This window comes from Glycine soja, chromosome 10 (assembly GCF_004193775.1).
Source record: "Glycine soja cultivar W05 chromosome 10, ASM419377v2, whole genome shotgun sequence".
Lineage (NCBI taxonomy): Eukaryota > Viridiplantae > Streptophyta > Magnoliopsida > Fabales > Fabaceae > Glycine > Glycine soja.
In genome coordinates, this window is record NC_041011.1 from 10,421,838 (window position 1) to 10,562,283 (window position 140,446).

At 32.7% G+C, this 140,446-nt stretch overlaps 10 protein-coding genes and 1 long non-coding RNA gene across 17 annotated transcripts in view; 5 read left to right on the plus strand and 6 right to left on the minus strand.

Moving 5' to 3' along the window:
• The window catches only part of LOC114371144, a 5,970-nt gene extending 1,117 nt beyond the window's left edge, over positions 1-4,853 (plus strand). For both annotated transcript variants that reach the window (XM_028328574.1, XM_028328575.1), the window contains exons 3-11: positions 1-104; positions 447-555; positions 665-704; positions 981-1,070; positions 1,178-1,277; positions 1,374-1,513; positions 2,567-2,669; positions 3,211-4,034; positions 4,186-4,853. The exon at positions 1-104 is cut by the window's left edge and continues 15 nt beyond it. In XM_028328574.1, the coding sequence (XP_028184375.1) occupies positions 1-104; positions 447-555; positions 665-704; positions 981-1,070; positions 1,178-1,277; positions 1,374-1,513; positions 2,567-2,669; positions 3,211-4,034; positions 4,186-4,522 (1,847 nt within the window). In that variant the 3' untranslated portion in view covers positions 4,523-4,853. The remainder of the gene's footprint in view (positions 105-446; positions 556-664; positions 705-980; positions 1,071-1,177; positions 1,278-1,373; positions 1,514-2,566; positions 2,670-3,210; positions 4,035-4,185) is intronic.
• Positions 4,854-7,320: 2,467 nt separating this feature from the next.
• Positions 7,321-12,923, plus strand: LOC114372525 (iron-sulfur cluster co-chaperone protein HscB homolog). Of its 5 annotated transcripts, none has more exons than XM_028330123.1 (8): positions 7,321-7,561; positions 8,261-8,750; positions 9,415-9,511; positions 9,677-9,766; positions 10,153-10,218; positions 10,849-10,917; positions 11,049-11,191; positions 12,479-12,921. In XM_028330123.1, the coding sequence occupies exons 2-7, from the start codon at positions 8,413-8,415 to the stop codon at positions 11,184-11,186; spliced, it is 798 nt and encodes a 265-aa protein (XP_028185924.1). In that variant the 5' UTR covers positions 7,321-7,561; positions 8,261-8,412; the 3' UTR covers positions 11,187-11,191; positions 12,479-12,921. The 5 variants fall into 5 exon arrangements, with proteins under 5 accessions (XP_028185924.1, XP_028185926.1, XP_028185925.1 ...); XM_028330125.1 differs by having other exon boundaries at positions 8,358-8,750; XM_028330124.1 differs by having other exon boundaries at positions 7,321-7,540.
• A 32,750-nt stretch (positions 12,924-45,673) lies between these two features.
• Positions 45,674-46,412, minus strand: LOC114371357. The gene is made up of 2 exons (XM_028328820.1): positions 46,201-46,412; positions 45,674-46,076 (listed from the first exon to the last, which is right to left on the minus strand). The coding sequence occupies exons 1-2, from the start codon at positions 46,410-46,412 to the stop codon at positions 45,674-45,676; spliced, it is 615 nt and encodes a 204-aa protein (XP_028184621.1).
• A 3,269-nt stretch (positions 46,413-49,681) lies between these two features.
• LOC114371358 lies at positions 49,682-50,299 on the plus strand. The gene is made up of 2 exons (XM_028328821.1): positions 49,682-49,960; positions 50,033-50,299. Exons 1-2 carry the CDS (start codon positions 49,682-49,684, stop codon positions 50,297-50,299), a joined length of 546 nt encoding a protein of 181 aa, XP_028184622.1.
• A 3,598-nt stretch (positions 50,300-53,897) lies between these two features.
• On the plus strand, positions 53,898-59,596 carry LOC114370612 (calcium-dependent protein kinase 26-like). Its single transcript, XM_028328007.1, has 8 exons — positions 53,898-54,548; positions 54,810-55,683; positions 56,861-57,004; positions 57,312-57,464; positions 57,846-57,961; positions 58,169-58,336; positions 58,680-58,904; positions 59,240-59,596. The coding sequence occupies exons 2-8, from the start codon at positions 54,840-54,842 to the stop codon at positions 59,366-59,368; spliced, it is 1,779 nt and encodes a 592-aa protein (XP_028183808.1). The 5' UTR covers positions 53,898-54,548; positions 54,810-54,839; the 3' UTR covers positions 59,369-59,596.
• An 8,972-nt stretch (positions 59,597-68,568) lies between these two features.
• Positions 68,569-69,906, minus strand: LOC114369605. The gene is made up of 3 exons (XR_003657669.1): positions 69,620-69,906; positions 69,048-69,192; positions 68,569-68,922 (listed from the first exon to the last, which is right to left on the minus strand). It is a non-coding gene; the product is annotated as an uncharacterized LOC114369605 (long non-coding RNA).
• A 6,108-nt stretch (positions 69,907-76,014) lies between these two features.
• LOC114372488 (protein WVD2-like 4) lies at positions 76,015-79,686 on the plus strand. Its single transcript, XM_028330063.1, has 9 exons — positions 76,015-76,399; positions 77,130-77,325; positions 77,442-77,789; positions 77,891-77,949; positions 78,148-78,225; positions 78,379-78,457; positions 78,539-78,610; positions 78,732-78,839; positions 79,043-79,686. The coding sequence occupies exons 2-9, from the start codon at positions 77,134-77,136 to the stop codon at positions 79,475-79,477; spliced, it is 1,371 nt and encodes a 456-aa protein (XP_028185864.1). The 5' UTR covers positions 76,015-76,399; positions 77,130-77,133; the 3' UTR covers positions 79,478-79,686.
• A 2,638-nt stretch (positions 79,687-82,324) lies between these two features.
• Positions 82,325-87,431, minus strand: LOC114372370 (putative RNA polymerase II subunit B1 CTD phosphatase RPAP2 homolog). Its single transcript, XM_028329882.1, has 7 exons — positions 87,065-87,431; positions 86,151-86,772; positions 85,087-85,896; positions 84,806-84,999; positions 84,391-84,654; positions 83,383-83,541; positions 82,325-82,647 (listed from the first exon to the last, which is right to left on the minus strand). The coding sequence occupies exons 2-7, from the start codon at positions 86,737-86,739 to the stop codon at positions 82,543-82,545; spliced, it is 2,121 nt and encodes a 706-aa protein (XP_028185683.1). The 5' UTR covers positions 86,740-86,772; positions 87,065-87,431; the 3' UTR covers positions 82,325-82,542.
• Positions 87,432-88,157: 726 nt separating this feature from the next.
• On the minus strand, positions 88,158-90,544 carry LOC114369732 (MLP-like protein 43). The gene is made up of 2 exons (XM_028326977.1): positions 90,342-90,544; positions 88,158-88,722 (listed from the first exon to the last, which is right to left on the minus strand). The coding sequence occupies exons 1-2, from the start codon at positions 90,523-90,525 to the stop codon at positions 88,445-88,447; spliced, it is 462 nt and encodes a 153-aa protein (XP_028182778.1). The 5' UTR covers positions 90,526-90,544; the 3' UTR covers positions 88,158-88,444.
• A 2,883-nt stretch (positions 90,545-93,427) lies between these two features.
• LOC114372151 (E3 ubiquitin-protein ligase RHF2A-like) lies at positions 93,428-97,740 on the minus strand. 2 transcript variants are annotated; one of them, XM_028329578.1, is made up of 9 exons: positions 97,585-97,740; positions 96,191-96,325; positions 96,031-96,077; positions 95,466-95,528; positions 95,266-95,374; positions 94,811-95,175; positions 94,622-94,723; positions 94,162-94,535; positions 93,428-93,769 (listed from the first exon to the last, which is right to left on the minus strand). In XM_028329578.1, exons 1-8 carry the CDS (start codon positions 97,588-97,590, stop codon positions 94,214-94,216), a joined length of 1,149 nt encoding a protein of 382 aa, XP_028185379.1. In that variant the 5' UTR covers positions 97,591-97,740; the 3' UTR covers positions 93,428-93,769; positions 94,162-94,213. The 2 variants fall into 2 exon arrangements, with proteins under 2 accessions (XP_028185379.1, XP_028185378.1); XM_028329577.1 differs by having other exon boundaries at positions 94,622-94,726.
• Positions 97,741-113,693: 15,953 nt separating this feature from the next.
• LOC114371359 lies at positions 113,694-114,263 on the minus strand. The gene has a single exon (XM_028328823.1). It carries the CDS (start codon positions 114,261-114,263, stop codon positions 113,694-113,696), a length of 570 nt encoding a protein of 189 aa, XP_028184624.1.
• Between the last annotated feature and the right edge of the window lie 26,183 nt (positions 114,264-140,446).

Genomic DNA, 140,446 nt, shown 5'->3' on the forward strand with positions numbered 1-140,446 from the left:
TAGTAGAAAACAAGACTGCAGAGGTATCTCACTTTCTTGATATGTTGAGGAGTGCTTCTTCAGATGATAGTGGAAGATCTAATACATCACACACTGATTGGAAAGTATGCTATTTACTCTCTGTAGTTTCACCATGTTTTGTTTTCTTGATAAACTTTTTTTTCTTCTTATTTATCCCATCTTGCATTCATTTAGATCCTGAACCATTTTTTGAATGTCTAGTTGATAACTTTCTTTCACAGAAACCAGGAGTTTACATTAGATGTCTGACCCTGTTGACTTGTTTTTGCTCCAACACTATCCTATTGTTTAAAAATTAAAATTCAATGGACTATTGCAATCTCTTGTGACATTTGTATCCTGACTACTGTTATGCTTTAGGTTGAAGATACTTGGTTCGTTGAATCAAATTCTTGAGTTATTGATAATTTCACTTCTTTCAACAGTTAAAACAAGATGGTGAAGAGTTTCGTGTTATGTATCGCGAAGGACAGGAGGGAACCCCCTTTCATACAATGCTTGTAGAAGGCTTTGTAGATGGGCCTGTTGATGTTTGTAAGTCACACTGGAGCAACCACAATGTTTAATACCTCCCTTTTATTGACAAAAACTATATTATTAATTTCAACATGCAAATTTTAATGAATTACTTTCCTCGTTACAGGTTTATGTATTTCATGGGAGACATACCTTTACAAAAAATGGTGAGAATTATATTTAGTAAAATATGCTCCATGAATTTTCTGTATACTAGTCCCAATATGAAACTACACCAATATCATCAATTTTGAAGTTATAAATTTTGAGAATTATCGTTGCAACAACTGTGTTTCTCATGCAGTTGACTTGCTACTTTTTGTTATGAGGTGGTCCTGAATGTTGTTGTGTACCTTAGGAATGTTTTTGAATCTAAGCAATATATCATTGTAAAAAAGTGTCTGATAATTGTACCTGACACCCTTTTTTCAATTTCCATTTAGGTGGCCTCAATCTACTATTCCCACTTTCAAAATCTTATCAGCTGAATGTTTGCAAAAGGCCCGGATTGGGGAACAATTATCACTAGTGAGGTTTGTTCTTCCTTCACCAATTAATTTTTTTAACATTTTAATGTCCTTTACCATGCCAAAAGTTTTCACTTTTGAATGCTGATTTTTCACTGAATTTTGGAAGAAAGGGTGAAGGTTTCATGGCCTCTGTCTCTGAGGGAAGCTATAGTGCACTATTATCTGTTTGAGTACTTTCAAGATGACTTAGTTGTTGTTCTTACAAATTCGGTAATCATCTGGACCTGTGTTTGTTTTATCTTTTAGGGAAAGTTAATTTTACACTAGATCAAAGCTTCCAGAAATTTGTGCTTGATTTGCTCACAGGTTTCTGATTCAAAGAATGTCACGGAGACTCTTTGTGGTTTCAACAGTGAGGCAATTCCTGAAGCAAAGGATGTTGTAAGAATCGATTTGGTGGGAGGCTTTGCTTTGCAAAAGGTGACATCAGAAAGAAGTTACTTTCGGTGAGTTTAGGTGTACTTAAGCATAAGAATTTACTTTTTTTTTTTGTTAATTTACTTGAATGGAGTTATGGAATATAATGGGAAAGCAGTCATCAATCACAAACCATAATGCCCCATATAGGTTCTGCTTGTTTTAAAAAGAGAGTTGAAGACAAATGGGAAGAAACTTTATGTTTATAACTGTTGAATACAGCTACATGGTTATATTTCTGTATTTTGGACCACGGCAGAATTATGATACATATTAACAGATGTGTGATACAATAATACAATGTTTATTTGTTGCTTGCTATATTTACAAAATTTGTTGCATTTTCTAAATGTGTCTGCATGTGTATTTACAGTGTACTTGTACAGTAACTGCATCTGATTTCCTTTTATTTGTTATTCATTTAGAATATCTGGTAGAGAAAGAAAGAGAGAAATGGTTGTAGAATGTTATAATTAGAATATATGAAGCTAGTTCTCCCATAGATAGTTGTGAAAGTCTGCATTATTTCTATTCGTGATTCAAAAATGCTAATTTTAAACAATAACCATGACTAAAGCTTTACGATATTTATTTTTCCTAATAGTAGTTGGAATCAGGACCTTCACTATGAAAGGTACTACAGTTCTGTTTGTGTGTCAATGCTAATTTTGTGCTATATAGTCCTCTGAGACTAAGTGAAATCACTGCTTTTGAATATATCCTAGGGTTTGCATATTTTGCATTATAGATTATTAATAATAAAGTAATTTATTAGAAAAAATTCTGATTATGTTGGCTTTTGGCTTTCAGGGATCAGTCAGGGAATCAAATTGTTCTTTCTTAATATTTGTTTTGTTTACTTTTTTGTATAGTCTTGGCACTGCTGGTGTTTCTGTAAATGTTTATGTAGCTGGTTTGGTTGTTGTGTCTAAAGTGACCTTACTGGTTCCCACTGATTATTTATGTTTCCAATTTTCCATTCTAATTTACCTATAGTTTCTAGAAGAAATATGAAAGTAAACTGGCTTTATGGATTAACTGTATTGATTGTCATTTCTGATTCAAGACTTCACATTTTGTAGGACAATAGCAAATATGGATATAAAACTGAATTTTGTGCCTCCATCCCTTATAAACTTTATTTCAAGACAGCTCATTGGCAATGGTTTCAGACTCTATCAGAAGGTTGTAGATTCTTTTCAGATATGCTTCTTTTATTATGTGCATTCAACGAAAAATTGTTTATTTTCGGAATCTATCTAATGTGATGACTCGTTTTTTAATTAAGAAAAATAAGTTAAAATGAAATGTGATGGTGCATTTTTTGTGATGTCCTATAATCAAATCATCTACCCTTGGATTCTATAACTATTATCATTAGATTACTGTTATTTTTTCATTTTTTTATACCAGTTATTTGTGTAAGATGGAAAAATGGATCACAAAGAAATAGAGGGATAAGATATTTTCCTTGCACAAAGCAGCATAAATGAAAATTTTCAAACACACGGATTCTTTAATTATTACACCAATTTAGGGTAGGATTACCCTGGCTTTGTGAACTCGGTATTTTAATTGCAATGACCAGTTTGAAAGCTGGATTAAGCTGATGCACCATTTTCTTCTCCATCATGCAAAAGTAAAAAAAACATCATTGCTTCATTGCATTTTTATTTGGTACTGTTTTCTATCTTATAACACAAACCAATCCATAATTATGGTATAGACTGTGTCTTCTATGATGAGCCACGATAAAGGGGAATTCAGTAAGGCCTTGGGGGATCCATTATATGTTCGAATTCGTGATGCTCTATATAACACTAGTGGATCAAAGGCTATGAATGGTGAAGAGCTTCGGCAAGTTGCAAGTGTTCTCCCTGCTGAAGATCTTGTTGAAAGTGAGCAGGGTGGGGAAAAAGATGCATCTAAGGAAGATATGAGTAATCAATATGCAAATGATGTCATGCCAATGGCAATGAATATAGAAGTACAAGATAGTAGCAAAACATTTAATGAGATTGTAGAAGTAGATTGTGAAGAAATTGTACAAGGTGAGGAAAAAGATGCATCTAAGGAAGATATAAGTTATCGATATGCAAATAATGTGGTGCCAATGGCAATGAATACTAAAGTACTAGATGGTAGCAAAAAATTTGCTGAGATTGTAGAAGTAGATATTGACGAAATTTTACAAATTGAGGAGGCCAATGAAGAAGTAAAAGACATTCCAAATAAGGAAGTTGACATGAGTGTTCTAAGGGGCAAAAGGAGTACATATATCAGATCAGAGGTAGAACATGCTCTAGAAACATTAGACAAAGCCATTTCAATGGTTCGTGAACAGCGACTTCATTCTCGGGTGGCATCTTCTAGCGTTGCTGATGAAGAGTCCCATTTTCTGAAAAATGATGACAGAGTTGATACATATTCCTTAAAACTCACTCAACCAAGTTCCAAAAATGAGGTTAGTGTTGAGGTACCAAATGGAGATATTCCGGAGGGAGCTTCACAAGAAGCGCTTGGGAATAACCCTGGCATCCAAAACTCAAGGTGATTATTATATTACCGTTTTTATCATTCTATGGTTGTTAAAAGGAATATAAGACTCTGATTTTGTTTCTTTCCTTATGGTTTGTTTAAAAATAAGCAATGTAGTACAAGATGTTGCTGATCATTAAATTTTCTTTTTTTGTTCCTGCAGGTGTACAGGAACAAATCCTAACTCAAAGGAAGTAAATTCTAACAAAGTAGTACCAACAACATCAGAGCAAAACCTTTCAACACCTATTTTATCAAGCCCAGTTGTTTCATATCCTTTGGAAAACGGAGCAATTCTGGACCAAACAACCATCAGCAACAAGCAATTAAACACTGATTCAGTCGAAGACGCGTCTTTAGATCATGCAGACAAGTCAAGCAGGCAGAAAAAACTAAACACCATTGTAATTCCAGGTAGGAATTCAGATGCACCAAAGAAGTTAAGCAGACAGAAAAAATTTCTGTTGTTTTCTGCATTAACTAGAGGGAAAAAAAGTTAGTTGGCCATGAGCAGAGGAAGGAAATAGGGCATTTTGGGGTATCTTGTCAACATGTAACACAAGCCCCAGTAACTAGTACAGGTTTTTGTATACCTTTATAATTTATCATGTATACCAACAGGGTTCTCCCTTTTGTTTTGTTGGAAGATTCTTTTTCCATATAATCTATGTAGGTTGTTCATTTGCTCCTCAATCTATGTTCTTGTTAGGGGTGTTCATGAACCGATTAAATGTGGACCAAAATGTTTTTCTGTCTGTTTAGTGAAACTAAAATGTACCACTTATTAATAATCTTTTTGAAGCAAGGGTCATTGTGTATAGTTTTATTCTATTTTTAGGATGCACTAAACTTGTAACAAATGCTTTATCCCACTGTAATATTTTTATTAAACGATACCATTATTTCTTCATCTTTTCCATATTTATTGAACTAATTTTTGTAGTATTTGCATATTTGTGGATTAAATTGATTATTTAAAATTAAATCGATGATTTAAAAAATATAGTAACTAAGTTGTCAGTGAATGCATAATTACTAAATAAACTATTTACTTTTTTTTTCCTTCCCCATTTCACGAAATTTCTTCAACCTTCCAAAGTCTAAACTACGTCAAAAGCTTCGCCTTTAACTTTTCTTTTTTCCAATGACCTTTGTTTCTGGGCACTTGAAAGTGACTTTTTGTTTTTTTCTTTCTCGGACATTTGTTTATGAAAGTTCGGTAAGCTACGCGATCTGTATACAGAAGTATTATTAGTTTATTACTAGGAATAATTAACATTGGTGGGCACAAAGGGTAAGAATTTGTGTTATTAACTAAATGATCCAGGTTTGAATTCCGATCTTTAGTACTATTATTTTATAAATATCCGATCTTTAGTACTATTATTTTATAAATATGTTTGGTTAGTATTTAATAACTTAAAAAATATGTAATTAAAAAAATTAAATTGAAAGAAGAAACATAAAAGAAGGAAGTGAAGATAGATTTTTAAGGAATCTAAGATAGTGATATTCCTAAATTTACTTTTCCTAAAGTCTTTCTTTGACGTCTTAAAACAAATACAACCAAAATTCATAAAATTTTAATAAATTCATTTATTCGTAAAACAGTACATATAGTTATATTATTTATTCATAAATAGAATATTTTACGATATTATTAGCAACAACTACATATATTAATTTAGATATAAATTTATTATATTATATTAAATGTTTTTTGTGTGATGAAAATAGTTTTCTATCGAATTGGTTTGAAGTAATATACCTCCAATAATACTCATAATCGTAACTCAAAGTAAATTTTACTCTAAAATGGGCTTTATTTAATCATAATTTTTAATATAAAGCCTAGTTTCATAATTATGTTTATGGAATTATCCAATAATAAATATTATATGTTTAAAGTATGAATATAAATAATGAATAACACGTGACATAATGGTCAAATATTTCTCAAGTCACACATGGTATTGTACACTTTCTTTTTCTTGCACTCTTTTTGAGTGTTTTTTATAAGATTCAATTATATAATATATAGTATCAAAAAAATTAATAAATTTAGTTAATAATATTAAATTTATCTTAAATTTATATATATTTCCAAAATTACTACTAAGATTAATGAGACATACTCTTAATTTTTTAAATAATTTTATTAGTGTAATACTGTTAATCTCTATCATCAATAATGCTTATAATTTTTATTGAATATGAATGTGAAGTGATATAGTAAGTTTTTCTAAAATGATCATCTTAGGAAGAAGCAAAAGTAAGCTTCTTATCATTGTAAGAGTCTAAGACATCTATGTAATATATAATGGGCGTATTTTTTATTTTTTTATTTTTGGGTTTTTCAATATGCAAATTTTAAAATAAAATGCATTTAAAAAAATTGAAATGGTTTTTTTTAACATAATTTCAAAACAGTCTTATGTTAGTTTTAAAAAAATTATTATGAATTTGTTTTTTATTTTTAAAAAACACACTCTAATTGGAATATTTTGTTTAAAATTATTTGTAGAAAAATCACTTATTTTAAAAATAAAATAAGTAATTTTTTTGTTTTTTTTTAATGTTTGTCTATACTGTTTCTCTGCTTAAAAACACGATATTTTTACTTATTTTTGAAAAATAAATCCTATCTACTTATAAAAAAATATATTTTTTTAAAATATCTATTTTAAAATTATTTATTTTACCATTGACATAATTTTCTCATTATCACCAACACAATTCCATCATCACTAGATCAGACCTGCAACTAAACCATATCAGTCTATCGAGATTTGATTATTTTTGTAAAAAATGATGACCTGGCCGGATTTGGTGACCCATTTGAGTATTTATTTTTTTAGTCCTTAAAAAAATGTTTTTTATTTAGTCTTTCAAATTTTAAAAAATTACTTTTAGTCCATTTATTTCATTGTATTAATGCTGTCACAATTTATATCGAATTTTCACCGTCCGAGTCTTTTGCAAAAATTAATTTCTTTAAAACCATCTAAATATGTTAAAGACTGCCACAATTCAACATCCATATTTTATTTATTTTTCTTTAAAATCGTCATAATAGATAAAAAATCACCATAAAATTATACGAGTGAAATATTCTAACGGTTTAAGAGCACCATAAATCACTTTAAAAAAAAATTCAATTTTCACAAATTGTAAAACAGAGATGGACAAAAATCAGCAATTTGAAAATTTGAGGGGTGAAGAGCTATAAAAAATAATTATTCAAATTTTAAGGATTAAAAATATATTTAAGTATTTTTTCCCCTGAAAACGCATCGTTTCACGAACCTTCGTTTGTGCTCTCAGCTCCCATTTCTCATTAACGCAGCTCTGTTCTCTCATCTCAAACCCACACAACACCGTGACACCGTCGCTCCTGCAAGGTTGCCGCGCCGCACCGTCATCTGACGGTGGAACCTGTCTCAATCTGGCATCCTTACCGTCGCCGTCACGGAGGCTGCTGGAACAGCGACCAACGGCCTCCCTTTCTGAACGGCGAGGTAATCTACTGTCTGTTTGAGGTAATGTGAATTGCTTAACTTGAAATAATAAGGTTTTTTTCTGTTTTTGAATTGAGGACAAGTTCTAAAATTTGGGAATTAATGCACAGGAGTAAATCTGTAAGTGTTTCAATTTAATTTGGATTGCCTGTTGATTGTTATTTTATACAAAGAAGCATTGGATTGACTTAATTAATGCATGGGAAAACACCATTCTTGCTTGCAATCTAGTCAATTTTCTGTGAGGAGATTATTAAGGTGGCTATGGCTACTATTATGTTTTGATTTTAGTTTCTAATAAGTAGTGTTTGATTTCATGTTGCTTGATAGATTTTTGCTCTATTGTTTCATTTCCTATTTTGTGAGAAAATAACAGCAGTTGTTGAACTCAGATCAACATATATACAACACATTAAAAGGAGGAAAAAATGAGGTTCTGCAATTGATTCGCAAGTATCAATGTTTATGCAGTGGAGGAGTAATAGGAAATTTAGCAATTAGAATCATTGAATGCCATGCATCTCATGGACTCTAGGAGTGAACCAATATTCTTTATTTTTTTATGTCTTAGAGCTCAACATGCATGATGATGAAAATTACTTAATTTTTCTGTTCTTTTTTTTATTCTGGAAAATGATTTATATTACTATATTAGAATGCTGGTAAAGGACATATTATTGGGCGTCTATTGATCCTTTTCCTTATATTGATAATTTCTAGGTGTTAAATAGCATGTGGGTGTCTATTGATCATTTTCCTTAGTGAAATTACCATTCAGTCCTTGAACTTTCCCCTGACTGCTTCATTCATTCTCCAGTCCTCCTCCCAAAATCCAGGAATCGCTCCCTACCTTCTGCATCTGTGCTCACACGATGTCTAAGAACAAGCTCTGCACACCCCTTTCAACCCTTCTGAGACGCACTTTAACTTCATTTCCCCAACACTTCACTTCCAATTTCTCTCAGATCAAACTCTCTCTTCATGACTCATCACTACCGTTTGCACCCCCTTCTCATAACCCCACCTGCGATTACTATTATTCTCTCGGATTTTTCAGGAAAAGCCTATGCTCAAAATCTGCTGAGGAAATCCAACGTGGATGTTGGAATTGCCACACTGTCCCTCATTCGGAACCTTTCCTTGTTTGTGAGTCATGTCGGTGCATTCAGCCTGTGGATAGCTCCGTTGACTATTTTGACATATTTGGGGTGTAAGTTTCTGTTTCTTTATTTTTTTTTGTTCTGGGTGTTGAAATTGATGGCTAAGTTTTCTTCTTTATAACAAAGGAGAAAACTTACACCCAATTGTCTAGGTGCTTTTAGTACTACATTTAATGTTCTCTGATCAGAATTAGAGTTTTACTTCGTTATTTTGTGTAATAAAAGTTTGCATTAAAGGTTAGCCTAGCTCAGGTGATTGAAATTCCAATTTGGATTGAAGAATTTCACACCAAAAAAAAAAAGAAAATATAGGAATTGTATAATATAAGTTTTGTCCTTATAACAATTCATTTGTTTTTCACCCTGGTTGGTCAGTACTCAATAGCAATGGAAAACAAGTATATATATGGATTATGGATATTGTTAAGTCAGTCTGTTTTGATGAGGCATAAAACTAGTAAGGTGAAACTTAATATTTTGGGTAAGTAATTGTTGTTTTTTTAGCTTTCGGTTATTGCTTGCTTCATTTTCAAGCAGGAAGAAAAATTATAATCTTTTATTTGTCATAATTGATTCTTATTTGAATTTTGAGTTTCATTGATGGGGCTGGGAATCAGTGGTTTAGTTTTTGTGATGGAGAAAAGAGAAATATATTGATTTAATGAATGAGTATAAGAAGTTAAAAATCATTTTTTTATATATAATTTTAAACAGGGAGAGGAAGTATGACATAGAGGGTGAGAATTTGGAGGGCAAGTACAAAGATTGGCAAAAGAAACTGCATCCTGATTTAGTACATTCAAAATCTCAGGTTGGCATGATGGGATATCCTTTTCTCTCCCTTTTTATTTCACTTTTTCTTTTTGATCTTTCTTTTTATTCTTCTTGTTTTAGAGGGGGATGGGGGAGGGTAGTGAAGTTGAATGTCTTTTTAGACAAACTAAAAGATTTTGTTTTAATTCCTTTAATTGGTTAGAAAGAAAGAGATTTTGCTGCTGAACAATCTGCAAGGGTCATTGATGCATACCGTACTCTTAGCAAGCCTTTGTCAAGAGGAATTTACTTGGTAAGCATACTTGATGATGGTTCATTACAGTAGCAGAAATCTCTGCAGAATTTGAAAATCTTAAAAAGTTTAATGGTGATGATATATTTGTGATGATGAAATTTAATTTATTATTTGATTGTAAGCAAATAAATGAAACATGTCATCAATCTGCATGTTTGTTTACACATCTTAGATGTGCGTACAGTAAAATTTCCGAGTAAAAAATTTAGAGACAATGTAGAAGCTAGTTTTTCTTGCTTCCTAATTGATGTGGATCCTGTTCATCAAACACCAAACTAAACAGGCTAAATATAGGATTTCCAATAATGTCTTTAGTTATATATTGTTCAATTTCAATTATTTTTTCTGCAGTGTTACTATGTAATGTGCCATTTTTTTCCCAGCTAAAGCTTTATGGAGAAGAAGTTGATGAAGAACAGACAATTTCAGATTCAGAATTACTTGCAGAGGTAACAGATTAGAGCCTTATTTGTTTTAAATGTGAGATTTCCTTTTAACTTCCTTTGCATGGTAAACAAAATATCAGTGAAAGTGAAAGATGTACTTTAAAAAATGAGTGGATAGTTATCCTCTTTGAATCTTTAATCACCTTTCATTCTCAAGGTTCATTTTGTGAGTTGTACCTGTAAATGGGAAGATTGACAATTGTGTCATTAGTGGCTAGTAATTGTAGTTGATGAAAATTGTAGTTGATGTTTTTCAGCATTTGGAATTCAATATCCATTTAGGACTGGACTTTGCTAGTTTTCAGAAGTTTGACTTACCTTACAGTGAAAATAACAAAAATTTTAAATATATAAAGTACAAACTGCTAGTTATATGTTCAAGGAAATGAAAGCAGCTTTTTATCACAGGAGAAATACTTTCCTCTTTTCTTCCTTGTCACTCTTTTTTTTATTTTCTTTCTCTTGAAAAAAATATGCTTCCTTTTTTCCAAAACTTAAATTGAAATCTGGAATTTAGAATATGGTAAGATTAATGGTAATATATTGTTGGCTATTTCTTTTCTCATCTTTCCCTCTTCTATAAAAGGAAATCTACCTTCCAATCTTATTATATTTGGTCAATTTTGCTGGCAGATTCTGGAAATCAGGGAAGCAGTTGAAGAAGCAACTAACTCTGAGACTTTGAATCACATTCTCTCTGAGGTATGTATGGAAACTCCTATTTGCAAGGCAGAAGTGCTACAAAGAGAATGCTTGATCAGTTCAAATATAGATTTTGAATTATGATTACTTTGATGTTGTTTCTCCATGTCATCCTTTGATTGGTCATCCAGATGCAGGAGAAGCTACATAATTGGTCCAATGCCTTTGGTCATGCTTTTCAAAGCCAAAACTTTGAAGAAGCAAAAATGGCAATTAGGAGAATGACTTACTATAGTCGTGTAATTGATGAAGTTGTAAAGAAGCTTTGATATAGGTAATATCTATATTTTCTCTGGCCTAATTCATTGCGCTACACTCTGTAGAAGATGAAAAATAAGAAATTTGAAAAGAATTGTTTCTTGTGATAAAATGTGCTTAGTGCTTACTGAAAGTAAGTCAATTAGAAAGAAATGATAATAGGATCATAACTATTTTCATCTCATCCATTATTTTTTAATGCAAATTCAGTGAATAAAAGCTGAAGTGGAAGTTAAAAACAACTGTTATTGCTTAAAATAAATTTAACTTACCTGCCCCTTTACATACTTGAATTCATAAGATGAGATTGATCAAGAATTTTCGAAGCCTACCATATTTCATACCTCCCAAAAAGTCTTATGGAGGAAACCTTAGTTTGAGTGTATCGACCAGAGGAATTAATTTACTATATTCATTTTTGAAAAAAGATGTTATTATCTTCATTTTCTATCATATGCACACTCAATCACAAGTCTGCATGCCTTTTATATAGAAACTAATTCTATCAGTTAACTTACATTCCCATGTTAAATACAATATTTTCAAGGTCCAAATGAAGGAGGTAGAAAAGAGAAATTCTCTCATAATCATGAACATGGAGCAGTGATTAATGCATGCTCCAAGAATTAGTTAGTAGCCTAAAATTGATGTTAATGTGGCTAAAATCAATGGTGGAAATATTCTTCGAGCATGCATTAATTGCTAGTCCAGGGATTATGTAATAATTTCTCTGCAGAAAGTGGGATAACATCTTGTCCAAAATTCTACCATATAATTATAAAATTTCTTGCTATCTTGTGCTATGTTTATATGAAGATTTGCACATTACTGGACCATTTCTGACATTATTGTTAATCATGTTGCCGGACATGTGCTGTTGTACCTTTTCTGCATTTTGTGCTTCGAGATTTTTGCAGTAAAATGTATCTCTGTCAACAAACTGATGATTCTGCTGATTCATTATTTCTCTAGTTTACTACCTTGGAAATGTTATAGATAGTTTATCTTAGGTTTAATTACAATCCCCGCCACCCCCCCCTCCAAAAAAAAGTTTGACTGTTACAGATTTTGTCCCCATTATTTTTTTATTCTGCAAAGTTTGCCACGAAAGTTTCAAAAAGTGGCGAATTTTGACCTTTCGACTGTCTACTAAATCCATTTATTGTTAAAGTTTTACAACATTGCACAATTTTGCCTCATTTTCATAATGTTGCACATTTTGCCCCATATTTCCACAATGTTGCATAATTTGCCTTCATATTTTCGTGATCAACTAACGAATTTAACATACAATTGGCATAAGGTTAAAATCACCATTTGACAGTATGAAGAATTTGACTCACTTATACCAATGAAGTGGCCTATCCGTAAATCACCATTTGATTTAATCATGTCTCAATGGACCTTATTGCTTCTCTATGTACAAGATGGAGTTCACATTTTGCCACATCGTGAGGCACATCCTAAGCATGCACCCTTTCAGCTCCGCTGCATGCTACTAAGCAACACTTGTGTATTCCTGAATATTGTTATTACTTACTATTTTCCTAACATAAGAGTGGAGATGACCTTGGAAATTTTGCTACACTTGTATTATTTGATATACAATAAAGGTGTATCATAGCAATGCATCCATTGCGGTTAGGCAATATGATGTTTATAAACTAGATGCTAAATAGTATTGTATTAAATTAGAGAAAAAAAATTATGTAGTGACAATGAAAAATAAAATAATTTTATATTGTCAATCAGACTCTGTAATCACAAATTAATGTTGATATAATTTTTAATATAGTTATTATAAAAGTTAAATTAATTATACATGATAATTTTTTATTATATGATAATATAAAATTATTTTATACTGACGGTACGGATCAATAAACAAATTAAAATAATTTTTTGGTAAGTTCTTTTATTTATTCATAACTGGCCATTCATTATCATCTTTTCGGGGCAATTATTACTTACTTGAGGTTAAATTATTTAACTAAGATGAGAGTGGTAGCCGAATAGAACGAGGAACGACATAGGCATAAATCCAACAATTTCCAAAGATTATAAAAAGAAATCAAGTTATGAGCTTGCGCTTTCTTCTTAGTTAAGATTTTTGTTGCAATACAACACGGGCTAAATCATCCTTACCTTCCCTGTTTAGCCCATAAACAACAGTTCAAAAATTAACCGTAATTGGAAGGGTGTTGCTAGGTGCATCCACACCATTGCTTATGCACCAACAATTTAAATGGAGTGGTAAAAATGTCCTTCATTTAAATCTTAAAAACCCTTCCTCCTTCGTTGCGTCTGTACGTCACTGCACACCCATTCTTCGTCTTCTTCCTTCGTTCTTTGTTTTGTGCCATTCCGCCGTCGTCCTTAGCTTCCATTGCCGCCGTTGAGGATGTTTCCACCACAGTCATGCCGTTTTTGTCATCGAGGTAAGCTTTTTTGATGATTTTAATGGTTGTTGGTGGGCGTTTGGAATCCGTATAACGCATATGGATTTAAGTTATACGGATTGGTGAATCCGTATAAAACATACGGATTGGCTAATCTATAGGAGTCATACGGATTGGTTAATCCGTATAACTCACGTATTAGGTAATCCGTACATTTTTTTAATTATTAATAAATTAATTTTATTTATGCTTTTTAATAGTGAAATATTTTTTATTTATAAATATATTATTTTGATTTTTGTTTTTAAATAGATTTTTTATTAAATATAAATATAATATTTTTATTTTTAAATAGTTATTGTTTATTTTTTAAATAAAAATAGATTATTTTGAATTATGTTTTTAAATATTTATTGTTTTTTTAATTGTAAATATATTAATTTTATTTTTGTTTTTAAATAGTTATTGTTTATTTTTAAAATAAAAATAGATTATTTTGAATTATGTTCTTAAATAGTTATTGTTTTTTTAATTGTAAATATATTAATTTTATTTTTTGTTTTTAAATAGCTATTATTTATTTTAATTATAAATATATTATTATGATTTTTTTAAATAATTGTTGTTTATTAATTATAAATATATTATTTTGAATTTTTTTTGAAATAGTAATTTTTTAATTAAAAATAGATTATTTTGAGTTATGTTTTGAAATAGTTATTGTTTTTTTAATTAAAATGTATTATTTTGAATTATGTTTTTAAATATTTATTGTTTTTTAATTATAAATATATTATTTAGAATGTTGTTTTTAAATAGTTAATATATTTTAATAAAAAATAGATTATTTTCGTTTTTACTGTGAAAAATTTATTGTTTTATTTTTAATTATAAATATATTTATCATTATTATATATTAGCTTTTATGTAATTAATTAATTATAGTGTTTTTTTAAGTTTCTTTTCAATAAAGAAGTTATTTTGATTACATAAAATTAATTAAGAATAAATTTTGAATACATATATATATATATATAATAATTTTTTTATTTATGAATTATTGTATAGTAATTGATTGAAGTATTGTTTGCATTTTGACACAAATTTGTATGTATGTTCAAATTTGTAGATTATGGTTAGAACCAAATGCTTAGGTTGTGCTTTAGGTAGAGGGAGAGCTCTGGGAGAGAAGATAATCGTGATTTAGATGAAGCTCTCCAACGATGAAGGCCCATTGCATCTGCACATAGGCAACGGGAAGCTGACGTTGTTGCTAAGGATGATCATCACGTGGATGACGTAGTTGACGAGGTCTTCCAACAGCCTCAAGAAGCAGTTGTTGATGCCCAAGGTTTTTCAAGCGGGTCGTGTGACATCAGTTCTAACTAGCTATGTTGATCATGTTGCAGTCATTATTTGGAATGAAGTGACATTTATATTTTTAAATAAATTATATTTCAATAAGTATTTGTTATTATTATTAAAATTATTTAATTTTTTTAGGAACGTCCTGAAATGAAGTTATCCTCCTATGGAAGGAAGGTTCAAAAATTTGAGAGACCTGCTGCAGAGATTGAAAGGTTAGTTGTTGTCACAGGATTAAGTCCTCTGATCGCATGTTCATTGGACATTGGCGATTGGGGACTTATATCGGATTTTGTGGAGAGGTGGCATAAGGAAACAAATAGTTTCCATCTTTCTGTAGGAAAGGTGATCATCACCCTCGATGATGTGGCCTTTTTGCTTCATCTGCCCATCACAGGCGCCTTCCATAGCTTTGAGACTCTTTCATGTTGACGAAGTGGTATTGCTATTAGTGGAATTACTTGAAGTCAGTGCAGATGAAGCCAGAGCTGAGACAATATAGTGTCTTGGGGCATATGTACGACTATCATGGCTACGAGACATTTATCATAGCAAATGTGATGCCGCACACTGGACTATAGCAGCTTGAGCTTATCTGCTGGATTTGCTAGGTTGCACTCTTTTTGCTAACAAGAGTGCAACACACATGCATGTGGTGTTCTTGGACGTCTTTCAAGACCTCACTCAGAGTGGATGCTACGCATGGGGAGTTGCCGCCCTAGTGTATATGTACGATAATTTGAATAATGCGTCTAAGAGCAGCGACAGACGACTTGCTAGATATATCACACTGTTACATGTAATTATGATTGAATTTAATTATTTTTTGTTTTTATTTTATGTTTTCTATGATTTGATTTGATTTTTATTTGTTTTGAAAATATGTGTAGTGTTGGATTTATGAGCATTTTCCATTAGTTGTTGAGGCTATTACTGTTGAAGACTATCATGAAAGGAAACCACGTCACTACTAAAATAAAACTTTACAACGACAGTGGATCTACGACGATCATATAAAAGCCATCTTAAAAAAAGGGTGGGGACATTTTTGTAATTAAGTGTAATTTTTCATAGACAGTTTTGAAAAAACCGTATTTAAAAATGCATTACTACATCGTTTCATGAAGAACTGTCTTTGAAAATACATCCAATTTATTTAAAAAGGCATGCGACTTTCTAACTTGTGCCTCGTCTCTCTCATTGGGAGGATACCCTAAGCCCCAATCCAAGGTAGTATATTCGCCAACAATTTGGCTCCCAACCTCGAAGTCTTAATTGTCAAAGCCGCTAGCCACGAACAAGTCCCCGTCGATGAAAAATACATAAGAGAAATCCCGACATTGACGTCGCTTTCCAGAAGCTACATCAATGCTTCTCTCGTCACCATTTCCAAGAGGCTCAACAAGACACGCGATTGGATCATCGCCATCAAAGTCGTCTTGCTCATTCACAGTAGTGGATGAGGAGGCAGAAGAGACAGAGTGTGACAGTCATGGTGGCGCTGAGGTAGAGTGAAGAAAAATCGGCAGAAGGTGGATTTGAGTTGGTCGAAGAGGGTTTCACACACACTGTGAAGGTCTTGGTCTTTGAGAATTAGATCTTGGTCTTTTTGTGTTCCTTTATAGTAGGATTTGAGATTGCTACTTCGCTTTTGTTCATCTCTCTCACACGTCTAATTTTTGTTTACTTTTTTTTTCTCATTTTTATTTTATTTTGGTTTTAAAATTTTCTATTGTTGTGTTGGGGGTTTTGGTGGTGCGGAATATGGTCAAGAACACATTCCAATCTGGATTTCTTTCCATTTTATACAGCTTTGGGTATGTTTTATTTTTTTCGGTCAAATTCTGTTTAGGAAATAAACTATGATCAACATGATGAAATTTATCATTGTTATTTCGTTTATGTTTTGTATAGGTGCAAACCTTTGCAGATATGAGACAAATAATATGAGTGTTTTCTGATTTGTAGTAGCTTCAAGTGGTAATAATAATATTTTGGGATTTGGATGTTCAATGTGAGGGATGGACTTTTGAGCCGAAAGTGTGAAATTGTAATCATTGCTTGAAAACTCAAAGGTTAGGGATGAGGGGTTTGAATCTAGGGAAGTTTTTTCATTTCCAGAAGTAATGGATTATTTTAGCCCCCACCTCTCCCCTTTTATGTTTCATTTCATTTTAATATTACCAAATTACTAATAGCGAAATTTGTTTCTTTTTTCATCATGAATCTTTTATCCCTATGAAATTTAATTATACCTTGCTAATTCTGAATTGTTTATGCATATTGTTGTTGCTGCTGACGAAACTAGAACACACAAGAAGACATTACAACCATGCATGTATCATGAACCCCATAAGGGGTATGTTAAGAAAATCACATTAGAGTGGCACATTTCACGCCAAGAAAGGCCCCAGCAGAAGCTACTTGGTATATTTCCTCTTTTTCTAAACTATTAATTTACTTACAAAGTAATCATATCAATTGTAAACTCTTGTTCCCTCTTTCAGCCCTATATATATGTGGATTAGACGAACCAACCCCACAAGGCATCCTTTGCTTACAGAGCTAAGAAGTTGTACCTACCCTTAAGCTGAATTAGTTATCACCACCATCACCATGTCACTGTCCAATGGAGTTGATTCAAATGCCACTTCCAAGCAGCAAAAACCTCAACTAAAGACACCCTGCAATTTGCTTTGTATGTCAAGCATGATATATATATTAAACTCTGCTTAGTGTGAGAGATACTCAATCATTTTTGTGCCTAAACTGATAACGTCAACTATTCCGAGCATTGTTTAAACTTAACCAATTTTTTTTTTTGTGTGTTCTGTTCTAGTTCATATGGAAGTTATGGTATAAAAAAGTTGTAATTGCTTGTGTGATAGAAAAGCTTTTGACCTCTTTTGTGATGGAGTATGAGAATTGAACTATTCAATATCCATTGAATATAAAACTCATACATTGTGGTAATATTTAATTGCAAAAGGGGTGGCTAGTTTAGGACTCTGAACTAAATGTCAAGAAGAAAGGTGGCTAGAGGAGTACAATAGGGTGATCCCTTTAACAAGAATTCCTGGTGAGTATCCATTTAACAAGAATATTTACCATTCAACTCAATCCTCAGGTATTTAAAAATTATACTATGCCTGTGTTTTATCGGTAAATATTTTTTTTGTTGGAACATTTTCCCTTGAAGCTATTTTCAAGCATTTAAAAGTGGTCATTTTTTATAATAAAGATTAAATACTGTATTATCAGTCCTTGCAAATATCAAAATTTCTCTTTTAATTCTCTTTTCTTAGGGCCACATGGAAATAGATTGATTGATCTATTTTTTTTTTAATATTTTTATTTGCTCAGTTGTACCTAACCGAGCCTTCTAGTTAACCATTAATTATCAAAATTTGTTCCTCAAAGCATATGCTTCTAGTTAACCATTAATTATCAAAATTTCAGAGTATGGTCTCATTGTTTCATCCATTTAAACTAATAGACTAATCTCTTTTTTGTTATAAAAAATTTGCGGATGAAAAATAAATAAACAAGCAGTGTGGTACCACTATCAAGACAAGTGAGGGAAGAAAGTAACATCACATGTTCATAGTCTTTCTTCATATGTGAAAATCATCCTACACTATCAAGAAAAACCAATGCTCTCCAAGAACAATATTAGAAATTAAGATCCAGCATTTGATAGTAGTACAAACTATAGATGAAAGTTCAATCAATCAATTATAGGTGAAAGTTCACAGCATGCGTGTGACATCCTGGAAATTTCTACCCGGAATTTTGTAAACGATACATTTTGAATAATTATATATATAAGTATTATTCAGTGTATATATATATATACTCCTGGTAGAAGTATGTACATTGGGGGAAAGATACGCGGGTTAGGTTAATTAACGAAGAGAAATCTATAACTGGACAGTTATAGATTAATTCTCAATTAATTAGTCTAAAAATTATCGTTTTGCGTGCAACTTAAAATTTAACAAAACCAACCTCTGAACCATGCTCGGGGTTTCATTCTGAGCGTTTTGATATATATATATATATATATATATATATATATTGCTTACTTTCAAAAACGGGCCCCGACGGGTGCAGAGAAACGCGAGGGACTGGAACCAGAGAAGCGGTATGCAAACCGAGGCAGGATTTTAACATTCTAAAGGTCAAAATTTTTCTCTCCTTGTGGCTGAGTATGAGTCACATCAAGGGGAAGAGGTGGGCCCCTTTTTGTTCCACTCAAAATGGGACAAGTGGCAAGTGTTTTTTTAAAAATAAAATAATAGGAAAAGGAAATCACTTTCTCATAAAAGCCACGTTCTCTCTCCTCACTCAGCAAAAAAAAAGAAATTCAGAAGCTCTTCTCCTCACCTTCTCACGTTGCTTTTCTCTTCTTCTTCCTCTCCATTGAAGCCTCCATCAAAGCTCCAAACTTTGCTCACCATTTCTACTCCAAATTGCAAAAGGAAGCCATTTTTGGAGTCGTGAAGCGCACCACTACGTTGTGGGACTTCAAATTTCAGGTTTGGGTAGACTTCTTCTCACATGATTTTCGTGGGTATTGGGTTTTGGGGGATATGATGGGTAGTTTTACTAGATTAATGCCTTATGGTAGTTATTTGTGAAAGAATTTGTTGAAAGCATGCTAAACTTGACATGTTTGTTATGAGCCAAATTTACCCATTCTGTTTTAGGGTTTTATAGTGATGTTTTGTGATGCTTGTGGGCTGAAATTGTTGGTAGAAAACTGGTAGAGATGATGGGGAGAGTTAACCTAGGGTTAAATGTGACAATGGTAGTGATGTGAGTGGAAAAGTGTGAGGTTGAGGGTTTGAAAAGCTAAATTTGGGGTTAGTGGTAATTGGGGGCTAAAGTGAGTTAATCCTAGTTTAAAATGTCATTTAGGACTTGTGGGAAAGCTTGGGCTGAGCAAATGAGAAAAATGAGTGACAAAGGTGAAAGCAAGAGCCATTTCTAGGGTAAATTGGGTGTTGAGGGGTCAAATTTTGAATCGGTGGAGTTTTCGTCGTAAAACCAGTTTGAGCAAGTTTAAATTAATGTTATAGACCTGTTTGAGATGAGAGTTTACTCCAAAATTACCCCATTCTCATTTTCACTTCTCAAACCTTGAAAATCCACTAAATTGAGGGGTTTTAGATACCTAGATTTTGAATTGCCTTGACCTGAAGTTTTTTTTGGTTTAAATACATTTTATATATGATTTAGGACTTGTAGGATCCAATTTGAGCAAAATTGGATGAGGGCAAGAGGGATTTCGAAAATCTGCCTATTATGCAAAAAATTGCTGTTGAATTGTGCAGCAGAATTTTTGTTCTTGTGCAAAAAATGCTTGTGCATTGCTGGTTATGGGAAAGGTAGTACATATTGGGTTATGGACACTTTCTAGCAGATCCCAACGGTAAAAATGTAGAATTATGTACTAGGGACCTCCAGTAAAATTTTCGAGTCGATCCAACGGTTAACAAATCGGAACAAAGAGAATGTTACTAGGGTATTTGAGTAGGGAAAGCTGTTGTATTGGAATGTGTTTTGGGCAGAGTTTTCTACCTCTGCCCTGTTTTCTTGGTTTAGGGTAGTTCATGATGTTTGGATATTGAATTGCATGGATATTGTGGAAGCTTGGAGGGGTTGTGGGGACCCGGTGCTGAGAGGAACGAGGATAAGGGCTACTTGAGGGTACGTGAGCTCAGTTGAAGGTGTGCAACTGGGGATGGTGGGTTCATGTTTGATTTGTGGATGTGGGAGAGTTGATTTGCACCATCTCCCGATCGCCACCTAGTACCACATATGACGGGTACCCCATAATCCCACAAGCTTGATGTGAGGAAGTGCGGAAGAGTTAGTCTTCCTACTTTTGTTTGTTGACCACAGAGTGGTACCTGGAGATATGTCGCGGGGGTCAGGAGACCTTGGGGACGTCAGGTGGGGTGCTATTGCCCAAAACCAAGCTTGACCAATCCCGACCCAACCCGGGCATAGTCAGTCAGTGAGGACCTGTGACGTACCTAAACAGGCGAGCTCCTGGCAGTCAACCAATAAAAGAACAAAGACCACAAAGCAAGGAGGCTTGTGTGGTGGTTGGCCAGCTATGGATCTTGAGTGGTATCAGGAATTTGGCCTTTGGTAATCGATTACCAAGGGTGTGTAATCGATTACAAGGCTTAAAAATGAAGACAGGAAGTTAAGATGGCCTCTGATAATCGATTACCAAGGGGTGTAATCGATTACAAGGCATAAAAATGGAGACAGGAAGTTGAGATGGCCTTTGGTAATCGATTACCAAGGGGTGTAATCGATTACAAGGCTTAGAAATGGAGACAGGATGTTGAGGTGGCCTCTGGTAATCGATTACCAATGTTGTGTAATCGATTACACAGAGTAACAGGGCACTGGTAATCGATTACCAGTTATGTGTAATCGATTACACAGTGTAAATTGTAGGTTTCCATGTTCAGAAGCTGTGTAACTCGAGTTTGGGCACTGGTAATCGATTACATACTGTGGTAATCGATTACCAAAGAAGAAAACCCTTGAGACATACCTTTTAACTTTATGCAGCAGTTATGGGACACATTGTATTGTTACCTGTAGTTAGATTTCTTGTGAAAGAGTCTACCCCCTTTCTTTTATTTCTTGTAGATCTCGATGGCAGCGCAATTAATCCATGATCGCGTGGAGATGGAGTGCCTAGAGGGAGTTTGGGAGACCCTCGAAGGCAATGAGAGGTGCCGATTCCGTGGCACGATTCGACTCATTGCTACTTCATTGGTACATCCAGAGGAACCCGCACGCACGCTTCAGCGAACTGTGGAGTGGATACTACCTACACCTACTCCATATCGACTAGTGGAGCCAGTCCAAGTGATAGAGGTGTCGTCCTCTGAAGAAGACCCTAAGGAGGACCCAGAGGAGTTACCTCCTGAGCCTGCTGTGGATGCTCTTGACTTTCCAGAAGATGATGAGGACCCACTCCCTGATGTAGATTCTCCAGAGGATGTCATGTCAGCATCTGAGGCAGACTCTACGGAGGAGAGCGGCCCTGGAGGGACGGCAAATAGTGGAGACTCTTCATCATAGTAGACGGCTCCTTAGATTAGGTTTACATACTTTTATGGGTGGGTGTATCTAGTTCGGACTACTAGGTTTACTCTTTTGATTTTTGGGGTGGGTAGACCTATTGTATAGAAATTTTGATGATTGTATATATGTGGCTGAAGCCACCACAGTTGATACCTTTGCTCTGGATGTCACTATGTATTTTGCAAACTCTCATATTTTGGACAGTTTTAGATGATGATTGTAATTATGTTCAATCTTGTTATTTGAAAAGAAAGTGTTAACAAACTTTATTTGAAAGAGAGTTTACCGACCATATTTTATTTTATTATTTTTCACGTGACGACCTAAAATAATGGCTGGCATATTTTTCTTTTTGAAAGAGTAAAATAGTTTAGAGGTTATGAGTGATCAGAAATAAATGACTCCGAATAGAGTTGTGAACTAGCCATTCAGGACTCTATAGTGATAATTTTCCTTCTGAACTTAATTACTGTGAAAAAGAGAGAGAAACGAAAAAGAAAAAGAAAAAAAAATTCCCATGGTTTTTGTTATTTAATTTATTACTATTAAACCAGTCATTATTTAGGGACGCCACAATGCGAGATGAACTACTCATTGCTAGAAAGGACATGTTGTGCCTTGGCGTGGGCAGCTCATTGTTTGAGGCAGTATATGTTGAGTTACACTACTTGGTTGGTGTCCAAAATGGATACCATCATGTACATCTTCAAAAAGCCCGCTCTTACTAGGATAATAATTCAGTGGCAGGTTTTATTGTCGGAATTCGTTATCATCTACGTCACTCAGAAGGCAATAAAAAGGAGCGCCTTGACAGATTATCTAGCTCAACAACCCATAAGTGATTATCAGCCTATGCATCCAGAATTCCCTGACGAGGATATTGTGGCCCTATTTGAGGGAGATGTTGAAGATAAAGATAGAGATAAGTGGGTTGTATGGTTTGATGGTGCGTCTAATGCACTGGGTCATGGAATTGGGGGCAATGTTGGTTTTTCCAGACAAACAATGTTTGCCTTTCACAACTAAATTGTGTTTTGATTGTACAAATAATATGGCAGAATATGAAGCATGCGCCCTAAGGATCCGAGCGGTGGTCGACTTTAAGGTCAAGTTGCTCAAAGTATACGGAGACTCGACGTTGGTAATTCATTAGTTGAAAGGTGAATGGGAGACCAGAGACCACAAGTTGGTGCCTTACCAGGCTTACATAAAGGAATTGATGGAACTCTTTGATGATATATCATTTCATCACATTTATAGAGAGGAAAACCAAATGGTTGACGCTCTTGTCACTCTATTGTCCATGTTCAAAGTAAGCCCTCACGGAGATTTTCCATGGATCGACATCAAATGTCGTGTTGAGCCTACACACTGTTTTTTGATAGAAGAAGAGGAAGATGGTAAACCTTGGCACTTCAATATCAAATGATACATTAAGGACAAGGAATACCCACCCGAGGCCTCTGACAACGACAAAAGGACATTACGGAGGTTGGCAGCCAGTTTCCTCTTGAGTGGGAATGTCTTATATAAAAGAAAATATGATATGGTGTTGCTTCGATGTGTAAATGCGAACAAGGCTGAACAAATACTATTGGAGGTGCATGAGGAATCCTTTGGTACCCATGCCAATGGACACGCCATTGCCTGAAAGATTCGGAGGGCGGGATATTATTGGCTCACTATGGAGAGTGATTGTTGTGTTCATGTGAGGAAATGCCATAAATGCTAGAACTTTGCTAATAATGTTAATGCTCCACCTGAATCGTTGAACGTGTTGGCAGCACCGTGGTCGTTCTCAATGTTGGGCACAGACGTAATTGGGGCTATCAAACCCAAGGGTTCAAATGGGCATCGCTTCATCTTAGTCATCATTGATTACTTCACAAAATGGGTGGAAGTGGTCTCATATGCTAACGTGACTAGGAATGAGGTGATTAGGTTCATCAAGAAAGAAATAATTTGTAGATATGGATTGTCCAAAAAGATCATCACCGATAATGCCACCAATTTAAACAACAAGATGATGAAGGAAATGTGTGAGGATTTCAAAATCCAACACTATAATTCAACGCCTTATCGGCCCAAGATGAATGGGGCAGTTGAGGTCGCTAATAAAAACATCAAGAAGATCGTTTAGAAGATGACCATGTTGTACAAGGATTAGCACGAGATGATACCCTTCGCATTGCATGGTTATCGGACTTCTGTACGCACCTCCCATTTGAGGTGGAGATTCCTTCTTTGAGAATTCTAGCAGAGTCGGGATTGGAAGAAGCGGAATGGGCCTAGACATGTTTTGACCAGTTAAATCTTATTGAGGGAAAGAGATTGGCTGCCGTGAGCCATGGGCGGCTATATCAGAGCAGAATGAAAAGCGTTGTTGACAAAAGAGTGCGCTCGCGTGAGTTCAGCAAGGGGGACCTTGTTCTGAAGAAAGTATCGCAGGTTCAGAAGGATCACCGAGGGAAATGGGCCCCAAACTATGAGGACCATTTGTGGTAAAAAGGGCTTTCTCAAGAAGAGCATTGTTGCTCATGAATATGGATGATGAAGAGCTGCCTTTGCCTATGAATTCTGATGTCGTCAAGCGATATTATGCATAATACTTGGGGCAATTCAAAGTCTCAATGTTTGGGCCTCCTTAAGGACTCATTAGGATCTCCACATCTTAGGCTATCTCTCCCTCTAAATGTTGTGTCTTTTTCACTTTTTATTGTTGATGGGCATGAATGTACACTCTCATTTTGCTCGCTCACATGACCCACACTTTAGAGCCAATGGCCGAATCTGTTCGATCAGAAGTCGCTCGTTCAGCACGTTCGGTAGGGGTATCGTAAGCATTGAGTAAAATTGAAAAAAAAAACAAAAAAACACAACACTTGGTTAACTGTTGCCTTAAATGAATGTTCAATAAAAACATGCAATTGCATCTTATTATCTCTAAATGTTTTACAAAGGAAAAATGAATGAAGAGACATTTTGGGTTATGATAGGCGCCACACCAACTTGGGTAAACTTAGAGGCAGATAGGAAAGGCGATGCGAGCATGTCATAGCATTTTTAAACATTTGCATGTTAACATTCTCTTTTTCAAGGCATTAGAGCAGGTGCCAACATGTGCTAAGTCCATGATCGGATTTGCTCATGATTGAAGAAATAATTAGGAAGGATGAGATGGCGAAGCCTCGACTATAACCACGCATCTGGCTAAAGACGTTAAAGAAGCGCTCCTAGGAGGCAACCTAGTATCTCTAAACTTTGCTCTTTAATTTTATGCTTTATGCTTTATGCTTTCTGTTATGAGTTGGTGTTGTTCGTTTTTCTTTTTGAATTATCTCATGAATTTGCCTAGGATTTATATGTAATTATAAGGCTTATAAAAAAATTATTATAATAATAAAAAAAAACTTTTTTTCAAAAAAAAAATAATTAACTTGCCTAGGTGAAGGATCTGCTCGCTTAGGCGAGTCAGTGAGGACGACAACCTTAAATAAGAGGTGAAATCTGATTTCACCCCATTTTCTCCAAATTCCAAACCTTCATCACTCAAAACCCATGAGGCATCCATTTTGGCAGCAGCATCAAGCCATCTAAGTGTGCATTCCCTTTAAATCTTTTGCATTCCTTTCATCTCATCCAAGTAAAAATCATCTTCAGCTCGAAGTTTCGTTTTCTTCTTGTTATGTTTGATGATTTGTGCTTTCTTTTTGAACGGGAAATGCAATGTAGATGATGGTTGTTTGGTTGTTTCTTTTGGTGTAAAAGTGCGTTGGTTTGAATCATAGTAGGCCATCCTTGTTGGTTTACCCTTTTGCATTGTTTATTTATGCTCGAATCCTCATTTTTGCATGCTTAAACATGTGCACACCAAGTGTTCGATGAAAAGCCACAAGGGTTAGACTATGTTTTCTTTTAAGTTTTGAAATGTTGGACATGTTTAGTCACTTAATTAGGTATGATACCAATTCAAATTGATAATTTACATAGGGTTGTGAATTGAATTGAGAAAATCATTTGAGTTACCAATGGGCAAGTAACTTGTTAGGTTTGAATCACCACCACTTTCTTGTTAAAATTGGGGCAGCTAGGTGGATTGAATTTGTGGTTAATGATGCTCTTTGGTTGTAAGGCTATTATAGATTGAACTTGTGCGTAAATTAGCTCCTTGGTTGCTAAAAAATAAATTAAATATATGAAAAAGTATATATACATATGTATATATAAAAGAAAAATTCAATGGCTAGCTCATTTTTTAAAATAAATTTTGCTAAGATACTAGTGTCATTTTTCCTTTGTTTTTTTGGTTGTCAAAGATGGCCCCGAAGAAACTTTCTGCTAAAAGAGCTAGGAAAGCCGCTATAGGAGAAGGATCAAGTACGGCTCCACCTATACATCGAGTTTGATGGGCACCGATTCCGAAGCGAGGAGCATCAGTGCCGTTTTGAGGTGACTGAGGATTGGTCTTTTCTCAAAGAAAGACGGGTCTAGCTAGCGGAGGGAAAGTATGCAGAATTCCAAGCCGAAGTTGCCAGGAGGCGTTGGACACAACTGACAGAGCCTATGGCAAAGTATGATCCTAAAGTAGTCATGTAGTTTTACGCAAACTCCTGGCCTACTGAAGAAGGAGTCATGGACAAGTGCTCCTGCGTGAGGGGTGAATGGATCCCATATGACAGAGATGCTATCAACTAATTCTTGGGGCATCCATTGATCTTAGAAGAGGGACAATGATGCAAGTACATTGAGAGAAGAAGCCAATTTTTAGGTTTTGATGAAGAGGCCATAAGTTAGCTACTTTGCTCCCCGGGACATGATTTTGCATGGAGCGTAGCAAGGAGGCGGGTGCAGATCATGCGCACTAGCATGACCACTCTAACTCAAATTTGGATGACGCTCCTGCTCAATAACATCCTTCCCAGTGACCATAACTCTGATCTCACGCTACCCAAATGTCAGTTGGTCTATAACATCATGACCCAGATCAATGTCCATATGGCGTAACTTATCTTAGATGCCATCCACTAGTTTGTAGGTATTGCACCACCGAGACACCCGGTGGACCTTGAGAAGTCCAATAGTGCACTGGGTTTTCCGGCATTGATTACAAGTCTCTGCCAATTCTACGGAGTACTGATCGCACCGACAAAGCTTATCCAACCTCCCATTAATAGGACATTCACTGAGAAATATTGCATGCCAAGGTAGGCACAGCAGCCGGGGCAATACCAACAACAGCAGCCAACCGCAGACGCACCACCATCGCCTCCACATCAGCCACCATCTCTAGAGTCCATCTCAAATCACATATAGAGGATGGAGCTCTAGATGCACGCATACATGCAACATTTGGCTGATCAGTAGACAATAAACCATAGGGGCCAGATGCAGTTGAATAACTACTTCTATTAGTATACACTGCACTTGCATCGCCAGGACCCTAACCCTTACCCGTGGCCTACTCCCGAGTAGTTTAGAGCCACTGTCGCATGGCCTGGGGATAGGCCCAATTTTTAGGAGGAGGCAGGTCCTACAGATGCTTAAGGAGTTTCCCAAGGGAACGAAGGTGGAGCCGAGGACGATGGAGACATGGCAGATTTGCTTGATTTCTTCAATGGAGGAGGTTGAGCTCCCCGACCGCGATCTTCTAAATTTGTGAACTTGTCTTTATCTTATTTATTGCTTTGTTATGTTATTTTGTTGTGATGATTGTTTAAAAATGAAACTTTTCGTGTGGTTCTTTATCTTAAATTTGTGATGATTGTTTGATGGTGTAGTCTTGGATTATAAGTTTGTCCGGGATTCCAACCTTTTCCTTAAAACTAACATGCTTTTGAAAGAAACAACCACCAGTACCCTTCGAAATTTTTTTAGATCAAAACACAACAAAAAGGGTTTTCGAAAAAAAAATATGTATCTTGAGGATGAAAATAATGAAGGGCTTTCCTGAATACCAAAATGGACTCAAATGTTTTTTGCATGGACTTGATAAAAGAACAATTGTTGAAACACTGATTTGATCTGAATGTGGAAATAGGCCCTAAGCTTTAGTGACTGTGTGTCACCATAAATTTTATACTGAGTGTTCACATGGATATGATCTACGATTGGTTTTGCATGAATTTTTAATTGTCATAACATATGATTCATAGAAGTGATTCGGACATTCTTTCTTTCTAAGCCATTGGCCAAACAACTTTCCCAATATACATTATTTTTGCCATCTGCAAGCCCTATGAGCCAGACACTTGATTTTTATCAGAACACTAACCTAGGATGAAGGTTTCCTACCTTACCTTAGGATATGAGAGCATGGGTGTTTTCAAGGGAGATTTCTATCATTTTTGTGGCTAGTCGTGGATTTTGAAGGAAGTTAGATATTCATCAGGAAAGAATGGAAGAAAATAAGGAAAAAAATAATCAAAAAAATAAAAAATGGAAAAGAGCAAAAAAGGAAAATAGAAAAGAAAAACAAGTTCTTTGGAATAAACAAATGTCTAAACCATGTATAGAGTTGTTGTAAAGAGTAAAAAGGAAGAAAAATAATAATAACTTGGTCAAGGCATGAAAGGATAGGAAGTGATCGCGCATTTAAGTTACTAGTCAAATCTTTATGTCTGCTCTCTTATTCACACCACACAAAAAAAAGCAACCAAAGCCAAAATTTCCTACAAGTCCAACCTTAAAAAGACCTATTGATCCATGATGATTATGCGCATTATCCTTGATTTGATGGGAAATGACTTGCAAAATCAATTTATGACATAACTGTGATTTGGAATTGGGATGAAACACTTTCCTGTGTGAAGTTTTATACACCTTTGAGTGGTTTTCCTCTATTTAATTGAATCCATTGTTTCTTCTAATGTTTCTTTAGAAACGAAATGCAAAATGTCTTAATCTCATTATTGGTTATGAGAAATTCTATCTGTTTGTCACATTATTTTTGGAAAAAATGTGTGTTGTTCTGATCGGTTTGGGGGTTTGATTTCTTTACCAAGCGTGTTCGCATTTAGTGAAAGTTTTCAGAGACTTCAATGTCTCCAATCTTTTACATTTACAAGACTTCAATATCTTCAATCTTTTATATTTACAAGACTTCAGTGTCTTTAGTCTTTTACATTTACAAGACTTCAATGTCTTCTGTCTTTTACATTACAAGACTTCAACATCTTCAGTCTTTTGCATTTACAAGACATCAATGTCTTCAGTCTTTTACATTTACAAGACTTCAATGTCTTCAGTCTTTTACATTTCAAATACTTCAATGTCTTCAATCTTTTACATTTACAAGACTTCAATGTCTTCTATCTTTTACATTTCAAAGACTTCAATGTCTTCAATCTATTACAAGACTTCAATATCTTCAGTCTTTTACATTTACAAGACTTCAATGTCTTCAGTCTTTCACATTTCAAAGACTTCAATGTCTTCTGTCTTTTACATTTCAATGATTTCAATGTCTTCAGTCTTTACATTTACAAGACTTCAACGTCTTCAATCTTTCACATTTCCAAAGACTTTAATGTCTTTTGTCTTTTACTTTTTTTTTTACAAGACTTCAATGTCTTCAGTCTTTAACTTTACAAGACTTCAACGTCTTCAGTGTTTCACATTTCCAAAGACTTCAATATCTTCTATCTTTTACTTCTTTTATAAGACTTTAATGTCTTCAGTCTTTACATTTACAAGACTTCAACGCTTCAGTCTTTCACATTTCCAAAGACTCCAATGTCTTCTGTCTTTTACTTCTTTTACATGACTTCAATGTCTTCAGTCATTATATTTATAAGACTTCAATGTCTTCAGTCATTCACATTTCCAAAGAATACAATGTCTCCTATATTTTACTTCTTTTACAAGACTTCAATGTCTTCAGTCTTTTACAAAGACTTCAATATCTCCAGTCTTATGTTTTACAAGACTATGATGTCTTTTGCTTGATGCTTTCGATATTTCAATGTCAATGTCCTTTTGCTTTTTTTTGGTTTCACTTCCTTTGTTTCCTCTGGCGTTCGGTTTCGAATAGCAAGATCGCTCAAATGAAATTAGTGTCCTTATCTTTACTTACCTTTTCATTTTCAATAAAAGATAAGTAAAAATGGGCAACTGTCAGACCCTAATTTTGTCCGGGAAATATCGTTTGATGTGATATTTTTTTTCTTGCTAGTCAAATTACGATATTTGACGCTAGTTACAGTGTGAAGCAAGTAATCACTCAGTGTTTTGATCAAGAAAACAAAAAGATACCAAGGAAGGGGGCAAAAGAGTTTTTTTTTTCTAGACCCTAGCTCGCTCAGGCTAGCACCAGGCTCGCCTGGGCCATGAAATGGCTTCGTGCCTAAGCAACCAGCTCACCTAGGCGAGCTCATTCCTTCAGAGCTAAGCATTAGCTCGCCTGGGCGAGCTTCCCCTGCCCTAAAATGGCTTTTTCCTATAAATAACCATGTTGGGGAGGGGTTTAAGGGTTCAAAAGTTGGAAACAGAAAGAGAAAGAGAGAAAGAAGAGGAAGAAGGAAGAAAAACGAAGTCGAGGCACTACCAAATCGCGACCGTGATCATTGCCTACATCGTTCTCTTGTTCTGTGTCTCTTGTGCAACAGTCGGTTAGTTTTTTCCAAGGGTCGAATGTAATCATTGTACCCTTAGGGGTCCCCTCTGTTATTATGTGCATATTCATCTTCTCCATTTATCATCGGTGATCTCGTTTTTATTTGTAAAGTTTAATCCTAACCGATCACTAGTGCTGTAAAATTGTCTTTAAAAAGATTGAAAGTTAATAAACAAAACCAAAATAAAAACCAACTCCTAACTAAACTTCTCTCCATCAAATATCATTTGAGATCGTTTCAAGGTCCAACGCCTTAACGACCTTCTTGTTTGTAATAAAAATGAATCCCTCAAAAGCATAAAACCAACTCAACACACAAATTTTCTCACTTTAAAGAACTACGTAGGTCTGAATTCCTTATCGCACCTGAGGATACGTAGGACCAAGGGCAACCCCCCTTGTCGACCCTAAAAAAAATAAAAATATAAAAAAAGAGGAAAAATAAATGATTTTGAAGTCACGTTGTGCACACTCAATTAAAGTCTGTCGTCCCTTGTGACGGGCACGTGGGGTGTTAATACCTTCCCTATGCGTAAACTCCCGAACCCATATTTTCAAAATTCACAGACTTCTTTTTGGTTTTTCTAACATTTTCCTTAAACAAAACGTTGGTGGCAACTCCCGTGCGTTTTCTTTTAGAAGACGTACCTTTTTCATTTTGCTCGCACGCTCGTCCTAGGGTAGGTTGCGACAATTCTCAAAATATTTTATTTTATTTTTTTTAAGAAAATCATTCTAAGACGATTCTCAGAAAAATCGTCTTAGAATGTCTACATTTTAAGACGGTTTTTTTCACAAAATCTTCTTAGAATCCTCAATATATTTTAATTTTTTAAAAAAACATTCTAAGACAGTTCTTTGAAAAACCGTCTTAGACTGTACACATTCTAAGACGGTTATTTTTCTGAAAATCGTGTTAGATTTATAGCTTTTCTAAGATAGTTTTCTAGGAACTGTCGTTGTAGATGCGAATATTCTACGATGTTGTCTATAACGACGATTAATAACCGTCGTAGAATGTCCTAAATAACTTATGTAGAATGTCTATTATGTAGTAGTGTGTGCCTGCCGCTGGACCTCTGGGAAGGCATTACCAATGTCGACGTATCGGAAATGTCTCGATCGATTGACGTTTGATGTTCTTTGCTGGATGCCTTACGGTGGGCACCATGCAATTAGAGAGTTCGAGCTCATTTCTTGTTTTTTTGGACATATCCGATGGAGTCCTATTGTTGTCATACATCGACCGAAGAGGGTTGTGTGGTAGTTTGGGTATGTTCAAACTATTCCTCCACACTCTCCGGGTTCAAGATTATGCTTAGAAGATATTGGCGATAGATTGATGCATTTCTTTGAGTACCTTGCATTGGTAGGTCAGATTTATGTTGTGCTTGGGCAGTGTGCATCAGACTACATCGACTAGTTCTACATGATTTTGTATCCTTTCATGAGGCCGGCACAACCCAAGGATCTAGTCAGACATCCACTTGTCGTGCAAGATTACACATATGTCGAACCAGATATGCCTCAATACCCGGTTGCGGCAACTGCACATGCAGCTTCTCATGTAGAGTAGCCTCGACATGCAGTGGTAACATATATATTCATCTTACTCAGAATTTCATTTTATTTAAACATGCAATATGTATAAACCTTATCCGTTGTTGTGAATGTCATAGGAGGCTTGTCAAGTAATAGCTGAAAGGTTAGAGCGGTTACTCAACCTAAGGATAATGAGTGAAGGCACAAAAACATACGATGTCATGGAAGACTGCCTAAGGATCGCTAGAGGTGTGACTGCGGATCACAATGTATATATGCAGTTGCGACGAATGCGGGGCATGGAAGACGCATGAAGACATTTACAATTTTTTAGGAAATGTACAGACAATGTTTATCATTTTATTTTATTTGACAACATTTTTATTTTACCAAATTTTATTTGAAACTTTTTTATATTGCTATAGAACTGCTTATATCAACACATGCGAATTACACCATAAACCTTATATTCCACACGTAACAAAAATTTTAATAAGTTTTGAATTAACCCTAAATTGTAGCACTAAACCGTAGTCGACAACGCGCATAACACTAAACCCTACGTATTATAGTAACCCTAAACCGTTTGAACGTAAAGGACAATTAACATAATTATGTGAATTTCCAATGAAACAACTGTATATGATTGTAATACATGAAAATTACATAAGTACCTAAATCTTCACTATTCTCTTAAATCAACATAGTCTATTTTTAGCATCATCAAATTTTTGTACTCCTGCATTCTACTGATATAAAACATCAACATACTCCCAGTAAGACAGATCACTCTTTGTTGATCTTTAATGTTTGGTCATCCGTTTCTTCTGAGAACCTTTGGTGTTGACCTTTTTCGGAGGAGGACACATAGAGTTTAGATCAGTATAGGCAATTTTCCAAAGTTTACTTTTTAGAGTAACTTTGCCACAAGCATCAAGTTCTTCAGATTGCTTGGATATGGTTTCCATCTCTTTGGTTATTCTCAGTTGGAGCTCAAATAATCCTTGGTCTGAAAAACTTAGCCTCCGCCAAAACATATGGATTGTCTCAAGTGGTATGATACCAACAACATGTTTGGATAACTCACATACACATGGAAGACTGTGAGTAGTTCTCATGACACATCAACAATGAGAAGAGTTTTCGCCAGCATAATATACACACTCAAACTAAGTAGCAATCTGATTTAAAGCATACATTAATACCCTGCCAAGTAGTCTCTTGTATAAGATAACTTTAAAAACATGTACATGTGCACTTGTCTCAAAATATGCCTTAATTTTAGTGTGTTGCAGCGTGATCATGTTGTTCATGGCTTCCCAAACACTACATAGGTCTCCAAGGCTATTTTATAAGTGTTTTTAAAGTCCAATGGGAAAATTCAACCCTGCATATGAAATTCACAAAAAAAATAAACAAATACAAGTATTTTTATCTATTAAGTCCTAAACCCTAATAAAAATGTCAATTTTCATACTTATTTGTTGTTGTATTTCCTAAGTGCAACACCTTATTTGTCCAAGCTTTAACAAAATTTTCTTTGTGGGGAATTATCCATGTTTGGTTGACATAGTCAACAAACATTGACCATGGTGAAAAAACAATTTCAAACATCTAGGCAATCATCAAACTGATCCATAGAAGGACAATCAACCAAACTCCCCAAGGCATCCATCACATAATCTCATGCATTTTTTTTTTACCAACCAGGGATTTACATTTTGCCTTGACATTCTTGTCAATGTGAAATCTACACAATAAGTTGGTACACTCAGGAAATACATTTTTCACTGCATTCATCAATGCTAGGTTTCTGTCGGTAACAATAACTCTATGGAGGGCATCACGTCTTAGAAAAAACCTCGAAACTGTTCTAGAGCCCAAACCAAATTATTTTAACGTTTTCCCTCCAAATAGGCAAAACCAGCAGAGAATGTCATCCCCGTTGGTGTCACACCAACAAAGTCAAGTAACGGGAGCCTGTACTTGTTTGTTTTGTAGGTACTATCTATCAAAAAATACCAAATTACAAACATTGCATAACTTCACTGCATCAGGATGACACCAGAAGATATCACGTACAACATCTTCATCCTTTAATCTATGTCAATGAATATACTGATCTTGTTCAAGAAGCTTTATTAGTTGTTGCATTTCAATATTATTGCCTCTTATGGAATAACGGTATGCACTTCTTGCATTGTATATTTGTTTGATTGTTGTATAACTATTGACATTGTGCTTTTTCAGTGTTTTAGAAAAATATTTCTTGGTTTCATCATTGACTTTGTCATATCAGCAATAATTATATTTTCATTCTTAGTCAATCGACCAACGTATGAATGTCTAATTAATGACTTTGTCATTTTATGATTGTGACTCCCACACATTAACTTCCCCATCCATCCTTGGCCTCCAACCACTGGTTTCCTATGATGCTTAAAGGGACACCCACATTTCCTACTGCTAGTATCTCTTCTTACAAGATCTTTCTTCATATACTTATATTGACCACTCCTTTCACAACCAATTAACACAAAGGAAGTCCTTCCTCTCATCACCGTCACAAATCCAATTTCATAAGCAACAGATCGAGTCCAATGCAGCACATCATCTCGGGTAACAAACACCTACAATGCAATCCACACAAGTTTAGTGTTCAAGGGACATTCATTTTATTACTTTAATAACAATAAATCATATTAATACCTGAGAAGTATTGAACGCATAAGAACAATCAACATGTTCTTCATTCACATCAGCTTCGTCTTCATTTTGTTCATTCATATCAACTTCTTCAGACATTATACTGTCATACATCTATTGATGTTCGTCTATTTTAACAAGACATTCAAAAATTTTAATCACAAACAAACGACCCCTAACCGTATCATACATATACTATCACACAAAACCCTAGGTAATTTTTCACTGCATATGATATTATAAAACATTAAAATTGATAACCCTATATATTAAAAACCAATAACATCAACTTTTTCTACTTAAAACTGATAACCATATAATAGATAAAAAATTATAACCTAACCATATGAACTAAAATAAATTATATTATTCAACTTAACTCTAATTCATGAAATTATAACCACAAAAAACAATCAATTTTAGATCACAACAACTCAAATAAATTATACATAAATTATAAGTGCAAATTATTTTACAATTAATACCATTTCCAAAATATAAAAACAAATACTTACAAATTAATTATCAAACTACACTTATTTAAAAATATTTAAAATAATAATACTAATTACATTTCAAATAAACAAATAAATATATAATTTTTTTACATATTCATTTTTATAACAATCATATTAATATATTTATAATTTAATAAAATTAAAAAAAATCAAATATTTCTTTTAATTATAAAAAATATTAAAAATCCATATAAGTCATATGGATTAACCAATCTGTATGAGTTATATAGATTCTCATATGGATTAACCAATCCGTAAGTTATATAAAACTTATGGATTAATGAATCCGTATGTTTTATATAACTTACGGATTCTTTAATTCGTATTTTATGCAGAAAAAAAAACCAAACAACGCCGACGTACCTCCGTTAACAACCAAACCAACTACTACCACAACCACCACCCATGTACCTCCATAACACTTTCACCTCGACCGAAGCGGTACAATGGACCTCTCACAACATTGAAAAAACCAGAAGAAATCAAGAAAATGAACGCGTTAACGTAAAAAAAGTAACTTAAAAGGAAGAAAACACTTTGGGGCATTTTTGAAATTACCTTTTATTGTTGGGTGCCCAAGCAATATGCCTAGTGCACCTAGCAACACCCTACTTGGAACAATTCCTCCGTCCAACATTTCAGAAATAAGTCTCATTCCTTCTTCATATCTCCCAGCCTTGCAAAGGCAAGTGAGAAACATAGAATACGTTTTAAAATCAGGGAAGGGTCCTTTGAGTTTCATACGATAGAGGATGTTCCATGCATCAAAAGGCCTCCCCACCTTCATGTACCCACCTATAAGTGCAAAATATGTAACAATGGTTGGTTCATAACCGGAATGTATCATCTTCTCAAAAGTCTCAATAGCTTTCTCTACTTGTTTCTCTTTAAAGAAATGAACTATTAGTGATGTTTAAACATGGATGGTAGGTGTTATGCCTTTCGGTTTCATGGCATCCTCCTTGGCTAATGCCTCTTCTAATTGACCCTTGCGCAGTAAACCATGAACAATGCTTCCACACGTTAGCTGATCTATAATGGATTTCTCTTCTCCAACTTCTTCAAGTAATGCCAATGCTTCTTCCACTCTCCCAGCTCTAATAAACAAGGAATAATTGAAAGGGACTGTGTAGCCAAAAATTTTAAGAGAATTCATGCATCTCCTAGCCTCCAACACTCTACCAACTTCACATAAACAACCAAGGTAAGTTTCAATTAATTCTTTGTTGTAGAAGCAAAGCTTCATGGTGAATCAAAGATGATTCAAAGGTGTTTTGATGATAACAATGATGATAACAAAAGATGATGACAAAGGTGATGACAAAACGCTCAAAGATCAATCAAGAACAATTCAAGAGTTCAAGATAAGAATCAAGAAGAGTTTAAGACTCAAGAAGAAAGTCTAGAGACAAGAATCAAGATTCAAGGTTCAAAAATCTCAAGAATCAAGATCAAGATTCAAGACTCAAGATTCAAGAATGAAGAGAAGACTCAATCAAGATAAGTATTAAAAAGTTTTTCAAAACTTTGAATAGCGCATGAGTTTTTGACAAAACCTTTTACCAAAGAGTTTTTACTCTCTGGTAATCGATTACCAGATTGTTGTAATCGATTACCAGTAGCAAAAATTATTTTGAAAAAGTTTTCAAATTGAATTTACAACGTTCCAATTCTTTTCAAAAAGCTATAATCGATTACAATGTTTTGACAATCAATTATCAGTGCCTTTGAACGTTGAAATTCAAATTCAAATGTAAAGAGTCACATCCTTTCACACAAAAGCTTTGTGTAATCGATTACATTAATTTGGTAATCGATTACCAGTGTTTGTTTCTGAATAAATCAAAAGATGTAACTCTTCAAAAGGTTTTTGACTTTTTCAAATTGGTTTTAAGTTTTTCTAAAAGTTATAACTCTTCTTAATGGTCTTCTTGGCCAGACATGAAGAGTCTATAAAAGAAAGGCTTTGATTTGTTTTTCAACATACTTTACTTTTCCAATCAATCCTTTACAAGCCTTGAATCTCTTTGAACTTCTTCTTCTTCTTTGTACCAAAAGCTTTCCAAAGTTTTCTGGTTTTCTAAACCTTGAAAACTTGTGCTATTCATCTTTTCATTCTCTTCTCCCTTTGCCAAAAAGAATTCGCCAAGGACTAACCGCCTGAATTCTTTTTGTGTCTCTCTTCTCCCTTTTCCAAAAGAACAAAGGACTAACCACCTGAATTCTTTTGTGTCTCCCTTCTCCCTTGTCAAAGAATTCAAAACGACACAGTCTGAGAATTCTTTTGATTCTTCCCATTCCCTTATACAAAAGTGTTCAAAGCACTAACCGCCTGAGAATTCTTTTGTATCCCCATTCACAAAGTATCAAAGGTTTAACAGCCTGAGATCTTTGTCTTAACACATTGGAGGGTACATCCTTTGTGGTACAAGTAGAGAGTACATCTACTTGGATTTGACTGAGAACAAGAGAGGGTACATCTCTTGTGGATCAGTTCTAGTGGAGGGTACATCCACTAGGTTCAAAGAGAACAAGGGAGGGTACATCTCTTGTGGATCTTTGCTTGTAAAAGGATTTTTACAAGGTTGAAAGAAATCTCAAGGACCGCAAGTCGCTTGGGGACTGGATGTAGGCACGGGTTGTTGCCGAACCAGTATAAAAACTCTTGTGTGTTTGTTTCCTTCTTCCCTACTTTTTTACTTTCCGCTGTGCATTTAATTTTCGCTTTTACTTTCTGTTAAGTTTCTCTTCTACTCCTCATTCTCTTAACAATTTAGTAAAAGCCTTAGAAGAGTAATTTTTAATTAGTAAAGGTTTAGGAATAATTAATTCAACCCCCCCCCTTCTTAATTATTCTGAGGCCACTCGATCCAACAAGTGGTATCAGAGCTGGTTTCTTGTAGAAAGTCTAACAACTTCAAGATTAATGGCCACTTTAGATTCTTTGTCTTTCAAAAAAATTTTCAGGAACATGTTACTCAAAGATCATGATGAAGACCAAGTCAACTTGTGTCTCATGACAAAATCTGATGAGAATAACAAAGAAGATTCTGTAAGGAAGAAATGGTACATAGACAGTGGATGTTCCAAGCACATGACGGGTGACGTATCCAAATTCACAACTATTTCCCCCAAGAAAAGTGGACATGTTACATACGGAGACAACAACAAGGGTAAAATTATTGGAGTCGGTAAAATAGGTACGAGTTCTTCTACTCCTATTGAAAATGTGTTACTTGTAGAAGGTTTGAAGCATAGTTTATTAAGTGTTAGTCAATTATGTGATAAAGGATATAAAGTATCTTTTGATTCTGAAAAATGTGTTATTAAGCATGAGCATGACAAAGATATAGAACATATAGGTTTTAGAGAAAATAATGTTTACATGATTGATCTAAAACAAAAATCTGTAAATGATAGATGTTTTTTAAGTAAAGATTGTGATCCATGGTTATGGCATAAGAGAATTGCTCATATTAACATGGATCATATAAATAGATTAATTTCAAAAGATCTAGTTATTGGATTGCCTAGATTAAAATTCAAAAAAGATAAGTTATGTGATGCATGCCAAAAAGGTAAACAAACAAAAGTATCCTTTAAATCTAGAAATATTGTTTCCACCACTCAACCATTGCAATTATTACACATGGATTTGTTTGGACCATCTAGGGTCATGAGTTTTGGTGGAAGTTACTATGCATTAGTAATTGTTGATGATTATTCTAGATATACTTGAACTTTATTTCTTAGTCATAAGAATGATGCATTTCATGCATTTAGAAGACTTGCCAAAGTCATTCAAAACAAAAATAATCTCAAAATTATCTCCATCAAAAGTGATCATGGAGGTGAATTTGAAAACAATGATTTTGAAATGTTTTGTGATGAGTATGGCATAGAACACAACTTTTCTGCACCAAGGATACCCCAACAAAATGGAGTAGTAGAAAGAAAAAATAGAGCGCTAGAAGAAATTGCTAGAACTCTTTTAAATGACACACCTCTTCCAAAATACTTTTGGGCAGAAGCAGTTAACACCGCATGTTATATTATGAACAGAGCCTTAATTAGACCTATTCTTAAGAAAACCCCATATGAACTTTTCAACAATAGAAAACCAAACATTGCACATTTACATGTTTTTGGATGTAAATGTTTTGTTCTAAATAATGGTAAAGAAAGTCTAGGAAAGTTTGATGCCAAGGCAGATGAGGGTATCTTCCTTGGGTATTCCTTACATAGTAAAGCATTTAGAATATACAACAAAAGAACCATGACAATTGAGGAATCTATACATGTTACTTTTGATGAAACTAATATTTCTTCTCCAAGAAAGGAGTTTGTTGATGATATTGTAGATACTTTGGAAGATACTCAAAATGAAGAAAGAAATCTGAAAAGAAAGAGAGATGATGAAGACAAGGATGATCAAGATGACACAGCACAAGAAAATGATAATCTTCCTAAAGAATGGAAAACTTCAAGAAATCATCCTCTTGACAACATCATTGGTGATATCTCAAAAGGGGTAACAACTATACACTCTCTTAAAGATTTATGCAATAATATGGCATTTGTTTCATTAATAGAACCTAAAAACTTTAAAGAAGCTATTATAGATGATCATTGGATAGTAGCCATGCAAGAAGAATTAAATCAATTTGAAAGAAATGATGTATGGGAATTAGTAGAAAAACCTTCAGATTATCCAATCATACGAACTAAGTGGGTATTTAGAAATAAATTGGATGAAAATGGTATAGTAATTAGAAATAAAGCTAGACTTGTAGCAAAAGGATATAACCAAGAAGAAGGTATAGACTATGAAGAAACTTTTGCACCTGTAGCTAGATTAGAAGCCATTAGGATGTTATTAGCATATGCATCCGTTATGAATTTTAAATTATATCAAATGGATGTCAAGAGTGCTTTCTTAAATGGTCTAATTCAGGAGGAGGTATACGTGGAACAACCTCCTGGGTTTGAAGACTCACAAAAACTAGACCATGTCTATAGATTAAAGAAGGCACTTTATGGCTTAAAACAAGCACCTAGGGCTTGGTATGAAAGATTAAGTAAATTCCTATTAGAAAAGAATTTTAATAGAGGGAAGGTAGATACCACCTTATTCATAAAAAAGAAGGATAATGATATATTGTTAGTACAAATTTATGTTGATGATATAATTTTTGGATCTACTAATGAATCTTTGTGCAAGGAGTTTTCTATTGATATTCAAAGTGAGTTTGAAATGTCCATGATGGGTGAGTTAAATTACTTTCTTGGACTACAAATCAAACAAACAAATGATGGGATCTTTGTCAATCAAGCAAAGTATTGCAAAGAACTCATTAAGAGATTTGGAATGGAAAACTCAAAACACTTGGCTACTCCTATGAATACAAGTTGTTATCTTGACAAAGATGAATCTGGTCAACCAGTTGATCCAAAGCAATACAGAGGTATGATTGGATCTCTACTTTACTTATCTGGAAGTAGGCTAGATATTATGTTTAGTGTATGCATGTGTGCAAGATTTCAATCAGATCCAAAGTTTTCACATTAAATGGCAGTAAAAAGAATCATAAGATATCTATTAGGAACAATTAGTTTAGGATTATGGTACCCTAAGAATTTTTTATGCAACCTAGTAGGATACTCAGATTCATATTTTGCTAGATCAAAAACAGATAGGAAAAGAACTAGTGATACATGTCAATTCATAGGGTCTGCACTTGTTTCTTAGAATAGCAAGAAACAAAATAGTGTAGCATTATCCACAACAGAAGCAGAATACATTTCTGCTGGTAGTTGTTGTGAACAGATTTTGTGGATGAAGCAACAACTATCTGACTATGGAATAGTATTAGATCACATTCCCATTAAATGTGACAACACAAGTGCCATAAACATATCTAAAAATCCAGTTCTTCACTCTAGAACCAAGCATATAGAAATTAGGCATCATTTTATTAGAGATCATGTTCTAAAAGGTGATGTTGTTTTAGAGTTTGTAGATACTAAAAATCAACTTGCAGACATCTTTACAAAACCACTAAGTAAAGATACCTTCTATAACATTAGAAGAGAATTAGGACTAATAGATGTAAGTGTTTTATCAAAATAAATCTCTATATTACTATGGTATTTGAACAATTTACTATTTCCTTATTTGCATGGTATGGTTGAGTAAGTTTGTTGTTTGACTATATGGGTTTTATAGTTAATCTATTTATGATTGTTGCTTCATGATTCTTGCTTCATGGATTGGTTGTTAGTTTCTCAATGAATGTTGTATGGATGTTTAGTTATTTCAAATTTGTTACGCACTTTGGCTTTTTGTTGATGCCAAAGGGGGAGAGAAATGAGATTAAATCAAGAACTCACATGAGTAATCAATGTAATTTTAAGATAAGCATAAATTCAAAAACAAAGGGGGAGAATTTATGAGAGTGATCAACTAGGAAAAAGTGTGTGTGTGTTTCTTGATTTCAGAAGTTGTCATCATCAAAAAGGGGGAGATTGTAGAAGCAAAGCTTCATGGTGAATCAAAGATGATTCAAAGGTGTTTTGATGATAACAATGATGATAACAAAAGATGATGACAAAGGTGTCGACAAAAAGCTCAAAGATCAATCAAGAACAATTCAAGAGTTCAAGATAAGAATCAAGAAGAGTTCAAGACTCAAGAAGAAAGTCTAGAGACAAGAATCAAGATTCTAGGTTCAAAAATCTCAAGAATCAAGATCAAGATTCAAGACTCAAGATTCAAGAATGAAGAGAAGACTCAATCAAGATAAGTATTAAAAAGTTTTTCAAAACTTTGAATAGCACATGATTTTTTGACAAAACCTTTTACCAAAGAGTTTTTACTCTCTGGTAATCGATTACCAGATTGTTGTAATCGATTACCAGTAGCAAAAATTATTTTGGAAAAGTTTTCAAATTGAATTTACAACGTTCCAATTCTTTTCAAAAAGCTGTAATCGATTACAATGTTTTGGAAATCGATTATCAGTGCCTTTGAACGTTGAAATTCAAATTCAAATGTGAAGAGTCACATCCTTTCACACAAAAGCTTTGTGTAATCAATTACACTAATTTGGTAATCGATTACCAGTGTTTGTTTCTGAATAAATCAAAAGATGTAACTCTTCAAAAGGTTTTTGACTTTTTCAAATTGGTTTTAAGTTTTTCTAAAAGTTATAACTCTTCTTAATGGTCTTCTTGGCCAGACATGAAGAGTCTATAAAAGCAAGGCTTTGATTTTTTTTTTCAACATACTTTACTTTTCCAATCAATCCTTTACAAGCCTTGAATCTCTTTGAACTTCTTCTTCTTCTTTGTACCAAAAGCTTTCCAAAGTTTTCTGGTTTTCTGAACCTTGAAAACTTGTGCTATTCATCTTTTCATTCTCTTCTCCCTTTGCCAAAAAGAATTCGCCAAGGACTAACCGCCTGAATTCTTTTTGTGTCTCTTTTCTCCCTTTTCCAAAAAGAACAAAGGACTAACCGCCTGAATTCTTTTGTGTCTCCCTTCTCCCTTGTCAAAGAATTCAAAACGACACAGTCTGAGAATTATTTTGATTCTTCCCGTTCCCTTATACAAAAGTGTTCAAAGGACTAACCGTCTGAGAATTCTTTTGTATCCCCATTCACAAAGTATCAAAGGTTTAACAGTCTGAGATCTTTGTCTTAACACATTGGAGCGTACATCCTTTGTGGTATAAGTAGAGGGTACATCTACTTGGGTTTGACTGAGAACAAGAGAGGGTACATCTCTTGTGGATCAGTTCTAGTGGAGGGTACATCCACTAGGTTCAAAGAGAACAAGGGAGGGTACATCCCTTGTGGATCTTTGCTTGTAAAAGGATTTTTACAAGGTTGAAAGAAATCTCAAGGACCGCAGGTCGCTTGGGGACTGGATGTAGGCACGGGTTGTTGCCGAACCAGTATAAAAACTCTTGTGTGTTTGTTTCCTTCTTCCCTACTCTTTTACTTTTCGCTGTGCATTTAATTTCCGCTTTTACTTTCTGTTAAGTTTCTCTTTTACTCCTCATTCTCTGAACAATTTAGTAAAAGCCTTAGAAGAGTAATTTTTAATTAGTAAAGGTTTAGGAATAATTAATTCAACCCCCTCCTTCTTAATTATTCTGAGGCCACTCGATCCAACATTTGTCAGGGACATGTCCTGAACTAATTATTTCATCATATATTTTGATAGCATCATCAACCTGCATTCCCTTCCTCCCACAAAAGGCAATTATCAAATACTTGTATGTACTCCTACTTGGGCTATAACCATCAACTTTCATCTCTTTGAAACAATTCATGGCCATCTCAGTCAGACTTGTTCGGCCGTAAAGCATGATCATAATTGTCCATGTTTCTGATGTTATTGAATAACTATTTCTTCTCATTTCAAAGAACAGGATGCGCACGTGCTTGAAATCTTTGTTGCACCTTGCAATTTTGATTGCCATGTTGTACGATTCTGCAGTGTGTTGATATCCAGTTTACTTTCCCACCCATGAAAAGAATTTTAGGACAGAGCTACCATGCATATTGCAACTTTGCAATATCCCTATAACAAGTTCTCGGGAGAACTGAATGGTGCTTTTCTCCAATTTTTCTTGGATTAAGGACCGATGTGTAGAGGAAGAAAGAATCCTACACATTTCGTTAACATCTTGGTTGTTGTAAGACTTAAGATTTGGGTGTATTGAGGAATAATCTATTTCTAACTTGGATTGGTCAAATTTAACACCCTCTTCCACCTCAATTCTAAATGATACTTCTTTGTCTGACTCCTTGAACTTTTCAAGATCAAGAGTAGATGCTTTATGCATCTACTTGATTTTCTCTATACAGTAAGCTCTCCCTTGTTTTCCATGTAAGTTATAACCAAACCAAACAGTTTGTCTTGAATTTTAATCTTGGAAGCCTGCATTTCTAGCAATACTTTGACATTGTCATCTGTCTACGAAGCCTTGCAAAGCTCTTTAATGAATGTTGCATATGATTTCCAAGTGGGCTTGATGCCTTGGCACTCCATACTCTTACCCTGTGTTTGGATGGGGAAATTTAACCAGGTAAAGTATTTCAACAGAGATATTAAATTGCCTTTCAATAATCTAATATGTTTGGATGGGGTATTTTAAAAGTAATTAAAATGCTGTCATTTTTACAAAGTATTTTAATATACTAATTTGAGAGAATTTGAAATTCTCATTAAAAAGCAAAGAAATTAAAATTCCTCCCCGTATCCCTCTCTCAGCACACCACACGTTCTCTCTCTCTCATCGCACGCTGCACACCACGAGCTCTCTCTCCCTCTCAGCACACCATCACAAGCTCTCTCTCTCTTTCCCTCTCAGCAGCGTCACGAGCTACCACTCCCTCTCCGTGGCTTTTCTTCCTCTCGCTGGTAAGTTCCTCTTTCCCTCGTCATCTCTGTTTTTTTTTTTCAACTTTATGTTTGTTTGATTTTGATTTCATTTTTGTAGTTATAAGGGTTGCTTATTTTTTTTATTTATGTTTCGTTTTCTATTTTATTTATTTCGTTTCCGTGATTTTGATATGTTGGTGGGTGTGAATTGAATGGATTTGGAGTTGAGATAGATTGTGAGCACCATATGTTTGTGAATATGCGTCAAAGAGAAATAGAGAAACAAATCTATTTAAATTTCTTGAACTGTATGATTTTCTGGGGGTTCAAGGGAATTGGTTTATTTGGCATTTTGGTTATTTATTGATGGGGTTCAAGGGATTACATGCTTACAAGTATGTTCATAGGGAAAGTTTTGATTGACAGAGATTAATTTGTGTCCTAGAACTGGCTAAGGTCACGGAAGCAAGCAGGGCTTCATTAGTTTATCCTTTGTCAAGTTGGTATGCAAATCCGCTGGCTTGTTTAACTGTGTCTGCATAATAAGTTCATGAGCTTTTTCTGTTGAAGCAGTGTCTACATAATAGTATGATTGGTGTTGGTTGGGAGTTGATACATTTTAAGCATATAACATATATGAGGGGAAGATGATATAGAGGGATTTATCAGAGGTATGAGACAGTTTGTAAGCTGGTCACACTTGGAACAATTGTTTAGCCTAATACACCAAATTGAACTAGTAGTGGATCTAGAACCTAGGTTAAGGAAACAATTTATTTAAAAAACTGTGGATTTTGCCAAAAAAAAACTATGGAATGATATTTATCTATTCTTTAGGCTTTTGTAAGGGATTATTTACCCTTAGAGACAGCTTCAGAACCTGTGGGGATGTGAGTTACCTTGAGTGGAGAGTGTTTCTTGCAGAATGACAAGAGCATCAAACCCAAGAACTCTAGAACTGAATCAGCAGGTTTGGAGCTTTCAAGCACCAAGATCCTCACTAAGATGTAGGTTGGAATTTGGTTCTCCACCATGATGATGTCCCTTATGATGACATCCTTGGTTAGCTTCACACCACTTAGCTGAACTTGGTCTTGTAATCTTGTCATGAAGGAACCAGACACTTCCTCATTGAGATAATTGTGGAAGAAATCCAATAAGAACAAACCGTCAATGGCTATGATGTATAATAAGGTATCTTTCTTGAAGTCTAAGTATTTGTGGTAACTAGCACGGATGAAGACAAATCTTGTCCTTGATGTATAATAAATGCACAAGATTTCAAGTTTAGGTCTATGTCGCTAGCTAATGTTTATAATGATTAAGACTTGTGATAACAGTTTATCGAAAGTGATGGAAGGTCACCTGAATTACCAACCATACTGAATAGGATAGACAAGTGCCAAAAGCAAGAAAAGAACCAGAAATTTTAGTGGGAGACACATTGTGTGGCTTTATAATATTTGGCATCAGGTTGACATGCGTTGACCAGATGTGAATCTCAATGTTCTTATAGAAGGTGAGCATCATCGCTCCACCTATTCCCATTACAGTACCAACCACCTTGGCCTTTCCTGCTGATGTTCCCATGTTCAACCTTTCCAATCTGAGAATATATAGCACAAGTTAAAATTAAAATATGACTAATGTCTTTTGTAGGAGTATCATTTGTTGTCGATTTTATTTTGGGGAATATTTTTTAGATGTGTGTGTATATATATATATATATATATATATATATATATATATATAAGATAAAAGTTGAGAGATGAAGATAAATGTATAAAATATCGAATTGAGGGGGTTAAGAATTAGATATTTATACAATAGAATAGGGACTAGTTTAAGAGAAAGGGTGTATATGAAGTGAGAACAAGTAGCCTACCCAAAGCAGAGAGCTAAGATAAACCAGGAATGAGGTTGCATATTGTCGTAGCATATGTTGCACTTGCCAAAGAAATTGCTGCCACTAATAAATTTTGTTGTATGGATGCCCTGATGTTGCAACAAGTAATGCCAAATTCAAATTTAGTGTATGCATCATGCATGTACTAAAAATTTCATTTAGTACTGTATTCATTTTCTCTGCCTTCCAATTATATATTGTATTATATTTGACAGAGGAAGCATTTAAGTTGTTAATTGATTAATTAACCATACTCATAGGGTCTATGCATAAAGAAACACACTATCACGATACAAAACTTAGATACAATTTTATAGATATTGTTTGTATTTTTCTCTAATTATAATTTGAGTTTTATTTCAATAATTTACGTGATAAAAAGTTTGCATGCATACCACTGAAATAAAACTCTAATTTTGATTAAAAAAACAAATAAATAACAGTTAAGAAACTGTATATAGATTTTGTCCTAATTTTGATTAAAATCGTAGTTTTTTTAATTATTTTTTGTGTTATTTTTTAATTGGAATTGAAATTTTCCTTTGATTGATTTATATTGACCTGTCATATAGACTTTTATTACTACGTCAATCACTAAGATAAAACTCAATTTTAATTTTAATTCACAATACTTTTAAGTCTTTCACATTATGGTCATGTGCCCACAGTAAATGCAATTGCTGTCTTGATTTGCCTCTCTAATCTTGTGCCGATAAACTAAGGAAGGTGACAGATTATCTCAGGCTCTTCAATTCCATCCTTCATTAATTACTAGTTTATAAAGGTGAAATAAATTTCTATTACTATTTGTAAATACAATTTAATGTAAGCCTTCCAAAAAATAAAACAATTTAATGTAGTTTTAGTCTTTTTAAAATTGTTAATTTACCCATCAGAAATACCATGCATGAATTTCTAAAACACGTGATTCACACTACAGTTTCATTGTTACCCATGTTGTCATTGTTTTGTGATCAAGTTACACATTTGTATTTGTAGGCCCAAAATAGCTTTTGGTACAAGCGTTAACTTGGTCTAGTCTAATATCAATATATACACAGGGAGAGAAAAGAACAAGACATGATTTAATAGTATCATTGTTTTTAGTTGATCATCTTTGTATTGCACTAGTATCATTGTTTTACATCTTTTACCTAGATATTTGTTTTAAATCTCCAAATAATATATGCACATATTATCTTATATCATTATCATGCAGTTTGGATTGAGAAGAAATGGATCATAGCATAGTTAACACTGCAATGACTTCAAGAAAACGTAAAAGAGAAGAGTATAAGAAGATAATCTTATTAACTGCTGCTTGTGTTGTTCATATGGTCATTGGTGTAGTGACATGGTATCATAATAACTATTTTGTTAAGGAACCAACCCGTAATTGGGAACTAGAACGTCACAACTTCCTTAATCGTCTTTATAGAGGAACAAATAAAGATTGCATTGAACAATTGAGGCTTAGTAAAAATGCATTTTTTAACCTTTGTAGAATTTTACAAGAAAAGGGTGGATTAGTAAGAACAAGAAATGTTCCAACAACTGAAGCAGTAGCAATGTTTTTACATATCCTTGCTCACAACCTAAAATATAGGGTAGTGCAATTTAGTTATTGTAGATCTAAAGAAACCATAAGTAGGCAATTCAATGATGTCTTGAGAGCGGTAATGAAAGTGAGCAAAGACTATTTGAATTTTCAACCCTGTACTTTAGAAGGTGCGGAAGCAAACAAGTGGAGATGGTTTGAGGTAAGTTTATCAATTGTTAGGAGAAATTAGTTAATTATAAAATTTTCTTAGAATCTAAAAAAATTGTCTTGTTTGTAGAGATATATTGGAGCACTTGATGGGACACATATTCCAGTTACAGTTTCTCCTGATGAGAGACCTAGATATCGTAATAGAAAGGGTGATGTCTCTACAAATGTGTTAGCTACTTGTGGTCCAGATTTAAGGTTTATTTATGTGTTACTTGGGTGGGAAGGGTCTGCAGGAGATTCTCGAGTATTACGAGATGCATTACGTCGTCAAAACAAACTTGAAATTCCAACTGGTAATATTTCTTAGAAATAATTTTTTTCTTTTTTTTGGTCCAGTTTAAGTCTATGTTTGTTATTTTAAACATTGTAGGTAAGTATTTTCTTGTGGATGCGGGATATACCAATGGTCCGGGATTTTTAGCACCATATCGAGGGACTAGATATCATCTCAATGAGTGGATTGGAAACACCCCTCAAAGTTACAAGGAGTTATTTAATCTTCGTCATGCAATTGCCCGAAATGCAATAGAAAGGTCATTTGGGATCTTGAAAAAAAGATGGAGTATATTAAGAACTCCTTCATTTTTTTTATATAAAGACACAAATAAGAATTATCAATGCTTGTTTTGTGTTACACAATTTCATAAGAGACAAACAACAAACTGATTAACTTTTAGAAGTTCAAGACTTAAGAATTTTTATCTGTTGTTGATGAAGAGTTAGTCCATCAATCAAGGGAAGAAGTTCAAAATAATGTCATAGATGATATCACAACTATTCAAGCTACCGAGGAATGGACAGGATTTCGAGATACATTAGCTATGAATATGTTTGCTAACTATCAAGTTAGGAGAAACTTTGCTTAGGGATAGTTCTTTTTTAAATGTAATTTACTATTGCATAAAAACTTTGTGTGCTTTGTTACTATTGTACTTTTCTATTGAAGATAGACTTTTATGTACTTTGCTATTGCATAAAAACTTTGCTTGAAATATTTTCTATGATTGTGCAGTGGACTAGTCAAATGAATAAAGTAGGTCATATCTAATATTTGTTATGGGCAGGTTGAATAAGTGACATTAACTTCAATGGAGTCATCTAATGAAAAAATGACGGACAAAAGAAAAGTTTTAGGAAAAAAATAATAAGGAAACAAGAAGTTATTTCACATGGAATTTGGAAATGGAACGTGTATTGGCTGATGTACTTAGAGATCAAAGAAATTTGGGCAACAAGGGTGACAGAGGTTGGAAAAGGTCAGCATTGAATGTTGCAGCCGCAGTGTTATCTACAAGCTTCGATGTTAATGTCACATTAGATAATGTCAAAAACCATATCAAATTATGGAGATCGTGGTATGGTATTGTAAGTGACATCCTTGGCCAGAGTGGATTTGATTGGGATGGAACTAAGCACATGATCACAGTTGAGAATGACAATGCTTGGAATAAATATTGCACTGTAATTATTCTTTAATATGTTGCTATTTGTTATTCAAAGTAGATTGGATTTGACTTTTTCTTTGTTTTCCAGTCGCATAAATCGGCTAAACCGTTTCGATTCAAGGTGCTTCAAACTTGGGATGATATAGTGGATTTGTGTGCTAAAGATAGAGTCACCGGTCATGGAGATGCTATGGATGCTGATGAAGCGATGAGTAGAGAAACAAATGAAGTGGAATTCATGGGGTTAGGTGCTACTGCCATAGATTTAGAAGAACCAAGCTCTAATACAAAAGGAAAAAGACAAGGTTCGACTTCTTCTGGGAGAAAAAGAAGGAATAGCAGCTTCTTTGGATAAAATGGCGAACTCTCTTAACCGAATGGTGGAAAAAATGGATGGTAAAGTTGATGATGAAGATATTCAAGAAGTATTACGTGAGGCAGCTTTGATACCAGATCTTAATAGACAACAATGGGCTAAAGCTATTAAATGGTTAGCTGACGATACAAAGCAGCAGTTAGCTATTGTGAAAGCCCTTCCAATTCACCAAAAGACAGATTATGTTTTAACACATCTTGGAGGATGAAACTTGGTGAGTAACCTTTTGTCTACATTTTCAATTTCAATTTTCAAATTAGAAATTTGTGTCTTTTTTATGCCTAATCGAGCTCATATTTTCACTATAGTTATTTGTCTTTCCTCTTGTGACTTATATTATCTTGTTTCTTCTCCCCTAAATGGCAGCATTGGATGTTAATTATTCAGGTTCCTCGACCTTTTACACTTGATGATGAATGAAGATTATGGAATGAAGAACGTTGTTTTTTTTTTTAATTTGGACCTTGTAATTTTTGTTTAAGATCTTTGTTTGGAACTTGATTAATTAGGACCTTGTAATGCTTGTGTTGATTCGTGTTTATGCGTTGGTGCGTTATTAACAATTTGATGCGTTATTAACAATTTGAATTTTCTTCCCTTACGAACAATGAAATTAATATAATTTGAATTTTGTACGAGATAATTGTCCTTAAATTACATAATTATTTAATTTTAATATGTTTTTTAAAATTATTGCAAGACTAGGTAATTAATTTTTTAAACAAGAATAAAGAATTATATATCATTCATCTTTTAATGTTGCAGTATTGTTTAATCCAAGTTTTTTTGTGTTACTACAAAAATGTTGTATAAAATTCAAAATTGTTTAGCATTAAAATTATTTTGATTATTTAATTATTAAATATTTAAAAATTTTATTATTATATATTTTATAACATTAAATTTATTTTGAATATTTAACTATTTAAAAAGAGGGCGAGCCCTGGTGCAGCGGTAAAGTTGTGCCTTGATGACTTGTTGATCATGGGTTCGAATCCGGAAACAACGAAGTTTTTTATTTAACTATTTAAAAAATGACTCATGTTTATTTTCATTCAATATTGAAATTTTAATTTTTAAATAAATATTTAAAAATGAAAATTTGAATTTCATTGAAATTAAATTACTTTATCCAAACAAGGAAATTAAAATACAAGAAATTGAATTGCCTCATCCAAACAAAATATTTACAAAATGAAAAGAATTTAAATCAAGGCAATCAAAATGCTGTGAATTTGAATTTCCTAGAAATCTTTAAATTCCTCATCCAAACACATAGTTAAACATTTTCCATGCTCCAGATATACGGTTTTGTGAAACATGACCTTCAACCATAGTTGTTATTGCCATAATATCTGGCTTAATTCCTTTTCCCAGCATCTCATCATACAACATGCAAGTTTCTTCATACCTATTCAACCTTAAGAGATGTTGTATCAAGTCTGTATATGTGGAAATAGTAGGCACACAACCAGATTCTTTCATGCATTGAAACACCTCAAGCGCTCTGTCAGCATCATTTCTCCCCAAATACCCATTTATGACAATCCCATGAACCCTCCCATCATCCATATCCCTTCTCTTCATAATATCAACAATCTCTAAAGCATATGTAATCCTGCCTGCCTTACACAGCCTTCTCACCAAGTTCTTATAATTTTCAGGTTCAAGATCTAAATCTTTATTTTTGAGGTCACGAATCAATTCCAAAGCATCTTCAATCCTCCCAAAAATACAAAAAATCTTCAGCATACAGCCATGAACACAGTTTTCTGGCATCACAGGCAGTCGTATCATGTCATTTCCAAGCAAATTAACAGCTGCAACATCTCCTGATCTCGCCATGCAGTTCATGACCATGTTATACAACGTCACATCAAGTACCATATCCTTCCAAATCATCTGGTTGTAGAACTCCATGGCAATTTCTCGCTTCCCAGCACTGCATCCGGTTCACAACCGCACCTTTTCATATTTTCAAAGGCCAACAATGCTTCACTAATTTTATTTGCCTTTCCATAGTGGGTTATGATAATGGTCCACACGTTAACGTCCTTTTGGATTCCACACTCATCCATTTCTTCCACCAACTTCTTCACGAATGGAAATTCCTTAGCTTCTCTGGCAATGTGCAACATGGTATTGTAAGTCCGCATTGTGTGACTGTACTCATCCTTGAGCTTCAACCAATTGAAAACCCTCAAACCCAACTATGGCACCTTGAAGCACCTCTTCAACACCATGTCAAAAACCTCACTGTTCAACCCATAACTCAGATTCTCTAACATCTCCTCCAGAGTACTGGAATCATTTTCTGCTCGAACAATGTCATTAATCTCACCAACAACCCGGCTCACATCTAAATCACCCATATTTCCCATCTGGGCATCTTCAAAAATGCCAACATTCTATGCGGCATTTCCACAAACACCTTCGGTGCAAGCTGGTTGATCATTTAAACCCCCTTCAGAATGGGGTGTTTCAAGTGGAAACAAAAACCCAGATGGGGATTGGTCTGGGATCACGGTATCAGCTCCTAGAATCTCTGTGATCTCGATGAAAAGTGCGCGGGAAGCATCGATGTCTGAAGGCTTGTTGGAAAGTTGTTTTTGCGTTGTTCTGTGAGTGAATGTTTTGAGGCGTTGAAAAAAAATTCAAAACGTGGTATTGTGAGAGGAGAATGGAATCCAGGGATCGGAGCTTGCTTATTGATCTCATGGGGAACTTGAAAATATTGTTGTCACTCACTAATCAACTAATTGATCATCAAACATTAACCTTTTAAGACGGGGCTTTACGGAGTACTCTGCAATGGTCGTCAAAACATGTTTAATAGCAAATCTATGTTATAAAATGGCACATGAATTAAAACCATTTTTCTGGTAAAAAAGAAAATAAAGCCTATTTTAAAAATGGCCTCTTTTATTTTATTTTTACTCAATGTACTATGCAATTTTTTATATATATATCAACTACATCACAGTTTAATTATTATTTTTTATTTAAGTTTAGGTAGTCAATTTATCTAGTTCTTAATCCAATTTTTTCTATATATCCATTTAGTTAATTTAGACATCATGCCATTTTAATAGTTAATTCACACAATTTATTTCAATAGTTTACTTCTTAATCTTAAAAGTCTTGTTAATTTATTCTTATATAGTAAAATAAAAATTTATTTTTATAAAAAAATAAATTTCATATTATATATTTTTTATTAATTATTTGATAATGATAAATTTTTATTTAGATTTTTTTAAAATTAAAAAAAAAACAATGCATTTACAATTATGTGTTTGGAACCTGAGACTTTTGATTAAATGAGAATTGGATATAGTTAATAATAACTTCAAAGTTAATGCATTAAAAAAAAAAAACACTTCAAAGTTAATAAGCATATATTCACGATTATTAATTTGGCATTCAATTATTCATTAACGTGTGGTGCATATTGGAAGACACCGGCCAAATCACATGGCCTTCAATTCGCAAATCCATTTTCCTAATAATCCGAACACAAACCATTTATCTATCTATATTGATTTTTTTTTTTTTAAATCCCTAACACATCAATAGAGAATAATTATGAAAATGATCACCGGCGAAGGCCTGCTGCCGGCCGCCGGCGGTTGACCACGTTCTGGAGACAGATCGATAGAGATATTGCAAAGTTTGCAATTTGCACGTAAACGTGACAACCATGTTATGAAAAGCTACCAAATCTGAACCGTCCAATCTAATTGTCCCTTCCTTCTCAGCCCTCCGATTAACAACAACGCGTTTTCTCCATATTTTTGTTGTTTCATTCTAACAGAAAGAGAGAAAATAAAACCGCTATAACTTTTTGTGTTTCTTTTCCTCCTCTTTCCTTCTTCATTCCACGTTAAGCTCTCATTTTCACCCTCACATTTGCCTTCAAAATCAAAACCCTTTCTCCATTTACCTGCATTTTTCTCCTTTTCATCATTTTTTCACCCTTAACGTGTTCCTTGAAGCTGGTACCATAAAGGGTTTAATTTGTTCCAGCCATTAATGGCGGTTATTTTCGTGCTTCAAAAATCTTAAAAAGGCTTCTTTTTTTTCTCTTTTTTTTTTTTCATTTCCTTCCCATCTTTGATGCCCTTGTCTCAGCACGCTTGCATATAATTATACCATGTGGCAAAAACAAAACCTTTCTCCTTCAACGCGCATTCCGGCTTCAATTGCATTGCACCGTCGAGTTTTTAAGGTATCACAAACATGCATTTTTATTTTCTTTCCTTAGGACAAAACTTAGGTGTTGTGGTTCTTCAATCAGAATTAGAGTTTCACCTCGATAATTTACGTAATAAAGATTTGTATTAAAGATCAACGTAAGTTATCCAGGTAAAACTCCAATTCTAATTAGAGAATAGCATTGAAACACCCATGAAAGTGTATCTAAATTTTGCCCTTTTTTTCTTCTTGGAGGTGAAAAATGAAATGGGTTTTTTTTTATTTGATATATTAGATGCTTGGAACAAGTAGTATCTAGTGTCAGATGGGAAACAACTGTGTTGGATCGAGAACTTCTTCTAAAGACGTAACAAATGGCTGTTCTAATTCAAGTTCATTTTGGTGGTCACGCGGACACAAGAAAGATGCTTCTTCTCATGCACACAAAAGTGGCAACAAAAAGAGAACCAAAGCTGCGGAAACTGTTCAAAACAAGCCTCCAGAGATGGTGAAAATCGAGAGGGAGGATGTGAAGCCTCCTCATGAATCCAAAGAGACTAAACCGGCTTCGGAACCAACAACAACAAAGGAGCAGCAGCAGGCAGCAAAACCAAAGAGGCCACACAATGTGAAGAGGCTAGCAAGTGCAGGCCTTAAAACTGATTCTGTTTTGCTAAGGAAAACCGGTAACCTTAAGGAGTTTTACAATTTGGGACCGAAGCTAGGACAAGGCCAATTTGGAACCACTTTCCTTTGTGTGGAGAAGATCAGTGGGAAAGAGTATGCTTGCAAGTCAATACTGAAGAGGAAGCTTTTGACAGATGAGGATGTGGAGGATGTGAGGAGGGAGATTCAGATAATGCACCACTTGGCAGGGAGTCCTAATGTGATCTCCATCAAGGAGGCTTTTGAGGATGCTGTCGCGGTTCATGTTGTTATGGAGCTGTGTGCAGGGGGTGAGCTTTTTGATAGGATTGTCGAAAGAGGACATTACACTGAGAGAAAGGCTGCTAAGCTTGCAAGGACTATAGTTGGTGTCATTGAGTCTTGCCACTCCCTTGGAGTCATGCATAGGGATCTCAAGCCTGAGAATTTTCTCTTTGTTAATCAGCAAGAAGAATCCCCTCTTAAGGCAATAGATTTTGGACTGTCTGCTTTTTTCAAACCAGGTTTGTCAAAATGTTCCATTGTTTCTTCCCCTTGTGCAATTAACATCTATCTTCAGTAGTTTGCTTTAGGTTCTTATTATCAAGAGAGTTGTTATGGTATCCAAAGAAATCTAAAGGTTTTGATACAGTTGTTTTTTTGAGCCAATAGTTGAATGAGTTTGGTACACCAAAGAAAAGAGAGGCAAAAAGAGTTTCTCAGTAGTCAGTACCAAATCCCTTAAATTTCCAAGGGTAGAATTTATCTTTTATCAATTCTTTTTGTGGGCAGTTGATTTTGATCAATATCCATTAGGTGTACATTGTGCCTTGTGCAGTGGAACTTAATATTCTTCTTTGACAGAGTAATTAGGCTCTTTTTAGTGTGATTATATTAACAATGATGTAGTGATCATAGAGAATCACTAGGATGTGGGAAATGCTTATGTGCGTGTTCTACTAATTGGGATCTTGGGGATTAATATGATCTTTCCACCTTTATGATTTGGCGATTGATTAACTATATTTTTTTGCTTGTGGAGAAATCATTTTCATAATGTACCTAGTATGCAAACCAATGGTGTGTATCACATTTTTTGTAGTAACATATAATTGTCTTGCTTTCCTGGGGTTTTCTTTTGAAAAAATATATATAATAAAAACTGACACCAAATGTGATTACTTGACTTTTTATAATAAACAAGTACTTTCAAATATGCAAAAATTTCCTAAAGGGGAAATAATGAGATGTGAACTCTGCCATTATGTGAAATTCTAAGTTCAATTTATGCTAAGCAATGTTGTGTTGATAATAAAATGTGAAGAACAATGCACTGTAAAGGGTTAGCAAAATGATTAGTGTAAAAAGTTTCATACCGTCATCCAATCACAACTTATTATATATAGTAAATTTGTTGACTTTTATGATAATTACTTTAAAATTCATATTATCAGTGAATTATGATTGAATGACAATGTTTTAGTATTTACACGGTTAGTAGAGTTAGTGCATAATCATTAAACTCTAGAGAAAAAGTCACTTTTGTGAACAGAAGTACTTGTTTGTGCATTGGTTATGAGGCTTTGTTTATTTTGCATCCTGCTATCTTAGTTCCCCACTAAACTAATTTAACATTGCATAAAGTTTCTGCATTGTTCTACTCATATGATCGCCCCTAACTTTTGTCACTAATATTTGCAGGTGAAATTTTTGGTGATGTAGTAGGAAGTCCTTATTACGTAGCACCTGAAGTTCTACGTAAGCGTTACGGCCCCGAAGCAGATGTATGGAGTGCTGGTGTCATAATCTACATTCTCTTAAGTGGGGTGCCTCCATTTTGGGGAGGTAATAGTTCTTAACATAGCTAGCACATTATAATCCAATCATTTTGGCTTATTTTTTTTATTGATTTTTATTTGAATGCATTGATAATATAAAGGATTTTACATTTTCATCAAATTACATATTGTCATATCTAGTAAGTTTGTTAAATTTTATAATAATTATTATTTTAAAAGTCATGCATGAAAAGATTTCCAATTGTTGACAATGTAAAAGTACAATGGCAATGCATGAAAATTAAAAACCTCTTTTTTCCTTTGAATGTTTCCTGGTTTAACATTTTAATATTTATTCTGTTCCTTGGTAATAGAATCGGAGCAAGACATATTCGAGGCGATTTTGCATTCCGAACTTGATTTCTCATCGGATCCTTGGCCTGCTATATCTGAAAGTGCAAAAGACTTGGTTAGGAAGATTCTTGTCAGAGATCCTACTAAAAGGATGACAGCTTATGAAGTTCTTCGTAAGATTCTAGCCTATGTCCCTGTTAGATGTCAGTGAAACAAAAGTTATTAGTCTCATACCACATTTGGCATGTGATTATATTTTTTCCTCAGCAAAACCTTATTTATTTTCTTAGATGTCAACAGTTTTCTTTAATACACCTGCAGCACAGCACTTAAAATGAAAATATTTTTAAAAAGTTACTTGTTCAGTTTTTCATATGTTAAATATTTGTTTTATCCAACACACTGATGGGGTATATTGCATCTTTGGATGAAAGGTTAAGCATTGTATTGTCACAACCATAACTTGTGAATACACATTATCATAACATTGTTAAACTTGAGGAATTCCATCACATTGTTAATGAAGATGTTCTGTTTTTTTTTTTTTTTTGCAGGTCACCCCTGGATTCATGTTGATGGAGCTGCTCCAGACAAGCCTCTTGATTCTGCAGTTTTGAGTCGCCTGAAGCAATTTTATGCAATGAACAAACTCAAGAAAATGGCTCTAAGAGTAAGTTATTTACTATTCTATAATCCTCTCTCATGAGAATATCTATTTTTCTTCTCTTTAGGGATTGATAACTATAGGTTGTGCAGTTTTTACTATTATTTGCAAAGTTGAATATGCCAACTTGTTGTTGCTAGATTTTGGTGCTCAATGTTGGAAAATTTCTGCTTAGATTGTCAAATTTTGCTAAATTATTGTTGTTCTCTGCAGGTTATAGCACAAAATCTCTCTGAAGAAGAAATTGCAGGGTTGAAAGAAATGTTTAAGATGATAGACACAGACAACAGTGGTCAAATTACTTTTGAAGAACTCAAGGTTGGACTGAAAAAGTTTGGTGCTAATCTCAATGAATCTGAAATTTACGACCTTATGCAATCAGTAAGTATTCAGAATCATCTTCTTTATTCCTTAATTTCATAAAACATACATTTTCTCTATGTCTTTCATTTAGTGGGGCTAGTCTAGGATAGTAGGATTTCACATAATAATAGCGTGTTAAGAGGAAACCTCCAAAGATTGTTTTGCATTTCTCTCTTATGGGAGCAACTTATTGTTTACTATTTCATTCTTTATGATCAAGCTTGAAGAGGATTGTTCTAAGTATCATTTAAGAAGACATTTCGGTATAATTCAACAGTGGTCAAAATAGGAAAGCTAAGTCATCATTTTCTAGTGGTATATTATTTTGATCCATGGAACCCAATTTTGTTTTGGATTACAGGCAGATGTTGATAACAGTGGCACAATTGACTATGGAGAATTCATAGCTGCAACATTGCATCTAAACAAGGTTGAAAGAGAAGATCATTTAGTTGCAGCATTTGCTTATTTTGATAAAGATGGAAGTGGCTACATCACTCAAGATGAGCTTCAGCAAGCTTGTGAAGAATTTGGCATTGGAGATGTTCGCTTGGAGGAAATGATCCGAGAAGCTGATCAAGATAATGTGAGTATATACATATATTTAATAGTAACATAATTTATTGATTGTCACATAATGAATGAAAGAAGAAAATGAAATTAGCAAATTGACATTGGTCTAGCTTTCCTCCATTTGATAACATAATTCTGGAGTACTACCATTTGAAGGATAAGTAAATTAACATCTTCATCATAATTTCTCAACTGTGTTGAATATATTAATTTTACTTCTTATGGAAAGTACTAGGTGGTTATAATACAATTTTTAGATTGATTTTAAAATAATTTTATGCCATGATGAAATTTCAAGTTCCATTCTTCTTTTAATGACTTTGTTATGCTTATGTTATGCCTTCTCAGGATGGACGAATAGACTACAATGAATTTGTTGCTATGATGCAGAAAGGCAATGCAGATTTGGGTAAGAGGGTTCGAAAGGGTAGCACTAGTTTTAGAGTTGGATTTAGGGAAGCACTACCTGTATGTTAATTAACAAAAAGTGGATCAATTTCCCTTGTTTCTTTTTTCCCTTTTTTCGGTAAATTAGCATTTTCTCCACGGGTTGTTGTACTTAGTCTCTTGAGAGGAACTTAAATGACTCGTATTCCACAAAATGTTGATAGGCATGCTTCATGGATTTTGCCATCTTATGTACATTATGGATTAAAAAAAAAACATTGTTTTGGCAACAGGGTTGGTTTATTTTTCAAATTCTAATATTAATGTGGTATCTTAGGTTCAGTTAGACTAACATTTATTTGAGAGTACTACATGCATCTTTCTGGAGTGTAAAAAAGAAATTCAAGTTTAACAATTAACATGAGATAATGACTTGACTATGGAGTTGGTAAAGAGGACTTTTCAATGGGTATTTGTCATGCTTTTACAATACACATAGAGTTCAAAGTGTTATCATGACATGCCTAATGTAAGAAATATCACGGTCTATATTTTATTCAGAGGGTTTTAAGTTATTGCCTTATTGGTAAACTCTTATATACTTTCAGAATGCTACACACAATTAAAATATACAGAAAGAGCCGTGTATAAAAAGTTTGGGGCCTAAAGCAATTTTTAAAAACAAGTCTAAATGTCTAATGTTATATACTATATTGTAACAATTTGATATCAATTATTCATTTTGATAACTCACTTCAAGCCTTCAAAACAATGATAATGAGACCAACAAAGAAAAATAAGAAAGCTAAAAAATGATTTAAAGATATTATATATATATATATATATATATATATATATATATAAAATTGGAATTCTAAAGCAAAGGTTATGATTCTAAAAAAATAAATTGATGATTAAAACAATCTATTTTTTCATAAGTTTTACTTCTAACAGACTACTCACATATTTTAAGCATGTTAATAAGGTTGTCACGTGACACTAACAGGGGTTTTCTCTACTAATTAGCAATAAATTTAATTTTCAAATTGTAGATAATTTTGTCAGTTTTTCACATCCTATTATCAATTATGACGACCATCAACTAATAACCTAAAATTAGATGAGTGCTGCAGCATAATTCAATTTGCATGATATAGTCTAACTATCAATGACATATGATTAAAGACTTATATAATAACAAGTGAATGTACACGACTATGTGAGGCCTAAGGTAAGGGTGTTGCTAGATGCACCCAACAACATTGCTGGTGCACCCAGTAATTTGGGTGAATGGACAAAATTGTCTTTGGCTTTATTTTAAATATAAAAAAAGGCACACCCAACACCCCACTTCTTCCACTTCTTTCGCTGCTTTGTCTTCTTCTCCTCGCATATCTCCTTCTTCCGTTTCGTCATCTCCTTCCTCACGCAACCTTCTTCCTGTGTTTTTGGAGCTGCATTTGTGTGGTTGGACTCGTGCAAACTTCTTCCATCGAGGTTAGTTCCCTTTCTCACCTAGTATTTCGTTGAATTTTGGTTGTAGGGTAGACACCATTGAGGTTATATAGAAGAGATACGATGCAAAGTGGAATATGAACAAGTTCTAAATAGGTTCAACACATACGGAAGAACTTCTTCCGTATGGGTTGGTGAGTTGTTAACATGCATACGGAAGAACTTCTTTCTTATGATGGCTTGTAGGTTCATACGGAAGAAGTTCTTCCATATGAGTCATACGTCTTCTGTAAGTGTTTACGGAAGAACTTCTTCCGTATGAACATTTGAATTTTTTTTTTAATAATTTAGTTAATATTTTTAAAATTTAATTGTACTTGTTTGTTTTTTAAAATTTAATATATTTGCATCAAAATAGAAATTAGGGTTAGTGGCTAAGGTTTAGTTAATGGTGCCTAGGACTGACTGTGTGGTTAGGGCGTAGGGCTTAGGGGGTATAGGAGTGTTTATGTTAGGGTTAGGGTTGAGTGTAGGGGTTAGTTGAGATGTTAGGGGTTTAATATATACGATGGTATGTAGTTAGGGTTGGTTGTTAGGTTTTAGTTTAGCGGTTAGGGGTGACATTAGGGTTTAATATATGTTGTGGTATGTTGTTGGTAGGTTGTTTTAAAAATGGTAGAACTGTAAAAGGGTAGGGTTGGTGGTTAGGGTTTATTCTAGTGCCAAGGGTTGGCTGAGCTTAGGGTTTGGGTTAGGGTTTAGGGTTTATTTTAGTGGTTTAGGGTTTGTCGTTAGGGTTTAATGTTTATGTTGGTGTATTATTGAGAGTTTTAGTTGTTAGGGTTTAGGTTGTGGTTTAGGTGTAGGGTTAGGTTGTAATATATACATATGGTGGTATGTTTAGTGAGGATTGGGTTAGGGCTGAGGCTTGGGTTTAGTTTAGTTGGTTGGGAATTTTTTAGTTGATAGGGTTGAGCTTAGGGTTAGTGTACTGATTAGGATTCAGGTTAGTTTACTTATTAGGATTTAGTGTAGGGTTTAGTTTTTAGGATTTAGCTTATGTAGTGCATAGGCGGTAGTGTTTAGGGTTTAGACATACTTATTATGGGTATACGATAAGGAAAGAAAAAAAAAAGTCACTCAATTTAATTTAAGTGTTTTTCAACCTCAACATTTTTTTAATGGGGTGTTTAGGGTAGTGTGATTAGGGTTTATAATGTAGGGCTGATGACTTAGGGTTATGTAGGTTTATAAATATATGAATATTGAATTTGACAAAAAAAAACATGTTCATCATGATTTGCAGATCATGGTTAGAATGAGAGGTTTACGTCGTTCATTAGGTAGGGGTATAGGCAGCGTATGGATGTCCAACTAAGGACTTGACCAATTCATGATTGTGAATCCCACATATCAACTTCATCATCTAACCTTCCCCTCCATGCACTGGTTTTCCACGAAGCTTGAAGGGACAACCACATTTCCTACTCCCAGTGTCTCTTCTAACAAATTCTTTCTTCCTACACTTATACTGACCACTCCTTTCACAACCAATTAACAGAAATTAAGTTCTTCCTCTACTATCAGTATGTGTGTCAGACCTCATAATAATTGCAACAAATCCGTTTTCATGGGCAATTGATCCAGCCCACAGCAAAACATCATCTCGGGTACCGAAGACCTACAACGCAACCCCGACATATTAATTTTTATACAAAACATACATTCAACCAAATGACTCAACCTATATGAACATCATTACTTGAGAAGTATTAAAAGCTTCCGAACAATCAACATGAGGTGGTTGATTCACACCACATTCTTGTTTATTTTCATAATCCATATCAACTTCTTGAGACATCGTATTGTCATACGTCCATTGATTTTAGTCCATCTTAACGACAAATAAATAAATTACAACTACATACGAATTACCATATTAGCAAAACTAAAAATAAACTAAATAATAACTACATACATATTACTAACTAATACAACTACATTCAAAATTTATAACTAAATAATTTACTTAAACTAAATACAAATTTTGGACCTAAATAATTTCAATTTTCACTTATCATGTATTAAATTTGTAATAACTAACTAATTTTAAATTTCTACAACAAATTACCTAATATGTACTACAAAAACACAATAATAATAAATTTTACGAAACATCTAATTTCACAAAAAAATACTTCAAACAAATACAGATTTTGCACCCAAATAAACAACTAAAATATATACAACTATAACTAACCACTAATTAAACATTTTACTACTACAATAAAATACAATTATTATACCTAAATTATTTAATATTTAGGTTAAATTATTATACCTAATTAAACCAATTATCCACAAATACAAATTATTATACTTCAAATATATAATATTCATAAATATTAATTTTTTCACAAATCTAAAACAAAAATTAAAAAAAAATAAAACTAAAACTAAAAAAAAAATTAAACTAAGAAGAAGCTTACGGATACCCATAATAAGTATGTCTAAACGTCAATTCCCAAACCAATAAAAAAAAATTTGAACTTCTTTCATAAGAAGCTTACAATTAAGAGAGATATAAAATTAAAAAAAAAACAATATGGATAAAAATTAAATATAATATCTTTTTATTGGTCAATCTAAACGTCAATTCCCAAACCAAAATTGTCTTTCCCATATCTAAGAAAGGCAAAACGTTGAAGGTCCACGAAAAGTAACATAAATGAACAAGTGGGTTTTATATTATGAGCCGCAGAGGACTATGATTGGCTCCTATCAAGGGGTGAAATTCCAATTTTTCTTTCCATTCAAAATTTTGCGGCACCCTCCCTCTTCCTCTTCTCCTTCCTCCACCAACAACAACATCCCTTTGCTTCCCCAATCTTTCCTTCTCCTTCTTCCACTAATTTTACAATGGAATCATAATTATGTTGTTTAATTTTTTTTATCACAACAAAATTATAATTTCGTTGTGATGTGGAAAACTTAAACAACAAAATATTGATTTCATTGTGTTAAGCGGTGTAAAAAATAACAATGAAATCGCAATTTCATTACTATATCTAGGACAAAAAAAAAAACCAAATTGTGATTCCATTACATGTACACAACATAATCACAATTATATTGTGATAAGAAGAGTGCAAAATTAGTTTTGCAATGAAATTATAATTTCAATATACATTTTATGTAACGAAATTAAGATTATGTTATGATAAGGGGGGTGTAAAATTGGTTTTACAATGAAATCATAATTTAGCATATATTTTATACAACAGAATCTTAATTTTAAAATAGAAAAGATCAGTCCCTTGGTAATAGCCATGAGCAATTCCAATAGAACCAATAACAATTCTCTAACTTTATTGTTCCACAAGGTGTTGGATTTAGTAAGTCCATACTACTCTATAAAAAAATACAGTGAGCCCACACTCTTGGCAAGGAGGGATATATATATATATATATATATATATATATATATATATGCTTGAATTCACTTTTGTCCGAATCAATTCAAATTTTTTATGATAAAGGCAATGCAATATAGAATTGTATATATATATGCTTGAATTCACTTTTGTCCGAATCAATTCAAATTTTTTATGATAAAGGCAATGCAATATAGAATTGTTTCAAGTTTTTCATCATATTATAGTGATTTTCAGTGTTTCATGTCAATCCAAACACACTGCATGTAGCATTGTGTAATATATTATTATTCAATAAAAATTTGACATGCATAATTTGTTAATTTTATAATAATTATTTTAAAAATTATATCAATATTTTTTAAAATTAGTTGATAGTTTAATTTACTTTTTTTTTTTGAGAAAATGACTTATACACTAACTAACTCCAAAACATTCCATCACAAACAATTATATATAATAAGTTTATTATTTTTTACAATAACTATTTTAAAATATATATCAATGGTAGCTTTTTATTGGCTCACTGAGAGCACGTGCATAACCATTAAATTTAATAATTTAGTTGAATAGAAATTAAGCTCTAAAAAAAAGTTATGAAATATATTATAAAAAAATATACATAAAAATCATTTGATTCTTCGCATGACAGCAAGTGACAACTTTCAGTCGCTGCATTATCTAAAGAAAAATGGGGCAGGGGTTTACATTCAATAATTCCGCAAGCCTAATTCTATGATGAAGACAATGGAACTAACATTGAACCGTGGTCAATATCATCCATTTGGGATCCAAACTTATAGGTTCTATATAGCTATATGTTGCCATCCAAATTATCGTTGTCTTTTGTTTTGTTTGGATTTGCTTCATGTCATTTTCTATAACCATATAACAGTATTGTACTAAGAAAAAGAGGGACACGATATACTGTTGTGCAAAATTAACTAGAAACTCTTACACAAGTAATTTGGACTTTGGAGTCAACCTTGGTTCGGTTGAGCTTTAATTTTTTTTTCTTTATCTTTTTCCTTCATGAAAAACCTTGACTGATCATATGCTTTCAATCGAACCCATTGATCTAATGTACATAAAAGAATTTCATTGTATATGATAAGGTTCAAATGAAATAAATGAAAACACAAGTCTAAATTGAAATAAACATATATAGACTTTTGTACTAACAACGACACTTTGTTTCCTCTACTTAATTACCATCTAAATTGCTCCAACTAATAAATCAATGATTATGATAATAAAACCTCATTATGGTAGCTAATGTAAAAACTAATTTGATTTACATTAGGATTTAGAACGCTATATGATTTATAACTTATAACAAATTGTATATCTATTGAAGTAGGGATCAATAAAGGAATCAACCAACCCCACCTCACCATCAACTCATCAAAATACATACGGCTTGAACATTTTAACTTGCCTTGTTTATGGGAGGGCTAGTTTGCAAGCTAGCTAGTCCTCAAAATAAATAATAAATAATTCTAAAAAGAGAAAACAAAAAGAAATCCAAGAAAATAGAGTTTGTAATTCCTTTCACCTATCTATTTAGTATTTGTAATTTCATTATTAACTAATCAAACTCTTCAACTACTTTATCCCCAATATTAACAATAACTCAAAGAAACACATATATCTTTATAAATCATCTTCTAACCTTTTCTATAAATCGTAGACACAAAATAACTTCCATACTAAAATGAAATGAAAATCAGAAGTCATACACTAATTTTATATTGTATTTTATCTACGTTTTTTTGTTTTAGAAAAAAAAAAGTAGATGGACTGCTCCAGACCTACTACAAAATGGGCTTTATTTAATTTAATTTTAACCCAATTGAAACTATTTTAATTAATAGTTAAATTTGATGTAAACTATATTTTCAACTTGAATTTGTTTCACTTCAAGTTCACATATTATTTAATTTAACTTGTTAACTTAATTTGCTCGAAAAAAATGCCAACACACAACACACACACTCACACATGTGCATGCGCACACACACATAATTGGATTAACATGCATTCTATTATCTTCGGTTCCACCTTTTGTAATGGTTAGTTCTGTTCTGTTTTTAAAACGAATTCCAAACATTTTTTTTTTCACACTAAGGATATCCTCCAAAGTAATAGTCAAAGACTAATTATTTTGAGACGTAAAAATTATTGAAGTAAATATTGTTTCTCCAAACATTTTTTTTTTAATTTGAATGACTAGGAATCAAACTCTTAAGAACATACTTAAAGAATTTAACTGTCTAACCATAACTTATTGGTAATTCCTAACATATAATTGAGCTCACATTTCAGTTCCATTCTAAAATAATACTATTTTTTACAGAATAATATTAATACTATTTTTTACAGTAAAAAAAATATATTAATACTATTTTTTAAGAGCATTGTAAAACAATCATTAAACACTACTTATTTGTCAATAACGTCCCCCTGTGCACGCAAAAAAGTTGGATTGGTTGGCCAATTAATTAAGATCTTTAATTATGTGGGGTATCTAATCAACGGATTAGCTAGAAGTTTTTATGCCTCAATTTTGTCTTAAGAGATTTAATTGATTGGTGAGTATCATCCATCACTTGGTCAAGCTCAACTTCATAATGTAATCACAATTAGTGAGAATGCTATCTAATCTACCCTCGTTACTTTTTTTAAAGGACCTTGTTACTTTATGGCGAGTTATCAAGGTAAAGTATTTACCTAATTAATCAAAACTATCGTTTTACCTTTCTTGTAAACGAAATGGTAGTATTACATACTTTTAAATGTTTAATATTTTGTAAAATTGTACATAAAAAAGAATATTGGGTAAAAAATTATATTGACCTTATTAATAAAGAGTGAATCCAAAATATATAGTTGTAGTGGGACATCGATCGATCGGTAGATATGAAATTTTACTCATCAATAAATGTAATAAATTAATTAAGAAAAGACTGAAAAAGTATCTTATTAATATATAGCATTTGTCCTCCTCGTATTGTCATTTTTAGTGGTGAGTTTTCTCCTTTACTAGTCAACATCTTATATATAATACTTAAGATCCCGTGTCTTGTAAATTTATTTAGGAGGTATGTAATTTGCATGATAAGAGGGGTCGCTTAGAAAGTTCAAAAGGCAAAAATTGAAAAGGTTATTCTAACTTTTGAAGAAAGCATGGATTTACCTATGAAAAACACTACGAAGCCATAGTTTGATCTTTCGACTATACATTACAAACCAAATAATTTTTTCATTGCTATGACTAGCTAACTTTAAGAAGAAGAAAATTACACTTGGTATTTGACCTAATATTTTCTGAACTCAAATAGAAATTAGACCAGACATGCATAATATCAAAGAAACTGTATGAAAATTAAATTAAATTTTTTAAATGAAAGGGAAACAAGACTAAAAAAAATTGTACAAGCTAATTAAAAGAATTTATACTAAAAAGAAAGAGAGAATTTTATAGTCAAACCTTACCATATTCTTAAATTTCAATTTCCATGTATTAAGATTTTCTTAAAATCTTCCTAAATATAGGTATTATATATACAATAACTTTGTAAGATACATGTGTTAATTATATACTCAAATTATCACTACCATTATACTAATAATATACAACCATACGCACGATATACCACGACACTCAATATTTATAACTCACTTTAAATAGGCAAAAAAAGAGATTTGACCCCAAATTAAAGAACAATTAATTATATATACGTCATGAAGAAATCTCAACGTCACATGATATAATATGAACAATGAACTGGGTTTTTTTTTCATCAGTAAACAATAAACTGGATTAAACATGATCATCATCATCAGTATTTAGAGTGGGCATTATTTACACTAAAATCATGTAATCCAGTATAACCAGCATTATTCATAAGAGTCCCTTGATTTGTTAAAATGTAAAATTAATATAGCAGAAAGTTATTGGTTATTTAAAGGAAGAAGTGTGAGAGAGAAGTGGAGGATTCAAATTTCTCTTATTAACAAAAACTAATAAATTTGAAAAAAACTTGTTTATATAATAAATTGTGGGATAGCTTTTTTTTTTTATCTCAAATACAAAAAATATATAATAATATATATTATGTATAATATATTATAAAATAATATAATTTGTGTTAAGATAATTAATATTAAAAGATATTAACGTAAATATTTAATTATTCTACGGGTCTCTATTTTTAAATTTTTTTAATTAGATTTATGAACTTTTTTATTGAATCCCTAAACTTTTATTTGTTTTTTTAATTAGATTTTCTCATCTAATTGTCGTTGTGAAAAACTAACTATAGATGTCATTTTAGAATTGACAGGAGGAATATATGTGTTGTAAGCACAACAGAATCGACTATATGTAAAATTTTAACCTATACAACGTAATTCAACCCAAATATTCTATCATATTTCTACATCATCATAAATAGGTAACACTCTATGACACTATTCCATCAACATTTCTATATGTGAAGTTAATATATTGATCATAATTAAATATTAAATAGCAAAAAAAAAAGAACCTTAACCTCTGCCACAAGATGTTCAACATAAAGGTGAACGATTCACTTCCTAGCTAATTGGAATTTACAACATCTCTAGAGCACCTTAATTTATCATCAAGAAATTCTTTTAAATCAACATTCAGGTACTCAATCCCCACCACAATGATACCATAACACAACTTCTTTGGGATAATCCAATTGCTTCAACATCCCCGCACACACCCTAAAACAAAATCTCAGCAACAACAAAAAAAGAATAGATAAATCTATTATGTATTACACACCCAAAGAACAGAGAGTACCACTATCAAAATGAAAATAACAAAAAAAAAAAAAAGAATAGATTACCTTTGTTGACGACGACAACCAAAAAAGACAACAATCTAGTGGTTGACAATATCCATTGATTTTCTCTCTGAAAGTGAAACGACACCTCGATTTTCCTCTCTTTTTCGCTTCATGTTACAATGCTAATGATCCTTCTAATGGGTTTCTTATTTTGTAATTGTTGGCCAAAAAAGAGGCAAGATTCAAACTAGGTCGTTTTAATAGACTCATCACATCACCATTTCACTCAACAAGTAACGGACAAGTCACACAATTATGTTAAATTTTTAAACATACCTCAGGAAAAGGATCAAAATGTGCTCATTAAAAAACATAAAATATGAGGATGAAACTTTTTTAAACTTAATATATCAAAATAAAACTTAATGTACAAAAATTGTATTAAACCTAAAATAATATAAATAAACCAAATTCATGTGAGGACAGTAAAAAACCCAATTAAACCTGATTTGAAACACAAATAACAACACACACATCCTTAGGAAAATCAAATTAAAGACAACAATAGGAATAATACAATTGTAAAATCCGATTACATGCACATGCATGCATCAAATAGTTGTGTGACATACCATTGTCAAGAGTGCAAGAAGCATTAGTTACGTGTCCAATGGCATGTGTGAGTGCTGCAGATAGTATAGAGAAACTCCATGAATGGTGTGGTCCACCTACACTACGCTTTGTTGAGGCATGCAAACCGTATAGGGATGTTTGCGCGTGCAACTCACGCTCTGCGTAATGAATAACACATTCACTTAATTGGAAGCTTCAACACATGCATCTCAGCCAGCCTTGCTTTCCAATGCAACGTATCATCCACAAAATCCACATCAACAATTATATATATATATATATATATAACACAAGAAAATGTTCCAAAAATATAAAAAGAACAAGAAAACAAAAAGCAAGCAACTAATATAATCATAATTCCTTTTTAGAAGAAATATAAAAATCGCTATTCATTAGCTAACGAATTGGGTGCTTAATTTTTAAAATGTAGAAAGGAAAAGAAAAAAAAAAGGATAAGTTTGGAAGTGAGGTTTTGGATACATAAAAGGGTAAAAATTTTATGTTCAATAAATATTTTTAAATAAAATAATAACATATATAAGTTCAATAACCTAATAAATAAAAGTTTAAAAACACTTTTCAAAATGTTTTTTTTCTTCTAAATATGGACCTAATAAATAAAAGAGATTAAGTTTTGTTTGTGTAACAATTTTACACTATCAAACAATTATTGCAAATCAGCTTAAATATGACTTTTAAAGTTGTTATAAAAGTTATCAATTTTACTATTGAACAATATTTTTAGGTTATTATATTATAAATATAAAATATTTACCAATTTTATCAATAATTAATTTATACCAAAAATATAACTGACCATTTTAATGGATTCATACCTTTAAAATATTTTTTTCATTAAAAACTTGAATCTAGAATATTGTTTAATTATATTATCAAACCTCAATTTTAATTAGACTAACGTAATATCAATAATTATTACACAACAATTTAAACTAATTTGCACAGTCAATGTATTTAAATAATACTAATTTTCTCAAATTTTTATTACCAATACAAAAATAATAATAATAATTCACCCCGCAATCATGCACACACTACTCGACAAAAAAGAAATAATAAAATGAAAAGCGCATTTCTCTCCGTTAGACTCCAGGCGGTGGTGATTTTTTGTGACCGTTAGATATAATAGTATTTAAATAAAAGAATAATGTGATGTAAAGTTAATATTTTATGAAATTTGCACTCCCTTCCATTCTTATATCAGTTGCATAGATGAAGACAATGCACAGTTTCAATTTCAATAGCAATTGGGTCACACCAACCGAAAATGGTGAAGTTTTTTTTTTTAATATCACAAATATCTTTAGAAATAATTATGTCTAAACCAAATAAAATTATTATGAATGACTAAATATATCAATTAAATATTTAACGCAGCTACATATTTACGAATTTATATTTTTTTAGTTGGTGGTTCTTATTGTTAAAATAATAAAACTCACATAAATTTTAATAAGTAATAGATCCAGGAGATATTTAAAAGAGAATATTAGATAAGTATAACAATACGTAATATTTTTAGAAAGATACCAAGAATGATAAGTGTGATTAAATCCAAATTAAATATTAGTTTGATAGTTATTTTAAGGGTCAAAGTTTGTAAAAATATTTGATAATCTCACTAAAAAATTAAAGACTTTTTTTTTACCGTGATAAAAAATGATAATGTAATTGCATAAAAAATGATAATGTAGTACTATCATCTCCATAAATTATATATCTTATAAACAAATAAATTAAACCAAAGATTCTAATCACATGTTCTTGTATATCACAGAAAAATGATAGACAAAAGAGAAGGGACATTTGTTGATTCCTAACAACATTTCATCATAAATGAACTTAAATAAACACCAGTAAGATATGATATAAGTGAAGAGTTTAATTTGATTTTTTACTATGCGAATAAAATAATATTTATAAGAAGAATAATTGTCCTTTAACTGATATTTATTTTCTCATATATTAGTCTTCACCACAATTGGGTGAAGAGGCACTGATGGTGCAAAAACCCACCATATAATAGCCCCCTTTTCACTTGCGTAGTTGGGTGACAAAACGTTTTAATTCCAAAGAAAAAAACGTGGGCCACACCAAAACGTGGAGAATGATTTGGATTTTGGACTGATATGGACGGCGCGGATTTTCGCTTCAGATCACAGCAACCGTTCGATTATCAACTTAATGACAGCTCACACATGGTTGGCGCCAGGTGCTAAGCCTAACGTGCGATCAATCACGTTACATGGTCGTGCCACGTCACTCGAACAAAAAACACAGCACTTTAAGCACAATTTATAGGATAAATCTAGAGCAAACATAATATTATATTTATTATTATATTTATTTTGACTTAGATTTATTTCTTTATTTTTTTAAATATTTATTATAATATTATACTTATAACCATTAAAAAATAAAAAAAATAAGATTAAATCATATTTTAAATAAATAATTATTTTATCTTTAAACGTGTAAAATGTTGACAAATTTATTTGTGAATATGTCACGTAGATTTTTTTTTTCATTTACGATAATAGATGAAAGTTAATGAATGAATAAATTTATTGTATTTTTTTATTTTATCGATTAAAATTTAAATTTTTATCCTTCGGAAACGAATTTATCATCGCATTATGATAAAAATAACTATTTATCTTAATTTTTATGTCATGATACTTTTTTTTCGAATATTAACTACGAAAATGATGAAGGTAGACAATTTTTTATATATATTGATGACAGAGACTTTAGACCACAAGGATTGTTTGTCCGCAGTTAACGTTTTAAAATAAGAAAAAAAATTGTAGTTTAAATCTCAGGATTAGCTCATGGTTTTTTAATCTGTAATTTATAATGTTGTTGGAGGAATCTTAACGCACTCACTCCGATACTCTTATCTTAATATTTTCTTTACGATGATGAAATGATATTGATTGAAAATCATCAATTGTAGTATGTCACACTTCTAAACTAGGAAAGATAATTATTAAGTAAAAATGTAACCTATTCAAATTGATATTTTTAATTAATTTTGATTAATAATATTAAATAAAGGAATATTATTGAGAGTCTCACTAATATTTTTAATTTATTATAAAATAAAAGTGAAGATCGGTTAGAATTTTTTACCGTTGAAAATTAAGAAAAGAAAAATAATATATAAAGGGTGATTTGTTAAAATACATCTACGTAAGAAGGGAATGATCAATGATGTATATATATGTATGGTTATTTTTTGTTAGACAAACCCAGTGAGAGGATGAAAATTCTAGATTTTCTTAAGATATTCACAAACCGATAAATGAGTTGATATAATTAGTTATTTTCAGAAGAATAATCAATTCATATAACTTTATTTATGTAGCAGTAATAATTGAATTAAACACACATTCATTCTATCTATTATTTTTTATTGTTAACACTGCTGATTTTTTTATTACATATATAAGTTCAAATTTATAATTTCTTTCAAATAGACTTAATTTACTAAAGTTCCAGTTGTTTGTATTTTTAATAATTTTTTAATTTAAAATATATTTCTAGCTTTTCTACTAAATATGATATTTAAAAAAATATTTTGATGTTTTAAAAAAGTTAAATATATAGAGAAATTTCTTAAAATTTTCAAAATAAATTATATAATGATATATATATATGTATGGAAAAATTATAGAGTGATGCAGCTATTCAGGATAACAATGAATAGGATTTAGATAAGATACTAGTACCCAAATTTTAAAGAATATCTTTTTAATTTGATTTGAACCATATTCTCATAGATAACTTTGGTACTTATCATCATGTACAATACAATGTTTTAGTTAAACAGAAGTGTCATTTCATATCTTAGTTATGAAACATACCAAACAAAATATTTAACTATATTTAAATTTAACATAATAAAGAAATTAAAAAATCATGTAACAAACAATAATATAAACAAATTATAAGCCAACATAAATTTATAAAATAACTCATTTACAAATTTGTAGGTATGGTGTTTGCACTGCTTAATTATATATAGTAATTTATGATATGAAAAAATAAATTTTTTTTACTATATAGTGATTTAAGTAATTTTTATAGTAATTTATGTAATATTACTTTTTATTTTTATTTTATTAAGAAGTATAATTCAATTGATTAAAAAAAATGTGTAAATATTATAAACTTCTTAATACTTGTATTTGAATTCCATGAATAAAAAAATTATACTAATTAACATATGAATATAGAAAAAGTTGGGTAGTAGTATGATATGTATACCCATTATTATAACTTTTTTTTTTATAAATAATACATCTATTTAGAGTCATTTAATGGAAAATTTTCCTTCTTATCATAAATATTTCTTACAAATATTCATTAGGTAGGAGTCCAATTGTCATCCTTACACCTATCACTATTGACTTATATGAGTTATGACAATAATAGACACACAACCCTGGCCCCAACAATTAGTCCTTGCATTTCCATGTTCTCAAATAGTGACTTGTGTTTCCTTTCATTCCTTGCCTCTTTCCTAGTTCATTTGACTTTCTTGCCCTTCCAATGCATAGTAAAAGATATTTGTAAAATTGTAAGCATTTCAACCAATTGAATTGTAATTTTTGTCTTTCTTTAAAATTCACGGTGCAACTAGTTCCACATTCAGAAAAGTTCATTTTACTTTTGAAAGTAGAAATAATTATTTCTTCGTGTGCACTTTGGACACTCTCAAAACAAAATATGCACATAATAAATGCGAAAATATATGTATAAATAGACCTTAAATTTAATATAAAAATGCTGTAGTCTGTATTTTCTTGAATGGAATTTGGCGTAATAGAAAGTATTATTACGATAGGAGGTACATGGTTGAAGTTGAATGAGTCCATATGTTGATGCACTTACCTTTCTGAATAACCTTCATAATCAAATGAACCAACTTAAACACGTGGGTATGATTTGTTAAGCTTTAGATTTTAATTTACATAAAAATTAAATTTCGTTTGAGGTCAGTTCACTTTGGTTATGATTAATTATAATTGGCTTGTCATCAAGGTTTTTAAAAATGGTTCCCATTGTAATTGCGATTGTAAAATTAAAGATTTTAGAGTTATTGTGACTTCATTACAACTATAATTATGATTGCATCGACCATATTTCTCTGTAATTTCTCACCACATCAAAAGATTGTAACCAAAGTGTGAATTACTTTAATTTAGAACTCTTGTTTTCATACATAATATTCACATATAAAAATAATAATTAATCTTCGTCAGAGATAATTAATTACTTATTAAAAAATACATATCATTATTAATTATGTTAATCAATATTATTCATGCACTATATTTAAATATATTATACTTAGCCAAAAATAGTTCATCACATACAGATAGAGGAACATAAATCTTTCTCCACTGTTCCTGAGAAGCCAAAATCATCCTATTAATTAACCATTAATTTATTTAGTCAGTCATCTTTTTCTAACACCAAACTCTCCAAAATATAATATAAAACAGATCAAATGAGTTTTTTTTTTTCTTTTTTTCTATTATGTAAAAACACCCTTTAGCAACTTCCTTATCTTTCTCTATATTCTCCCACATTATTTTAAACAAATTTTGCTGGCAGTGACACCCTCTTCCCGGATCTTCCCGGAGTCAGTTTCAAGCATTGATACAAATCATTTCTTTTTTGGGACTACATGAATAGATACAAATAATTCATAATCATATATGAATGCAATGATTGATTAATTAATAATCTTTCGGATGAATACTTGACTAATTAACTAAACACATTAATCACATATTTCTCCAGGAATACAAGTATATACAGACAATATCATTGTTGTTTTCTTTTAAACAACAATAATCCAAATGATCACTTATCTCAGAAACACAGATCATCAATAAAAAGAACAAAAACAGTATAAGCATGGTTTTTTAACCTTCGATTCCACACGCACATAGTTTCCTAAAATGCCTAGACAAATGTAAGAATGATATGTACGATAAGTTTATTTGAATTTTTATAATAATTATCTTTTTTGTGTCATTATGATATTATTATGGAGTATTTACTAAATTTATTGATGATTAATTTTGGTTGAAAAATCTGATTAATCATTTTTAGTTAGATTTTTTTCTTAATCATTTTTTTTCATCACAAAATTCGAACTCGAGACCTTATTTAAGGAAGCCGATGTTCGTACCACTTGAACTAACATTTCGATGATAATTACGTTTAAATTCTTATAAATCATGATTTCTCATTGATTAACATTGAAAAGTTTTTTAGATTGACAACACATAAAAATTAAACTAAAAAAAATAACAGCATACGTCAGACATGTAGAAAATAGTAATAATATTAAGAAGATTCCTGTGACAGTTACATGTTGAGGGAGTGGTAGAAGAGTCATTGTGGCAGTTCCTATCTATTCCACTTCATTGAAAGCTAGTCCCACTTGAGCTTTCTTTCCACAAATCTCTCTTTGCATATCTTCAATGAAAACCTGAGTGTCACCAACTCCATCTTTCAGTTTCATCTTTCACACAAACACACTTAAAAATCCACTTCTTCTTCTAGTGCTTCTAATCCAAACCACCACCATAAACAAATTCATATTGAAACTGTGTACTGTTTGTTTGTTTTCTTGTTTGTTTGTTACTCTACCAATCTTTAGAAGAATTCAGCCTTTGAATTTTGGTGTCCTTTTTTATCAATCAAGGCCAAACTCAAAATCCCAACTTTTGTAAATCAAGGTACACATAGTCTTTGAATTTGTTCTGAATTCCCACATTTGTGTTTGTTTCCAAGATGCATTTTTTGTCCTTTTGTTATTCTGATTTGGATTCTTCATAGCTTCTTTTGTTGGATTGCGTGGATTTTAAAAAAAAAATCAAGTTTGTAGAGGGTGTTGCAGGGGATGAAGATCCAATGTCATTCTTTTGTTATTCAGATCAGTCTTGATCTTTTGCATCTGTCCTTAATAGTACTTTCATTTCGGAGAATGGCTTCCTTATGAAGAAATATCAAAATTACAGCATAGGCATGATCTGGATTTTTTTAGTAAAATCTGATTCGAGTGTGTGAGCTTTTATTGGATTGCATTGCCATATGCATAATATATATTCTCAAGAGTACAAGTTACTTTGCTGCAAAACTACATTGAGTTAATTGAGTATGTCACATAAAAGAGGATAAGAGATTTGACAATTCTTCATTGATTTCATCATTCGCTATCCAATGGCGTATGCATTTTCTGCCCAATGATTCGCATCATGCAATTTAATGGTGTCAAGAGTCTGATCTGAGATAAAAAAGAATTAAACCATACATGTTTCAGGAAAACTGTAGTTAGACTTGGGCTAGGAGCCTTTTATATTGTGTTGGATTTTCTATTCATGTTTGTTGTCTTTAGTTACTTGATTCAGAAACCTTGTAGAACTAATCATCTCTAAACTCAACTTTATTTTTTGTGACTATTTATAGCATAATGGAATCTGAAAATGGAGTCGCTATGGAGGACGAGAAACACGTCATTGGGGAAACAACCAAGGAGAATATAAACAAAGAAGCTGAAAACAGTTGTAATTCTGAAATTCAGACCAAGAATGAGGTATCTGAAGCTGTTGTAAAAGTTGAAGGTCCCAAATCTGCAGCAAGTAAAATCTCAAAACTTGCCAAGGTACCTTATATGATGTATCAGAATTGTGTCTTCAATTAAACTATTAATAATCATTTACATATAGAATACACATTACATGATCTTCCACCCTAACTAATTCATATAAATGTGGTTAGGAACATGGTGGCAAAGGTGGTGTTGCTTCAAAGAACAACAAATCTGCCACCAAAGACAAACCCAATTTGAAGTCTACAACTTCATCTCAGACACACAGGCCAAACCTTTCCAAGAGCCTTTCTTTGCCAGCCAAATCAGCTGGAGGAGATGGCATGAAGAAAAGCACTAATGGAACTCTCGCGAAGCCAGAAACTAAGCATGCTAATGGGGCTAAAGCTGAGGCTTCCATTCGCCGTTTAAGCAGGCTGACGAACTCTGAAGTTAACTCAAAAGAGGCAAAAACAAACACTGGAAATTCTAACCAGAGGACTTCTTTGGCATCCATGATTAGCCTTAAAACCTCTGAGGTACAGAGACTATTTTTTCCCCTCAGTTCCTCTTTTTTTGTGTAGCTTGATAGCTTCTCTTCATTGATCTCCTTGTTCATAACTTCTATCCTGTCTACCAGTCTGGAATATCTACTCCAGTGAATGCGGTTACCAAGAGCCTTACATCTGAGGAATCATTGTAAGTCCTAACCTCCCAAGATTTACTAAATGCTTCTTTATGTTATGCCTAAGTTATGGTGTTCTCTAAGAATATATTTCAGTCTATGGGGTACTCAAATTGTAATGAAAACTATATATACAATTACGAAATTGCTCTATTATCCGTATCCTTTTGCTGAATGGATTACCACCATGTGGTCTTTTTACTTTATTGCAGACCTGTTGATCAGATTTCAATTCCAGCAAAAACTGAAAAACCAAATAAAGAGGAAGATGATGCTCATTCTACAACTTCGTATGATTTATACACTATTACTCCCAGATCATTTATGTTGTCCTTGCTTGTCTGTCAATCTCACTAGGATTTGAATATGTTGCAAAATGAAAATGCCATCCTTCTTTTTTCTTTAGCAAAAATGTTCATGAAATGTTGTTTATGTGTTATCAGAAGTCATACTCCTCGTAGGAGGAGCAGTGGTTCTGGATTTTCCTTCAGATTGGAAGAACGAGCAGAAAAGAGGAAGGAGGTAGTTGTTGAAACCTTGCAGCCTATTGATTTTAGTATTGGATGTGCCAGATATTAATCCTATTTTCTCCTTTTCCCTCAGTTCTTCTCAAAGTTAGAAGAGAAAATTCAGGAAAAGGAGGCAGAGAAAACTAACCAGCAAGAGAAATCAAAGGTATCAAAACCAACAAAACAACAAAATGAATTCAATAGGTTCTGTTCCATGTGGTTTGAGTTCTCATTGCCAGCTTATCACCTTATTTTTTTTCTCTTTTTTTCTTCGGATTTTCTGGCAGGAAAACCAGGAGGCTGAGATCAAGCAATTGAGGAAGACCATGACTTTCAAAGCCACTCCAATGCCAAGTTTCTACAAGGAACCTCCTCCAAAAGTTGAATTGAAGAAGGTAACTTATCCATCACATGCTCACACAGCTGTTAATGCCTTCTAAAATTTATTTCTTTCAACTTCTTATGGCAACAGAATTGCTCATTCCTTGTTATGGAAGTGTTTCTTAGCTAGAGAATCTACTCATTCTTCTTCGGTATATTTTTCATGGGACATGCCCTCTTCATTTTCACTCTTCTAATGTATTTTATCTACCATTAGATACCAATAACGCGCCCAAAATCTCCAAAGCTTGGAAGGCACAAAGGATCTGCTGTGAACAAATCAGCAGACAAATCTTGTTCTAGTCCACATGGAAAGCAGCAACAGAATGATCCAACCAAGGCAAAGGCAAAGGGTAGTAATAAAGAAGTGATTTCAAAGAAACCAATCAGAAAAATTCAAGCCAAGGTGCAGTCTCAGGAAAGTGCAATCAGAAAAACTGAAAAGGATTCTGTGAAGCCCACTAAAGTCAACCAAGATGCAAAAGCAGGCACAGGAAACAATGAAGAATGCCATGATCCATCAGTTAACAATTCTGAATACCAAAATGACATGGAGCTAGAATCCAAAAATGAACTTGATCAGAATGTTGCACTGGTCTTGAACTCATCCCCACCTGAGATTGTATCATATGAGGTTGCTGTTGGAGTGTAGATTCATATATAGCCGGAGAGTATTTATATAAAAACATAGGACTCCATGTTACCAGTTATTTCATTATTGTTGTGAATATAGAGGTTGCTTCATTTTCATTATAAATCTTGTATTGCATTTAAAGATAGGTTGCTTGTTGTTATATTGAATTGTTGCTGTTTGTAACGAATATTTTGTTAATTCATCATTTACCAAACAGTTCATGTGTTTGCCCTCTGATCAAATAAACATTAGACTACAAGACAATTTCTCTTTGTACTTCCTATGAAGGAAATGCAAGAAGGTTCTCTTCCAAGTTAATTGTAAAAATAACCCGCATCCATCACATAAATGAAAGACTTAATTACAAATTTTATCACCAAATTTTTATTATTTTGTGAATTTTACCACTCAAATTTTATTTTCATAAATTTTATCATTCAAATTTTATGATTTTGCGGATTTTACCACTAAAGTTTTTTTCACAAAGTTTACCATCTAACTAACATTTGAAAAATTTTACCATCCAAAATTTCGATTTTTGTGTATTTTACCATCAAGTTGGTAACAAAATATGTAAAAAGATCATTTTTTTTAGATTTTTGTATCGATTATAGTTATAATTGATGTAAAAAAGTAATTTTCTATATCGATTGTGATTATAACTAATATAATAAGTTACTTTTCTACATCGATTATAATTACAACTAATGTCAAAATGATCTATTTTTGGTAAATAGTTTTTGAAACCACCTAGGTTAGTATATAATTTTACAAAGCAACCTAGTTTTGTAAAAAAAAAACAAAAGAAGAAAAGAGACCTTCAGCGGTAGTAAAATACACAAAAATTGAAAAGTTGGTGGTAAAATTTGTGAAAATAAAACTTGATGATAAAATTTGCAAAATAATGAAAGTTGAGTGATAAAATTTACAATTAAACCTAGATGAAAATTAAAAAGAGAGGGAAAAAAAGTCAAAGATGAAATTGTAGGCAATGTTCAAGACAAGCATCCCCCCTTTTATAAAGTGTTTGGATATGCATCGCCTTGGCTTAAAAAATGCATCAAATTCACACTTAATGTCAAAACTAATATGGATAGCTTCCAAATGTTAATCCTTGTTTTGTTTGTGTCATTTAAATTCACACATTTGGTCTCACTTTAAAGAATTAGTTATAAGCCTAGAATTGATTGAGTTAAAATAACTTTAAAAGAAAAACACTCAAATTTTACTATTAGTTTGCTTTTAAAATAAAAAAAATATAAACAATAATTTCTTCACTTTAAAATCAATTAACAAGAACAATTTCCCCCCCTTGTTGAATGCAAAGTTATTAAACAAGAAACCAATGTAGCTTAATGTGATCCTTTACACAAGTTTTCTCTTGTTGAATACGAAACCAAACTCAACATTAGTGCATGTTTAATGTGACTTTGAGTCATATAAATTCACATATTTGATTTTACCTTAAAGAATTAATTCAGTCTAAATTGAGATGAAATAACTTCAAAAGAAAAACTCAAATTTTACAAAATTTGACTACTATTCAAATAAAAAACACAAACAAATTATTTCACTTTAAAATAAATTTTATCATAAACCAATTTTGCAAAATCAATTTCTTTCAAAATTGATTATGCAAATGCTCATTCAAACACACACTTAATGCCTTATAACCAAAAGGAACATGGTCACTACGAGTGGGAATAGGCCAGACCAGGCTTTGAAAAGCCTGAGCCTAGCCTACGATGAATCTTTGAGGCCTGAGTCTGGCCTATAGTCTATCAAAGGATTTTATTTTGGCTCGGCCTGGCCTGATAGCCTTTTTAAAAGTCTTCTTCACAATTTAATATTTTATGGAATAGAAATGTAATATGAAGGTTAAAGAAAAAGGAAAGTCAATCAAAATAATGAGGAATATAAAATGGCACATGACTTACACCTAAATTGTAATTAAAGTCCTTAATTATAGGAATAAAAGTTATGGAGCAATAATGTGTCTGATAGTTTCAAAAAAAATTAATTGTATCCAAAAAATAATATTATATATTGGTACCCAAAAAATAATATATATATATATAGGTCGGCCTATCAGGCTTATAAGGTTTTTTAATAAGGCTTATAAGGTTTTTTAATAAGCCTAAGCCTTATCTATTTAATTTAATAGAGTTTTAAAAAAGTCTGAACCTAACCTTGTAATTAAATAGGATCAGTCGTAAACCCCTTTAGACCGACATGTCCTATTCTCACCCTAATAGTCACGGTCATTAAATACTTGCAATCTTTTTTCAAAAATATATGGAGGGGGGGAGGGGGGTAAAAAATTGCCTAAGAAATAGACATTACATCAGTAAGGCAGTGTTTGTTACGTTTGAATGTTAAAGCAGCTAAAATGGAGTTGAAAGGCAAAATCGTTTGTTATGAACGAATTATAGCTGAAAGATTTAAAACACGGTGCCCTCCATATACAGTATTTTCACACCAATTTGGGATGAAATAAACAGTAACATTCTGCGCCACACACGGGGACGTGATTTATTTCTCGGACAAAAGTAACCTTGCAAGTGGGGACAATATGACGAAGGAATGCAGAGAACGTGAGGGCCTGCAATGGTATTCTCTTAGACAAATTTATTAGTTTTTTATTTTTACTAGCAACCAACTTTAACTTAAATCTTTCATTTTTTTATAGCCTCTTTCATTTCAACTAAACAATCTTATTTTTCATCTCTTTTCATTCCTTACATTTTCATTCATTTTCAGCGTTTCATGTAAGATATTGGGAAGATATTTGTTCTGTATTCACCATCCTCAGAACCTTCTTCAAACTGCTTGGCAAAAAAATTTTAAAAAAAATACAAACTGCTATTTAACTGGAAGACAATATTTTAGAACTATGTCTATTTTGAATATCAATTTTGCATTCATCACTCTCTAGCTAGCATTAGAGAATATAGAAATCTGGTTCCCGTGTTGCTAGAGGCCTAGCATAATTGTCATTGCATATTTTTTATGTTTATAAACAAGCACTCCAATGCTTGACAGGTAAATTTTCCCCAAATAAAAAAAAAATGCACTATTTGTTGTCATGCCCCACTTTGGGCAGAGATGTGAGGTGCTCGGCCCAGTGGCACTGCAAGATCCTTCAAAACCTCATATTCTTCCATACCTATTTGAGAACCACTCAAAACCTGTTTCACCAAATCAATAACAGAACAATGGTTAACAAATTTAAAAGTAGAGTGAACATCAAAATCTGACATGACATAGGAGATAAAACAACAAAACAATAAGATATATCATGAACTTCCATATTCCAGCTGTCATCGGAATTTTTGCAACCCCAACACACACATATATGTAGGGAATCAAATTAGAAGGAAAAAATTTCCAAGTTGGGTTCAGTGTCCGCGTGCCATAAATTTGTGCCATGGCAATCTATGTGCACGACTTGTGGTCTAGCTGCATTCAAATAAATTTAGCATGAAAATACAAGATGGAAAACCAAACAAGAATTTCAAGTCCACAGCCATGGTAGAAGTGCAGAACCACACTAGATGAACTAAACTATAAGATGAGGCCATCGAGTCTAAAGCTATAGAAGGAGAACAACATTAAGCACATGGTAGCTAAGTTGTGTGGGATTTATGTTGTTAAGCTCCCATTTGGACCAAGAATCAGGCGACAACATTTATAAAGGAAATGCAGATGAAAAGTAACCAAAATTTTAGCAATTGAAATAACGGAGATATCAGATGTTAACTGAACTACCCCAACCAAAAGATCATGTGCCGTAATAAGGGAATGCATCGATCTATATACAACCCAACATCATTATATAATGCTTCATGCACAGCAAACAGTTTCCTTCTATCCATCATGTAAATAAAATAATAAATCAGTATGATATAAACAAAGGTTCTCACCCTGTGAAATGAAGCCCTCCTATCCGTCATGTATGAGATAAGAGCAGGTAATCTACATACGGACAATGCATCAATAAACAAAAGAGCAACCACTTGCCATTGTTTTGTTCTGAAAGCTGGAAGTGCGTCCACAAATGACATTGTCTCCAGCAAGCATGCCTAATAGAAAGTCACGAGAATTAACATATAACCCATCCACAGACCAAGTAATTGGATATATTAAAGAATTTTCAATAAAGATATGAAGATTAAATCTATCTGCAACTTATAGCCTAAAAACTCATGAATTTACAAATTTCTGAACTTCTAAAAATAGGGAACCTTGTGCTATAAAGCTATGTGCTGGGTCAGGGAAGCATAGGACCCAATATGTGTGGGAAGTATAGTAGCCAGTATTGTCTTTGCAAGGGGCTGATGCCATTGCTTGAAACCCCTGTGCCAAGACTCCCCTACTTTCACAAATTTCTAAACTGATTCTCAGAAAACATATTTTGTCTTCTCGGACAATAAGGCATAATTTTGCAACTAGATCTTGCAATTCTTGCAGATTTTCCCTGAATTGAACCACATGACAATCAAGGAATTGAAATAATAAGGATTATGCAGGCAGGATCTACTCTGGGGGGGGGGGGGGGAATTCCCATTCGATTTCTTTTATTTTCAATCAATAAAAAGTATTTATCCTACAGGCTTAATATTTTAATTTCCATGTGTCTCTTATTTCAAGCAATGGATCCATCTCTATTCTCACAAAAAGTAGCATTCATATGCTTATATTAACTGATTTTCCTTTACCACTGTTTGAAAGTTCATTTTTAACATCAAATTTATCAATCTCATATTTTGTGAATATGTGTGACTATGTGCATGTTTTGTGGGAAGGGGAGCTTATGAACATATGAGAGAAGTCCCACCATGCCTGGTGAAGTATAATAAATCTCTGATGACTTAATTTGGGACAACTATACTACAACATAAACTACAAAACTGATAACTCCAAGATCCTACCATCCCTTGCTCCATGGTAGATACTGGTATTGGCAGCCGGAGCACAGCAACAAGTGTAGGTAAAGCTCGAGCAAGACAACTGGCTAAAGTTTGTTTTATTTCAGATGAGCGACCATCTGCCAAGACAACTTTGCAGGGATATTCTCTGCCATTAACTGATAGATATTCTTCTTGAAAACTTTCATCCCTCCCATATATATATGCCAAAGAAGATGATGTTATCCAAGAAAAGAGGGTATTCCACATAGTTGCAAAAGGTGACAACTGAAAGAAAGTTACACACACACAAACAAACAAACAAACAAAAAAATTAAAAAAAGAAAGAAAAGAAAAAGCACAAGTTTAAAGTTATGCCATAGAATATACTGAAAAATAATACAGGTTTGAATGTTTCTAAAATTTTCACTAAACTTACAGTTAAACTGAAACCCTCTGGTGCAGCATCAAACCATGAGTCATCAGATTCAAAGAAATCAGCTTCAGAAATTCCAGGCTTTCTAGGCCATTTCACAGTAACTGAATCATTTTGTAGTATATCAACATCCTCCAGAGTACCTTCCTCACCAGCATCATGTGGTGGTGGCAATATAATGATTCCAGCTTCAGAAACTGCACAAGTTTCATTCATAGGCGAAAAAACCTTTTACAAACCAATCAATTTAAATAGAAAACTTGTAAGAGAAACAGTAATTATACCAGCATCACTGACATCCGAGTCTCCAGAAGCAACTGCTTCTGATGCTGAGCTCAATGCAATAACACAAGCTTCTGCTGACGCGCGACGTAATGTATCTTCATCATTGGCAACATCTATACTATTTCCTGCTGAGTCAGATTCATTTCTAATATCTCCAAAATTTTTAAACCCACAAAGATCTTTACTCCCAGTGCTGTTGATTTTCTTATCTGCCCAAGTAACAGTGCGACTAAGTTTCTTTTCACCTGCAGATTTAAGGGAAGATTTGGGTTTAGTGTTTAATGATCCACCTGCTTTTTCCACTTGGAATTTCTCTTCAACATTGGCAGGATCTAAATTGGAAGTGGAAGCATCATCATTAGCAGTAACTCTACTCATTTTCCCTTTGACTTGTACAGATTTCTTAGCAGAATCATTCTGTTCCACATCACATTGTCTTTCTGATATGGAGACGGAATAAACATCTTTCTTTTTAATAGCACAATCGGGAGAGGATTTGAGCGCAGCTTCACATGATTGGGCTAATTCCTCCTCTTTTTCTGAGGTACCTAAAATTAAACTGCTCTTAAAAGATGAAGACAAATCTTGAATGCTACCATCATCTTTCCTGACCACTTTAGCATCAACCTTTCCTAACTGCTTGACTATAGCTGTTGGTTTAATTTGATGATGAGCGGTTGCGTCTCTTTGACCTGGCAGTACTTTTGAAACACTATACCCATCTTGCATAATTATAGTACTCACAAAGCCCATCTCACTGCTAATTAAATTTATGTCACTAATTGGCTTGCCATGACCAGCTTTGGACCCTGCAATGCAGAATCAAAGCTCACTTGGTTGGATAGTGGAAAAGGATAAGAAACAGTAATTATAGTATGCCATTTCACATAAATTAAGCCTCAGCTTCAGACTTCACAGTCACGCCACAATCATCCATAGGCTTAACATTAAACATGATAATAAACAGGACACTCTTAAGCAAGAAATTGCATAAGGCTATCTATTTATCTATAGTTTCTCACAATTGTCTAGACTCTAGAACACCCAAAAAAAAAATCCTCACCTTTTTTAACATTTTTCCGCAAACCCTTAGAATCATGGTCTCTTGGTTTTGGTACATAACCCTCAATTGCATTTGAAGGTCCAGCCCACTGCTCTAAAGACACCTCCCCACTGCTTGTTTCTGTCTTCTCCTGGATTTTCAAATCAGACAAACCGAAATCTTCATTCTTTTGCAAATTCTCCGCTGGTTCCAGATTCAAATTCTCAAACAAGCTAAGAATATTGTTTAGTTTTTCCAGGTCTAAACCTGAGCATCTCTCTGCTTGCAAGCTCCCAGCAAAAGCTTTGCTGCTAACAACACAATTTGAACAACAAAACATGTAAGTCTCGTGTAAGTCATAGACCTTGTGCTCCTTCAGTGAAATCCGGTATCTACCCTTCCGTGGGCGATCGGATGGCAAAGCATTGCTGCAGAGCGGATAACCACACACGTTTGTAATGGATCGTTCGGTTACAATGTCTTCGTAGTCACTCCTTGACATCAGAGACCCAGCAGCAAACAGCTGGTCTTCATTTTGAATGCCTTCAAGGAGCGACATTTGCAATTTGAAAACAGCATCTTTGACAGAAACAGGCTTGTCCTTTTCCATTGAAACAAAAGCTTCAGAACCAAATAACTAGAACTGCATCATGCACAAAGTACACCACAATAAGAATAGCTTCAACAGTTCAACCCAACAAAATTTCAGAGTCACAAGACACAATCATAATTCTATTATTAAAGCACATGAAAGATAAAAGTAATTGCATTGATGATTATATATTACAATAATCACATTCGTAGTCGTCCTTGAACGTTAACGCATTTAGACCGTAAAATTAGGTTCCATGATAACCCTAATTTGGACAGAAGAAATGCACTTTCATTAACCCTAATTTCAAATCCATCACACAGTTCTCTAAATTAGGACTTACCAGAAAACGAAAAAGTGTGTGCTGAAAGTGGAGAGGGAGAAAGTGTGCCAGGAAAGAAGAAAGAAAGCGTGGACACGATTAGGGTTTGGTTGCTAATATCATCGGTGCTGTGCTTGGAAACAAAAAAGTGTGCGATGGTGACATTCTCGGAGACGAAGCTTGGCGGTGGTGAGGAGGTGAAACTTGAAAGAGAAACCTCTATTTTCCTTTCAGCAATCACTGTTTTAAACTTTTAGGCAAGCCGTTTTTTGTTCTTGAACTATGTTTTTCATTAAACATGACAACACCATTGTTTTATTTTTAAAAATTCTCCCAAATTTTAATTGCCTTCAAACATTTTTTAATTCATTTTCCCTTACTGTAAGAAATTAATTATGACAACTTGAGGACTTGGAAATGTTTAAGGTCAGTTATGAGTTATGACGATTTATAATGTGACCTTCATAGGTCTTGCACGATGCGAACATGATTTTGAGTTGAGCGATTAAAATGAACGATTGGATGGGTGAGGGTGCACTGAATGGAAAAAGTACCATGTTCATAGGATGATTAAGTTTGCTCCTACTACTTTGGATATGTGTTTTCACTTGTCAATTCCATCTTTGGTTGCAACAAACCTCGTGTTTTCGTCATCGTCAACCTATCAAACCCAACTGTGGAAGGCGCTCATTGTCAAATCCACTTCAAAAAAACAAAGATTGAAACTTTATTCGATCGATTTTCAGTTGTATGTCATGGGATTTGGTTATTTCTATGATGAAATGCTTGATCTGGATTGTGTTTTTGTTTATTCTTTGCATTGTATGCTATTTTTAACAGTTTTCGCAATGGTAGTCCAAAAAAATTTTAATGTTTCAGTTGTGAATCCTGAACATATTTAGCCCTCCATTTTAATCATGCGGATTGGGGTTTTCAAAATACAATGATGTGTAGGAAGCAATAGTTGGACGTGCAGAAAGTTTTAGCTGCCATGGGGTTGATATTACCCCTAGCATTTGTTTTTAGTTTCTTTGGGCTTTTACCCTCCAAAATAAAAATTACAATAATTGAGATATTTTTAGTTTTGTTGCTTTGATTGTTTGAGAGACTTAAAAAAATTAACAAAAGAATACATCATTAAATTTTGATCAACTATTCCCTGTTCTCTGGGTACATGGGAACGATATAAGCCCCAAAAGAAGCAGACAAAGTTATTTAGTTCACTCAATTTAACACACTGAAGAATACATAGATTGTCTTCTCCTTATTCTTTCGGTACTTGGGAAACCCCTTATTCTTTAGAAAGCATATTTCACACTGACATTTTTTATAATTTAGCACTTATCCTCGTGCCAAACACACTTTTTTATTTGTTACTCACTTATTTTCGATATTGCATTATTATTGCTCTGCCTTCAGAACATGAGCATCGGTTTCTTTAGTGGTGGCAGTTATAATGTCCAAGTAGTGATATGGAGGAGCAACATCTTCATTAAGCTTCTCATATTCAATGGTCCATATAGTAACAACACCACCTTCCTCCTCAATATCGATCACTTGCAAGTGGACCTTATACATCTTGTAATCCTTACTATTTTCTCCATCGAAGATTTTGAATGATATTGACTTGCTTTGTTCATCAATGGCTTCAATACTCTCCTTAAATGTGCGTACTTTCCCTTATACAGTTGTTCACAAGCATTTAAGAATAAAAGAAATAAATAGCATCTGCAATGAATTGAAATTGTAAAAATATTTTACACTAAAAGAAGAACAGTATTGCATTAAGATTTCAAAGAATTTTAAATTATTTTGTTATAAAAAGTCTTATGGTATTCAATCAACACTTTTAAATAATATAAATAAATCTTCTTATATTCAATTGAAACTTTTAAGATTTTTTTTAAGAAGTATAACAAAATCTACAAGTATTCAATTAGGATTTTTTATAACTTAAAAAAAATCTTTTGATGTTTAAAAATATACAAATTTTGATGGATTATTTTTTAAAATGGATTTCGATAGATTTCATTTGACTTTTTAATATAAAATATCTATCAAACCATCTCACTCAAACTCTTGAGATTTTGCTAAATTTTTTTCTTTCTTTTTATATTGGTTACCAATCTTTTTTTTCCCTCTCATCACCCATACTTTATTCTCTCTTTAATACCCAATACAAAATCTGATATCTACTCAATTAAAAGAGTTATTAAACAACTATCAAAGAATAATATTCTTCAAGATGTATGTGTCATAAATGTTTCTCTTATTATTTTGGAACCAAAAAATGTCAAATATACCCCCCCCCTTACACTTTTTTGTTTGTTTTCTAAATGAAATTAATATTTGTCTAATGTGTCAATGCTAACTATGTTTTCCTTACACTGACTAAGTTCATCATCTGTTAGATGTAATATTTTCGAGATTCTCACCCTTAATTTTGTCTCCCCATAACTGAGTAACCATCCTATAAATTTTCTACCCTTATCACTTCCTTCTTCTAGTAGACTTATTATTGCACCTCATTTGTCATTGGATTTATCATAAAATAATTGTCGTAAGTAAATTTTTTCTTCTTAAGAAAACTAGTATATAATTTCAAATCTATTTTTCAAATCCAAAAGTGAGAATGAAAATATGTTAGTATAAAAGGACCTAAAGCCAAAAATAATTTAACTATTAAAAGATTAAAAAAATGGTTTTACTTTTTTTTTTATCTAAATCTTATAATTTCTTATTATCTTTTTCACCAATTCTTATAATTTTGAATGCACTTTTAAAAATTCACAAAGTCATTTTAAATCTTATAAATTTATAAAAAAATTTAATTCTTTTAAATTCTTATGATATAAATCCATTAAAATTTAAATTATCAATCTTACAAAAAAAGTTGATAAGTCATAATATTTTTATACAATCTTTAAAATCTATAAGACTATTTTATGCTAAAATAATCTTTTAAGATTTTAGTCTAATATACTCTTATATTCAATTACAAATATTCGTAAGATAAGTTATCAACTTTTATTATAATATTAGAAGTCATATGGTGATTTGTCATTGTAAATTTCTTTTACTTTGACGGTATGTAAAAATTAAAAGTCTAAAAGAAAGTAAGAAGAGTAATAGACCTTCTTAGATTTGTACAATTAATTAAAAACATAATTTACTTAAAATGAGGTTGAAAAGTTGAATTCTTACGTATATTAAAATTAATTAGAAGGAATTAATTAGAAGGAAACATTATCCCACCTTTTTATTTGCATAACTGAGTTACAGAAATGTAAATATATACCTGTGGTGAGATTCCAGCTCTTGACAGAGCCAGTGTCATGCCAATCTCCTTCATGCAACTTGCCATCATAGACTTTGTCAACAATGTCTTGCAAATTGTGAAGTTGCTTTGCAAAAACATTGAAGAACTTGACAGCAGGTGATCGGATCCCAAGTTCTGTTACCATCTTACCCTTTAAAACCATCTCTTAATAACTATAGAAAGAAAATGTAGAAATGGTTATGCCACCTTATTCTTATTGATAGGACCTTTAAATAGACAATAAATTATGGACTTAATTGTAAAAAGAGTCTCCCTATTTTTTTCACTTCACTAAATTGGTTTTTTTTATTTTTAAATTTACTATTAGAGTCCTCTATTTTTTAAAATTTACTATCTGAGTTTCAGAAAAAAAAAATTAAACGTTGACTGTTAACTTATTTTATATTGTCATTATCAGTGGTTAATTAAACTAAATTAATTACATTACGGTAATTTCTTAATTGTATTAAAAATTGTTGATAAGTAAAAAAAGAGGGACAAATTCCCAAATCATACCCTAATTCCCAAATCCATTGCTCACAACCCTCCTCCTTCTCATGTCCCCTTCCCAACTCTTCCTCTGTCTCGCATTCCCTTTCTAAACCCTTCCTTTGTCGCGGTTCTGTTCCCACACCTCATTGTGTCACTCTTATAAAGCCTTCTTGTGGTAATTTCGTTCCCACACCTCGTTGTGCCTTTGTTCCCAACCCCTCATTGTGTTTCCATTCCCCAAAACTTCATCGCATCTCCTATTGCCTAACATCGTCATCGTGTTTGCCACCTCCTTATCAACATCATTCCCATGGAAAGGAGTGCATTGTCGTACAGCTCTAAGTCCCAAAGTCAAAGAGGTTGTGAGCACAAAGACATAAAACTTTCACACCTCCCCTCATTCAACCACCAAGTGACGACGTCCATCGAATTGAAAGCCCAAAAACTTGACAAACACCAACAAGAAGGAGGAGACTAATCACCTCATGCATCTCATGTTCTGGTTGTTCAATTTGGATTCGTGTTGCTAATTTTGGAAATTAGAGATTTTTGGTAATGTGAAGGTTAGGGACTTTGGGTGGATGAACTTTACGTTTTGGGGTTGGGATAATTGTTTTTAAGATAATTGTTAGTTACCTAATTACTAATGAGGATAAATTAGAAATAACGTAAATAATTAATCACTTTAGTTACCAATAATAATATTTCCTAAATACATAAATATCTCTTAAAAGATCAATTATACGCGAACACGTGGTAGTCAACATTCTAAGCTAATAAGCTAATAGTCAACATTTAATTTTTTTCTCTAGGGACTCTAGATAGTGAATTTTGAAAAATAGGGGGACTGATTAGTGAAATGGAAAAAATAAGGGGACTCTTTTGCAATTAAGCCTAAATTATACACATTAAGACTAACTAACTTTTGTGTCCTTGATACTATTTTAGTCCCTAATAAATTAATAAATTTTGTGTTTGTTATCTAATAATTTTTTTTCATTTGTTATTAGTCTTTCTAATAACAAATGAATTTTTTTATCAGAGAACAAAAGCAAAAAATTCTCTAATTTATTAGAGACTATAAAAGTATTAAGATCAAAAATAAAATTATTATTTTGTTAGAGACTCAATATAAAAAAAACTTATTAAGAAATAAATATAAAATGAAGATATTTATTAGGAATCAAAAATATATTTTAGCCTAAAGTATAAATGTAAACCATTACATCTTATATAAGTGGTCATGATCAAAAGAAAAATGTCTTTCCTAAAAAAATGCAACATGACTTTTTAAAGTGATTATGTAATGAATTTTTTTTCACCAAAAAATGGTTGAACGAGACACAAATTCAAAACATAAATTTCCATCCAGTTGTAACTACTCAATTAGTCCTTAGGGGCCAAAAAATCTCTCTTAGGAGGGTTGCCCACCAAGAGGAGAAAATGACGTCCGAAAGATTCGAACCCACACCCCCACAGAGAGTGAAAGTTCATTCCAGATCCTTATTCACTTGTGATACCCACATTGAATGATAAAGAATATCTAGTCTTATTATAGTTGTATGATGCAAATTTAAAGTTTTCGTATTTTAAAAATGAGAATTACTTTCATTTGATACAATACCTATTTGAGGCAAGTTCCTCGAGGAGTAGATGATTTAATATCTATACTTGGCTTAAAATGAGAGGCACGTCAAACAATATTAGCTGTGTTGTTAGACGAAGACTTGTTTCGTCATACGTTGTTCAGAAGGGAATATATACATGGTTTCGGTGATGTTATGTAGGTCTACATAATGGCCGGGTTCGGTGCAGGGAGTACTCACAAACTTATGTACCATTTGTTTTATATTATGTTAAGCTTTATCAACTATCATATTGCAGGGTAGTTTGTTTAGCATTTACATATATTTGGAGGGTGGATTTTATGTGCAAGAATGCAGCACCTTTTGTTATTAGCTGTTGAGGGTAGATTTTCTTTAAATCATTAATGTTGTACCAATTAATTATGCATATTTTGCTTACTTTTCTGCAGCTTAATTATGTTTTTATCACTGATCTTTTACTTTTTTACAAATTTTGTGATGAAGTTAACACATTTTATCACCTAATTTTTAAAATTTGGCAGATTTTGTTACTCAACCTAATTTTTTTTTGCATAGTTTGATGCCTTATTTTCAAAATTTCATGCATTTTTCCCTTTATATTATAATTAAGCATTTTTGTTTTGAAAATTGGATGGAAAATGCATTAAATTTGTAAAGTTGGATGATAAAATGTGTAAAAAAAAAGTTGAATGACAAAATACACAAAATTTTGAAAGTTAAATGACAAAATGTATAAATCTCATAGTTCAATGACATAATTTACGAAATCGTGAAAGATAAGATTTAAGGTAGTTTTCTTCACACCTTGTGTTGAATTGTAGGGTATTACTTTTAATAAAATTTATTTGTGGTTATAAAAATTCACTTTCAAAAAATCATATGCACAAAGCATCTTACTTTGAAGGAACGGCATTTACTAACAAGATTTTGCTTTTAATTTCTAACAGTAATCTAGATAGTTTCATATTCCCCAATCTGAATTTCAAAACAAAGTTTTAGCGTAATGATAGTTTTAGCAGAAACACCAAGAACTACAGTTGCCACCTTGATCTATATTTCCATTGACTCCAAAAAGTAAATCACGGACAGATTATGGACACAAGTCTGATGGAATTTCACAACACTTTCTCCCTTGGATTACTCCTTAAATACTCCCTACGGTTCTCGGCTTATATAATATATACACAAAAGAAAAAGTTTTTAGCTCTAGGACACAGGTGTCTCAGATTCTTTTTTTTATTTATTGGAATCCAACAACTGCCTCGAGCATATATTCCTCATCATGTCATGCCTGAGCAAACAGTTAGCCTGAACAAAATAAGAAAAGAATCACACTTGAGACATGATTTGTGAATTGTGATACACAGTTACACACCAAAATATACACCTAGTAATTAATGAGTGACTAGAAATATTGCTTATATGTTATAATCAGAGAGAACCATTAAGACAAGTAAATAGTGTAAAGGGTATTGCCATCTAATCATAAACCATCATATACAGTGATTGTCATCCAATTTGTTGACTTTTGCACTAACTACCATAAAGGTTATAGCAACAATGATTTCTGATTAATTGACAGTTTTAAACTGTAGTTCATAAAAATTAAACTTTAAAACTAAATTAGTTAACAAATGGATGAAATCTCCATTGATTCTATTGTGAGGCTCAAAGGTCTAAACTAAGATCAAAAGGCTTACCTTCAAGCATGATATGCTGAGCAAAGATGCATTCACAGAAGCAAACTGGAACTCATTTTGAATCTGAGCTAGCAGAAAATGTAGTTGGAGTACTATTGTCACGCAAAGAGTTCTCTCCACGAGCTTCCACATTGTTTTGGTTGCTTGTCTCTGCAATGGAACAGTTCACCAAATGATTTGGATTTGATAAAGAAGTTCCTGCAGCCCTATTATTTTCTCTTGTTGTTTCAAGGCGCTCCATCAATCGGGACACGCTAGCAATTTTGGCATTCAATTCTCTCTTAACTTCTGAACCAAGTTCTGACATAGAAGAATTGGGAGAGAACAGCCTCTCTTTCCATCCCCTTGTGCCCTTCGAAATTGATTCTTTGTATCTTTGTCACAAGACAATTTAATACCAGATAAGTTGACTTAACAAAAACATAAAGTTTACGGACACATGGTTTCAAAGAAATCATACCTCGTGGATACTGCATTAAATCTGGAACGCAGAGAATCAGAGAACGATTGTTCTGATGGCTGTGCTCTGTCTTGGCTTGCAGGAAAAGAATGAGAGGCAAACCTTCTACAAGCAAGTAAATATACAACATATAACTTCACATGCACACTAATAATGATAACAAGAAAATATATATTAGAGTCTAACTACCTATCATTAGAGTGAACTCCTTGAAGATTTGTTGTTGCGACAGTAGAGCCAGAAGTTAAAGAAGAACCCCGAGTTTGGAAATAGGGGATCTGCTGTGGAGATGATTGCTCATTTCCGTCAAATGTAAGTGGGGTAGATGGAATTCCTACAGGAATTGCAGCTGGTTCACTTTCCCCTCCTGCAGCAAATGGTGGTGCACTTGGCTGAGTTGAGTATACTAAGAAGTGTGGACGGCCATGAGCAGATGACCTAGTTCGATGGCCTTCCCTCTGGCCGAGGTGGTGTGATCTCCTCATTGCTGCTGCAGCAGTCAAATGTTGAATTATTCGCTCTTCAATATCAGCCTCATTCATAGCCATGGGTAACTGCAGAAGAATGAAAAAATTGTTAGCATAAGATGGTGGGAATAAGATGTGCTAAGAGTCAAGATGTAGGACAATCAAATATAAACTGACATGCTGCAATTCAAAATCACCAAGTGCTGGATGATGAAAAATCGCAGCATTTCTAGATGGGGTATCCCTCAAGCTCCTTTCCAGCTCTACTGCCTCAAGCAGTTCTTGACTGTGATGAAATGGATACAACTTAAAGAACATAATCATGAAATGAATTATAAAGTAGGTCACTCGTGCCAGAAGAAAAATACTGAACTAACCTTGTAGTATCCCTCAAGCTGATAGGTTGCCAACACATAGGACATTGGGAGCTTCTCTGACACCTACAAACAATAGCCAGTAACTATTACTAAAGTATAATGTTGCATAATCAACCATATAAAACAACTCAAATGTTCTCACCCATTAGCAGCCAAAGCCATGTTTTGTGATCAGAAACTTACAATATATACATATATATGTATATATATATGGAAATAACAAGAACATTTTCAACAGTGAACATGGCCCCTAGCCATATACAAATATCCAGACAACGCACACACACAGACGGATAGAGACAGAAACATATCCATCAAACTATTTCAAAAGTTCTTATTTCTATTTTGTAGGTGGTTAGTATAGCACCTTGTCCACAATTATATCAATGCATTTATTAGACTTCAAGTTCAAACTTTTCATGAGAATGCTGAAAGCTAGAAGCCATTTTAATATATAGGAACCAATTGAACCAAAGATATACTACCCTATGAGAAAATAGAGGTAAAAATAACACTAAAAATCTTTGTTTTGTGAAAGACACGTGAAAAATGTATTAAAATGTACCATTCAAGAATGCACTGCAGGTGGAACTCATGCTTGCAATTAGTGACCTGAAAAGAAATAAAAGGAAAAGGAGTAAACAAATGTTTTTCAAATGAAGTCATCCCTGCCTATAATTCTATTTGTCAAAAGGACACAGGGAAGCACAAAAACTGTATATTACAGTGGCAGGATCACTTTTGCAAAAATCCTCAAGGCATATGCTGCAAGCATCATCACAAGCTTCTTGAACCCCCCCTTCCACAAAGGCTTCTGCCGATGTCACATGACTTTCGGTCTTGCCTTCCATTTCTGGAACCTATATTTTTTCATAGTTCATAGTCAGATGCAATATTTTGCAAGTGATATTCTTGAGTGCATAATATTTCCAACAAACACCAATGGAAGTTCATTCAGAGCCATTATCCAAACACAGTCTCCATAAGTAAACTTAAAATCCAGATTATACCTCAAATTACTTAATGAATAAGGGGATAGTTGACAAGGAAATGATGCAATGACATTACTAGCCTAATTCTGCTTTGTCAAAATCCCAACTAGTTACCTAAGAGCACAACCCCTCCTCCTGAATTGTTGCAACCATAACCCTCACATGATAAAAACCTTACTATAGAAGTTGCCAAAGAATTCTGTTGCATAGAACTTTTTTTTTTTATAATTTAAAGAAAAAAACAACATCATCAACTTACAACACACATTATCAACAAGGTTTTAAACTGGGGTCATAGCTCTTGATTTTGTGGAAAATTTGTGAACAATTGCAGCCAATGCGGCAGCAATTTCTGTTGTGAGACCCTAAAACCCTTGATGTTACAATCACAATTGCAGTTATTGAACATTTTTTAAAACCTTGATTATAAGACCATAAAATAAGAGCAAATTACACTGACATCTCCCCGGAGGTTTCTTGAGATTGCACGTAACCAACATCTCCGGAGGTTTCTTGATATACGGTGTAGTGTAATGTTTTTTAAAAAATTAAGGGAGGTTAATGTAATGTAAAGGGGTGTCAGTGTAATGTTTTTCAAAGAATTAAGGAGACTAGTTTTGTGGTAAAAGAAAGAGGGGTATCGGGTGAAATTTGATGAAATCTCAAGAGTCTCACTGTAATTTACTCAAATTAAAATGCAGTTTACACCAGCACTACGCACCCTAATAAGCCTTATGAATTCTCCGTGAAAGGCTTCCACAAATTGAGCAAATACTTAAAGAAAAAAAAAACTTTTTTCCCTCTTGCAACTGTAATACCTATCCTTCTGGAACATATTTGATCATGTTTTTCGAAAAAACAAATGCATTCACATATGATAAACTCCCATAATTATATCAAAGGAAAGAAAAAAGAAAAAGAACGAGCTGCAACATCATAGCAAAATTCAACACAAGAAAAAGGAATAAAGCATGTCAAGGGATCACAAAAGGAGACAATCCCAATTCACAACCAACCCAAGATAAAAAAGCACCAATCTTTGCAACACATATTGCAGTAAGGACTCATGAAAGAGAAAAAAAAAGATACAAACTTTGATAAAAATAAGGATTCAATTAATCAATTACCTCCATTGAGAATTGGAAAAGGCCCAGAAAAGAAAAAAACGGGGGGGGGGGGGGGGGGCTCAAGAAACGGAGGGAACCCAGTGAAGAGAAGATCAACCCTGAAATCAGACACCAGAGAGAGAGAATGCAAAAGATCCAATTGAATTGAGTGATGAAGAAAAATGAACAAATAGAGAAGAGAAAGAAAAGGAATACAGTTACACTTTACCTTGTTGGATGGTTTGGTTTGGTGGGTTTCCTTTCCTTACCAAGAAATTCGTGCGTGTATTGGAAAAAAAGAGGGCCCACAGAGCATATGAATAAAAGGCTCGCTTTTTCAGGCTTTCTCCACCTTACAATAATGTCTGATGCTGTCACTTTTAATTATGATGTTGTTTTGTTTTTATGATTTTTCTGTCACTTCAACTTGTGCGGGATTGTGTGGTTCACATGAGATTTTCTTAGAAGTGATTGACAAAGAATAATACCTTTTAAAAAAATATTTTAATTTATAATACCTTTTAAAAAAAGTGTTTTAATTTATAATAGTTTTATAATATAATACTAGTTTGAGAGAATTGAAATTGTTTAGATATATTAGCTTTAAAACTTTAATTTATTATCTATCAAATAAGAATCCACTTAATATAATTACAAGCAGAAAGATAAGTATTTTCTGTCAAAAAAGCAGAAAGATAAGTATTATTGTATTCGTGTATGTTTTTTTATTTTTTAAATAAAATGTAAATTTGATATTTTATAATAGTTTTTGTTATACATTGACATGTGTTATATTAAAATTTAATTTATTTTCCATAATACATAATTTTCATAATTCTTATGTTTTATGATAGTTTTAAGTCTTTTTTTTCAAATTTATCAAATAATTATAATGCATTTTAAATGTATAAAAGAGGTGATGGTAGTGGGTCTCTTTTCTTTATTCAAAGTGGGAAGCAAATGAAAAATCATAAATACTCATTTTGATTCCTAAAAATGAGATCATAGTACATTAATCTTAAAAAAATAAAAAAAATTCAACTTAGTTATTGAATATATAAAAAAATACGACAAATTAATTCTACGAATAATTTAATGACAAATTGATTACTGAATTTTGTAATTTAATTCAAGAATCAAAAATAATATTTACAGAAGAAAAAATGAAAAATTGTTGAGAGTCTACTATTATTATAATAGTAGATAATAGGTAAGGAATACAAATTTTGTCAAATAAAAGGAATAAAAATGTGTACACCAAAAATTTGTTATTACTGTCTTTATTATTGTTATTATACATTTCACATTTTAATTGATATTATTTTGTTAATAATTATTTTCTTTAAGGAGAAAAGTATAAAATTAAAAATTGGTAACCAATATAGCAAAAGTATAAGTAGAATTGCAGTATAAAAAAGTATAAGAAGAACTATTTGTAAATTATTTACATTTGACATGTCTAATATTACATCATATTTTTTAATTCAGTGAACAAATAAATTTAAAATATACAATAAAATTTTTTAAAAGAGACAAGTTTAAGCTTTATATATATGACATTAAAAATTTGAAAACATCTCATATATGGATGCGTATGTATTATGATTAAAAGATATATTAATTTTAGATAAAAAGATATATTTAATCCATTATAATTTTATCTTAAAATTATTGTAATATAATTTTCATGTTTAAATATTCTTTTAATTTCTTTTTCCTTTTATTTTTTTATCTCATTTGCCAAGATAAAAATGACTATTAAATCAATATACTTAAAGTAGTTTGTGATATTTTTTTCTTAAAATACTTTAGAAATATATTTGATAGATGAGAAGAAAATAAGTATGTAAAAAATATTGAGAAAATTACACAGGTCAACATAATCACTTACCTGCCCAAGGGATCTTAGACAAACACACCACAAAGAAAATAGACTAAAGAACAAAATTAACATATTTGGGCACCTCTTTTCTTTGTCCATCAAATTGTTTGGAAAGTGTTTTATTCTCTAAAATATGATTGATTTTTAAAAAAACCATCCTAAATTACGTATTATTCTACCGATCTACGTTTTTTATTCAAAAGTTATAAGAAATGATTTTGATTTTTGCATAAGCTTCGTGAAGCAAGTTGGGGTTATTTCAGGTATTCTAGATATATTCCATAGGAGTTCTAGCTAGAAAGTTAGTCATGATAAAACTCATATTTTCTTCTCCAAAAATATTAGGTGGGAAAGGCAACCAGATTTGAGTCAGCAATTGGGTTTTGTTCACACCGAGAATTTGGGCAAGTATTTAGTAGTCCCCATTTTCCATAAGAGGGTATCAACAAACACATTTCAATTTATTCTGACTAAGGTTAATCAAAGGTTGTCCTCCTCGAAAACCTGACAATTATCCTTCGCAGGACGAGCAACTCTGGTTAAATCTGTCCTTCAGGCACTTCCCACTTATGCTATGCACTCTACCTACATTCCTAGAGCCGATGAATCATGTCATCTGTGTGGAGCTGATGTTGAGAACCTAGTTCATATTTTTCGTGAGTTGTGTGGTAGACTTGGACACTTTTTTGATATTTGTTACTTCTTATTAGATGTTGCCTGATTCAAAAATATTTTTTATTGACATGAATACTTAATTTATTACTTTTACACAATTAATATATTTAAAAAAAAACATAAAAATTGATGTTAACAGATGAATATATCATCAATTTATATATTTTGTTATAATTATTTTTTAATTAGAATCTTTGTTTGTGTGTATATATGGTGTCTCCGTGTCTTATGTTCTAGACATTAGTCATGCCAAAGTATTCGTGTTTGTGTCATGTTCATTGCAGAGTCCATGCTTCATAGGCTGCAAGCAATGCATTCTCTTTTCTTTGGTCAAGAGTTCTGGAGTTGGACGGTGAGAAATATTAACAATTCTGTAGCTGTGAATGGTAAACAATGGGATACTATTTTTGCAGTGACACGGGATAATATATGGAGAAGTAGAAACAAAATGATTTTTGAAAATCATCATTTACATCCCACTGTTGTTGTGGCTCAAATCGTGAGTCAAGTTTTGGCCATTGGAGATAGTCATCAATATTTTAAGTCTGTATTACCTCGGAGTCAGAATGTTAGGGAAAAGACTAGTGTTGAATGGGTTAAGCCCTCTGGAAGGTCCATTCAAATTGAACTGTGATAGATCAGTAAATATGTATGAAGCATGGACTCTAACACAAATATTGCATACACATACAAATAAAGATTCTAATTAAATGAAATCTGAGTAACATATAATAAAATATCTAAATTGATAGTATATTCATTTTTTAAAACCAATCTTCTATATTTTTCAAGTGTATTAATTGTGTAAAGGTAATGGTTTAAGTGTTCATGGCAATAAAACATTTTTTGAATCAGAAATCTAATAAGAAGTGTCGGACAAGTGTCGAAAAAGTGTCCAGGTTTGTCGTGTTGTCGGAAACATGTCTAACATGTCGACGCTTCGAACAAGAGAGGTGTCTATACTTTATAAGTGAATACTAATATGAAACAAGCTACTAGTGGTGGAGGGTTTTCGGATTCAAATGGTCAGATTATATTTTCCTTTTGTTACTGCAACATTGTCTCGGGCTGAACTGTGGGAAATCTTGATCGGAATTAAAATTGCATTGAGTAGAGGCTGCAATGGCTTCATCATAGAAAAAGAGTCTTAAGTAGCCTTCTTGCTTTTAAGTAGTTATCGTCTTACTCAACATCCCTCTCATGGTCTGATTAGAGAAATCAAGCAGTTTGTAGTGCAAGAAGGTGTGTTTCTGTGGCATCATATTCTCAAAGAAGTAAATCAAGTGTCAGATTTGATGACTAATTTTGGTTTGTCTTTAGATAAACAATTGAGAATTTTTTAGGTTGTTCCTCATTTTATTTCAAACGTTATTTTAGTGAATGCTTGTTTAGTTTCTTTTCCACAAGGTTATAATTGATCTTCTGGGGCCTTGCCCCTCCTTTCCACCAAAAAAAGAAATGATAACACATTCTTATTATAAGAAACCCTCATTCATAAGTGATCATACACACTTGTTTTCTGTTAGGGTGAGTCATTAGAATTACCAGAAAATAAGAATATTAATTGTAAATAGTTGTCAAATCCCTTAGGTCAAGGGTCAAATTTACTTATATTTAGCCATGAGTATCGTGTATAGGCTAGGATAGCTCTTAAACTCTCTCCTTCTTGTATCTATTTATACTTTTTCAATGACTCAAAGGAATAACAAGGTGAATAAAATACCTTCTGTTATGACATGGTATCAAGAGCATAATCTTGGGACCCAAAAATGGTTGATTCCTCAGTGATTGGTGATTCCATGAAACAACCATTAAACGCTTCCGCCGTCGATTCCATTTTGGAAAATCTTATGGCCAAAATGGCGGAGGTTTTGTCAAAAGCTCAGTCAACATCACAATCGTCGTTCTCTGATTCCTCAACGATACCGATTAGCATCAAGTTGGATGGTTCCAACTATGCCCTATGGTCCCAAGTGGCAGAGATGTACATCTTAGGCAAAGACAAATTGGGATATATTGACAGATCATTCCCTCCGCCAATGGAAACTGGTTCGACATTTCGTAAACAGTGATCTGAGAACACCATAGTGAAAAGATGGTTGATCAACTCAATGGATCCCTTGCTGGTGGGGAATTTCATCCGCTTCCCAACAGCCAAAGGGGTTTGGGATTCCATTGCTACGACATATTTTGATGGATCTGATACTTCACAGGTTTATGACCTTCGACATAAGGTAACCCAAATGTGGCAGAAAGGAGAATCGATTGAAAAATATTACAATGATCTATAAGGGTTGTGGCATGAGATAGACTTCTGATGCCCTAATCCCATGGAGTGCCCAAGAGATATATAGAAATACAATTATCTACTACAGGAGGAAAGAGTTTATATCTTTCTCAATGAATTGGATGATTGACTCAATAACATTCGGAGTGATATACTCCAACTGAAGCCATTCCCCATAATCGAGCAGGCTTATGCACATGTTCGAAGGGAGGACACTTGCCAGACTGTAATGGAATATAAGGCAGAGAATACAACAAGTGGTGGTTGTTATCGCCACTAAAGGCTCAAAATTTGGCAAATTGCCAACACTGGTGGCTGGGAAACACAACTCAGTCTTGAAGTCGAAGGGTCCATCTGATGGAGGAAAGTGCACACATTGTGGAAATGTTAGACACACTCGTGATACCTATTTCAAGCTACATGGGTATCCAAAGTGGTGGCATGAGTTGCAAGCTAAGAAGAAAAAAGACACCACGACACCTGAGGAAGGCACTGGTAAAGCTGTTGTAGTCACTACCGAGTCTCAACTCTCGCTTTGTCCTATGACCAGTTCCTCCACCTCAATGAAACCAGGTAACTGTGGTAAAGTTTTCTGTAGTTCTAACTCTCTGGATGCAAGTGCATGGATTATTGACTCTAGGGCAACAAACCATATGACCTTTGATCCCATGGACTTCTCCTATTCAACTCCACCACGTAGAACTTTCATTGTGAATGCAGTTGCATACCCAGTCACAAGCGTTGGAACTATGGCATTATCACCCTCACTCTCTTTATCTCACATTCTCCTTGTTCCTACTTTATCTAATAAATTAATGTTTGTGAGTCAAATAACTGAAGAGCTTAATTGTGTGGTATTGATGTACTCTACTTTTTTCCTTCTTCAGGATGTTCTCAACAAGAAGATTATTGGGTGTGGTACTAAGAGAAGGGGGCTATACTACTTAGATGATTTTAGCAAAGGAGAAGCACATCATGTGCACCATCAGTCCAATAACAAAGAACAAGAATATGGTTGTTGCATCGTCGTTTGGGACATCCATCATTCAGTTATTTAAGACACTTATTTCCAAATTTATTTTTACATTTGAAAAATGTTGAGTTTACACGTGAGACTTGTATTTTGGCTAAAAGCCATAGAACCTCCTATCATATGAGTTTGAATAAAAGTAGTGTTCCTTTTGCTCTAATACATTCTGATGTGTGGGGACCTTCCCTTGGGACTATCGTATCTGGTCATTGTTGGTTCGTAATATTTGTCGATAATTGCACACGAATGACATGGCTTTACTTAATAAAGACTAAAGATGAGGTGTTTCAAATATTTCAAAATTTCCATATCATGATTCAAAACCAGTTTTCAACCAAGATTCAACTTCTTTGGTTAGATAATGGAGGGGAGTTTGTTAACCATCGTTTCAAAGCATACTCCCAACAACATGGTCTCCTTCACGAGACCTCATGCTCATAAACTCCACAATAGAATGGTGTTGTCGAATGGAAAAATCATCATATCTTGGAGACAACACGTGTCTTCTTCTTGGCACCCATGTTCTAACTCCTCAACTGTGTGCCCTCCACGGTCTTGCATTTTAAAACACCTATGCAAGTAGTCTCCTCTCATGTATAGTTACCTATTGTGTTGATGCTTCAACCAAGGATTTTTGTTCATCTCCACAAAAACCAATGCACCAAACTTGATGCATGTGCTATTAGGTGCTTGTTTTTGGGCTATGGACTACACAAAAAGGGCTACAAATGCTTGGACCCTACCACCAACAAAACTTATATCACCATGGATATAGTTTTCCTAGAATCTGAATCTTTCTTTTCTCTTATGGTATCCAATTCAACTTTTTACGGGGAGTTCATGAATAAAGAGCTAAATTGGTACTTGGTGGTTCCATCATCAATTGTTGAAAAGAAACAAATTGGAGAGCATGAATCTAAAGTTGAAGGAGTAATCCATGATGAACCTATAGAAATGCAACACTTAAATATAACTGAAGTTGAGAGTGAAGAGGATCCTCTTACTAATGAAGGAACTGCTAGTGAAGAGGTTCCCGTCAATGAAGACTATATCGATCAAGGAAGTCAAGAGCCCCCTCTCTCCATAATATCCGACCCTCTCATTGAGAACAATCCTAAGGTAAGCTCTCCTACTATCTCATCATCTACTTATTCTCCAAGATATGTATTGCTTGTCAGGAACAACCAAGGAAAGCCACCCAATAGATACTGCCCTGATGTAGAAGAAAGGCGATCAAAATACCCCATTGCAAATTATGTGTCTACTCAACATTTATCAAAGCCTATTCAATCCTTCACAATGACATTATTCTGCTGTCATATTCCAAAGAATGTGGAAGAAGCCTTAGCTGATCCCAAGTGGGCACAAGCCATATAAGAGGAAATGGAAGTTTTACAAAATAATAATACATGGAGGTTGATACCACTTCCTAAGGGAAAAAAGATAGTGGGGTGAAAATGAGTATTCTCAATCAAATACAAAATCGACAGATACATTGATAGACACAAGGTAAGGCTGGTGGCAAAAGGGTTCACACAAACTTACAGTATAGATTATACAAAGACTTTTTCACCAGTGCCCAAACTAAATACTATTAGAGTCCTATTATCTCTTGCAACAAATTTAGATTGGCAACTACTCCAGCACGACGTAAAGAACACTTTTCTCCATGGAGATCTCAAAGAAGATGTTTATATGGATATCCCACTGGGATATATGCCCTCTTCCAGAACCAAGGTGGTATGCAAGTTAGAACAAGCACTATATGGTTGAAACAATCACCTCGAGCATGGTTTGGAAGATTTAGCTGAGCTATGAGAAGGTATGGTTTTGACCAAAGTAATTCAGATCACATCCTATTCTTAAAGTATCAACAAGGAAAGGTGACAACTCTATTTGTTTACGTAGATGACGTGATTATTACTGGAGATGATACAAAAGAAATTTGAAGACTACAAGAGCAATTGGCAGCTGAGTTTGAGATGAAGAATTTGGATGGACTCAAGTATTTTTTTGGAATAGAGGTGGCAAGGTCACAAAGAGGCATTTTCTTATCTCAAAGAAAGTATGTGTTGGACTTATTGATTGAGATAGGGCTGCTGGACTGCAAACCAACAAATACTTCAATAGTCCATAATCACAAACTTTCTCAATACACAGACCAAGTGCTCGTAGATAAAGGGAGGTACTAAAAATTGGTGGGGAAACTTATCTATTTGTCGCATACTCGCCCTAATATTGCCTATGTCATAAGTATGGTGAACCAATTTATGCATAATCCAAGTGAAAAACATATGAATGCAGGAAACCAAATACTTCGCTATTTAAAATCCTCACCAGGAAAGGGGTTGATGTTCCCTAAGAATAATCACTTGAGTGTTGAAGGGTACACCAATGCAGATTGGGCAAGGAATGTTCTAGACAGAAAATCCACATCAGGATACTTCACATTTGTCGGAGGGAATTTAGTTACATGGAGAAGTAAAAAGCAAAAAGTTGTGGCCTTATCTAGTGCTGAAGCTGAGTTTAGGGGCATGGCCAAAGGATTTTGTGAACTATTATGGCTTAGAAGGTTACTAATGGAGATTGGCTTTGGTGCTAGCATGGAGATGAACCTATTTTGTGACAATAAAGTTGCAATTGATATCTCTAAAAATCCTGTCTAGCATTATCGAACAAAGCATGTGGAGGTAAATAGACATTTCATCAAGCAGAATCTTGAGGATAAGATTATTCGATTTCTGTTTCTTAAGTCGAAAGACCAATTGGCAGACATTCTTACAAAGGCAACATCCGATAAGAACTTCCATGACTCACTTGACAAGTTGGGCATTAAAGACATTTATGCATCAACTTGAGGGAGTGTTAGCGTGAGTCATTAGAATTACCAGAAAATAAGAACATTAATTGCAAATAGCTGTCAAATCCCTAAGATCAAGGGTCAAATTTACTTATATTTAGCCATAAGTATCATGTATAGGCTAGGATAGCTCCTAAAATTTCTCCCTCTTGTATCTATCTATACTTTGTAAACGACTCAAAGGAATAACAAGGTGAATAAAATACCTTTTGTTGTGACATTTTCTTCTCTTTCTTTAGTTTAGATGCTACATCCACTTCATATGGCCCCCTTTTATGTAACAAATGTTCATGGTTTCATTCATGAATGTGACTCAATGGACTTTACAACCAGCTTTTCGTTATAATTACATAGTTCATCAAAAATCAAGATACATCCCTCTGTATTTTAGAATGTACCTATTAAATTTATACCCACTTGCATTTAATTGAAAATTTAAATTGTTCTCACACAAAATATGATTTTAACAAGTTGAGCTTCCTCTAAAAAGATAAACAAGTTAAGATCAAATTTCTTATTTTTCTAATAAGTCAAACTTAAATTTTAAATTTAGATTGTTAAACAAGTTAGGCTTAAACTTAAGCTTCACGTACTTCATTTGCCATGGCTTGTTTAAAACCTTAATTGTGTGTTAAGCTAAAACATATCAACAAATACTTGATCTATGAAAGCTAAGCAAGATTGTTCACCACTCTACTAACATGAAATAAAGAAAACTGTTGGATTAATAAAAATGCTAAGATGACTAATTAATCAAATGTGCTAAAAGCTATGAAGTTTTTAAAAATTTAGAGATTAAATTGACGATTTTAAATAATTTAGGGATCAAATTGATAAGTAAGACTTATTTTTTTTTTTTTTAAAAAAAAACTTTAGATAAAATCTTCCTTATCACATCTCCTTTTTACATTTCATATATAAAGCTAAGAAAAAGTGGGCTATATAGAGCTATGCTTAGAATTGAGAAATGTTAGAATTGTTTAATTATAAAATTTTGATAAATAATTATGTAACTAAGAAGATTTTGAAAAATAAAATAAGAATTTACAAATTATATTAAATTAAACCTAAAACATAAATATTGTTTAAAATCCTAAAATACCTAAAGTAGATTTTTGACCTTGATAATATTGAACTAAAACATTATAAAAATAAATATAAGACTATGAGAGTGAGAGGGATTAGGCCTCTTAGATGAGACTAACTCATGTACATAGTGGGCCTCATGTCAATCATAACCAGGGGTTGCTATTCTCTCCCCTTGCAAAAGCAAATTTATCTTGCTTCCCTCCTTCCTTTTCTGCACCCCAACCTTTTCCCTCATTCTCTCTACATCCTCTTTCACAACACCCCCACCCCCTTTTTCTTGTTCATTTTCATCACACCCGAAACCCCAAATCTGCCTCCTATCAACCCCATTCAATTCATTTAGTTGATTAATATCCTTCAATGGTAGAGCTTGGATCTGTAACTTGGTAACTTTTTTATTTCATTTTAAATCAAAGGAATCATGATTCTATTGTGTTACCAGAATCATGATTATATGGATGAAAAAAAAATATGGATGGATTCTCCGATGAGTTGCAATAATACATCCTCCAAATTGTTGACGTGAGACTAGATGAAAATTGTGGGTACAAGACAATTGTAGTTTTGCTAAGTCAGGGCGAGGAATCTTGGGTTCTAATTCGTCAAGAATTGATTCAAAAATTTCAAACATGACACTCTCTTTATATTGAACTCTTTGACACAGAAGAAATACTAGTTAAATTAATCAGCTATTTGTATGTCGAAAGTGTTCCAATAAAACACCCATTGAGAAGTGGATGACCATTCCTAACATGGGTTATATGATTGGTAGTCAGTATGATGTTGTCTTAATTCACTTATGTATGTCATAAAGTTTGATTTTCTTTCCACTCAGGAGTTTGACACCATCTGTTGCACAACAACTTATTGTTATTGAATTTGTTGATGGAAATCACTTTGAACAAATATACATAACCTACTTAAGAGACCATTTAGTATTGTAAGCATGTAAATTTTTCCACTAACTCAACTCTATCTTTTTTTTATGATAATATAACTTTTTTTTAAAGGATAATTGTCTCATACTTCTTATTGCACCCCAATGGAAAAGATACTACAACATTGAAGCTCATTCATGGCAGAGACCACATGCAATGCATACAAGAATTTAACTAGAGATTAAAAAAAGAATACAATGAAAACATTATTATGTGGTACAAGTATTCAAAGAAATAGTGTTTTTGTTACATATATTTGTGTGTGAAAAAAGAATACAATGAAATCGTATTTCCATTACACACTTCTTTTCCATCCTAAACATATGCAACAAAAACAAGATTTTATATATACAATAGAAACACAATTTTATTGTATATTTTTATAACAAACCATGTTTATGTGAGAAAGATAATTTTGAAAATAAGAAAAAATCCTACCAACATGAACAGTGACAACAACAAAACATGGGTGGAAATAGAAATTCCCTTTTCTCTTGGAATCTCTCTTGATTTGAGTCAATTAATCTAGAAACACTTTATTTCTTTACTTACCTCTCTTTCTTTTAGTTGAAAAACAATAAGTCAACTTTAAAAAAGAAGAAAAAGTGAGATTTTAATTATTTAAATCTTTTAATAAGATATTATATTTTAATAAGAATATAGTAACATACAAATAGCCGAAGCTCCAAAATTTATTTTCCCCAAGGACTTTCTCTTCCTATCTAGACAATTATTTATGGAAGAGGATCAAGGACTTAAGAAAACACCACACTTGATCTAATGGACATTTTTATTGAATTGAGTATTCCTAATATTCTTGTTTACAAATTCATTTTCAAATGTTAAGGTTATTTTAAGAAATGTTTTTTCTTCTTCTTAATTTCAGTTAAATATATTAACAAGTTAACTTTTATTTTAATAAACAATGGACATAATAATAGAGAGATGAAAATCCAAGAGATTAATACATAAAAAATATTATGTTGGTAATATTTAACGAAATTTTAATGATAATTTCTAAGGATTACGTTATATAATTTTATAACTATATAAGAGCTCAATTTTAATGAAATTATAAAGACTTGCTGCTCAATTTAATTTGTAATAAGTAAAAAAATTATACTTAATAAATATTACATTAGTATATTTTTACGTTTCTCGATAAGTAATAAAATACTCATTTTTAATTTAGCCAAAAATATACTGTTTTGATTTTTATTTGTTTAATTTTTTTAAAAAAAGTACAAAATTTCTAAGAAAATCAAAAGGGTTAAAAAATGAATTGTCAATAAATATTTAAATCATGAAACTAAAATTTTAATAAAAATTAAATATACTTCTATACTATAAATTATAATCTCTAATTTGGAGATCGAGTGAAACTCTCACATACTCTCCTCACTTTTTTAGTTAGAGATTTTCAATACTCACTCTCTTGTCTTTTTGAAAGGTGTATTTCACATGGCCAAAAAAATATCTCTCTTAATTTTCAAATCATTTTCCTCCTATCTTTATTTGTATATTTGATTTTTTTAATTGTTTATCCATTTAATTAAAAAAATCTTATATCACAGTCTAAATTATTTAATATAAATCTAAAACATAATTTATATATTTAGAATTATTTATTTATTTTAAGTTTTAATTATAATACAATCTACAAATTAATTTAAAAATGTTTATTTATTATCAATTATAGTTATACTTATATGCAAATAAATATTTATCCTCTAGGATAGTGAAGAGGCACATACCCTGACTCTGGGTTTCTAAATTTTTTAATACTATACAATAAGTTGTGAATTAATTAGTTTTATTTTCTTTAATTAACCATGTATGTTAGTATGTATATATGCTTAGTATAGAAAAAAATGCAAATATTATCATTCTAATTATATAGATAAAAGTGTCACCCAGTGTTCAAAATGTAATTATCATTTTCTGCTTGATTGATAATGGTAAAATTGAATGTTACACACAATACAACTTGTTTTATACTTTTTCTTAAAAATAAATAGAAAGTAATTATTAAAATATTTAAGTTAGATCCTTATTTATATATGTCTCCATCTACCACAATCATAAGATTAGATGATCACTTAGCAATAGCACTGTGCCTTTAAAATATAATGTCCTTACTCCTTAATTCCATTGTTGCTTCTAGCCAACTTATAATCCTAACAGACACAAACATATATATTAAAATTGTTCCTTAAAATTATATTTATTTTTCTTATTTTTTTTATCCGTAAAAATTAAATATAATATCAAGAATTTATAACAGGCCATGCATTCTGCTCAATCAAAGGAGCTAGAATCCTTGACTTTATTTTCCCTATCTAGCCTATTTTTTTTTTTTTTCTACTTTTCTATTTTTCTATTTCATATTCATTTTTTAAAAGGTTTAAGATAGATCATAAGCTACGAAAGGATTATCATCTCTTTGTTTGTACATGGTACAAACTGCAGGGTGTGGGAGATCACAGAAGGGACAAGGAGGAAGGGAAACTGAAGTAATTTGGCCTATAGTCTGAGATAGAAATCCCTCTCTGGCATGACCATCACCATCATGCAAATGTCTGATAGCTTAGAGTATGAAATAATTTCTGAGAACTGTCAAAGAAACAAATGAATCAAGTGGCATTGAAAGCACTGACAGATCCAAGATGAGTGAGAACAAATTATAAAAAATAAAATCAGTAAATTTAATTGTATAAATATAGATAAAATAAAATATAAAAATATAAAATTTTATTTATAAATTTAATAAATTTTAAAAAATAAGGAGATTCAAGTGCACCCTCATTTAAATTGATTGACAGTTACCCTACTTCTAATCTTCCCTTTTCACTCCTTGTGTTGAATTCTGTGCTTAACTAGAAGCTCACTGAAACACTGCTAGTGGTCACTATTAATGTTCTGCATGGACCACTGTACCGGTATATAGTGGTATGCCTTATGCCATTATGATGCTGGATGCTTTCATTGAATACATCCTCTTGAGTGATCATAACAATCATTTGTGTGATTTTAAATTGCAATTATAATTATTAATTAGATATATATAAATAGTTGTTATTAGAAAATGTTGTTAAGAATTTTATAATTTTTAATTAATTAATATTAATTACATATTATATTATAATATTTATATTATAATTTTGCTGCATTCCTTTGATAAGTTGTATGAATTCAGATATTTCTTTATTTTTTTTTATAATATGACAGTATGTTTTGGTGTTCATATATACAATTGGTAATTGATATTTTATATGGTAGGTTAAAATTCCAACAAATGCACCTACTATTGCAATGATAATCCAAATGTCTATTATATAGAAATTGGCAAACCATATAATATACGAAAATGATCATTATATATACACTCGTTATGTGTACACGGCCATAGTGAGAGATAGAGAGAAGGTGAAAAGTCTATAGGAAACTAATAATTAATGTAATGTTACAGAAAAGGAGATCTAGGTAGCTATATATATTCTTATATAGGCACATGTACACCTACGTAAGAATATCTCTGAGGGTACATAATAATTAATGTTACAGGAAAGGAGATTTAGAAACGAGGTGAAAGAGAGGTGAATATATTGCATATATGAATATTATTGTTGTATAATTTATGGACCACATAGTTGCAACTGATGATTGCAATTTTAAACCGACTTTCATACGTACGTTGTTCTGCCATTTACATATTTTGCCTTTATTCTTGGCGTTATTTATATGCTAATTCTATGGTACCAATGTTGTTATGCAAGTTTCAAATATGCAGCTTACACAGGTAAATAGAAAAGGAATTATATATCTTTTATTTTATTTTTAATTAACTGTAAATTAATTACTTCATGTATGAGAACGACCCTTATTTTGTAGCCTTTCGCATGCATTGAAATAATGGTGTGGCTGAAAATATTTGGCAAAAATAATTGGGAGGAGACAAAGAATAAAAATAGGACCACCAGATGGAGACAAGAATTAATATTCTTATTTCATGCAATAATTTTTTCCAACATATTTTCCAACCTTTTTTTTTTCTCTTCTTATTGTTAGGTGTAAGATTTGATGTACAAAATTTTATGCTGGACTATCATTACCAAAGACAAAAATCATTAATGGTACAAGAGGGCAACATGTTATGAGAAGCATTCATACATGTCTTGGGGAGTTAAAATGTCATATTCTTATATGCCCATACTTCAACCCCATTAACTTATATGATCTGTCTCATGTGAATTGAAGCACCTGAACTCTTAATTTGCTTCAATCAGCTAAAGGGGTGTAGCTTGGATTAGCAAGCCACACACTACTATCTAATGTCTTATCAGACTCTTATTTACAACCATAAAGGTGACATTCGAATTATGCGAAAAGAATAAAAACTAAAGCAATTATGCCACTGTTTGAAAATAGAAATTGAACATGTACATAAAGTGCTTGTGATCTCCCACCAAAATTAGTGTCCATATTAACAGTAACAATATGCGAAGCGACACCTTATCCACAACTTTATTATTAGAACGTTTCTTATAATATCTTTGATGAATCGTGCCCTATGTACTGCTCCTAATAACACGGCATACTACTAATTTTAACTCATGTGAAATGAGGAATGAAGTAAAGGCTAAATTACTTTTGGCTACATTAGATAAATTTCTCAATAAACAATTATAAAAATTTAAAATAAAATGAATTAAAATGGATATGAATTAATAACACTTTATCACATATTATGTAGAGATTAATATAGATCATATGATTCAAAACCACCAAATAATTTTTCTTGTTGAAATTTAGTGGTGTTAATTCTAATATGCACTTGAACACATACGTAATAAAGAGGATCAGTTAATTTAGAAAATTTTAAAAAAGTTGAATGAAAGAACTTTTATTGAAGTTAAGCTTATGATTTGATTTTAGGTTATGAAAGAAGTTTAATTATTTTATCGTTTTACTTTTTTTTTTTTATCTCTGATTAGTGGCATTGCAGGGAAGTTTGTTTAAATATGGTCAAAAATCAAAATCAATTGAAAAAACTACATGGAAAAACTTTTATAAAATTTGAATACACAAGTTAATTTTAATTTATGAGAAATTTAATTCATTTAATTTTATATTTAACTATTTATTATGGAGAAGAACATTATCGCTACAGGGCACATATAAAATCTACCATTCATAAGTTTTAAAGCAATTTAGAAGGGAAAACACATGATGATGATGATGATTACATTCAAATGATGCAACCTTGTTGTCATGTAATTGAAAAAAAAACAACTTGACATGTGATGATGGGTTCCAAAAACTTATAACATCCCACTGATGTTTTCCATTTACAAGGTTGACCCAGTCAATTAATTTTTAACAGCAAGAACCTGAAGATAATTAGGAGCAGAAACAGTGGTGGCATTAATCCTTTGTTGCGGAGAAGAGTTTTCTCTCTGAGAGGGGCTTCTCCAAAACCCACTTCCATAAAACCTCTCCCACATCTCTTTCTCCAACTCCACCACCTCCTTGTCCTTCTCCACCGAGCTACGGCTTCGCAGCACCGCCACGTCGCCGCCGTCGTTGCTGCACAGCGGGTAAACCCGCCCGGCGCTGATGATGTCATCGCAGCAGCCGCAGGTGCACCGCGGCCGCGACGGGACCGCCGCTGCTTCCTCCCTGGTCTGAAGGAGGAGGAGGCGGCGGCTCCGCCGCTTCCTCCGCAGCGCCTTCTGGCACAGCATCGCCGGAACCTTGTACATCGCTAGGTACATAATGTTGGCCAGGCCGAAGGAGAAGCAGCAGCACACGGCGGCGGTGCCGCCCACCGCCTCCCCCATGACCCGCGTCCCCGCCTTCCGGTAGCTCTCACTCTGCTGCAGCAGCAGCGGCTGCCGCCGATGAGATGCCGCCGTCGGAAGAATTACTTTTTTAGACATAACTGATTAACAGAATCTGTTATGAATGACTATTTATTCCTCCAAAAAGAAAAATAAACAAAGAATGGATCACTAGGGTTATTTATCCCTTCTTTTCTCAGCACCAAATGATCATCCACACGTTGTTCTCGTGTGGATTCCTTAATATTCTGAAGAAAGAAGGAACAAAAAAAAAAGGTTTTTTCAGAGTGCGGCTTTATCTTCTTCCTTGTCCGTGGCCATGGCGCAATGGGGCATAGGGTCATGAAAGTTATATAGGAAAATATCAAATTTGGTTGTTTGATGCCAAATTAAACTTTGGTAGATAAATAACCTAATACTAGGAGAAGGGATAGAGGTGTTAATTAAGGGTGATTTTTTTTTGGGAGTTATATGTTTTGGGTTTGGAGTGAGTGGAATTTGATGGAAATAGCTCTTACTTAATCTAGAAATAGATGACGCAGTGGCAGCTCAAAACTTATATGTTAATTAAGAAACTAAGGCACACCACACGGATGTAGAATATATTAGAGAGGTGGCAGAGGCTCCGTAATTTGACAAAACCTCTTAGGTGATTAGTGTCATTTACCCAAAATTGTCCGTGACTAGTCCATTCAAGTGGTGTTTGAGCCTTCCCTTGGTTGTTCAAACCATTTATTTCTTAGTAGAAGAGTGGTTACTCACCTCATGGGGATAAGGGAGGTACCTTATGGCAAACATATCCTTTGCTTTGGCCCTCAACCACCATGGCCTATGTAACTCCTAATATGGTTTGTTGGCAACTCAGCTTTACAAGTACCAAACATAATAACCTTAGAGTATGTTTGGATAGAAAATTTTAACTCAGGAAAGTAATTTATCAGAGAATTTGAATATCGGTAATTTAGAATTCATTGTTTGGATGTTTTTTTGTGAAAAATTTAAAATTTTAGAATTTTAAAACAGAATTTTAAACAACTAAAAATCTGAAATTTCAATTTCCTTCTAAAAGGTGAGAAATTGAAATTCTCTTCTTCAAGAAACACTGTATGAGATTGTGGAACATCGATCGGGTTTAAGCGTAGAGGAACACGTATAACTAGCACACCAATCATATCTTTTCTTTTTTTTCACTCTCATAATTTTAACTTTTTTTTATCCAAATACAAAATTTTGAAAATAAAAGAATTTCAATTGAAGTATTTGAAATTTTTAGAATTTAAAATTTTTCAGAATTTTAAATTCCTCCATCCAAACACACTCTTGGACCAATCCAACAAATTGGCATTTTTCCAACCCAAATAAGTTGACAAGCACTAGGTCCAAAAGGATCATCCTAAGTTTGAGAGGGTCAAATAAGGTTGTGTATCCTTTTGAGTATTTTAGCCAAAGTGAAGTTTTATATGTTTACAATGGTGAAAGGTTTTCATTGGTGTTTGGAGTAACAATAGTATTGTGCAGTGATTAAAAATGAAAGTAACTAGGAGCAGATTTTAAAAACATATATTACATAGGTTCTTATTTGAACTAGTGTAAAATGACATTTTACATTGGTTCAAATAACAACTTATAGGAGTTCCCCTTTTTCAAGGAAAGCCCAAAAAAGGTCACCTTCATCCTATCACAGAGAGGATATAGTCAAAATTATCAGCTTGGAAAGGAAAGCTTAGTCAAAATTTTCATTCATAGCATGCTCACTTATAGCTTTCATGTGTACTTATGGCATGTTGAGCTTTTGAAAAAAAAATGATCGATGAATAAGAAACTTCATTTGGAGTGGGGATGTGGAGAACATTCAATGTAGCTTGGAACTCCTTGTGCAAACTGTTTGTTGATGATGATCTTGGCTTGCGATCTGTCACAACTATAAACAGAGTTGCCATGTTGAAGTTGGGTTGGGAGTTGATCTCTTCAAATCTGCATTGGACGAAACTACCGAGGGGAAGAGTTTTAAAGAAGAACGAAGTCATCTCAGGTCATATTTCCTCATCCATTTGGATTGACATTAAATCTGAGTTTGTTTTTTGACGAATAATTCCATTTGGCTACTAGGAAAGGGTACCATCAATTTTTGGTGTGATAGTTGGTTTGATATTTCCATTTCTAATCTATTTGATATTCCTACTATGAAACATGCTCTTCTCCAAGCTACTATTTGTGAATTTTTGAAAATGGGTAATTGGAATCTTTCTAATTTCCTTGTTGAGAATTTTCTTGATATTACTGGCATTATTTTGTAAGTGACTATCCCGACTGCTATGGAGGATGATTGTTTGATTTGAAAAAAATCTCCTTCAGGAATATTGACCCTCAAATACTCTCATTTGTTCCTTTCCCCCATAATGAATGATGTTACTTAGGCTAAGAGAATTTGGAGCTCTTGTATTCCTCCCTCCAAATCTGTAGTGATATGGAAAGCTCTCCATCATAGGCAGCCAACAGATGAAAACTTAAGGAGAAAATGTATTACTATTGTTTCGATGTGTTACAAATGTGGGAGTTGCTTCGAAACCACTAAACACATTTTCTTATCTTGCTCCTTTGCTCATCAAATATGGAATTGGGTTCAAAATATGCTTGGCTGATCCTTGGATCTTTCTTCTGTCCAGAACATTCTTTTGATTAGTATGGTTAGTAGATGTTCTCAAGATTAAGACTTTGTTCTTTCAACTATAACTTTTGCTATCTTCCATATATGGAATAGAAGAAACAAAATTAGATTTGAGGATCATTGTCAATATGATTAGAGGCTCCTATATCAATAATTCACACCGTGTTTTTACCTATCATTCTTTCTATGGTGCTTCCCTTATGATTGTTCAGAAGATTCACCAGAGTTTGCCACTATTCACTGCTCAAACCTGTCAGTCCGCCCTTGTGTGTATCCATCGCTGGTAGAATCATTCCTCCATTGGAATGACCATTTTGGATACCCAACCACCTGAAAATAGTTTGTGGCATCATGTCTTGTTCGGTTGCAGTGCCCACAAACCATGGACTTGTCTTTTGCATCTCCACGCCCTCTTGTCCTTCCACCAATTTGCACAGCCAGACCAACAACTTCCCCTCGTTCCTCCTTGGTTCTAGAAATTCCCTTCACACATTTTTCTTGTATGAGAGTAGCATATACTCTGTTAAATGATGACAACAGATTAGTAGCAAGAAGATTTGAACGGACTGTCCCATATAACACATCATCCAACCCCATCAATAATTAATGTACTTTTTCTTCTTCCCTCCTCTTTTCTAATTTCGCCTTGATGTCACATTTGCATCCTCAACACGTGCATGCCGGTATCTGCTGGTAGTTTGCCAATTCATCGCACAACATATTTAGATTTCCTTAGTAATTTACCATGGTCATTCCTTCTTGCTTGCATTCAGCCGGTTCTGATTTCAGTTGTTGAATCCTAGGGCCGTTCATCACTGAAAACCATTCTTTAATGTCTTCCCACAATTCTTTTGCATTCTCCATGTAAGAGATAGTGGAACGCAATGATGTTTCAATGGTGTTTAAAATCCAAGACACCAACATAGATTGCACGGTCCACCAATCCTCCATCTCTGATGATCATTCCTTTGGATGCTTTACGGTGCCATCCACAAAACCCCATTTACGCCATGCACGTAAGGAGGTTTTCATAGCCTTAACCCCTTCTTTGTAGTTTTCACCCCGTAATTGGACTTGGGTGATCACACTTTTAGGATTGTCATTCAAACTTAGATCATATGGAGACGATGTTCTCTTTACCGTCTCTGATCCTTCATCGTGCTTATCCGCCATTCTTCAATACTCATTTTTGAATCAGAGCTTGGCTCTGATACCAAGAAAACAATAAATGGAATTTGTTGTTATGCCTCTATTAGAAACAATCGATAGATATATATACAAGGTCATCCAACCACCTAACTAAGATTTCTCCTATAGCTTTTCCTGTCATATATGATACAACTATCTATCTTAAAAATAAGTGATCCCAATAATCAAGAGATCAAGATACAAAATAGAATTAAAATACAATAAGAATTAATACATACAATCAGAATTAATACAAATAGAATCAATTAAGATCAGCACAATCATGTAGCAATATTCTCAATACAATTAGGATTAGCACAATCATACAACAATATTCTCAAAATTCTGCATTATATAATCATCGTCTTTCAGCCCCTTGGACTCTTTACAACCGTTGGGTGAATTGTATAGATCCAACTAAAAAGTTTAGTTTTAGAATTTTACATATCTATCGCGAAGGCAATGCTTATGCTGACAAGCTTGCTTCTTTTGGTGCATAGAATGCAGGCAAAAAAAAAATAGTAAGTGTCATGAATCTCTGACATAAGCTTCAACCAATTAACATTGTTTGTATGACAACTGTTGTAGTTGGACAGCAATCACACAGTTTGTCCACCATGGTATGCTTTATGTTCCTATTGGTTATAGTTTTAGTATGCTTTATGTTCCTATTGGTTATAGCTTTGGTGCTGGAATGTTCAATTTGGAGTCCACAAAAGGAGGAACTCCATATGGTGTTGGAGTTTTTGCTGGAGATGGTACAAGACAAGCAAGTGAAATGGAGCTGGAGCTTGCAGAGTATCATGGCAAGTATATATGAAATTAGCCCATAAAAGCTAGATTGGATTCTGTGATTAAAATTCCATTAAGCCCTCCTAGCTAGGTCAGGATTCTAGTCTATCCAAACCAATGTTGTTAATGGCGGATGACGATTCATGGCAGAAAGCCAAAAATCCGCCATAAAAATATGGTGGATGGCATAGCGGAAAATGGAGAATGTCATGGCGGACAAAAATATATATACATATATATAAACTCATTGAAATTGAAAAAAAAAACAATGGATTGCATTCAAATAAACTAAAAAAGTTTCATGAGTTAATACAATAATCAAGTACCAACACCAAATAAACTCATTAAAGAGTTCAAAATAAGAAAATGATAAAAACATAATGCAAAGTGCAAAGTGAAGGTTCAGGCTCTAATCATCTTCTCCAATCCCAACATAATCATATTCGTTATTATCATATGGTAATGGAGCATCTCCCTCTCCCTCTTCCCCATCAGATGCCTCAAAATTGACCATGATTTCTTCTTCTTCAGATTCAAGATCAATATTCTCCTCAAAATCTAGATCCTCATCATTTTCTTGGACTACTTTTTGCTTCCTTGATGAAGATCCAACAACCATTGCTTGTTTTTTTAGAAGTTTGGGTAGCAGCAACACTTGTTGTTTTTTACTTTTTCCGCCTAGTATACATCCTACACTCCAACCCCCGAAGCCTGATACACAGTTGCCCAATTTAGAGCATCATCATCTTCAAATACCAAATCATTTCCAGCATCATTATCATCATCTTGATCCATCTCTCCCACGATCCGTTCATTGCACACATCAATATCATTAAGAGAAATTGGATCAATTTCATCTCTTGCATTATATCTTTGCTTCAATTGTTGGTTGTATTTGACAAACACCAAATCATGCAACCTCTTGTGCTCAAGCCTATTTCATTTTTTGGAATGAATCTACAACATAACAAATAAATGTTGATTTCAATCTCAAATATACTCCAAATAAAACTTGATCATAAAAATTAAATAAAATTAAAAAGTATAGTTAGTGTTTTGTCACAATTACTTGCTCAAACACACTCCAATTTCTTTCACATCCTGAAACACTGCAAGTCAAACTCAAAATTTTAATAGCTAGCTTCTACAAATTTGGAGTTTGTGACCCAAACATTCGCCACCAATATGCTGCAATACCAATTACCAACTAAGAGCATAACTTAGAATTATGAATTATAACATTAATACATAAAAAAATAGTATAGTATTTGTATTTTTCATATGGTAAAAGTTTCTTACTAGGAGAATGGGTTTTCCTTTGAGCCATTGCAAAGTCAGAACCAAAGTGTTCAACACCAATAATGTAAAGGTGCAACTCGGTTAGAATTTTCTATTGCACATCAAATTGTGGAATTAACTTCTTAATACACTCAAACAAACCATTGGTGACCTCAAAATCAAAGTCCAAGTCAGTGTTGTCATAAAAGAACTTTGGATTTAAGAAGTGGGCAGCTGCATGCAATGGCCTATGAAGCTGAAAATTCCATCTTTTATCAATGATTGCAAACACATCTTTGTACTTGCTTTCATTGTTGTTGAAAGACTTGATAATTGTTTCTTTTGCCTTGTCCATTGCTTCATAAATATAGCCCATGGCTGGTTTCCTTTCACCATCCACAAGACGAAGCACTTTCACAAGTGGAGCCATGACTTTAAGAGTGTAAACCACACTATTCCCAATAAAAGGCATGAGCACTACCTTTGCAGCTTCTTTTCCCTTAGGCTCCTTAGATAGCTTGTTCAAGGTCCATTCATCAGAAGTAAACATCTTTCTAATATTGGTTTTCTCTTTATGGAGCCTTTCTAAGGTTAGATAAGAAGTGGCAAATCTAGTAATAGCATGTCTCACCAATTCCCTCTTGTTTATAAAATTTCTCAACAAACTTAAGGTACTAGAATGGGCATAGATAAACCCAACTAGATTAATTTCCCTTCTAATTGTCTTCCTTATCAAGGGAAACTTCCCAATATCTTCAAGCATCAAATCAATACAATAAGTTGCACAAGGAGTCCAATAAATATGTTTCCTTTTCTCCTCCAACAACTTACCCTCTAAAACATAGTTGCTCCCATTATCGGTTACAACTTGAACAACATTCTCTTCTCCAACTTCCTCCATAATGGCATCAAGCAACTCAAAAATCTTTTCACTTGTCTTTAAAAAATCAGAGCCATCAACAGACTTCAAAAACATGGTACCAACTTGAGAGTTAATCAAAAAATTAATGATGCATCTTTGTTTCCGATCAGTCCATGCATCGAACATAATAGTACAACCATACTTGACCTATTGCTCCCTATGACCTTTCATCAAATTTTCAGTATATTCAACTTCCTTCTTCAGGAGTGGAACTCTGATGTCATGATAGCTAGGAATGGACAAATGTGGTTCATATTGACGAATGGCTGCAACCATATTCTCAACGCTTTTCAATTTAATGAGGTTGAATGACAAACCGCTTGGTACCAAAAGCGAGCAATATGTTGATGCACCTTCAATACTTCATTCTTATCCATTGACTCTCTTATGTTCATTTGCCTCAACATCTCCATTTTTCTCCAATTGATTGCATTTTCTGAATTCTTACAAAATTTGTCCATTGGTCCTTTTTTAGTCCCACACTTTGTCTTAGCACTTGCAGTAGCATTAGAAGAGTCCGCAAACTCATCATCTTCACTTCCATCACATCCAATTAATTCACCAAATTCAAAATCTCTTATATTTGTCATATTACCACTGCCAGAAGTACTGTAAGTGGTCCCACTTTTTTTGGTAGTCATATATTCCTTCAACTCTTCGACTACATTTGGTGGAGTTTTCTTGCAAGCTACAATGTTATCCGACTTCCCAATCAGGTGTTGTTTGGCTCTGATTATTCCTCCCTTTGTGATTTTTTCACAGAAATTACAAACAATTGTGTTTTTATTCCTTCCACCAGTGGATGACAATATTTCCAGCTTGGGTCTGTCTTATTTTTCCTCGTTGCACTTGTAGTAGTAGCATCGAATGATGGTTCAGCCATTTAAAAGAGGACTGAACAGAAAAAAAATTATGGTGTCAAATAGAAAAAATAAATAAAAATGGGACTGTCAAAAGTAAAAAGAGAGTGTCAAATAAGAAAAGGAAAAAGAAAAGCTAAGGAGTGTCAAACAACAAAAACCAAATTAAAAAAAAAAATTAAAGCTAGCACGCACCACTTCGTAAACGCCACGATGTTCACCGCCTTCGTGAGGGTAATCGCCGCCGTTCGTGCCTGTGCTCGTCACCGCTGTGGGGTCGTCACTGCTAGCTGCGTTCTGCGTGCGGGGGGTGGCAATTGGGTGTAGGGGTTGCTCTTTTAGTTGGAGTAGGGCTGCGTTCTGAATTCTGATTCAACCTGCGTGGGAGGTGAGGGCTGCGCTTTTGATTAACTTACCGGGTAGGGTTGGGTCGGGTCAGCCCAATTCCTACCGCGAAAAAAAAAAACAAAAAAAAATGCTATTTCCGCCATGCCCCCATAATCGCCATGACCGCCATGGCATCGCCATTCGCAACCCGCCACGCCACCGCTATTCGGTGGCGTTTTTTCAAAAAATCGTCACGCCTTTCCGCCATGGCACTGTCATCGCCGCCATTTGACAACACTTGTCCCAACAAATCAAATAATATTTTCATCAATATAATGATTGATTTAAATAAATAAAAAATCAATGTAATATACTTCATTATAATTTAAAATATGTCACCACACCAATATAGATTTTCAACATGAAATGTCATATTTGTAGTATTGTTAGCCTTAACTCAATCACACTATGGTATCTTCCCCTATCCCTAGGAGACAAACTAATTACTTTTCTATTAGGGAATAAACAACTTAAATGATTAACACAGTGTTAGAAACAATGTTATAAAACTCAGACCAATGATTGACTTTATATAATACTATGTCAATGGGTTACAACCTGAATTAGTGAGTTATTAATTGAATTTTATGATCTAGACTTATACACTTTTCCCCCCAAAATATATATCAACAAATCCATACAGTGTAGTGGTCTAAATTTTGTACGCTATTAGGTGCTATGTTAATTTGATCCTTGCCTACTTTAATACCGCTTGCTTTGTACACGAGAGAGTAAAACAAGAAAAAGCTAGCAACCAGGGACTGAGCCAACCCCCCTCCCGGGGGGAATGTATACATATATAAATTTATACGAAATATTATTAATCTATATATTATAAAACATTAATTACAATAACAATATATATAAAATATATCTTTTTGAATTTTTCATAACATAAAAAATATATTTAAATATATTTTTCGTTCTTACAATTTAGTATTTTTTTTCATTTTTGTCCCTGTGATTTCTTTTAATCATTATAAAATGTGTTCGTTTTATTTTTATACTTAAAAAGCTTTAAATAGTGCTTTGAATAGTAAAAAAAATGCTTCGAATAGTAAGAAAAATGTTATGTAAAATGCTTTAAGAACGAAAATGAAAAAAAATACTAAATTGTAAAGATAAAAAAAGATATTCAAGCCTACACTTATCTATAATTAAATTTACACTAGAATTTTCAAATAAAGTTTATAATAAATTTTCTTTGTTGACGAAAGTTAATAAATAAATTTTAATTTTCCAATCAATTAAAACTAAAGCAGTATAAATGAAAGACTAATAAAGTTATTTGATTTCTAAAAAAATAAAGTTATTTTATTTCAAATGAAACTATTTTTAACTTTTAAAATAACAATAACTAATTATAAAAATAAAATATTACTTGAACAATTACACTTGAAAAGAATGCAATTATCTCTTCTTTAAAGTCTATAAAGAAAAAAATAAAAAATTTATTTAAAATAAGAAAAATGTCATTATGTTAAATACTGTTATCTACAAAATTAAATCTTATTAAATAAAAAATAATATTAAAAATATAATATATATATATATATATATATATATATATATATATATATATACCAAAAAAATATTGCAAAAAATTAGGGGAAGTATCTTTTTGCTGGGAACATCATCAACAAAAAATTATTATGTTCACTATTTTTCATCCACCGATGCAGAAAATTATCCAGTTTTCCATTCTCGTATGAGGCCGGAAATTTTATTGGCAATAGGTCGGCAGAAGAATTCTCGAGGGTTATTTGATTCATTTTTTTTAGTTTTATTCATAAATTAATATTAATTTATCTTCGAATAAATTTGTTTATTTTCTTAGTTTCTATCCAATATTTTTTTAATAGAAAATAAGAAAAAAAGAAAATAAATTATTATTTGAATATTCTTGAACCCAACTAGAAAACGGATCCAATACTTCAAAATAGAATTAAGCTTAGAGTCATATGAATGAAAATCTCATGCAAGCACGAACATCCATCCGTCACACACAAGACTCTAGAGGGGAGAAGGCACTGGTACTAATCCCCTTTTCTTAAAATTTCTCATGTACATTATTAAGTAAAATTAAGTAAAGATATTTCTCACGGATTTCTGGATCTATCTGTCCTAGAGCACGATAGAAAGTTATTATTACATAGACTATATTGATTTAAGAAAAAGAAAAAAGTTATTACAAAGAGATGTTTTAACCTAGTTTGATGACATCAACTTCAAATCAATAACATATGATTCTAAGAATTAACTCGAATTGGTTAGTACACCAAAAATAAAAAACTCGAACTAGTTATAAGTTTTATTCCTAATCCATCCGACCAATTAGTTTAATAACACTAGTTAGAACTTAAAACATTCGAAACACACACTTGAATCTTGAATGGACTAATCATACGCAGTCTTTAGGCTGGTATCTGAGGCTTAATAATAATAATAATAATAATAATAATAATAATAATAATTAGTATTATTATTATTATTATTAAGTTAAAAAATTATTATAAATTAATCCTTTATGAAAAAGATAAAAGCAAATATTTTCATCATTTTATATTTATTATTATTATTATTATTATTATTATTATTATTATTATTATTATTATTAGGTTAAATTACTCATTTGGTCCCTATAGTTTCATGATTCTTACATTGTTAGTCCATATAGTTTAAAAGTGGTCTTTTTAATTCCTATAGTTTGTATTTTAATTCTCGTTTAGTCCCTATAATTTAAAAGTGTTCTTTTTAGTCCTTATAGTTTGTATTTTAATTCTGTAATTTAAAAACTATAGGGACTAAAAAACTAAGAATCATGAAACTATATGGATCAAATGAGTAATTTAACATTATTATTATTATCATTTAAGGAAATGCAGTTTGTATAAAATGTTAAGAATTTAAATTTAAGCAATTTAACTTTTTTTACAAAACTATTATTTTTGTTTTGTAGATCATTTTTATGTTTTTTTTTTGTGATATTAAGTAAATATTTAAAATATTAAAAGAAACAAAAATGATCAATTTTTATCTTAGCAAATTTCTATAATAAAATTAATGTTAAGTAAATATTTTAAAAATGAATATGTAGATAATTTTTTTTTTGAAAAAATTATGTTTTTAAAATTTATAAAATGAAAATAATTAATATTAATATTGTTAAAATAACAACAGAGACCTGTGTAATCCACGGCTCTAAATCTAACCCGATTGGATGTGGATCAGTCGTTACTCGTTAACATACGCCTTCAATAAATAGGAAACTATAAAATAAATTTGATCAAATCAATGGAATGCTAAAAGATTTTCAACTCGTGTGTTTTTTATTTAATATATATTTATGAATGTATAAGTAGTTTCATAATCAGTAGAGATATTATTATTCATCAAATGTCCACATCATGTCATATAAAATATTCCGTGGATGGAAAACGGGAAAAGTGACCAAATTCAAATTCCATTCGAATTCAACTTTTCATAAACTATAGGATTTATAATACGTAAAGTAAAAACGAGAGTATTTATTTGACATTAATTTGAAATAAATTAAATTTATAAGATATTTTTATTAAGTTAAAGGTGAATAAAGCTTTTGAATAAAAAAAAGTAGAATAAAGCTTTACTTTCTAATTATTTTATACAAAAACTATATGGATGATAATTAATGTATAAATCAATGATGATAAATATTTCTAATTAGTGTATTTTTTTTTACTGAATCTAATTAGTGTACCTAAAAGTAACAATATTGAATGAAAATGTATAGTTAAACTTTTTCAAATATTAATAAGTTGTGGTTTTTTTTGTGTGAATATATTAGTAAGTAGTGGTGAGCATGACCCAATCTGGTCCATTAACTTTTTTTACATGAAATTGAGAGATGTGCTAAGACCGATTGAAGGGAGCAATCCTAATTATAGATTAACACTACAACCTTTAATAGCCAAAATAACACATTCCAATTAGTGTAGTATTTTCAATAGTAAGTAGAAAGATTGTCTCCTCAAGGACTTGTTTGTACTAAGCTTTTTTGTGTAAACTCAACAACTAAGCAATGGTAATTTCTTTTTTTGAGATAAGGTTGCAATTAATTGAAGTTCAACTCTGAAATTAAACTACTAAAAATAAGGTACATTCCACAAAGACAATATATCAAACAGTTGATGTGCAGTAATTGGAAACAACAATTAAACAAACTAGTTAGGGTTTTTAGTGGTACTTGGCAAACATTTCGATAAAAAATGATTTTTATCTATTTAATGAGAACCATAACAATATCTCAATCCACTCAAGTCTTCTAACCTTGATTTCTCAAGTAAAAGAGGCTAAATCACTTAACTCTACTCCTAACTGCTAAGCAAGTTAAGTTAAATGATTTATTTAAGAGAAAAGATTGCCAAGAGAATAATAAACATTACTTTATCCCCAAATGAGACAATCATTATATAGCATTCTCAAATCTCAATTTTAAAGCATTTTCTAATGACAATGAAACATACAAATAAGTGTTTGGGTGATCAAGCCAAGAACAAACATTAAAAGCAAAGAAATAACATTATTATTGAATAATCATTAAATAGATAGTAGACATAGTTACATGAGATTTGCTAGTACACAAAATCCTCAACTTCAAAGAGATTAACTCGTCATTGTCATGAGAAGCTACCAAAACATACAAGGGAAAGTTAAAAAAATGGAAGATTGGTGAAGGAAGTAAAAGAGAGTAAGTTCTTGAGTCTCTAACCGCTACACATGCAACCCTAGATTGATATTGAATGTCTCCAATGATGAGTGGATCCAAATTCCATGCAATATCTTTGTTTTGTTGTTTCCTCATTAAAGCACACTAAGTGAATTTTTCATGGGATCACTTTTTTTCTTCTTCCAAAGAGGTTGCCTCACTCAACGAGCCTTGATGTTGTTGACATGGCTTCTTCAAGAGAAATCTGCTAAGAGAGAAAGACTTCTCGCTTAGCCACCAGCTACCACATGTCTTCTTCTAATATGGCTTCCTAGTTAAGCTACTTGGCAAACTCATTGAGTGATCAATTTTCACTTCCAAACCCTTAATTTCTTTCCAGGTGCACTAAAATGACTAAATCACTGTAAAAACATGTAAAAGCTAATAAATTTCCTAAATTTTAACTGTATGAAAATATCTAACTAATTATATATATTCCCTAACTTAAACAAGGGCAAACTTAGCTACGATTCAAGGAAAAGTGAGATAATTATTGTGAAATAAATTGCAAATATAGGAATGCACAACCATTATCAATCTCCCTCAAACTTAAAGCTTTTCTTGTCCTCAAGAAAAAGTAAAATAAACTAAAATAAGTTAGATTAACGACAAGACTAAGGACTAGGAGCAATTACAATTCCCAAAACATAAGCATGTTCACCAAAACAAAACAAGTTCACACGATCTCAAAATCACACTTGTTATGGTGATTTTGATATATAGAATCATAAAAGAAAGGAACTCAAGAGTTCAAGGGATCAACAAGAATGGCAATTGGCAATGAAAAGATAAAAAATACAATTCATTTCTCACAAGGCTAGTATTTTACTTAAGTACACAAGTGTTTCAGGTGCACATGATATTCAATCAATCCCAATTGGAATTACACAATCCCAACTTTGCATACCATCTCATTCAATGCAATTGCACACACACAACATGGATCACTAAGGACTTTATTAAAGTTGTAATTTGGCTAGGCTACAAAGGAAAATTGTTTTTTTATATCCTAGAAATCAAAGCACCTAAGGGTCTAGGAGAACACTAACTAATTTCCTTTTCAATTCATGAGACAAACAATTCCAAACATTGTTTCCCAACATTTTATTGACAAATTTAAAATAGCAACAACAAGTTCACCAAAACAACAAGACTAAGGACTAGGATCAATTACAATTCCCAAAACATAAGCATGTTCACCAAAACAAAACAAGTTCACACGATCTCAAAATCACACTTGTTATGGTGATTTTGATATATAGAATCATAAAAGAAAGGAACTCAAGAGTTCAAGGGATCAACAAGAATGGCAATTGGCAATGAAAAGATAAAAAATACAATTCATTTCTCACAAGGCTAGTATTTTACTTAAGTACACAAGTGTTTCAGGTGCACATGATATTCAATCAATCCCAATTGGAATTACACAATCCCAACTTTGCATACCATCTCATTCAATGCAATTGCACACACACAACATGGATCACTAAGGACTTTATTAAAGTTGTAATTTGGCTAGGCTACAAAGGAAAATTGTTTTTTTATATCCTAGAAATCAAAGCACCTAAGGGTCTAGGAGAACACTAACTAATTTCCTTTTCAATTCATGAGACAAACAATTCCAAACACTGTTTCCCAACATTTTATTGACAAATTTAAAATAGCAACAACAAGTTCACCAAAACAACAAGACTAAGGACTAGGATCAATTACAATTCCCAAAACATAAGCATGTTCACCAAAACAAAACAAGTTCACACGATCTCAAAATCACACTTGTTATGGTGATTTTGATATATAGAATCATAAAAGAAAGGAACTCAAGAGTTCAAGGGATCAACAAGAATGGCAATTGGCAATGAAAAGATAAAAAATACAATTCATTTCTCACAAGGCTAGTATTTTACTTAAGTACACAAGTGTTTCAGGTGCACATGATATTCAATCAATCCCAATTGGAATTACACAATCCCAACTTTGCATACCATCTCATTCAATGCAATTGCACACACACAACATGGATCACTAAGGACTTTATTAAAGTTGTAATTTGGCTAGGCTACAAAGGAAAATTGTTTTTTTATATCCTAGAAATCAAAGCACCTAAGGGTCTAGGAGAACACTAACTAATTTCCTTTTCAATTCATGAGACAAACAATTCCAAACACTGTTTCCCAACATTTTATTGACAAATTTAAAATAGCAACAACAAGTTCACCAAAACAACAAGACTAAGGACTAGGATCAATTACAATTCCCAAAACATAAGCATGTTCACCAAAACAAAACAAGTTCACACGATCTCAAAATCACACTTGTTATGGTGATTTTGATATATAGAATCATAAAAGAAAGGAACTCAAGAGTTCAAGGGATCAACAAGAATGGCAATTGGCAATGAAAAGATAAAAAATACAATTCATTTCTCACAAGGCTAGTATTTTACTTAAGTACACAAGTGTTTCAGGTGCACATGATATTCAATCAATCCCAATTGGAATTACACAATCCCAACTTTGCATACCATCTCATTCAATGCAATTGCACACACACAACATGGATCACTAAGGACTTTATTAAAGTTGTAATTTGGCTAGGCTACAAAGGAAAATTGTTTTTTTATATCCTAGAAATCAAAGCACCTAAGGGTCTAGGAGAACACTAACTAATTTCCTTTTCAATTCATGAGACAAACAATTCCAAACACTGTTTCCCAACATTTTATTGACAAATTTAAAATAGCAACAACAAGTTCACCAAAACAACAAGACTAAGGACTAGGATCAATTACAATTCCCAAAACATAAGCATGTTCACCAAAACAAAACAAGTTCACACGATCTCAAAATCACACTTGTTATGGTGATTTTGATATATAGAATCATAAAAGAAAGGAACTCAAGAGTTCAAGGGATCAACAAGAATGGCAATTGGCAATGAAAAGATAAAAAATACAATTCATTTCTCACAAGGCTAGTATTTTACTTAAGTACACAAGTGTTTCAGGTGCACATGATATTCAATCAATCCCAATTGGAATTACACAATCCCAACTTTGCATACCATCTCATTCAATGCAATTGCACACACACAACATGGATCACTAAGGACTTTATTAAAGTTGTAATTTGGCTAGGCTACAAAGGAAAATTGTTTTTTTATATCCTAGAAATCAAAGCACCTAAGGGTCTAGGAGAACACTAACTAATTTCCTTTTCAATTCATGAGACAAACAATTCCAAACACTGTTTCCCAACATTTTATTGACAAATTTAAAATAGCAACAACAAGTTCACCAAAACAACAAGACTAAGGACTTTACAATTCCCAAAACATAAGCATGTTCACCAAAACAAAACAAGTTCACACGATCTCAAAATCACACTTGTTATGGTGATTTTGATATATAGAATCATAAAAGAAAGGAACTCAAGAGTTCAAGGGATCAACAAGAATGGCAATTGGCAATGAAAAGATAAAAAATACAATTCATTTCTCACAAGGCTAGTATTTTACTTAAGTACACAAGTGTTTCAGGTGCACATGATATTCAATCAATCCCAATTGGAATTACACAATCCCAACTTTGCATACCATCTCATTCAATGCAATTGCACACACACAACATGGATCACTAAGGACTTTATTAAAGTTGTAATTTGGCTAGGCTACAAAGGAAAATTGTTTTTTTATATCCTAGAAATCAAAGCACCTAAGGGTCTAGGAGAACACTAACTAATTTCCTTTTCAATTCATGAGACAAACAATTCCAAACACTGTTTCCCAACATTTTATTGACAAATTTAAAATAGCAACAACAAGTTCACCAAAACAACAAGACTAAGGACTAGGATCAATTACAATTCCCAAAACATAAGCATGTTCACCAAAACAAAACAAGTTCACACGATCTCAAAATCACACTTGTTATGGTGATTTTGATATATAGAATCATAAAAGAAAGGAACTCAAGAGTTCAAGGGATCAACAAGAATGGCAATTGGCAATGAAAAGATAAAAAATACAATTCATTTCTCACAAGGCTAGTATTTTACTTAAGTACACAAGTGTTTCAGGTGCACATGATATTCAATCAATCCCAATTGGAATTACACAATCCCAACTTTGCATACCATCTCATTCAATGCAATTGCACACACACAACATGGATCACTAAGGACTTTATTAAAGTTGTAATTTGGCTAGGCTACAAAGGAAAATTGTTTTTTTATATCCTAGAAATCAAAGCACCTAAGGGTCTAGGAGAACACTAACTAATTTCCTTTTCAATTCATGAGACAAACAATTCCAAACACTGTTTCCCAACATTTTATTGACAAATTTAAAATAGCAACAACAAGTTCACCAAAACAACAAGACTAAGGACTAGGATCAATTACAATTCCCAAAACATAAGCATGTTCACCAAAACAAAACAAGTTCACACGATCTCAAAATCACACTTGTTATGGTGATTTTGATATATAGAATCATAAAAGAAAGGAACTCAAGAGTTCAAGGGATCAACAAGAATGGCAATTGGCAATGAAAAGATAAAAAATACAATTCATTTCTCACAAGGCTAGTATTTTACTTAAGTACACAAGTGTTTCAGGTGCACATGATATTCAATCAATCCCAATTGGAATTACACAATCCCAACTTTGCATACCATCTCATTCAATGCAATTGCACACACACAACATGGATCACTAAGGACTTTATTAAAGTTGTAATTTGGCTAGGCTACAAAGGAAAATTGTTTTTTTATATCCTAGAAATCAAAGCACCTAAGGGTCTAGGAGAACACTAACTAATTTCCTTTTCAATTCATGAGACAAACAATTCCAAACACTGTTTCCCAACATTTTATTGACAAATTTAAAATAGCAACAACAAGTTCACCAAAACAACAAGACTAAGGACTAGGATCAATTACAATTCCCAAAACATAAGCATGTTCACCAAAACAAAACAAGTTCACACGATCTCAAAATCACACTTGTTATGGTGATTTTGATATATAGAATCATAAAAGAAAGGAACTCAAGAGTTCAAGGGATCAACAAGAATGGCAATTGGCAATGAAAAGATAAAAAATACAATTCATTTCTCACAAGGCTAGTATTTTACTTAAGTACACAAGTGTTTCAGGTGCACATGATATTCAATCAATCCCAATTGGAATTACACAATCCCAACTTTGCATACCATCTCATTCAATGCAATTGCACACACACAACATGGATCACTAAGGACTTTATTAAAGTTGTAATTTGGCTAGGCTACAAAGGAAAATTGTTTTTTTATATCCTAGAAATCAAAGCACCTAAGGGTCTAGGAGAACACTAACTAATTTCCTTTTCAATTCATGAGACAAACAATTCCAAACACTGTTTCCCAACATTTTATTGACAAATTTAAAATAGCAACAACAAGTTCACCAAAACAACAAGACTAAGGACTAGGATCAATTACAATTCCCAAAACATAAGCATGTTCACCAAAACAAAACAAGTTCACACGATCTCAAAATCACACTTGTTATGGTGATTTTGATATATAGAATCATAAAAGAAAGGAACTCAAGAGTTCAAGGGATCAACAAGAATGGCAATTGGCAATGAAAAGATAAAAAATACAATTCATTTCTCACAAGGCTAGTATTTTACTTAAGTACACAAGTGTTTCAGGTGCACATGATATTCAATCAATCCCAATTGGAATTACACAATCCCAACTTTGCATACCATCTCATTCAATGCAATTGCACACACACAACATGGATCACTAAGGACTTTATTAAAGTTGTAATTTGGCTAGGCTACAAAGGAAAATTGTTTTTTTATATCCTAGAAATCAAAGCACCTAAGGGTCTAGGAGAACACTAACTAATTTCCTTTTCAATTCATGAGACAAACAATTCCAAACACTGTTTCCCAACATTTTATTGACAAATTTAAAATAGCAACAACAAGTTCACCAAAACAACAAGACTAAGGACTAGGATCAATTACAATTCCCAAAACATAAGCATGTTCACCAAAACAAAACAAGTTCACACGATCTCAAAATCACACTTGTTATGGTGATTTTGATATATAGAATCATAAAAGAAAGGAACTCAAGAGTTCAAGGGATCAACAAGAATGGCAATTGGCAATGAAAAGATAAAAAATACAATTCATTTCTCACAAGGCTAGTATTTTACTTAAGTACACAAGTGTTTCAGGTGCACATGATATTCAATCAATCCCAATTGGAATTACACAATCCCAACTTTGCATACCATCTCATTCAATGCAATTGCACACACACAACATGGATCACTAAGGACTTTATTAAAGTTGTAATTTGGCTAGGCTACAAAGGAAAATTGTTTTTTTATATCCTAGAAATCAAAGCACCTAAGGGTCTAGGAGAACACTAACTAATTTCCTTTTCAATTCATGAGACAAACAATTCCAAACACTGTTTCCCAACATTTTATTGACAAATTTAAAATAGCAACAACAAGTTCACCAAAACAACAAGACTAAGGACTAGGATCAATTACAATTCCCAAAACATAAGCATGTTCACCAAAACAAAACAAGTTCACACGATCTCAAAATCACACTTGTTATGGTGATTTTGATATATAGAATCATAAAAGAAAGGAACTCAAGAGTTCAAGGGATCAACAAGAATGGCAATTGGCAATGAAAAGATAAAAAATACAATTCATTTCTCACAAGGCTAGTATTTTACTTAAGTACACAAGTGTTTCAGGTGCACATGATATTCAATCAATCCCAATTGGAATTACACAATCCCAACTTTGCATACCATCTCATTCAATGCAATTGCACACACACAACATGGATCACTAAGGACTTTATTAAAGTTGTAATTTGGCTAGGCTACAAAGGAAAATTGTTTTTTTATATCCTAGAAATCAAAGCACCTAAGGGTCTAGGAGAACACTAACTAATTTCCTTTTCAATTCATGAGACAAACAATTCCAAACACTGTTTCCCAACATTTTATTGACAAATTTAAAATAGCAACAACAAGTTCACCAAAACAACAAGACTAAGGACTAGGATCAATTACAATTCCCAAAACATAAGCATGTTCACCAAAACAAAACAAGTTCACACGATCTCAAAATCACACTTGTTATGGTGATTTTGATATATAGAATCATAAAAGAAAGGAACTCAAGAGTTCAAGGGATCAACAAGAATGGCAATTGGCAATGAAAAGATAAAAAATACAATTCATTTCTCACAAGGCTAGTATTTTACTTAAGTACACAAGTGTTTCAGGTGCACATGATATTCAATCAATCCCAATTGGAATTACACAATCCCAACTTTGCATACCATCTCATTCAATGCAATTGCACACACACAACATGGATCACTAAGGACTTTATTAAAGTTGTAATTTGGCTAGGCTACAAAGGAAAATTGTTTTTTTATATCCTAGAAATCAAAGCACCTAAGGGTCTAGGAGAACACTAACTAATTTCCTTTTCAATTCATGAGACAAACAATTCCAAACACTGTTTCCCAACATTTTATTGACAAATTTAAAATAGCAACAACAAGTTCACCAAAACAACAAGACTAAGGACTAGGATCAATTACAATTCCCAAAACATAAGCATGTTCACCAAAACAAAACAAGTTCACACGATCTCAAAATCACACTTGTTATGGTGATTTTGATATATAGAATCATAAAAGAAAGGAACTCAAGAGTTCAAGGGATCAACAAGAATGGCAATTGGCAATGAAAAGATAAAAAATACAATTCATTTCTCACAAGGCTAGTATTTTACTTAAGTACACAAGTGTTTCAGGTGCACATGATATTCAATCAATCCCAATTGGAATTACACAATCCCAACTTTGCATACCATCTCATTCAATGCAATTGCACACACACAACATGGATCACTAAGGACTTTATTAAAGTTGTAATTTGGCTAGGCTACAAAGGAAAATTGTTTTTTTATATCCTAGAAATCAAAGCACCTAAGGGTCTAGGAGAACACTAACTAATTTCCTTTTCAATTCATGAGACAAACAATTCCAAACACTGTTTCCCAACATTTTATTGACAAATTTAAAATAGCAACAACAAGTTCACCAAAACAACAAGACTAAGGACTAGGATCAATTACAATTCCCAAAACATAAGCATGTTCACCAAAACAAAACAAGTTCACACGATCTCAAAATCACACTTGTTATGGTGATTTTGATATATAGAATCATAAAAGAAAGGAACTCAAGAGTTCAAGGGATCAACAAGAATGGCAATTGGCAATGAAAAGATAAAAAATACAATTCATTTCTCACAAGGCTAGTATTTTACTTAAGTACACAAGTGTTTCAGGTGCACATGATATTCAATCAATCCCAATTGGAATTACACAATCCCAACTTTGCATACCATCTCATTCAATGCAATTGCACACACACAACATGGATCACTAAGGACTTTATTAAAGTTGTAATTTGGCTAGGCTACAAAGGAAAATTGTTTTTTTATATCCTAGAAATCAAAGCACCTAAGGGTCTAGGAGAACACTAACTAATTTCCTTTTCAATTCATGAGACAAACAATTCCAAACACTGTTTCCCAACATTTTATTGACAAATTTAAAATAGCAACAACAAGTTCACCAAAACAACAAGACTAAGGACTAGGATCAATTACAATTCCCAAAACATAAGCATGTTCACCAAAACAAAACAAGTTCACACGATCTCAAAATCACACTTGTTATGGTGATTTTGATATATAGAATCATAAAAGAAAGGAACTCAAGAGTTCAAGGGATCAACAAGAATGGCAATTGGCAATGAAAAGATAAAAAATACAATTCATTTCTCACAAGGCTAGTATTTTACTTAAGTACACAAGTGTTTCAGGTGCACATGATATTCAATCAATCCCAATTGGAATTACACAATCCCAACTTTGCATACCATCTCATTCAATGCAATTGCACACACACAACATGGATCACTAAGGACTTTATTAAAGTTGTAATTTGGCTAGGCTACAAAGGAAAATTGTTTTTTTATATCCTAGAAATCAAAGCACCTAAGGGTCTAGGAGAACACTAACTAATTTCCTTTTCAATTCATGAGACAAACAATTCCAAACACTGTTTCCCAACATTTTATTGACAAATTTAAAATAGCAACAACAAGTTCACCAAAACAACAAGACTAAGGACTAGGATCAATTACAATTCCCAAAACATAAGCATGTTCACCAAAACAAAACAAGTTCACACGATCTCAAAATCACACTTGTTATGGTGATTTTGATATATAGAATCATAAAAGAAAGGAACTCAAGAGTTCAAGGGATCAACAAGAATGGCAATTGGCAATGAAAAGATAAAAAATACAATTCATTTCTCACAAGGCTAGTATTTTACTTAAGTACACAAGTGTTTCAGGTGCACATGATATTCAATCAATCCCAATTGGAATTACACAATCCCAACTTTGCATACCATCTCATTCAATGCAATTGCACACACACAACATGGATCACTAAGGACTTTATTAAAGTTGTAATTTGGCTAGGCTACAAAGGAAAATTGTTTTTTTATATCCTAGAAATCAAAGCACCTAAGGGTCTAGGAGAACACTAACTAATTTCCTTTTCAATTCATGAGACAAACAATTCCAAACACTGTTTCCCAACATTTTATTGACAAATTTAAAATAGCAACAACAAGTTCACCAAAACAACAAGACTAAGGACTAGGATCAATTACAATTCCCAAAACATAAGCATGTTCACCAAAACAAAACAAGTTCACACGATCTCAAAATCACACTTGTTATGGTGATTTTGATATATAGAATCATAAAAGAAAGGAACTCAAGAGTTCAAGGGATCAACAAGAATGGCAATTGGCAATGAAAAGATAAAAAATACAATTCATTTCTCACAAGGCTAGTATTTTACTTAAGTACACAAGTGTTTCAGGTGCACATGATATTCAATCAATCCCAATTGGAATTACACAATCCCAACTTTGCATACCATCTCATTCAATGCAATTGCACACACACAACATGGATCACTAAGGACTTTATTAAAGTTGTAATTTGGCTAGGCTACAAAGGAAAATTGTTTTTTTATATCCTAGAAATCAAAGCACCTAAGGGTCTAGGAGAACACTAACTAATTTCCTTTTCAATTCATGAGACAAACAATTCCAAACACTGTTTCCCAACATTTTATTGACAAATTTAAAATAGCAACAACAAGTTCACCAAAACAACAAGACTAAGGACTAGGATCAATTACAATTCCCAAAACATAAGCATGTTCACCAAAACAAAACAAGTTCACACGATCTCAAAATCACACTTGTTATGGTGATTTTGATATATAGAATCATAAAAGAAAGGAACTCAAGAGTTCAAGGGATCAACAAGAATGGCAATTGGCAATGAAAAGATAAAAAATACAATTCATTTCTCACAAGGCTAGTATTTTACTTAAGTACACAAGTGTTTCAGGTGCACATGATATTCAATCAATCCCAATTGGAATTACACAATCCCAACTTTGCATACCATCTCATTCAATGCAATTGCACACACACAACATGGATCACTAAGGACTTTATTAAAGTTGTAATTTGGCTAGGCTACAAAGGAAAATTGTTTTTTTTATATCCTAGAAATCAAAGCACCTAAGGGTCTAGGAGAACACTAACTAATTTCCTTTTCAATTCATGAGACAAACAATTCCAAACACTGTTTCCCAACATTTTATTGACAAATTTAAAATAGCAACAACAAGTTCACCAAAACAACAAGACTAAGGACTAGGATCAATTACAATTCCCAAAACATAAGCATGTTCACCAAAACAAAACAAGTTCACACGATCTCAAAATCACACTTGTTATGGTGATTTTGATATATAGAATCATAAAAGAAAGGAACTCAAGAGTTCAAGGGATCAACAAGAATGGCAATTGGCAATGAAAAGATAAAAAATACAATTCATTTCTCACAAGGCTAGTATTTTACTTAAGTACACAAGTGTTTCAGGTGCACATGATATTCAATCAATCCCAATTGGAATTACACAATCCCAACTTTGCATACCATCTCATTCAATGCAATTGCACACACACAACATGGATCACTAAGGACTTTATTAAAGTTGTAATTTGGCTAGGCTACAAAGGAAAATTGTTTTTTTATATCCTAGAAATCAAAGCACCTAAGGGTCTAGGAGAACACTAACTAATTTCCTTTTCAATTCATGAGACAAACAATTCCAAACACTGTTTCCCAACATTTTATTGACAAATTTAAAATAGCAACAACAAGTTCACCAAAACAACAAGACTAAGGACTAGGATCAATTACAATTCCCAAAACATAAGCATGTTCACCAAACAAAACAAGTTCACACGATCTCAAAATCACACTTGTTATGGTGATTTTGATATATAGAATCATAAAAGAAAGGAACTCAAGAGTTCAAGGGATCAACAAGAATGGCAATTGGCAATGAAAAGATAAAAAATACAATTCATTTCTCACAAGGCTAGTATTTTACTTAAGTACACAAGTGTTTCAGGTGCACATGATATTCAATCAATCCCAATTGGAATTACACAATCCCAACTTTGCATACCATCTCATTCAATGCAATTGCACACACACAACATGGATCACTAAGGACTTTATTAAAGTTGTAATTTGGCTAGGCTACAAAGGAAAATTGTTTTTTTATATCCTAGAAATCAAAGCACCTAAGGGTCTAGGAGAACACTAACTAATTTCCTTTTCAATTCATGAGACAAACAATTCCAAACACTGTTTCCCAACATTTTATTGACAAATTTAAAATAGCAACAACAAGTTCACCAAAACAACAAGACTAAGGACTAGGATCAATTACAATTCCCAAAACATAAGCATGTTCACCAAAACAAAACAAGTTCACACGATCTCAAAATCACACTTGTTATGGTGATTTTGATATATAGAATCATAAAAGAAAGGAACTCAAGAGTTCAAGGGATCAACAAGAATGGCAATTGGCAATGAAAAGATAAAAAATACAATTCATTTCTCACAAGGCTAGTATTTTACTTAAGTACACAAGTGTTTCAGGTGCACATGATATTCAATCAATCCCAATTGGAATTACACAATCCCAACTTTGCATACCATCTCATTCAATGCAATTGCACACACACAACATGGATCACTAAGGACTTTATTAAAGTTGTAATTTGGCTAGGCTACAAAGGAAAATTGTTTTTTTATATCCTAGAAATCAAAGCACCTAAGGGTCTAGGAGAACACTAACTAATTTCCTTTTCAATTCATGAGACAAACAATTCCAAACACTGTTTCCCAACATTTTATTGACAAATTTAAAATAGCAACAACAAGTTCACCAAAACAACAAGACTAAGGACTAGGATCAATTACAATTCCCAAAACATAAGCATGTTCACCAAAACAAAACAAGTTCACACGATCTCAAAATCACACTTGTTATGGTGATTTTGATATATAGAATCATAAAAGAAAGGAACTCAAGAGTTCAAGGGATCAACAAGAATGGCAATTGGCAATGAAAAGATAAAAAATACAATTCATTTCTCACAAGGCTAGTATTTTACTTAAGTACACAAGTGTTTCAGGTGCACATGATATTCAATCAATCCCAATTGGAATTACACAATCCCAACTTTGCATACCATCTCATTCAATGCAATTGCACACACACAACATGGATCACTAAGGACTTTATTAAAGTTGTAATTTGGCTAGGCTACAAAGGAAAATTGTTTTTTTATATCCTAGAAATCAAAGCACCTAAGGGTCTAGGAGAACACTAACTAATTTCCTTTTCAATTCATGAGACAAACAATTCCAAACACTGTTTCCCAACATTTTATTGACAAATTTAAAATAGCAACAACAACTTGAAATTGTTTTTGAATTTGATTGATTTTATATTTTTTTTAAACATTGTAGCTTTCCCAAATGTGTATGCTTTTGTTTTACAACAATCCCTTGAGCATTACAAAACAAACTCCCCCAAATTTGGAACAAATTTGCCTCAAACCATATGATATGCTTTTCTATTCCCTAAAGTAAGGTAGACATTTTTTTCCTTTTTAGGCTCAAGGATTCAAGTACAAACTCATTTATTATTTTTGTGTCAAAGGTTAATGCAAGGGAATTTATAATTAAAAAGGTTTTTTTTTTTCTTTAAGTGGCTGATCATTTAAATTAAAAACACAGAATGCCTTAATCATATCCACATAATGGATGCACTTAAACAATCTTCAAAGAATCATGCAAAATCGAGTGTGCAAAACCAATGGAAAAATAAAATACAAATATATTTTTCTTACAATTAATTTAAGTAGTTATG

What these genes read in the sequence shown, in the direction of transcription:
- LOC114372525 (XM_028330123.1), top strand. Translation starts at nt 8,413, where the DNA reads ATGTCTAAGAACAAGCTCTGCACACCCCTTTCAACCCTTCTGAGACGC. An exon ending in TATTTTGACATATTTGGGGT is followed by an intron (nt 8,751 to 9,414) that starts GTAAGTTTCTGT and finishes AATTTTAAACAG; the next exon opens with GGAGAGGAAGTATGACATAG. An exon ending in TGAATCACATTCTCTCTGAG is followed by an intron (nt 10,918 to 11,048) that starts GTATGTATGGAA and finishes TTGGTCATCCAG; the next exon opens with ATGCAGGAGAAGCTACATAA.
- LOC114371357 (XM_028328820.1), bottom strand. Translation starts at nt 46,412, where the DNA reads ATGGGAACATCAGCAGGAAAGGCCAAGGTGGTTGGTACTGTAATGGGA. An exon ending in TGTCTATCCTATTCAGTATG is followed by an intron (nt 46,077 to 46,200) that starts GTTGGTAATTCA and finishes TTATACATCAAG; the next exon opens with GACAAGATTTGTCTTCATCC.
- LOC114371358 (XM_028328821.1), top strand. Translation starts at nt 49,682, where the DNA reads ATGGAACGTGTATTGGCTGATGTACTTAGAGATCAAAGAAATTTGGGC. An exon ending in CTTGGAATAAATATTGCACT is followed by an intron (nt 49,961 to 50,032) that starts GTAATTATTCTT and finishes TTTGTTTTCCAG; the next exon opens with TCGCATAAATCGGCTAAACC.
- LOC114370612 (XM_028328007.1), top strand. Translation starts at nt 54,840, where the DNA reads ATGGGAAACAACTGTGTTGGATCGAGAACTTCTTCTAAAGACGTAACA. An exon ending in GTCTGCTTTTTTCAAACCAG is followed by an intron (nt 55,684 to 56,860) that starts GTTTGTCAAAAT and finishes TAATATTTGCAG; the next exon opens with GTGAAATTTTTGGTGATGTA. An exon ending in TTTACGACCTTATGCAATCA is followed by an intron (nt 58,337 to 58,679) that starts GTAAGTATTCAG and finishes TTTGGATTACAG; the next exon opens with GCAGATGTTGATAACAGTGG.
- LOC114372488 (XM_028330063.1), top strand. Translation starts at nt 77,134, where the DNA reads ATGGAATCTGAAAATGGAGTCGCTATGGAGGACGAGAAACACGTCATT. An exon ending in CTTACATCTGAGGAATCATT is followed by an intron (nt 77,950 to 78,147) that starts GTAAGTCCTAAC and finishes ACTTTATTGCAG; the next exon opens with ACCTGTTGATCAGATTTCAA. An exon ending in GAGCAGAAAAGAGGAAGGAG is followed by an intron (nt 78,458 to 78,538) that starts GTAGTTGTTGAA and finishes CTTTTCCCTCAG; the next exon opens with TTCTTCTCAAAGTTAGAAGA.
- LOC114372370 (XM_028329882.1), bottom strand. Translation starts at nt 86,739, where the DNA reads ATGGAAAAGGACAAGCCTGTTTCTGTCAAAGATGCTGTTTTCAAATTG. An exon ending in CTACCATGGAGCAAGGGATG is followed by an intron (nt 83,542 to 84,390) that starts GTAGGATCTTGG and finishes ACTTTCTATTAG; the next exon opens with GCATGCTTGCTGGAGACAAT. An exon ending in GGAGGGCTTCATTTCACAGG is followed by an intron (nt 82,648 to 83,382) that starts GTGAGAACCTTT and finishes TTGGTGAAACAG; the next exon opens with GTTTTGAGTGGTTCTCAAAT.
- LOC114369732 (XM_028326977.1), bottom strand. Translation starts at nt 90,525, where the DNA reads ATGGTTTTAAAGGGTAAGATGGTAACAGAACTTGGGATCCGATCACCT. An exon ending in GAGCTGGAATCTCACCACAG is followed by an intron (nt 88,723 to 90,341) that starts GTATATATTTAC and finishes CAACTGTATAAG; the next exon opens with GGAAAGTACGCACATTTAAG.
- LOC114372151 (XM_028329577.1), bottom strand. An exon ending in AGCTTGAGGGATACTACAAG is followed by an intron (nt 95,375 to 95,465) that starts GTTAGTTCAGTA and finishes ATTTCATCACAG; the next exon opens with TCAAGAACTGCTTGAGGCAG. An exon ending in TTTAATGCAGTATCCACGAG is followed by an intron (nt 94,536 to 94,621) that starts GTATGATTTCTT and finishes CTTGTGACAAAG; the next exon opens with ATACAAAGAATCAATTTCGA.
- LOC114371359 (XM_028328823.1), bottom strand. Translation starts at nt 114,263, where the DNA reads ATGTCTAAAAAAGTAATTCTTCCGACGGCGGCATCTCATCGGCGGCAG.